Genomic DNA, 113,786 nt, shown 5'->3' on the forward strand with positions numbered 1-113,786 from the left:
CTAACCCCCACCACCAAGAGACAATTCCAAGAACTGGATTTCAGAGCAGTTGGATACTGCAGGTTGTGGATCCCTAGGTTTTCAGAGATAGCCAAGCCTTTGAACTTCTGCATGGCAGGAACCGAAGAGTTAATATGGACAGATAAGGAACAAGAGGCTTTTGAAACCCTCAAAAAGGCCCTTACTAACACTCCTGCCCTGGCTCTGCCCAAGATTACAAAGCCTTTCCAGCTCTTTGTTCATGAGAGCAAAGGAATCACGAAAGGGTTCTAGACCCAGACAGTAGGGCCATGGCACAGGCCTGTCACTTACCTCTCCAAGAGACTAGATCTTGTTGCATCTGGATGGCCAAACTGTCTCAGAGCTATAGCAGCCACTGCCATAATAATAAGAGAGGCAGATTAATTGACTATGGGGCAAGAACTGTTCTTAACAGTCCCCCCCCCTGCAGTAGAGACTTTGCTTAAGGGGCCTCCAGAAAGAGGGATATCTAATGCTAGAATCACACAGTATCAGGCTCTGCTCATCAATCAGCCTCGCATCAAGTTTGTCCAGACGCAGACCATCAACTCAGCAAGCACAATGCCTGACGAGGATCCTAGCATCTGCTTTCATGACTGCTCTGAGGTACTAGACTCTGTTCAAACTGCAAGGCCGGACCTCACTGATAAACCCCTAGCTGGTGTAGAAGAACAGCTATTCACAGATGGTAGCAGTTTTGTCTTGGATGGGGTTCAACATGTGGGAGCAGCTATAGTGACTCTTGGTAAGGTCATCTGGGCCCAAGGCTTGCCCTAAGGGACCTCAGCTCAGTGGGAAGCACTTATTGCTCTCACCTAGGTGTTAAGGTGGGCCAAAGGAAAGAAGGTCAACATTTATAGGACAGTAGGTATGCTTTTGCTTCTGCTCATGTTCATGCAGCAATCTACAAAGAGAGAGGATTTCTGACGTCTGCTAGTAAGGACATTAAAAACAAAGAAGAAATGTTAGCCTTACTAGAAGCCATTTGGTTACCAGAGACTGCAGCCTTTATTCATTTCCCAGAACACCAGAAAGGAAACTCACTAGAGGCAAGAGGAAATCTGGCCACTGATCAAGCAGCAAAAGAAGTAGCCCTAAAACCAGTAGGGCCTTTAGAAATTTTAGTGACTTTACTGGAACCCTTGTTGCCAGAGGCTCCTTTTTATAACCAATTAAAAGAAGATTTTGCTGACAAAAAAGGAATGTCTAAAATTAAGGGAAGATAGTTAGAACTGCCAGATAAGAGACTTTTTTTTACCTGAAGCTCTAGGCAGAGAGATTATCAGCCAGTGACATCAAGCTACTCATCTAGACCAAACTAAGCTAATAAAATTATTTAAGAAAAATTACTCTTTGCCAGGCTTAGAATCTATTATAGAAAGCATAGTGTCAAAGTGTTTAGTCTGTACTCAAGTAAACGCTAAGCATAGTAAAGAAGTTAGAAAAAAAGAAATGGGGAAAGAGGAGCTTTCCCAGGAGAACATTAGGAAATAGATTTTACTGAAGTAAAGCCACCAGTACAGGGATATAAGTACCTATTAGTTTTTATTGACACCTTTTCAGGATAGGTAGAAGCTTTTCCTACTAGAAATGAGACTGCAATAACAGTTGTTAAGAAATTGCTGTATGAAATTATTCCCAGATTTGGCTTACCTATTAATGTTGGATCTGATAACAGGCCTGCATTTATATCTAAAATCTCACAGCTAGTAGGAAAGGCACTCAATATTAATTGGAAATTACATTGTGCTTACAAGCCTCAGAGTTTGGAACAGGTCGAAAGAATACACTGAACTCGGAAAGAAGTCCTGACTAAATTCATTTTAGAAACAGATGAAAACTGGACCAACTTACTCCCTCTAGTTCTGCTGAAAACTAAATGCACCCCCTACAGAGCAGGATTCACCCCATATAAAATTGTATTAGGCAGGGCAACACCTCTTCTCCCTAAGCTCCCTTGTTGACCCTCTCGTGGATGGTGCAGACAGATCCCACCAACCCCTGTAAGTTGACCCTGAGAAGGACAACATGCCCTGCTCCAGCCACAAACCCTGAAGTTGACTGGTTTACGTAAGACAGAAGCCTGAGGAACCTTGCTGTGGGACTCCTTATAATTGAACTTTAGAAAAGGAGGGAGGCTAGGGCTGCAGAAAAGCCAGAACAAGTCATCTTAAGGTTTAATATATATGCTGCTATGAGTCATAGAGAAAAGGGTGTAGGTCCCTTTGCTGGGAGAGAAGCTACAAGGTGAATGAAAAATATATGTATGCTCATACCTACCCCTGTAGAGTAACCTGTAAATATTAGTCATGTGACTGATAGGCTACATAGGGGATGGACACCTCCAAAAGGAAGTATATTTTGAAAGAGAATTGCTTGGTGCTAGTTTGGTGGTCACTAAATATTAAGGTTTTTAGGCCCTGGCCAGTTGGCTCAGTGGTAGAGCATCAGCCTGGTGTGCAGGAGTCCCAGGATTGATTCATGGCCAGGGCACACAGGAGAAGTGCCCATCTGCTTCTCCACCCTTCCCCCTCTCCTTCCTCTCTGTCTCTCTCTTCCCCTCCCGCAGCCAAGGCTCCATTGGAGCAAAGTTGGCCCAGGCGCTGAGGATGGCTCTGTAGCCTCTGCTTCAGGTGCTAGAATGGCTCTGGTTGCAGCAGAGTGACGCCCCAGATGGGCAGAGCATTGCCCCCTGGTGGGCATGCCGGGTGGATCCCGGTCAGGCATATGCGGGAGTCTGACTGTCTCCCCATTTCCAACTTCAGAAAAACACAAAAAAAAAAGATTAAGGTTTTTAAAAATTAAGAGTTCTAATTAATTAGAAAGGAATTATATAGTTTTAATAATGAAAGGTATAAGGTATAGAGATACTTCTGAAAAAAAGGAGAAAGTAAGTTATTATGAAAGCTAGTTATTTCTGAATAGATAAGAAAGTTCATGAAAGTTAAGGATTTATGTAAATTGCAGAAGGTTTGTACAGGTTGTAGGAGATTTGTTCAAAGAAAAAAAAAACAGGTTTAGAGAACAGAATAAGCCTCTATTTTATATTCTAGTATATGTTATGCCTCAAGTTTATTTGAATAGAAGAAATAGTTTTACAAAATAGAAAAGGTGGCCCTGGCCGGTTGGCTCAGCGGTAGAGCATCAGCCTGGTGTGCGGGGGACCCGGGTTTGATTCCCGGCCAGGGCACATAAAAGAAGCGCCCATTTGCTTCTCCACCCCCCCTCCTTCCTCTCTGTCTCTCTCTTCCCTTCCCGCAGCGGAGGCTCCATTGGAGCAAAGATGGCCCGGGCGCTGGGGATGGCTCCTTGGCCTCTGCCCCAGGCGCTGGAGTGGCTCTGGTCGAGGCAGAGCAACGCCCAAGAGGGGCAGAGCATCGCCCCCTGGTGGGCAGAGCATCGCCCCTGGTGGGCGTGCTGGGTGGATCCTGGTCGGGCGCATGCGGGAGTCTGTCTGACTGTCTCTCCCTGTTTCCAGCTTCAGAAAAATACAAAAAAAAATAGAAAAGGTTTAGATCTATTGTTCCTCTAACAGGGTAGCTTATGTGCAGCATTAGGAGAAACTTGCTTCTATGCTAATAATTCTAAAATAATTAAGGAAAGTCTAGCTGTGGTCAGGAAAAACATTTAAAAAAGAAGAAAATAATTTGAACAGTTGGAAAACTGGTTCCAGAGAATGTTTAATTAGTCACCCTAGCTAACAACGCTATTGTTTGTGGCGATTGGTCCTCTTACTCTAATATTGTCTTGTCTAATATTAGGACCATGTTTGATCAATTTTATAATAAGGTTTGTTCAAGAAAGGGTAAACTCTATTAAATTAATGACAATCAGAGGGCAATATACAATTATCTAAGACAATATCAGTGAAACTGAATCAAGGACTTGATTAAAACTTAAGTAAAACCAGTAGGGAATGAAATGTAGAAATACCATATCCCAGACCATAGGACAAGTTTTGCAAGATTTACAGATAAGTAAATGAAAAGAGTTCTGTAAAGGCCATAAATGTTCCCTGATGTCAGATTCCAGAAAGCCCTCAGGATGCTGCCTTAACAACCTCTGTAAAAAGCCAAGATAACCGAGCACATTCTTTTGTTTTTTGTAAAATGCTTCACTGAGCACTCTCTCCCTAGATTGTTCCAACAACAACTGAAAGCCTGTTTTGTTTCTGTAAAACTACTTTGGCTAGGTGCTCACCCCTGCCCCTCACTTCTTTTTGCCTTTAAAAGCAAACCCCTGAGGCCCTGGCTGGTTGGCTCAGTGGTAGAGCGTCGGCCTGGCGTGCAGAAGTCCCAGGTTCGATTCCCGGCCAGGGCACACAGGAGAAGCGCCCATCTGCTTCTCCACCCCTCACCCTCTCCTTTCTCTCTGTCTCTCTCTTCCCCTCCCGCAGCAGAGGCTCCATTGGAGCAAAGATGGCCCGGGCGCTGGGGATGGCTCCTTGGCCTCTGCCCCAGGCAATAGAGTGGCTCTGGTTACAACAGAGCGACGCCCTAGAGGGGCAGAGCATCGCCCCCTGGTGGGCAGAGCATCGCCCCCTGGTGGGTGTGCCGGGTGGATTCCAGAAGGGTGCATGCGAGAGTCTGTCTGACTGTCTCTCCCCGTTTCCAGCTTCAGAGAAATACAAAAAAAAAAAAAGCAAACCCCTGAGTTCTCTCAGGGCTGCATGATTTGGTAACTCTAGTTCCCATTCATGCGGTTGCCAGCATTTACATTAAAGACTCCTTAATCTGACTACTTGATTGTGCAGCAAAACGTTTGTCTCCTCCCTGTCCAGATATAACACCATCTGCTCAAGTCTAATGTGAACCTGCATGGCCACAGCCACCAGCCTTACATTAGCTTAAGAGTTCTCACAGCTGTGTGGTATCAGAGTATCCGGATTTCTTACATAGTGGCTGGTTTCTCCCTAGATGAAGTGAAATTGCCAGGCTTTTTAAAAGCTAGACTCAGAACTGATGTGGCAACATTTCTGCAACAAACTTTTAGTCAAGGAAAAAAACAAGATCAGCCCAGGCAGAAGGAGAGAGAAATATATTCCACCACTTGGTGGGAAGAACAGCACACATGTACAGGGAAGAAAGGAATGGATGATGCCATAGCTATCTCTGAAGATTATTTACCACCTGATTATTTAGCACTTATCACCACCTGGCATTATTCATACATTTACATCAAGGCTGTACGTTCCATGAGATCAAGAAGTTGTCTTTTTTTTTTTTTTTTTTTGTATTTTTCTGAAGCTGGAAACGGGGAGAGACAGTCAGACTCCTGCATGCGCCCGACCAGGATCCACCCGGCACGCCCACCAGGGGCGAAGCTCTGCCCACCAGGGGGCGATGCTCTGCCCCTCCGGGGCCTCGCTCTGCCGTGACCAGAGCCACTCTAGCACCTGGGGCAGAGGCCAAGGAGCCATCCCCAGTGCCCGGGCCATCTTTGCTCCAATGGAGCCTTGGCTGCAGGAGGGGAAGAGAGAGACAGAGAGGAAGGAGGGGTGAGGGTGGAGAAGCAAATGGGCGCTTCTCCTATGTGCCCTGGCCGGGAATCGAACCTGGGTCCCCCACACGCCAGGCCGGCGCTCTACCGCTGAGCCAACCGGCCAGGGCTCAAGAAGTTGTCTTTATAGTTAACTATTATATCCCCAGTGCCCAGAACAGTACCTGGAACATAGTAGATACTCAATACTTATTTCATTAAATTCTGTTCAACAGCTAAAGTTCGGTGACTACTTACTTTAAAAAAAACCTCAATTACTATCCCTATAATTGCCAAACTCTGCTGATATCTGCTCCAACATTTTACTATCTCACTTTAATTACAAATTTACAACACAAAATGAAGTATAGAGAGATGTAATCCTCAGAGTCTGTGAACCTGGAAAGAAGCACACTGCCAATCATGCCAAAGCTTTAGCACATTACATGGTTGTTATATAAGCCTGCTATTTAGCAAAGTCACATCCAAAGTCAACAGGAATTTTTCCTAATTTAGCTGATAAACTAGTTACAGTCCCTGACATATACTTGAAACCAAAAAAAAAAAAAAAAAAAAAAAGGATATATATGTAATTTGTGTGACAATAGGTAAACAGTAACTGAGTCAGCCAATTAGTTGAGTGCCCAGAGGCATGGGATTTTGTATTCACATGCCAAGTGTACTGTTGGTTCCACCCATAGCTCCCACACAAGGGGAAGCCCTTGGGCATACACAGTTCAGCAATATCATGTCCCTCTAGCCACATATGTTTAGACTAAAGATCAGTTACTCATATGACCCAAAAGCAACAAATCCAGGGACAAGCCAGAAATCTAGGAATTAGCCTGCCAAGAAAAGATTAACTGGTGGCCCTGGCCAGTTAGCTCAGTAGATAGGGTGTCCGCCTGGCGTGCAGATGTCCCAGGTTCTATAACCAGTCAGGGCACACAGGAGAAGTGACCATCTGCTTCTCTTCCCCTTTCTTTCCTCTTCTTTCTCTCTTCCTGTCTTTCAGCCAGTGGCTTGATTGGCTTAAGCATTGGCCCCGGGCACTGAGGATAGCTCTGTTGATTCAAGCATTGGCCCCAAACAGGGGTTGCTGGGTGGATCCCAGTCAGTGCACATGCAGGACTGTGTCTCTCTATCTACCCTCCTTTCACTTAAAAAAAAAGATTAGCTTGGTCATATTCCACCAGGAAATATAATAATTATAAAAACAGTGGGTCATGTGTAAGAACAGAAACTAGGAATGAAAGAAGATATGAGGTACTCAAAAAATATAGAGTGAAGAAGTAAACTGGGAGTTGAAAATAAGCAGACATATAGAGAATAGCTTAAGCATAATAAGAGTGAAGCACTAGAATGAAGGATCACAAACTCCTGCTGTCCCTCCTGCCATCTTAGATTCATGCCCTCTAACCCCCAACGGAAGCCCAAGGCAAATGCTTTAATGCTGTGCATGGAAGTAATTTTTTCTGTTTATAAACAATGTATGAAGGAGTTTTTTGTTATTAACCCAGTAATTTTTCCTAATGATTGTCTACCCCTGCTAAGAACCAGAAAAAAAGAAAAAAAAGAAAAAACTTGTCATCTTCGTACACTTTCCAGGAGTAAAGAATGGAAGTGCAAGTCAGATTGGATCCCCTAAACTTCAAGCAAACAAAGAGAAATATGGGATGAAATTTAAAGTTTAAAATATATTGATTATAGGCAATTGTATTTACTTAACTCAGTTCTTCTTCCCTTTTACTGACTCTTATAAGACAATACTCCCATAGAGCTACAAAGGAAGAAAATACACTCCTTTCCTAGATTTTATGAGGGGAGTTTTCCTGGCCACCCCATGAGAGAACTCTGGCTACCATTATAACTGCTTTGCCAACTGCCTGGAGGCCAAGCAGAGTCACTTTTGTGTGATTCACAGAACTGGCTGTGGGCTAGGATATGCTGACTTGGCTCCTCTTACCTCAGAACTTCCTCCTTCTGCAAGCACAGTAGAGAGTTTGGAACAGGTGTGATTATTAATCAGTGATGAACGCTGGGCTGATCCACCCAAGTCATCTAGGTCTTGCCACTCAGAATAATAACGTATTCTTCCTTTTGGCAGTGTTCAAAATAAATTTACTAAGGTTCAAAAGTTCAACATCATTTTCAGAGCTCAGCTTAGAAAACTGAGCAGGACAAATTCTGTATTTTATATCTGGCAGGCGTCCCCAAACTACGGCCCGCGGGCCACATGTGGCCCCCTGAGGCCATTTATCCGGCCCCCCGCCGCACTTCCGGAAGGGGCACCTCTTTCATTGGTGGTCAGTGAGAGGAGCACTGTATGTGGCGGCCCTCCAACGGTCTGAGGGACAGTGAACTGGCCCCCTGTGTAAAAAGTTTGGGGACCTCTGTTAGAGAATGTTGCAATCATATGAAATAGAAACAGCTAATGGATCGATATACACCAGAAATTTAGGATTCTCTAAATTTGGCAAGGCAGAGGTGAAGGTAAAACAGGACTATCAATAAGTACATGGACACACAGCCTATAAAACCACTATGGGAGAAAGGCATCTGTAGGGTAACTCAAGATGAAGCTGTTGTCACAGGCCTCCCATTGCCCCCTCCCACCTCTGAGACCTAGAGCAGGAGAGTGGAAAGTTGGGGGAAAGGAAGCTTCTGAAGCGATATAGGCATGGGCTGCCTAACTCCAGTGCTCTCTCCCTACTTCTACTCATACTCACCCTCAAGAATGTATGCCATCTACGTATGGTACCATCATCTATTCTTTGCCCTTGGACATTAGTTTGCTAGGGCTGTCATAACAGAATACTATAGACTGGGTGGATTAAAAAACAGAAATTTCCCAGTAGGGCACATGCGGAAGTCTGTCTGATTGCCTCCCCATTTCCAACTTCAGAAAAATACAAAAAAAAAAGGGGGGGATATTAAAGCCATAAAACAGAGGCAGTCAGAAATGGCAAAACAGTATCTGAAATGATGGCTACACTAGATGCCTAACCAGGTGGTAGCACAATGGATAGAGCATCAGCGGGGGACACAGAGGACCCAGGGCCTGACCTGTGGTGGCGCAGTGGATAAAGCGTCAACCTAGAAATGCTGAGGTCGCCAGTTCAAAACCCTGGGCTTGCCTGGTCAAGGCACATATGGGAGTTGATGTTTCCTGCTCCTCCTCCCTTCTCTCTCTCCTCTCTCTCTCTCTCCTTTCTAAAATGAATAAATAAAAAAAAAAACCAAGGTCGCCAACCTGAGCACATGCTCATTTGACTTGAGCACAGGTCGCTGGCTAGAGCGTGGAGTCAGACATGACTCCATGGTAGCTGGCTTGAGCCCAAAGTTTGCTGGCTTGAAGCCCAAGGTTGCTGGCTTGAGCCTAAGGTCACTGGCTTGAGCAAGGGGCACTGGCTCGGCTGGAGCCTCCTGGTCAAGGCAAATATGAAAAAGCAATCAATGAACAACTAAGGTGCCACCACTATGAATTGAGGCATCTCATCTCTCTCCTTTCTTGTCTGTCTGTCCCTGTCTGTACCCCTGCATGCACACGCACGCGTGCACACACACACACACACACACACACACACACACACTACACTAGAAAGAATCATCAGTAGGTTGGATGAAGCAGAGGGTTGAATCAGCTTTTTAGAGGACAAGATAAGTGTAAGCACAGAAGCAGAGCAGCAAAAAGAAAAGAGGCTCAGGAAGTCTGAGGAAACTCTAAGAAACCTCTGTGACAACATCAAGTGAAACAACATTTACATCACAGGGGTTCCTGAAGAGAAGAGAAAAAACAAAAGATAGAGAACTTGTTTGAAGAAATTATAGCTGAAAACTTCCCTAACCTGATGAAGGAAAAAAATCACAAAAGTTCAAGAAGCACAGAGAGTCCCATTAAAGATGAAACCAAAGAGACTCACATCAAGATACATAATAATTAAAATGCCAGGCCCTGGCCAGTTGGCTCAGTGCATAGAGCATTGGCCTGGCATATGAACGTTCCAAGTTTGATCCCTGGTCAGGGCACACAGGAAAAGTTACCATCCATTTCTCTTCTCATCCCTCTCTTCCTTCCTCTCTCTTCCTCTCTCACAGCTCATGGCTTGATTGCTTCAAGTGTCAGCTGAGGTGCTGAGGATAGTTTAGTTGTTCTGAGCATTGGCCTCAGGTGCTGAGGATACCTTGGTTGATTTGAGCATGAGCCCCACTTAGGGGTTGCCGGGTGAAACCTGGTCAAAACACATATGGGAGTCTATCTCACGATCTCCCCTCTTCTCACTTAAAAAAAGAAAATACTAAAATGTCTAACATAAGAGACAAGAAAGAATCATAGAAGCTGCCAGAGAAAAGCAATGAATTACCTACAAAGAAGCCCCCATAAGGCTGTCATCTTACTTCTCAACAGAAACACTTCAGGTCAGAGGGGATTGATAAGAAATATTCAAAGTTATGCAAAACAAGAAACTACAACTACAACTAAGACTACTCTATCCAAAACTATCTTTAAAATTGAAGGAGAAATAGTGAGCTTCCCAGACCAAAAAATAAAAGTTTCAAGGAGTTCATTACCACCTAATCAATATTGCAAGAAATATTAAAGGGCCTGGAAGAGGAAAGGAAAAAAGAAACCATGAGAAAGATGATTGTAAGTATAATGAACAAAACAGCTATAAATAAGTACATATCAATAATAACCTTAAATGTAAATGAATTAAATGCTCCAATCAAAAGACATAGGGTAGAGATTCCAAGATGGCAATGGAGTAGGCAGATGTTCCAACTGCCACCTCCCAGGACCAAATTGGATTATAACTTAAATTAAGAACAGTAATCTTGAAAAAACAAATTTGGACTAAATGAAAAGGAGTCTATAACCAAGGATCACACAAGAAGCCACACCAAGACTGATAGGAAAGGCAGAGATGGGGAGGTGACTGCCCCACTTTCAGGAGCAAGCGGAGACTGAGGGTTTGGAGGGATATCACAGCAGGGAGTTTTGCCCTGGGAAGGGAGGGTCCTAAACTCCATTCCTGGGACCCAGCCTAGAGCCCCACACAGCATTTGTCAGTGAGAAGAAGCTAGATTTCTGTCTGTGAGAAAGAGATGGGAACTCTCAAAAACACAGGTTCTGTCTTAAAGAGCCAGCATAGAAACTCTCATTCACAACCACTTACCTGGGGTTCCAGTGGAGGGAGGGCTGAGAGGACTAGAGTTGTGTGAGGAGAGTGAGAATTTGGAGACCCAGGAAGAGACACCTTGGGGGACGGCCACCAGAACCCCTGTTCTAAGTCATTCTCTAATACATACCACAGTTGCCATCTTTCTTGGGCAGAGAAGTCCACTCCCTATGGCATCAGCCTGGGGGAAAGCAAGTGCTCCACACTTGGGAGTCTACACTGCCCCACTCTACAGAGACTGGGATGTTCTGAGAAGTAAGCTAGGAAGCAGGGGGCCATCAATAACTCAGTATTCTGGCATTGAGGCCTGACCTTTCCCCTGCATGGTCCTGAGTGTATGACTGGTGCTTCTACTCCATGAGAGACTTAGTAGAAACTGTCTGGACTGTGGGAAGACCACACCTCTGGGTCTCAGAGGCCACATCCACCAGACTCCTGGGGCCATACCCTACTGAGGGCTGTGAAAAAAGTCTGGACAAACTGACACCTGGGGCCAAGCCACACCCACCACCCTTCCTAATCCCTGAATTGCCTCAGGCTCTAGACTCCACCAGAGGTTCTTTTAGTGGCCAAGCTCAACAAGCATCTAGCAGACAGAGGCTGAATGAGGTAGGACTCAGGGAACTTTGACCTTTTGTGTACCATCCTCCAGGCCCAGTGTGGGTAAAAGCCAGCCTAGGTGTGCAGCTTGGTATTTCCATGTGCAACTGGGCCTAGCAGAGGCAACCACAAATTCTGGGTTGCTTGTAGCTCCAAGAAGGTTACTAAGGGCCAGTCATAGGCAGTGTCCCCCACTGAACTACAGCAGGTTCTTCCAGGTAGGCCCAGGGCTGGAACATCCAGAGGCCAGCTCAGAGAGTATCAGTTCATAACCTAAAAATCCTCGCTACTGGTATGTTCTAAGGAAGGGTTTCTCACACCTGGCCCAGCTGAGGCAAGTTCCACTTTCTGTGACCAGCACTGGCACAGCGGCTCATGTGGATTGGACAGGATGGATCTTCATAGTCAGCCAGCCCAGATGCTTGATATCCTGCCCTGCTGGGCTAGATTACATAGGGGGAAGGAAGAGAGGCTAGGGGCATAGACACTTAAAGTGTGGGTCCCTGTGAGCCTATTGTTGGATCTGGTAAAGGGCCTTAGCCACTTTCTGTGGGGGTACAGTCAGCCCCAGGAGAAAACTCTCTTGTCTTCCTCCCTGAGACCAGAGTCTCATCACTGAAAGAACTTCTGCAGAGTTGGCCACACTCGGTCTGAACCTGCTGCTCACCTTGTTGGGGAGAAATAAAATTTGAGTATCCAGCAGTGGCTGAGAAATTAGGCTCTTGTGTAGAGGCCTCATTTTCTGTACTGAGCTCCTGACCAAGAGACCCCTGAAGTAGGTGGTCACACTAACATTGTATTCCCAACCTCAGCTGCCCTAACCCACCAAGCGTGCAACCTGTAGAGGGGTAGGTGAGGTGAGGTAAGTTTGAGTCCACATTGCAGTCTTTCCACAGAAGACTCTGTAGGAAGACCAGGCAGCTGCAAGAGGAGGTGGAGCTGAAAAGTGGAAGCAAATCTTACAGAGCTTGGGGCTTTTAAGGAGATGCTGTCATCTCTATGCAGAAGAAAGCTGATCCTTGTACATAGGTTGGCCCCTCCCATGCTACCCAGACACAGAAAATGCAGACACAAGCAATGAACAGAGCAGTAGCTCCAGACAGGTACCCACAGTAGGTTACAAACAATGGGTAACACCACCCTGAGAAAACATAGAACCAACACAACCAGTAGTGGGTGGCAGACAGCATCAACCCTAGATTCAGCTAACTACACAAGCAGCACATCCAAAGGAGGAATCCAGCAGGCACCAGACATTGTGAAGAATAAATACACTGAACAAGACAGACATTGCACAGTGTCTAATACACATGATCAAGGTTGGCCCTTAGAGCCAGCAAGCTTAAAGGGATAACCACAACCATGAAAGGACCAACTGCATTCAATACTCACATACAACAGGAGGGAAAATACTACCTTAAAGAAGCATTCCTAAAGCAAGGAAATCAGTTGGCCTGGAGGTCAGTACCACCAACCTCATTTTCCTCATAAAGACACCACAACAAATTTCAAAGTCAGACAGAGGTACCTAATACACAGAAAAAATAGGCAGACAGAGAAATATGACCCAAACGAATCAACAAGAGACATCCCCAGAAAAAGAACTAGATAATATGGAAGTAACCAAACTATCAGACACAGAATTTAAAATAATTATTTTTAGGATGCTCAAGGATCTTAGAGCAACAATGGATAGTCACAGTGAGAACTTAAACAAAGAGATAGCAAGCATCAAAAAAGACATTAAAATCATAAAAAATAACCAGTCAGAAATTACAAATATAATATCAGAAATGAAGACTGCACTAGAAGGAATCAACAGCAGGCTAAATGAGGCAGAGGATCGAATCAGCGATTTAGAGGACAAGATAAAAAAAATGTACATAAGCAGAGCAGTACAAAGACTTAGGAAACTCCAAGAGACCTCTGTGACAACATGAAGAAAAACAACATCCACATCATAGGGGTTCCTGAAGGAGAAGAGAATGAACAAGAGATAGAGAACCTGTTTGAAGAAATTGTAGCTGAAACTTTCCCTAAATTGATGAAGGAAAAAGTCACGCAAGTTCAAGAAACACAAATAGTCCCACTAAAGAGAAACACAAGGAGGCCTACACCAAGACATATCATAATTAAAATGCCAAAGTTAAAAGGCAAAGAAAGAATGCAAAAAAGCTGCAAGAGTAAAGCAATTAATTACCGACAGAGGATCCCCCATAAGGATGACATCTGACTTCTCAAAAGAAACACTTGAGGCCAGAAGGGATTGGCAAGAAATATTCAAAGTGAGGCAAAAAAAAGAACCTACAACCAAGACTACTTTATCCAGCAAGGCTATCCTTTAAAATTGAAGGAGAAATAAAAAGCTTCCCAGAGAAAAAAGACTCAAGGAATTCATTACAACCAAACCAGTACTGCATGATATATGAAGGGGCCTGCTATAAAAAGAGGAAAGGAAAAAAGAAATCAAGAGAAAGAAGATTGTAGATTTAAAGGATAAAATGGCAATAAATAAGTACATATCAATAATAACTTTAAATGTAAAAGGATTAAATGCTCCAATCAAAAGACATAGGATAGCTGCACAGATAAAATAACAGGACCCGCACATTTGCTGTCTACAAGAGACCCACATCAGAACAAAACATACACCTAGACCAGTGGTTCTCAAAGTGTGTGCCAGGGCGCACTGGCGTGCCCTAGATTTCCAGGTGTGCCCTATGGTATTCCAGAGAAATATGTGCCTGTTGGGGACTAAAAAACCAACAGGGTTTTTGGAGTTTAGATTTTGGGGGGACAGAAGTGTCGGGAATTGGCTGTAAGATGACAGACTGCCCAAACCCCCATCTCACTTGACTGATTAGTTTGCAAAAGGCTGTTAAGCTGTGGTGCTATATTGTTTACACTACCCCCCATGTTCCCTGGAAGACTGGAGGCAAGTTTCTTCTATCCTTTGTTTGGTGTAAAGTTAAGATGATATGTATTGTGGGGGTTTTCTGCACTCAACACAATTATGTGTAAAAAAAGAAGAATTCTTCAATGTATTGATGAGGAAATGAGAGTTTGCCTTTCAAATATATGCCCAAACATTGAAGAAATCGCTAGGACACATCAGGCTCATGATTCTCTAAACACAAGAATGAAAAAAAACTTAACACATTTGTGCTGGGATCTGCCAAATTTACTAAATCTTACTAAGAATGTATCTGTATATATAAAAAGATAACTTTTTTGTTGTTTTTTAAATTTTTTAACCCCTCTTTTTTATGAATTCTAAAAAGCATAACTTAAAAAATGTAACATAAAAAATGTTTTTTAATGTCAGAATAAATTTAATTTTGTCATATTTATTTCATTTAATTACCATAAAAGCATGCTTGGACTTTATATATTTTTTCTTTAACATTTGACTTAATTATTATAACATATTTCTCAGAAATTTGTATATAGTGCGCCTACAATTATTTGTAGGATTTTAAATGTGCCTCAACTTCAAAAGTTTGAGAACCACTGACCTGGACTGAGAATGAAGGAATGGAAAATAGTATTTTATGTAAATGGAAATGAAAAAAAGCTAGGGTAGCAATACTTATATCTAACAAAATAGCCTTTAAAACAAAGGTTATTCTAAGGGATAAATAAAATCACTACACTGACCAGGCGGTGGCACAGTGGACAGAGCGTCGGACTGGGATGCCCAGGACCCAGGTTCAAGACCCTGAGGTCGCCAGCTTGAGTGTGGGCTCATCTGGTTTGAGCAAAAGCTCACCAACTTGGACCCAAGGTCGCTGGCTTGAGCAAGGGGTTACTCGGTCTGCTGAAGGCCCACGGTCAAGGCACATATGAGAAAGCAATCAGTGAACAACTAAGGTGTTGCAATGTGCAACGAAAAACTAATGATTGATGCTTCTCATCTCTCCATTTCTGTCTGTCTGTCCCTGTCTATATCTCTCTCTGACTCTCTCTCTCTCTGTCTCTGTAAAAACAAAAAAAGAAAGAAAGTCACTACATAACAATAAAGGGAGCAATCCAACAGGAGGATATAACCTTCATAAATATTTATGTGCCTAATATAGGAATACCTAAATATATAAAGCAGATTTTGATGAACATAAGAGTAGATATCAACAGCAATTCTATAATAGTAGGGGATTTTAATACCCCACTAACATCAATGGATAGATCCTCCAAATAGAAAATTAACAAAGAAACAGTGACCTTAAATGACACACTAGAGTAATGGGATTTAATTGATATATTCAGAATCGTTCACCCCAAAGCAGCAGAATATACATTCTTTCCAAGTGCTAATGATATATTCTCTAGGATAGACCACATGTTAGAACACAAAACAAGCCTGACCTATGGTGGCACGGTGGATAAAGCGTCAACCTGGAATGCTGAGGTTGTTGGTTCAAAACCCTGGGCTTGCCTGGTCAAGGCACATGTGGGAGTTGATACTTCCTGTTCTTTTCCCTTTCTTTCTCTCTCTCTCTCTCCCCCCTCTTTAAAATGAGTAAATAAAAAAAACAACTTTAGAACACAAAACAAGTCTGAATGAATGGAAGAAGATTGAAATCATATCAAGCATCTTCTCTGATCACAATGGCATGAAACTAGAAATCAACTACAATAAAAAATCTGAAAAATATTCTAACACTTGGAGGCTAAATAGTATGTTATTAAATAACAAATGGGTTAACAACGAGATCAAGGAAGAAATAAAAAATTTCCTTGAAGCAAATGAAAATGAACATACAACAACCAAAATCTATGGGACACAGCAAAAGTAGTCCTCAGAGGGAAGTTCATAGCATTACAGGCATACTGTAAGAAGCAAGTAAAAGCTTAAATAAACAACCTAACCCTGCACCTAAGAGAACAAGAAAAATAACAACGAATAAAGGGAAGAGGAAGTAAAAGAAAGGAAATAATAAAGATCAGAGTGGAAACAAATGACATAGAGTTTAAAAAAAATACTAAAGATCAATGAAACCAAGAAATGATTCTTTTAAAAGGTAAATAAGATTAACAATATTTTAACCAGACTCATCAAGATAAGAAGAGAGAGGACCCAAATAAATGAAATTAGAAGTGGCAGAGGAGAAGTAACAACTCACATCACAGAAATACAAAGGATTGTAAGAAAATACTATGAAGAATTATATGCCAAAATATTGGATCACCTGCGTGAAATGGATAAATTCTTAGAAGTATACAATCTTCTAAAACTGAGTCTGGAAGAATCAGAAAACCTGAGCAGACTGATTATAACAAATGGAATTTAAACAGTTATCAAAAAACTGCCAGCAAACAGAGTCCTAAACTGGATGGCTTCACAGGCGAATTTTACCAAACATTCAAAGAAGAATGAACACCTATCCTCAAACTATTCCAAAAATTTTAAGAGGAAGAATGACTTCTAAGTTCATTTTTACGAGGCATGCAACATCCTCAATCCAAAATCAAATAAAGACAATACAGAGAAAGAAAACTAAATATAGATGCTAAAATTCTCAACAAAATATTAGTAAACTGGATCCAGCAATGCATTAAAAAGATCATACAACATAATCAAGTGGGATTTATTCCAGGGAGGCAAGGCTGGTATAATATTCACAAATCAATAAACATGGTTCACCACATAAACAAAGTGAAGAATAAAAATCACATGATCATATCAATAGATGCAGAAAAAGCATTTGATACAATCCAGCACCCATTTATAATCAAAACTCTTAGTAAAATGGGGAGAGAGGAAAAATACCTAAAAAAAATAAAGGCTATATAGGACAAAATGACAGCCAATATCATACTCAATGGGCAAAGTTAAAAGCAATTGATTTAAGAGCAAGAATAAGACAGGCATGCCCTCTTTCACCACTCTTATTCAACCTAATCCTGGAAGTCCTAGCCACAGCAATCAGACAAGAAGAAGAAATAAAAGGCACCCAAATTGGAAATGAAGAAGTAAAATTGTCATTATTTACTGATGACACGGTACTGTACATAGAAAACTCTAAAGTCTAGGCCAAAAAACTACTAGACCCATAGCCTGACCTGTGGTGGCACAGTGAATAAAGCGTTGACTTGGAACACTGAGGTTGCTGGTGTGAAACCCCTATCTTGGCTGATCAAAGCACATATAGAAGATGATGCTTCCTGTTTTTCACCCCCCCCTTCTCTCTGTCTTTCTCTCTCTCTCTTTTTCTTCTCTAAAAACTGAAAGAAAAAATAAAGAACTAGACCTGATAAATGAATTAGTGTTCTCCCAGTGTATGGGAGAACATATTCACCAATACTTCTGATAAGGGCTAAATAACAAACGTTTATAAAGATATCATAAAACTCAACACCAGGAAGAAAAACAATTCAATTAAAGAACGGGCAAAGGACTTGAATAGACACTTCTCCAAAGAAGATATACAGATGGCAGTAGGCATATGAAAAAATGCTCAATGTCACTAATCAGAGAAATACAAATTAAAACCACAATGAGGTATCACCCACCTCACATCTGCCAGACTGGCTTTCATTAACAAATCAACAAACAAGTGCTGGCGAGGATGTGGAGAAAAGGGAACCCTCCTGCACTACTGGTGGGAATGCAGACTGGTGCAGCCACTGTGGAAAACAGTATGGCATTTCTCAAACAATTAAAAATGAAACTGTTTGTGACCCAGCTATCCCACTTCTAGGAATATATCCTAAGAATCCCAAAACACTAATTCAAAAGAAGATATGCACCTCCATGTTCATTGCAACGTAGCTTACTATAGCCAAGTTCTGAAAACAGCCCAAGTGTTCATCAGTGGGTGAGAGAATAAAAAAGCTGTGGTACATGTACACAATGGAATACTACTAGACTGTAAAAAAAAAAAAAGAAGGAAAAGTACCTTTTGTGACAGCATGAATGAACCCGGGGATTAATATGCTAAGTGAAATAAGCCAGAGAAAGATAAATACCATATGATCTCACTTATAAGTGGAACCTAATGAGCAGAATAAACTGAGGAACAAAATAAAAACAGAGGCAGGGTCACAGGGAGTAGATGGATAGCTCCCTGTGAAAGGGGAACAGTGGATGGGATCAAATAAAGTGAAGGGATTTGCCAAAATCATGTATATATAACACATAGATAGCAATAGTCGGAGGGAAAGAGGGGTAAAGGTACTGGGAAAGGGGGCAAAGTGGGGCAAATGGGAGTGAAAAGAAACTGCATGGAGGGCATGATGCAGTGTGTAGAGGGTGTTACATTGTATGGGACATTTGAAACCATGTCAACACAATGAATTAAAACTAAAAATTAGCCTGACCAGGCGATGGCGCAGTAGATAGAGCGTCGGACTGGGATGTGGAAGACCCAGGTTCGAGACCCCGAGGTTGCCAGTTTGAGCGCAGGCTCATCTGGCTTCAGCAAAAAGCTCACCAGCTTGAACCCAAGGTGGCTGGCATGAGCAAGGGGTTATTCGGTCTGCTGAAGGCCCATGGTCAAGGCACATATGAGAGAGCAATCAATGAACAACTAAGGTGTCGCAATGCGCAACGAAAAACTGATGATTGATGCTTCTCATCTCTCCGTTCCTGTCTGTCTATACCTCACTCTGACTCTTGTCTCTGTAAAAAAAATAAAATAAAACTAAAAATTAGAAAAATTAAAGAAATGGCAACTACCATACAGATGATGTATTATAGAATTGTACACTTGAAATTTATATAGTTTTATTAAACAGTGTCACCGCAATAAATTCAATAGAAAATACTTGAAAATTATACTTTGGTGATGCCCTTTTCAAGCAAAGGTCATCAACTAGGAGCCAATAGGATAAGTAACTACAAAATAGAATGTTATTTTTGTTAAAATAATAAACTGGACCCTAACTATTTGCTCAGTGGATAGAGTGTCAGCCTGGCATATGGACGTCCCAGGTTCGATTCCTGGTCAGGGCACACAGGAGAAGCTACCATCTGCTTCTCCCCCCCTCCCTCTCCCTCCCTCTCTCACTCTTCTCCTCCTGCAGCCAGTGGCTCAAATGGTTCAAATGTGGCCCCAGACACTGAGGATAGCTCCATCGGAGCACATCAGCCTCAGGCCCTGAAAATAGCTTGCTACTCGAGCATTGGCCCTAATGGGGTTGCCAGATGGATCCTGGCTGGGGTGCAAGCAGAAGTCTGCCTCAACTATCAACTATCTCCCCTCCTCTCACCTAAAAAATAATAAGAAGAAAATAATAAATAAGTAAATAAAAAACTGGGCAAGAAATATAGTAAGTGAGTTCATTTCTGCAAGCAAGGAATAGCAAAATGACAGGTTTGATAAGAACTTACACTGTCTCTACAGGAAGTATAAGCATCAGTTTTATAAAGAGCTTGAGAAAAGAAATGTTTTGTAATCATACTAATTTAAAATGAAAATACTGAGCCCACATATAAGTTTCAAGATTCTAACTTATTTTTTTCATTGGAAAATTTTTAAGAGTTGGACCAAATCTGTACTTCTGGTCATCTGACGAGATCGGGCGCATTCAGGGTGGTATGGCCGTAGACGCCTACCTCTGGTCATCTGAACGCGTTGTTTCATAGTTCTCTCTGCAGATAGTTAACAGGTCAGTAAATTTGCATTAGAAATTTTGTTCTTTGCATTTCTGACTCTAGCAGCTGATTTTTAAATTAATTTTCATCCGCCTGTGCCTATGGATTTCTCTGTACTCATGGAGGTTTATCATAAATTGTGGCAGATGGACACCATGGTCAGAAAAATATGGTCTTAGTCATTTTTCTATATAATATATTGTCATGTATATATTCTGAAGCCAACTAGTATATTTAAAAATGTGTAAATTTAATTCCTAGCTCCCTAAGAAATATTATCCCTAGTATCTTTGAACAAGCTATAATATAGCTAATGAAACGTAAACTTTAGAGCCCCTCATTTGCAAAGTCCCTATACACACCCCAGGAAGGACCCTGACAATTTTTTAAAATTAATTTTACTAGGGCGACATCAATAAATCAGGGTACATATGTTCAAAGAAAACATGTCCAGGTTATTTTGTCAATCAATTATGTTGCATATCCATCACCCAAAGTCAGATTGTCCTCTGTCACCTTCTATCTAGTTTTCTTTGTGCCCCTCCCCGTCCCTCTTCCCCTCTCCCTCCCCCACCCCTAACCACCACACTCTTGTCAATGTCTCTTAGTCTCGTTTTTATGTCCCACCTACGTATGGAATAATGCAGTTCTTGGTTTTTTCTGATTTACTTATTTCACTCCGTATAATGTTATCAAGATCCCACCATTTTAGCCTGATCAGGCGGTGGTGCAGTGGATAGAGCGTCGGACTGGGATGCAGAAGACCCGGGTTCAAGACCCCGAGGTCGCCAGCTTGAGTGCGGGCTCATCTGGTTTGATGGAAAGCCCACCAGCTTGAACCCAAGGTCGCTGGCTCCAGCAAGGGGTTACTCAGTCTGCTGAAGGCCCGCGGTCAAGGCACATATGAGAAAGCAATCAATGAACAACTAAGGTGTTGCAACACGCAATGAAAAACTAATGATTGATGCTTCTCATCTCTCTCTGTTCCTGTCTGTCTGTCCCTGTCTATCCCTCTCTCTGACTCTCTCTCTGTCTCTGTAATAAATAAATAAATAAGTAAATAAATAAATAAATAAGTAAATAAAATTTTAAAAAAAGGATCATCATTTCTTATGGCTGAGTAGTATTCCATAGTGTATATGTGCCACATCTTCTTTATCCAGTCTTCCTTTGAAGGGCTTTTTGATTGTTTCCATGTCCTGGCCACTGTGAACAATGCTGCAATGAACATGGGGCTGCATGTGTCTTTATGTATCAATGTTTCTGAGTTTTGGGTGTATATACCCAGTACAGGGATTGCTGGGTCATAAGGTAGTTCTATTTGCAGTTTTTTGAGGAACCACCATACTTTCTTCCATAATGGTTGTACTACTTTACATTCCCACCAACAGTGAATGAAGGTTCCTTTTTCTCCACAGCCTTTCCAACATTTGCTATGACCTGTCTTATTAATAATAGCTAATCTAACAGGTGTGAAGTGATATCTCATTGCAGTTTTGATTTGTATTTCTCTAATAACTAATGAAAATGAGCATCTTTTCATATATCTGTTGGCCATTTGTATTTCTTCCTGGGAGAAGTGTCTGTTCATGTCCTCTTCCCATTTTTTTATTGGATTGTTTGTTTGTTTGTTGTTGAGTTTTATGAGTTCTTTGTATATTTTGGATATTCCTAACAATTTTGTATTCACAATTTGGATTATTTTTCTTAAGGAGGAGCCAAGGCAAAATGTATAATCTGCAAACACTACAAATCCCAGATTTCTCCCTTAGAGTGAATTTTTGTTTATTAGATGTCATTCTTAACACCATAAGAATTAGTGAATGCAGGAAAGAAGTGCTAAAGAGATGCTTTCCTTTCTGATTCACTTTCTTGTGCACTGTACAGCTGGGTGTTTGTGGTGGGAGGTAAGGAGGTGGGAATCGTATAAAACCTAGCAGAGTAGCTCTTGGGGAAGATTTGGTCTAGAATGAGCCCTGATTTTTGTTTACTTTTGTCAGGAACTCAAGACCACGGGAAGGAAGAATAGAGAAAAAATCCTATTCTTTTTTTTTTTTTTTTTACAGAGACAGAGAGAGAGAGAGTCAGAGAGAAGATAGATAGGAACAGACAGACAGGAAGGCAGGAAGGGAGAAAAATGAGAAGCATCAATCATTAGTTTTTTGTTGCAACACCTTAGTTGTTCATTGACTGCTTTTTCATATGTGCCTTGACCGTGGGGCTTCAGCAGACCGAGTAACCCCTTGCTTGAGCCAGCGACCTTGGGTCCAAGCTTGTGAGCTTTTTTGCTCAAAGCAGATGAGCCCACACTCAAGCTGGTGACCTCAGGGTCTCGAATCTGGGTCTTCCGCATCCCAGTCCGACGCTCTATCCACTGTGCCACCGCCTGGTCAGGTAGAAATCCTATTCTTAAAGGTCCCAGGGACTGGCAGGCCTGCTTAAGTGTTTGCCATCTCTATGATATTAACCATTTTCTTGGGGAAGAATTAGGAAATATAATTAAATATCTTTTTACTGTCCTGACTGGGTGGCTTGATTGGTTAGACTTATCCGGAAGAACAGAGGTTGCTGGTTAGATCCCTGGTTGGGGCACATATAGGAGAAGATCTATGTTTCTGTCTCTGTCTCTCTCTCTCTTCCTTCCTCTCTGCTAAAATCAATCAATAAATTGAATAAATATCATTTTACTAAAAACTTTGCCTTGTGGCATAAGTTATTTTGCCCAAACCTTTCTTTTTCACTATTTTGGAATTTTATATCATGCAAATGTTGACGGGTAACAATTATGTGGGTTGAAATCTTGATATTAGACTGAGAGGTTATTTTGGGTCTGCATGCATAGAGAGAGCTGGGAAATACAGTCTCTCATTTAGCTTGGGTGAAATGGGAAGTAGCTCTCTTTTACTAATAAACTCTCAAGGATGAAAACAAATTTTATGAACGAACACACTCTTAATTATCTTTGTGGTTTTAGTTTGATCAGTTTGTCCCTTTCCTGAAAAGTATTGAATGAATGAAAATGGAAATTCTACTGCAAAAAGTTTTTGTTTAGTCCAGAAACTATTTTTAAAAAATAATTTCCAGGCCCTGGCCAGTTGTCTTAGTAGATAGAACGTTGGCCCGCGTATGGATGTCCTGGTTTGATTCCCGGTCAGGGCGCACAGGAGAAGCAACCATCTGCTTCTCTTCCCCTCCCTATCCGCCTTCTCTCTCTCTTCCCTTCTTGAAGCCAGTGGCTTGATTAGTTCTAGCATAGCTTGGTATGCTGAGGATAGCTCAGCATCAGCCTTAGATGAAGGTGGAGTAGGGGGGATTGTTGGGTGGATCCCAGTGGGGCACATGCATGGGTCTGTCTCGCTATCTCTTCTCACCTAAAAAAAAAAAATTGCCTGACCTGTGGTGGGGCAGTGGATAGAGTGTCAACCTGTAACTCAGGTCCCTGTTTGAAACCTCAGGCTTGCCTGGTCAAGGCACATAGGGAAGTTGAGGATGCCTTCCCTCCCCTCTCCCCCTTTCTAAAATAAATAAATAAACACTTTAAAATGGTTTTAAGAAAAGTTTTCACTGGAGATGCTCTTCTGTAAAAATTTCATGGAATCATTATCTTTTAATTAATGCTTCTAAAACCATTCACTTCTGAGAAGATTTTCTTGACTCTTCTATTCTCCCCACTCCCACCTGAGTTGAGGTCTGTTTTCCCGGGTATTCCTCTTCTGTAGTAACTTCCAAATATTCTTACTCAGTATACATTGAGAATTTTACCAACAACAGTGAATAGGATATCCTATGCTAAAAGCTGTCGGAAAAAATACAGTGTTATAACCTGATTACACACAATTTTTGATAATTTTCAAAATAATTGGGAATAGTCAATAAAATGGTAAAAGAAAATTGATAAGAACTACTTAAACTAAAGTATGAGAAAATCTATTAAAAGAAAAAAGTTATCGCCCTGGCCGGTTGGCTCAGCGGTAGACCGTCGGCCTAGCGTGCAGAGGACCCGGGTTCGATTCCCGGCCAGGGCACACAGGAGAAGCACCCATTTGCTTCTCCACCCCTCCGCCGCGCCTTCCTCTCTGTCTCTCTCTTCCCCTCCCGCAGCCAAGGCTCCATTGGAGCAAAGATGGCCCGGGCGCTGAGGATGGCTCTGTGGCCTCTGCCTCAGGCGCTAGAGTGGCTCTGGTCGCAACATGGTGATGCCCCGGATGGGCAGAGCGTTGCCCCATGGTGGGCGTGCCGGGTGGATCCCGGTCGGGCGCATGCGGGAGTCTGTCTGACTGTCTCTCCCTGTTTCCAGCTTCAGAAAAAAAAAAAAGAAAAAAGAAAAAAGTTATCTGCCTGTACAATTTTTTAAATGTTCCAATCCTCTTCTTCAGTACATTTGCAGTACTATTGACAGAACTGACTCCCACTATGGTAGTCAGCCTCTGAGATGACACCCCAAAGTTCTGTACCTTCCAGTATTCAGCCTTTTGTTTAGTCTCCTCCCTTAATGAATCAGGGCCAGCCTGTGTGACCAATAGAATCCAGTGGAAGTTATGCTGTATGACTTTTGATGCTACATCATTAAAAGCCCTTGCAGCTTCTGTCTTGGTCTCCTGGAACAAACATTCTTTTTCTTTCTTTTTTTTCCTTTTTAGGTAAGAGGAGGAGAAATAGTGAGGCAGACTTCCACATGTGCCCTGATCAGGATCCACCTGGCAACCCCATCAAGGTCTGATGATTGAGTACCATCATATTTTTAGCACCTGAGGCTGATGCTCCAATGGAGCTATCTTCAGTACCTGGGGCCACGCTGAAACCAATCATGCCACTGGCTGAAAGAAGGGAAGAGAGAGAGAATGGGGAGGAGGAAGAAGCAGATGGTCGCTTCCCTTGTGTGCCCTGACTGAAAATAGAGGCCAGGACATCCATATGCTGGGCCAATGCTCTATGCACTGAGCCACAGGCCAGGGCCTGGAACATTCATTCTTGAAGCTCTCAGCATAATATAAGAAGTCCTATTACATTAATACCACCTTACTGGAGAGATCAAATAAAGAGGCCCTGACATTTCATATAGAATGATTTCTGGCAAGTTCCCCAACTATTTGAATCATACCAGCTGAGCTCTGGACATATCATGGAACAGAGTTGTCCCCACTAAGCCCTACTGAAATCATAGATTCATGAACAAAATAAATAATCATCATTTTAAACCATTAGTTTCAAATGATTTGCCACGGATGGTGGCATAGTGGATAGAGTGTCGTCTCCAAGTGCCAAGGTTGCTGGTTCAATCCCAGAGTCTTCAATCTTGAGGGTGCCAGCTTCATCTCTATGTCACCCTTTTGAGGGGTTGAGCCTGGGGAATGGAGCATGTATGAGAAGCACTCAATGGGTACACAACTAAGTGGAACAATGAATTGATGCTTCTTTCTCTCCCTCCCTCCCCCTGCCTTCCTCTCTCTCAAAAAAAAAAAAAGTTTCAAGTGGTTTGTTGCACAGCAATAGATAATGGAAACACTCCTTCCTTCTTTTTTCCTTCACTTGTAAAGTGTTTTCTTAGGTGAGTAGAGAGTGAGCAAGCATGTGTCAGGTCAATTGAAGAATAGGAACTTTTCCAACCACTGTTGCTGGGAAATTGACTTATTTATGCTGTGGAGAAATACCTTGTTGGAGACTGAAAGCTGACAGGGTCCTTGTAGTTTAGATTTTTGGGGGACAGAAGTGTGGGGGACTGGCAGTAAGCTGACAGTCTGCCCAACCTCCCACATCACTTGCTTGATTAAGTTGCTAAAGGCTAAGGTTTTCCCCATACCTCCATGTTAGCTGAGATGCTGGATTATTTGCACTCGTCCTATCCCCCATGTCCCTCGAGAGACTGAAGGCAGTTTTTTTTTTTTATTCTTTGTTTCATGAAGTTAAGAAGTTATGGATGGTGGGGGTTTTCTGCACTGGAAAGAATTCTTGGGTTGCCTTGGAAATGTGATTTTGTTTTAAAGATCTCTTTGATTTGCTAATGACTTTACTCTGCCCTATAAATAAAGCGGTTTGGGGGTGGAGATTCTTTCTTGCAAGCTAAAGGCTTTGCAGAGGCCTCCTGATCCCATCCTTTTTTCTCTTTGAGTTTATTTCTCCATTTCACACCGCTCTTACTCAGGACCTGGAAAATTACTAGCCGTGTTGGTCCGCGGCAATACCTCTTCGGGACTGCCTTCTGAGAGGTAACTATGTCACTTTTGTCCTCAAGACACATAGAGTACCCAGTCCATATCCAGGGCCCATGGCCAGGTACAAACCTATAAGAGAACTGTTTAACATACATGAATATATCTATTAAGCTGAACATGGCCCTGGCCGGTTGGCTCAGCGGTAGAGCGTCGGCCTAGCTTGCAGAGGACCCGGGTTCGATTCCCGGCCAGGGCACACAGGAGAAGCGCCCAATTGTTTCTCCACCCCTCCGCCGCGCTTTCCTCTCTGTCTCTCTCTTCCCCTCCCGCAGCCAAGGCTCCATTGGGGCAAAGATGGCCCGGGCGCTGGGGATGGTTCTGTGGCCTCTGCCTCAGGCGCTAGAGTGGCTCTGGTCGCAACATGGCGACGCCCAGGATGGGCAGAGTTCGCCCCATGGTGGGCATGCCGGGTGGATCCCGGTCAGGCGCATGCGGGAGTCTGTCTGTCTCTCCCTGTTTCCAGCTTCAGAAAAATGAAAAAAAAAAAAAGCTGAACATGAAGGCAACTTTATATATTTAGAAAAGAAGTCACAAAAATATAAGTAGCAAGAGTGATATAGGGAAAAGAACCAATCAATTTCTGTCTGGACTCTGCAGAGTTAGAGCTGCAGCACATGTTCCCTTTTCAGGACTTTCTCTCCACTCACATTTGTAATACAGAACTCATCCCCACAGCTGCAGGGATGTACACTTAATGGATAGGTGACCATTTTATTATTGATTAGCCAGGAATTTATCTGTTTATTTCCCTTGATAATGTGGACTAAGGTATAAAGAGATTGTAGCATGCACTTGGATAGAAGGGTCATAAGGAATCAGGGCAGCATCACTATTAGCCATGTGTATGCCAATGAGTGAATAATGAGAGCTAGTTTGCAGGAAAAAAAAGTGGCGATGAGAATCATAAGGGAGAAGGGAGGAGAAAAGAAGGAAACAGTAAGGAAGAGAAAAAGGAGCATGAGAGAACTCTAGCACTAGCTCTGTTCCTTGGCCTTCTAGCTACAAGATTTTAATGATTTAATTTAATTTTCCTTTATTTTACTTTTCAGGCAGTGGTGATGGTGGGATGGCATTTAACAGAGAGAAGACTTTATGTTCAGTTTTGGGTTGTGTTGTTTGTTCACTCTTAAGAGTCCCCGAAGAGATCACTGTTGGAACCTCACTTTCCTCCCTGTACTACGTGGGGGTCACAGTTTTAAAATATCTAAGGACCTTCACTAAAACATCCTCACATAGACCTTTCATCTCACTCTGAAGGAGATAAAGTATACAGTAGTAAAGACCCTATTGCCTAAAATCTGGAAGTTAAATTTGCAGTAATTTCTAATACTTGAACCCATGCACTTTTCTTACTGATTGTGTAATAAAGGACAAGAAGTGAAAAAGGGAACATTCTTAACGCTCAAGTTAAGTCAGAGACTCACTTAGGATATACACTAGACGTGAATAAATGTGGTAAAGTAAAATGATCACCAAATTTGAACCTGAACTGATCCACATTTGCATCCTACCAAGATGTCAAAATACTTTTCACAGAGATTTAAATCAACAACTGACCTTTTCTATTTACATAAGCAATACTTGTGGATGGTAGTAAATTTGGCCCAAGTATAACTAATGTTAATATTTAGTGTATATATTTTCATATCTTCAGACAAACTCTATATACCATTTGCTCAGAAGAGATCTGTTTATATGGCAGTGCTTATTTCTTCAAGTAGGCTATAAACTCCATGAGGAGAACCCCTTTACCATAATTCTAACCGCCCATGCACACTTAAATCCCTTTGGGGGGGAAGGAATGTGGGAAAGGTTATAAATGCTTCGTTCATTAGTGTGAAAGCATTCATTTATACATCCATTTGATAGACTTCTTTTGGAGTTTGGCAAGGCCTAGGGAATTCAAAGGTACATGCCTTTTCAAGAAAGTCACAGATCTGATAAACAAATAATTATTTTACTAATTACTTGTGCAATTTTAGAGTGATAGTGTGTAAATATTAAGAAAGCACAGAAGAGAGGGCAAAGAGAGTCGTGAGGTTTGTTGGGAGAGTTTCCTGAGGGAAATGACACTGGGCAGACAAGGTAAGGGCACAGGATAGGTGATGAGGGGAGACGAGGTCTGAGGAATACGAATTTCAGAGCCCCTTCCCATGTCAGCAATTCCTGTTCTCTCACTGCTTGCAGAATAAAACTGAAGTTCAACTTCTGACAAGGGCTACCTCCCGTTCGTCAAAGTTGTTAACTGAGAACCAAGGGCAAATCGGCTTCGCTACAGAGCGGGGACTCCGAGGAGATAGAGAGCCGAAGTCCTAGGAGGGCCAGGCAGAGCTAGAGGCGGGGCCGGCAGTGCCTGCGCCTGAGCCGCCGGGCCGGCCCGCCCCTGGGGGCTGGCGCAGGAGTCGGCCGTTGATTGGTTTTGTGTGTGAATCGGCCTCTTATGATAGGCACGCAGGGCTGCTCGTGGGGCTTTGATTGGCTAATCGGTCGCTGAGCGGACATAGCCCGTGGCGGGTCGTCGGGGCAACTGAGTGGGGAAAAAAGAAAAGGAGTGTTAGGCCTCCTAGGTGAACTGAGGCTGAGAGGTGCTGGGAGGCTCTGGGAGGCGGTATCCGGAGAGCCGCGGTATCCAGGCGCCCGGGGTTCACGTCACACTACAGGAGACACCTGAGCCAGCGGGCCGGCAAAGAGTAGCGGTCGGGAGACCCACGGGCCGGGAACATGGGCTGCTGTTTCTCCAAAAGACAGAATGGTAAAGACTCACAGCGCCGGGGCGGGGAGAGATCGAAGCAGTACAGCTGGGACCAGCGCGGGAAGGTAATCCGAGTCCTGTAGCTGTTGGTCTCAACGCTCCCGAGCCGCTCCATGAGGGTCCCTTGTGGCCTGGGAGGGGTGAGGGGACCGACCCAACAGCTGACCGTCTCGTCTCTTTCTCCCTCGTTTCTCGCTCCCTCTCCCACCCTTCTTTCCTCTCTTTCTCACTCCCTCTCTCTCTCCCCACTCCGTTCATCCCCCCCCACTTTCCCTCCCCCCCTCCCTTCTTCCCCCAACCCTTCTCTCCCTCTCTCCCTTCTTCTAGTATTTGAAGTCGGGGTGAATGACTTTTGATGGGGTCATGAAATAAAGCGCTGGAGTAGAGAGGGCGGTACAGAGGACTGTAAAGCGCTAAAAGGGTCTTAGGCATCGTCCCTCCAGTTAGATGCCTAAATTAACCCCCTGGGGGCTTTCCCTCCGCTCCACACCCTGACCTTCGGGCCCTGGATGGACTCAAGAGAGGGAAGGGGAGCGGGCAATGCGGCAAATCTGCAATCTGCTCTCTTGGTCGGCAGCGCCGAACGGGATTTTGTCCAGTCCTCCAGTTACACATGGGACCGATTCTCGTCTCTTTTGCAGCTGATGTTCTTTCTGGGGCCGTTTTCTCTTTTGTCTGCCCTAGCCAGTAAATCTTTGGTACCTAATGGTATATTCCACTGCTGAATTTTCTCACGAAAGTGGACTCTTAAACGTACGGCTTTGCCTCCCCCGCCCTCTTCCGACCACCCAAAAGGAATAATAGAAATGAAATCACTCTTGGAATGTGTGTTAAGACTGTGCGGTGAAAATAACCAATGTAAACGAGGCAGTATTTACTATTGCTGTAAATGAATGAAACCGCTCTAGTTTTTACTTCTGTATATAGCCACAAACTAAAAAGCTTTGAAAATGTCCACTACTCTTGCACAAAACACAGTCATAAATTTCATAATGCTTCCTATTTCTACATAGTTCTCCATTTGTATTTAGTAAGGTACTTTGATAGATTCATCAATTAGTTTTTCTTCCAAACAAAATGAGAAGCTTGTTGTTGTTTTTTTTTTTAAATGGGTGTTATGAAATTGACTCCTTGGTTAATGTAGCATATCTTTGTCCATTAATTTTCTTGTTAATGTTTAATATAGACCTGCCTGTGTGATTTTCAATCTCCAGGAGGATTTATTCATGTGAACTCGGTTCTCCAAGTTTCAGATTTAAGAAACTCGATGCTTTTGGCAGACTCTTCAGCCCCATCTTTCTACCTGTTTCTCAGATCATTTCTGGGTTGCGTGGTATATTTATTCTCTCTTATTCCTCTCTGTAGCAGCATTTTATAACGTAGGCATGACAAGTACTGTGCTTTCTTTCATACGAGAAGATTGTACCTACAGTTTAAAATTATTTGGTGGGCACTTTTTAAAAGACTCATTTCCTCAGCCTTAGTGTTTCTAACAATACTGTTTAAGCTTCAGCTGTCTGCCATAGAGAAGGTTGGGTATTTCTTTTTATTTTAGTTTATTGTTTTGAAATCATAGGCAAAAACTACTAAAGTGATTTTTTTTTTTATTTACAGTCATCTTGGTTGCCCTCTGAGTCTTTACTTCATAATACATTGTTTTACAATTAACCCTCATTAACATGATGTTTCGGGTAGTTGGAATCTCACATGTCAGTCAGTCTTGCTCCTTTTAGGTAAATGAGTGTGTTCTGTGATTTTTTTTCTTTTCCTCTTTGGCTAAGTAGGTTAACTCATTGAAAAAGTAGAAAAGGGGACACCAATATCAGTGTTTCTCCTTAAATAAGCATATAGTAAACTTTCTTTTCTTTTTTTTTTTTTTTACAGAGACAGAGAGTCAGAGAAAGGAATAGACAGGGACGGAGAGATGAGAAGCATCAATCATTAGTTTTTCATTGCGCATTGCAACACCTTAATTGTTCATTGATTGCTTTCTCATACGTGCCTTGACCGTGGGCCTTCAGGAGACTGAGTAACCCCTTGCTGGAGCCAGCGACCTTGGGCTCAAGCTGGTGAGATTTTGCTCAAACTAGATGAGCCCGTGCTCAAGCTGGCGACCTTGGGGTCTCGAACCTGGGTCTTCCGCATCCCAGTCCGACGCTCTATCCACAGCGCCACCACCCCGGTCAGGCTATAGTAAACTTTCTTTTGAGCTTATAGGGAACATTCTTTGGGACCATTATTAGGCACTTAAGTTGCAGAGATATGAGAGGTGTTGCTGGATGTGTAAAATAAGCTCATGTTTCTGGGTATGTGTATTAAAGTTAAAATCTTGATCAACTCAAGTAATCAAAATTTTTCTAAATGATTATTAGATTCTGAAAACAGCCCAGTTTTAAAATCTTTTGGACTATTAGGGAAAGAATTGCCAGCTTACATTTCAAAACAATGGAGGCACTACATTTCTCATCATTGCTTTTTCTTTTTGGATTTTTTTTTTCTTTTGGAATTAGTAGGAATTCACTCTAGGGAGCCACATTTTTGATAGCCTACTAAATTTTATATGATTTAAAGTTTTTTTTCAAGTTTCTTACATCATAAGGCCGATTTGGCTTACTATACAAATGTTCTGTATTAGTCTAATGATGCTTTAATGAGATTAACATGTCTTCCTTGCTCAGGAGATTTTAACTATACCTTAAAAGCAATTGAATGCAAATACAGCCCACAGAACGTGAGATACATTGCATTTATATTAACAGAATAGTTTGTATTAAAAGTCTTCTATAATGTGATCGTGGAGTATATAGCATATACATTTTTAAAGTCACATCAGACAATTACTATTCAGCTTGTAAGACATTTTAAGTGTAAAAACAAGATGTATTGCCTGAAAAGTTTCCTCACAATTTGGAAAAATCATATTTAAATTTTTCTTTAGGTTGTGCAATCAGAGTATCTTTATTGAGAGGCACCCTCTGGGTTTTGAGTTGTGTAATTGGGTCAGTCTTAGGGGACTGGAGCTATGAGGAATTGTCTCCATTAGAAAGAATGTTTGAGGACTAAGTATTGTCATGGCAGCTGATACTATAATCAAGAGTATATGAAGTTCATTTCTATTGCTGTTGACTTTGAAAAAGAAAAACTTATTGTATAACCACTACATTGACATGATGGGAAATATTTTTGGATTGTAAGGTCTATGTTTAAATCCTTTGTGTATGTACTCCAAACCCCAAGACAGAATCAAAATGATAAGAATTATCCCTGCTGCCTGGTTGTTTTGTGTTGAAATATTTAACTACAGAGGGAAGATGAGTGGACTGGTATAGAAAAGTAGTTTTATTTTCCAATTAGTCATACCAGTACTCCCCCTAGATGATAGAAATGATGGCATAAGTATGAAAATTGTGATTTTGGGGTATGGATAACACATTTTGTATCCATTATCTGCCACATATTTGATAGGAAAAATACTAAACAAAAGCCTTAGACCAGAGATTCAAGTAACTGCATTTTATTCAGTGTCTGTTGTCGAACTTTGGATAAAGCAGCCAATTTGTGCATTTCAGATTCTTTGGTTATAACATGGGACAGTGCTAACGGGTTCTATTATTTAACAGGTAAAGGCCTGTACTGAGGAAGGGGGTTAGACAGTACTAGTCACCTCTGAGGCTAGAACATGGACCAGGGGTTGGGAAGGACAGAATTGGTTTGAACATAAAGCAGATCACAAATCCCAGAGTTGTTCATCAATGGAAGTGTGGCTTTGTGAGGAACTGATCTCAGTATTCGTGATAACATTCAGACTAGAAAGAAGTGTCTGTATTTATTAGGGGGCTAAATGCTGTTTTAGCCTGTTAAGTTCATAAGGTATTCTGGTTATCCATTGTTGTGTACCAAACCACCTCAAAACTTAATGGTTTATAATAATGGCAAATACTTGTTTGTTTCACAACTCTGCAGTTTGTGTAGAGCTTAGTAAGGTTGGCTCTCTGCTCTATTGGACTCGGCTGGGACAGCTTGACTAGGAGCTGGAAGATGTGCTTTCAATATGGCTTAATCACAGAGTCAGCTGGCAAGTTAATGCTGGCTTTCAGCTGGGAGCTCAGCTGGGGCTGAGGGCCAGGGGCCTCTTCAGGTACCCCGGGCTTCTACACAGCATGATGGCTGAGCAGTGTCCTAATAGAAACTGGGCAAAGCTGCATGGCTTTTTCTAACTAGCCCCTTAAATGATGTAGTGTTATTTCTAACACATTTTCTTGGTTGAGGGAGTCACAAATGTCCACCTATGTCCAAGAGGAGGGGACTTCTTAATGGGAGGAGTGCAAAGAATTTGTCAGTGTATTTTAAATATTTTACATAAAGTTGCTGTTTTTTTAAATGAAATAAATGGTTCTTTAATTTAAAAAAATAGCTTTTTTAGCCCTGGCCAGTTGGCTCAGTGGTAGAGCGTTGGCTTGGTGTGCAGGAGTCCCAGGTTCGATTCCGGGCCAGGACACATACAGGAGAGGCGCCCATCTGCTCCTCCACCCCTCCCCCTCTCCTTCCTCTCTGTCTCCCTCTTCCCCTCCTGCAGCCAAGGCTCCATTGGAGCAAAGTTGGCCCGGGCGCTGAGGATGGCTCTGTGGCCTCTGCCTCAGGTGCTAGAATGGCTCTGGTTGCAACAGAGCAATGCCCCAGATGGGCAGAGCATTGCCCACTGGTGGGTATGCTGGGTGGATCCTGGTTGGGCGCATGCGGGAGTCTGTCTGACTGCCTCCCTGTTTCCAACTTCAGAAAAATACAAAAAATTAAAATTAAAAAAAAATAATAACTTTTTTGAGATATGTATAATTCATATACCATACAATTCACTCATTTAAAATGTACAGTTTTAATAAGTTGCCCTGGCCGGTTGGCTCAGCTGTAGAGCATCGGCCTGGCATGCAGGGGACCCGGGTTCAATTTCCGGCCAGGGCACACAGGAGAAGCGCCCATTTGCTTCTCCACTCCCCACTCCTTCCTCTCTGTCTCTCTCTTCCCCTCCCGCAGCCAAGGCTCCATTGGAGCAAAGATGGCCCGGGCGCTGGGGATGACTCCTTGGCCTCTGCCCCAGGCGCCAGAGTGGCTCTGGTCGCGGCAGAGCGTTGCCCCTGGTGGGCAGAGCGTCGCCCCTGGTGGGCGTGCCGGGTGGATCCCGGTCGGGCGCATGCGGGAGTCTGTCTGACTGTCTCTCCCCGTTTCCAGCTTCAGAAAAATACAAAAAAACACAATAAGTTCACAGTGTTATATTAGCATAATTATAACCTAATTTTAGAACATTTTTATCTCCCACAAAAGAAATCTATTCCCCCCTCTCCAGCCCCTGGAAACCACACTTTTACTTACTATAGCTTTGTCTATTTTGAACATTTATCAATGGATTAATACAGTATGTGGTCTTTAGTTACTGGCTTCTTTCACTTAGCATGTTTTTGAGATTCATCTTATTGTAACACGTATCAGTACTTAATTCCTTTTGATTGCTGAATAACATTCCATAGAATATTATAATATCAATATATATTTAGCAAGTAGGGGGAAAGAGAGAGAGAGAGAATCAGGAAGGGAGCGAGATGAGAAGCATCAACTTGTAGTTGCAGCACTTGAGTTGTTCATTGATTGCTTCTCATATGTGCCTTGGCGCAGTGCGGAGGGGTTCCAGTCGAACCAGTGACTTTTGGGCTCAAGCTGGCAACTGTGCGCTCAAGCCAACCCAGGATTTCAAACCTGGAACTCAGTGTCCCAGGTCAACTCTCTATCCACTGTGCCACCACCGATCAGGCTAAACTAGATATTTATCTATTGATCACTTTAGGCATTCAGGTTGTTTCCCCTTTTAGCCATTACAATTAATGCTGCTATGAGTATTTGTGTACAATTTTTTTTTGTAGACGTATGTTTTAATTTCTTTTGAGTATATACCTAAGAGTGGAATTCCTGGCTCCTATAGGAATTCTTTGTTTAATTTTTTGAGGATCTGCCGAACTGTTTTTCAAAGTGTCTGCACTATTTTACACTTCCAGCAACATTGTATGAGAGTCGCAGTTTCTTCACTCACAAAATTTTGATAAAGGGAAAAAGCACAGGGAGTGGAAAATGTGTGGGACTAGGTTTTAATTTGTATTCTGCACTCCACTACACCTCACTGATAAAGTAATTTAACTTTTCCAGCTCTCAGTTTTCTAAGATTCCTTCCAGTTCTCTAATTGTGTGAATATCTCATGAGGGAGAGGTGAGCGTTGCTAGAAGCATTCAGGCAAATCTGGGTGAACAAAGGGAATGTGATAAGATATAAAATTAGATGAAGATTAGATTAGATGATAGCCGAAAATCTTTTCCAATTCTGAAATTTCATAATTCTATTTTGTGTTTATATATTTAGCAACATGGTGAGCTAATATAAATATAAATATAATCTTCACCTTCTCTTGTCATCATTGTATAAAGGTCAAGGTATTGTTATTTATTATTTCTTTAATTATATGGCACTGCCATTTTCATTTGTGACTTTCAGCTACATAGCTATGTATGTGACCCTGAAACTGACTTAATACTTAAATTTTAAGTAATGTGTGTATTTAAATTGCAGTATAATTTATATACAATAAAATTTATCCTTTTAAGTATACAGTTCTTTGAATTTTGAGAAATGAATACAGTCAGTAAATACCACCACAAACAATATATAGAACAGTTTCATCATCCCTCCAAATTTTCTCATTCTCCTTTGCAGTCAAACCTCTGATCAGTTTTTTGTTTTGTTATTTTTAAAGAGACAGAGTCAGAGAGAGTGATAGACAGGGACAAACAGGCAGAAACAGAGAGAGATGAGAAGCATCAATCCAGTTTTTTGTTGAGACACCTTAGTTGTTTATTGATTGCTTTCTCATATGTGCCTTGACCGTGGGCCTTCAGCAGACTGAGTAACCCCTTGCTCTAGCCAGCGACCTTGGGTCCAAGCTGGTGAGTTTTGCTCAAGCCAGATGAGCCCGTGCTCAAGCTGGCGACCTCGGGGTCTTGAACCTGGGTCCTCTGCATCCCAGTCTGACGCTCTATCCACTGCGCCACCGCCTGGTCAGGCTCTGATCAGTTTTTTATCCCTATAGCTTTGTCTTTTTGATAGTGACTTATAAATGGAATCATATAGTATGTAAACTTTTAAATCTGGCTTCTTTCGTTTAGCACAGGGATAGTCAACCTTTTTATGCCTACCACCCACTTTTGTATTTCTGTTAGTAGTAAAACTTTCTAACCGCCCACCAGTTCCACAGTAATGGTGATTTATTTATAAAGTAAAGAAGTAATTTTACTTTATAAAATTTATAAAGCAGAGTTACAGCAAGTTAAAGCATATAATAGTAATTACTTACCAAGTACTTTATGTCGGATTTTCACTGGCAGAATAAATCTTTATAAAACAACTTACTATAGTTAAATCTATCTTTTTATTTATACTTTGGTTGCTCTGCTACTGCCCACCATGAAAGCTGGAACGCCCAATAGTGGGCAGTAGGGACCAAGTTGACTACCACTGGTAAGCATAATACGTTTAAGATTGATGCATGTTGTTGCATGTATCAGGAGTTCCTTTCTATTGCTGAGTAGTATTCTATTACATGGATGGTATCACATTTTTTTATCCATTCACCAGTTGAAGGGCATTTGAGTTGTTTCCAAGTTTGGTGATTATAAATAAAGCTACCATAAACCTTTGCATATAGATTTTTGAGGGAGCATAAGTTTTCATTTCACTTGGATGACTACCTAGAAGCGATTTGCTAAGTCATATGGAAATTGTATATAAAACTTTCATAAGAAACTGCCAAACTATTTTTCAAAGTGGCTGTGCCATTCCCACCAGCAATGTATGAAAGACCCAGTGGCCCTTTACCCTCATTAGCACTTGGTATGGTCAGGTTTTAAAAAACTTTTAGCCCTCCTAATAGGAGCATGGTAGTTATTTCATTGTGGTTTAGTTTGTATTTACCAGTGACTAGTGATGTTGAGCATTTTTCCATGTACTTATTTGCCATCCATATATTTTCTTTCATGAAGTGTTTATTAAACTTTTTTTTACTATTTTTACTGGGTTACTTATTTTCTTATTGTTGATGTTTGAGAATTATATATCTCAGATACAAATTCCTTCTCATATATGTGTTTTGCAAAAAAAGAAAATGTTTTCCCAATTCATGACTTGCCTTCCCTAAACAGTATATTTTTTAAAATTTTATTTAGAATATTAAATTTAACAGGGTGACATTGATCAATATGAGTACATAGGTTTCAGATACACATTGCTATAGCATATGAACTGTTAATTATGTTGTATACCCATCACCCAAAGTCAGATCATTTTCTGTCACCTTATATTTGTCCCTCTTTACTCTTTCCCTGCACCCCTCCCCCACATACCTTCTCCCCCCTGGTAACCACTTGACTTTTATCTATGTCCATGGCACTCAGTTTTATATACCACCTATGTGAGAAATTGTACATTTCTTAGCTTCTAATTATTTCATTCAGTATAATGTCCTCAAGGTCCATCCATGTTGTCATAAATGTCACTGTCATCATTCCTTGTGATTGAGTAGTCTTCCATTGTATATATGTACCACATCTTTTTCATCCAATCCTTTATTGAAAGACACTTTGGTTGTTTCCATGTCTTAGCCACTGTGAATAATGCTGCAATGAACATGGGAGTACATGTATCTTTACAAACTAATGTTTTTGAGTTTTGGGGGTAGATGCCTAGTAGAGGGATTGGGTCATCTGGTAGTTCTAGTCTTAATTTTTTGAGGAACCACCATACTTTCTTCCATAATGGTTGTACTAATTTACATTCCTATCAGCAATGAATGAGGGTTCCTTTTTCTCCACAGTGTCTCCAACACTTGTTATTGCCTGTCTTGTTGATAATAGCCAATCTAACAGGTGTGAGGTAGTATCTCATTGCAGTTTTGATTTGTATTTCTTGATTAGCTAGTGAAAATGAATATCTTTTCATACATCTGCTGTCCATTTGTATGTCCTCTTGGGAGAAGTGTCTATTCAGGTCCTCTCCCCATCTTTTAATTAGATTGTTTCCTTGTTTGTTGCTGAGCTTTGTAGGTTGTTTATATATCTTGAATATTAACCCCTTATCAGAGCTGTTATCTGGAAATATCATCTCCCATTGAGTTGGCTGCCTATTTTGTTGTCAGTTTGTTTTGCTATGCAGAAGCTTTTTAGTTTGATATAGTCCCATTCATTTATTTTTACCTTTATGTCCGTTGCCTTTGGGGTCAAATTCATAAATTGTTTTCTATGACCAAGGTTTATGAGCCAAGTACCTATGTTTTCTTCTATGTAATTTATTGTTTCAAATCCTATATTTAGGTCTTTGATCCATTTTGAATTAATTTTTGTGCAGGGGACAAATTAGTCAAGTTTCATCCTTTTGCATTTGGCTTTCCAATGTTCCCAGCACCATTTACTGAAGAAGCTTTCTTTTCTCCATTTTATGTTTTGGCTCCTTTGTCAAAGATGATTTGTCCATATATATGTGGTTTTTATTTCTGAGCTCTTGATTCTGTTCTGTTGGTCTGTATGTCTGTTTTTCTGCCAATACCATGCTGTTTTGATGATCGTGGCTCTATAGTATAATTTGAAGTCAAGTAGTGTGATACCTCTGGCTTCATTCTTTTTCCTCAGGATTGCTTTGGATGTTCGGGTTTTTTTATGGTTCTGTACAAACCTGGTGATTTTTTGCTCTATTTCTTTTAAAAATGACATTGGGATTTTGATGGGGATTACATTAAATTTAATTATGGCTTTGGGTAATATGGCCATTTAAACTATGTTGATTCTTCCAATCCATGAACATGGAATATTTTTTCCTTTTCATTGTGTCTTTTTCAGTTTCTTTCAATAATGCTCTGTAGTTTTCAATATATAGGTCCTTCACATACTTTGTTAAGTTTATTCCTAGGTATTTTAATTTTTTGTTGCAATTGTAAAAGGAATTGTGTTTTTGAGTTCATGTTTCGAAACTTCATTGTTGGCGTATAGAAAACAGTAGACTTTTGTAAATTGATTTTGTATCCTGTGACTTTACTGTATTGGTTTATTGTTTCTAATAGTTTCTTTTGTGGAGTCTTTGGGGTTTTCTAGGTACAGGATCATGTCATCTGCAAAAAGTGATACAATTACTTTTTCTTTCCGATATGGATGCTTTTATTTCTTTTTCTTGCCTCATTGCTCTGGCTAAAACTTCCAGAACTATGTTGAATAGGAGAGGGGAGAATGGGTAACCTTTCCTCGTTCCTCATTTTAGAGGAAAAGCCTTCATTTTTTCACCATTTAATATGATATTAGCTGATGGTTTATCATATATGTCCTTTATTATGTTGAGGTACTTTCCTTCTCTTCCTATTTAATTGAGTGTTTTAAACATAAAGTAATGTTTTATCTTATTGAATGCCTTTTCTACATCTATTGATAGAATCATATAATATTTTTTTATTCAGTGAGAGGAGGGGAGGCAGACACAAACTCCCACATGGTCCCCGACTGGGATCCACTTGATAAACCCACTACAGGGCGATTATCTGCCCATCTGGGGCATTGTTCCACTGCTCAGCAACCATTAGCTCCTGAGGTGGAGGCCATGGATCCATCCTCAGCGCTCAGGACAAACTCGCTCCAATAAAACCATGGTTGCAGGAGAGAGAGAAAAGTGAGACAGGGTGTGGTGGAGAAGCAGATGAGCACTTCTCCTGTGTGCCCTGATGGAGAATCGAACCCAGAACTTTCACACACCAGGCTGATGCTGTACCACTGAGACAACCAGCCAGGTCCAATCATATGATTTTTGTTCTTTGTTTTGTTGATGTGGTGTGTTACGTTGATCGATTTCCATATGTTGAACTATCCTTGTGCCCCTGGAATGAATCCCACTTCATCATGATGTATTATTTTTTTTAATGTGTTGTTCTATTTGGTTTTCTAGTACTTTGTTTACTTTTGCCTCTGTATTCATTAGAGATATTGGACTGTAGTTTTCTTTTTTGTGTGTTGTCCTTGCTAGGTTTTGTTATCAGGGTTATGTTGGCCTCATAAAATATGTTAGGGAGTATTGTTTCTTCTGTCTTTTGAAAGACTTTGAGAAGGATAGGTACCAAATCACTTTGAATGTTTGGTAGAATTCACTAGTGTCACCATCTGGTCCTGGACTTTTATTTTTGTAGAGGTTTTTAATATTTGTTTCTATTTCTTCCCTACTTAGGAGTCTGTATAGGTTTTCCCCTTCTTTGTGATTCATTCTTGGAAGATTGTATAGTTCTAGGAATTTATCCATTTCTTCCAGGTTGTTGAATTTGGTGGCATATAATCTTTCATAGTATTCGACGATAATCCTTTGTATATCTATGATGTCTGTGGTAATTTCTCCTCTTTCATTTCAGATTTTGTTTATATGAGTTCTTTCTCTTTTTCCTTAGTGAGTCTAGCCAGGGGGTTGTCAATTTTATTGATCTTTTCAAAGAAACAGCTCTTGTATTAATTTTTTCTATAGGTTTTTTGTTCTCTTGAGTTTAGTTCTGTTCTAATTTTTACTATTTCCTTTCTTCTGATGACTTTGGATTGCCTTTGTTCTTCTTTTCCTAGTTCCCGAATGTGTGATGTTAGATTGTTTACTTGGATCTCTCTTGTTTCTTGATATAAGCCTATAATGATATAAACTTCCCTCTTATTACCGCTTTCGCTACATACCAGAAATTTTGATATGTCGTGTTGTCATTTTCATTTGTTTGTATATATCTTCTCGGTTCTACTTTTATTTCTTCTTTGACCCATTCACTTTTTTAGAAGTATGTTTTTTAATTTCCACTTTTTTGTGGGTTTCTTTACTTCTTTTTTGCAGTTGAATTTTAATTTCAAAGCCGTATGTTCAGATAATATGCTTGGTATAATTTCAATTTTCCTGAGTTTGTTGATGTTAGTTTTGTGGCCCAACGTATAGTTTGTCCTTGAGAATATTCCATGCACACTGGAGAAGAATGTATAATCTGATGTTTTGGAATGAAATGTCCTGTAAATGTCTGTTATGTCCATTCAGTCCAGTGTGTCCTTTGAGGCTGACATTTCTTTATTGATTTTTTGTTTGGATGATCTATATGAAGCCATCAATGGTGTATTGAGATCTCCACGTATAATTGTGTTTTTGCCTACTTCTATTTTTAGATCAGTTAGTAGATGTTTTATATATTTTGGTGGTCCCTAGTTTGGTGCATTCGTGTGTGTGTATGTGTGCTATGTATGTATATGTATTTATTTTAAGATTTTACTGATTTTAGAAAGGAAAGAGAGAGAGAGAGAGAGAGAATGAATGAGGGAGGAGCAGGAAGCATCAACTCCCATATGTGCCTTGACACCAGACAGCCCAGGGTTTTCAATTGGTGACCTCAGAGTTCCAGGTTGATGCTTTATCCACTGCACCACCACAGGTCAGGTCCAACAGTGCATATATATTAAGAAGTGTTATGTCTTCTGGATACAATGTCCCCTTTATCATTATGAAATGTCCATCTTTGTCTCTGGTTACCTTTGTTGTCTGAAGTCATGGTTGTGAGACATGATTATGTCTACACCACTTTTTCTTTGGATACTATTTGCTTGGAAAATCATTTTACAGCTTTTGATTTTGAGTCTACTTTTGTCCTTGCAGCCTAGATGTGTCTCTTGAAGGTAGCATATGTTTGGGTTTTGCTTTTTGATCCAGTTTGCTACTCTGTGTCTCTTTTTTTTTTTTTTGTATTTTTCTGAAGCTGGAAACAGGGAGAGACAGTCAGACAGACTCCCGCATGCGCCCGACCGGGATCCACCTGGCACGCCCACCAGGGGCGACGCTCTGCCCACCAGGGGGCGATGCTCTGCCCCTCCGGGGCGTTGCTCTGCCGCGACCAGAGCCACTCTAGCGCCTGGGGCAGAGGCCAAGGAGCCATCCCCAGCACCTGGGCCATCTTTGCTCCAATGGAGCCTTGGCTGCGGGAGGGGAAGAGAGAGACAGAGAGGAAGGAGGGGGGGTGGAGAAGCAAATGGGCGCTTCTCCTATGTGCCCTGGCCGGGAATTGAACCTGGGTCCCCCGCACGCCAGGCCGACGCTCTACCGCTGAGCCAACCAGCCAGGGCCTACTCTGTGTCTCTTTATTGGTAAGTTCAGTCCATTTACATTTAGGGTAATTATTGACACTTGAGGATCTCCTCTAGGCATTTTATGGGGTTTTTTTTTGTGTGTGTGGTAGCTCTGTGTCTGCTTTGGTTCCTCTCTTTTGTTTTTCTGTTGTTTTTCTTTGGTGGCATTCTATACTACTTTCCCTTGTTTCATGTTTCTTTAAGCTGTGTGTTTCAGTACTGGCTTTTTCGTGGGTGGTTACCCTTAGGTTATTAAGAGACAAATTGTCATATGTAGAAGAGTCCTTTATCTTATGAGTACTTTTGCACTCCATCCTCCTTTGCTAGTGCAGATCTTTAGCCTCTCCTCTTTTATGTTATTGTTGTCACAGATTATCCTTGTTTTTATTGTGACCTTATTGGAGCTTTTACTTGTAGTTTTGATTTGTGTTGTTCTTTGCATCTGGTCAAAGAACATTCCCCCCTTTGAGTATTTTCAGCAGTGGGGGTTTTCTGGTGATACATTTCCTCAGCTTCTGTATGTCTGCAAAAGTTTTTATTTCTCCTTCATATTTTAAGGATAACTTTGATGGATATAGTATTGTTGGCTGGTAATTCCTCTCTTTCAGTACTTTGAATGTTTGGTTCCACTCTCTTCTGGGTTGTAGAGTTTCTGCTGAGAAGTCTGATAATAACCTATGGGCATGCCGGGTGGATCCCGGTCGGGCGCATGCATGTGGGAGTCTGTCTGACTGCCTCCCTGTTTCCAACTTCAGAAAAAAAAAGATAAACAAAAAAGAAAGCACACAGAAAAGGAAGATCAAAAATGAAAAAAATTGAAAACAAAACACCCACAAAAATAAGAATAAAAAATATAAAAATTAAAGAGAATGAATTTCAAAAAGGAAAAAGGAAAAAAGAATAAAAAATAAGGAAAAATAAATTTCAGTTTTGAGAGGTTATCATTTTCTTCCAGTAGGTGTCACTGTGTTACAAGTTTTAGCTCTGTGAAATTCCTGGGCTGTTCTCCACTGAGATGTTGCTGTCACGATGATGTAGGCAGGGCTGCAACCATGTTGGTGGATGAGGCCTGTCATCCAGACTTTACGGCTTTCTGCCTTTCACAATAGTGATCTTGGGCCTCTCGGTGCTCTTCTAGACCAGCGGACCAGATGTGGTGCACCTCTGTTCTTCAGGGCCGAGAGTGGCTCTGGAGATTTAGCTGTGGGGTCTTTTCACTGCCACTCTTCCTACCTATGAGATGAGGGAGGCAGAATTTGGGAGGCTGGGTGACCACACTTTGGTTTTCTCTGTCTTTGCACCAAGTGTGGGCTGTGAGAAGTCTGAGGGAACACTTGCTGTGACCCTTCCTTCTGCTGCTACTTTGGTCCAGTCTCTCCCCTTCTGCTCCTCAATCTCTCTGATCCTCCTGGCATTTGGAGGACCAGGCATGATCAGATTTCCTCTCTGTATCCTGGCAGATAGAACCCAGACAGCCCAAGCTTCCCACCTCCCCGTATTCTGGCAGAGAAAAAAAAAACAACAAACCAGTCACTTTGCATTTGTCTCCCCTCCCAACCACAAGTGTATTTTATCTTCCGCCCTCCTTTTCAACCCTTCCCACCTTTAGTCCATTCCATATGTGGATCTTTCAGGCATGCCTGTGAGCCTAGCTGTGGTTCCTTTGTAGCATTATAGTTTTTCAATTTGTTGAAATTTCAAGGGGATAGAGCAGGAGTATCTCTTAAACCACCATTACTCTGAAACCATCATTTTAATGGTATCTTTTGAAGAAGGTAAGTTTTCTATTTTGATAAAGGCCACTTTTCAATTTTTTTCTTTTGGATAATGTTTTTGGTTTTACATTTAGGAAATATTTGCCTAACTAAGATTACCAAATTGTTTTTCCTCTGTTTTCTTCTAGAAGTGTTATAGATTTTTTGTTTTATATGTAGGCTGTATGATCCATCTTGAGGTCATTGTTATAGATGGTACAGGGTATGCGTGATTCTTTTTCTTTTTTACATATAGATGTCCAACTGTTTCAGCACCATTTGTTGCAAAGACTATTCTTCCTCTATTGAACTGGATTTGCACCTTTGTCAATATATATGTAAGTCTATTTTTGAACACTTTGTTCTGTTCCATTGATTTATGCACCTGGTAAACATTGGTTTCTGTTTGAATTGGTTGTTTACTTAGGAGTCAGACTAGCTAAATCTGAGACTGAGCTCTCAAACACTTACTCTGTAACTTTGGGCAAGTTAGTTAGCCTCTGGGGGCCTCAATTTTCTCATCTATAAGAAAGGGATAATTATAGTGTGCAACACTCATAGGGGTTTTTATGAGGCTTGAGTGAATAATTATAAAGCACTTAGGATGGTGACTGGTACCTATATAGTGCTTTCTATATTCCTGAGTCTTACTTTAAACTTATATCCAGACTGGATTTCCATTGAAATGAACAAATCCCATTATTTTATCTCAGATTATCATTATGAAAGTTTTACTATGGAGATAAATTTTAAAAGCAGAGATTTTTAAGGATTTTATTTATTGATTTTTAGAGAAAGGAGAGAGAGAGAGAAAGAGGGTTGGGGAAGGACAAGGAGCAGGAAGCATCAACTCATAGTTGCTTTTCACATGTACCTTGACTGGGCAAGCCTGGAGCCTGGAACCGGTGACCTCAGCATTATCTATTTTATCCACTGCACCACCACAGGTCAGGCTATGGAGGTAAATTTTTTTTTTCTGAAGCTAGAAACGGGGAGAGACAGTCAGACAGACTCCCGCATGCGCCTGACCGGGATCCACCTGGCACGCCCACCAGGGGGCGACGCTCTGCCCACCAGGGGGCGATGCTCTGCCCCTCCGGGGCATCGCTCTGTCGCGACCAGAGCCACTCTAGTGCCTGGGGCAGAGGCCAAGGAGCCATCCCCAGCGCCCGGGCCATCTTTGCTCCAATGGAGCCTTGGCTGTGGGAGGGGAAGAGAGAGACAGAGAGGAAGGAGAGGGGGAGGGGTAGAGAAGCAAATGGGCGCTTCCCCTGTGTGCCCTGGCCGGGAATTGAACCCGGGACCTCTGCACGCCAGGCCGACGCTCTACCACTGAGCCAACCGGCCAGGGCCTATGGAGGTAAATTTTAATAAAATTTATGCATCACTACTCAGTAAAGGAATAAAATATTCACTTTTGTTTTCTGTTAGGAAAATAACGTTTAGTTTAGTAACTGTATCAGTTGAATTACAACTCCTAAAACATTTATTTCATTTTGAAAGCATATCTACCACATTTTACAGATTTAGTAAGAAATATAGCTCAAAATAATCTCACCTTGTAAGTGGCTCTTGTTAAAAAGGTAGTTTAAAATCTAACCTTTCCATGTTTGTGATTTTGGGCACTTTATTTGAGAATTAGTAACTTTTGCAAAATTATATGGAACTAAGCTTTAGGTTGTTTATTATTATTGTTTTAAAGAACTTTTAAGGAATTGCTCAGAAAGTACAGCAACATAAATCCTAAGTTTCTTCTTTGTAGACCATATTGACAGTACAGATAATTTTATACTATATATTTCTTTAGCTGTAGGATCTTGAGTTATAGAATTAATTTCTCTCCATGAACTAAGAGAACTGAAGTGTCCAGAGAAAATACTTAGAATGATAACTTAACGTTGAACTCCTCAGTATTGGCAGCTGTTACGGACTGAATGTTTGTGTCCCCACCCCCCACTAATGTCATCTGTTAAAGCTCTGACTCCCAGTGTGCCTGTATTTGGAGATGAGAAAGTAATTACGGTTAAATGATGTCCTAAGAGTGAGATCCTAATCTGATAGAATTAGTGTCCTTATAAGAAGAGACATTAGAGAACTTTCCCTGGAAAGGCCATGTGAGGATATAGCAAGAAGATAATCATGTTCAAGCCAGGAAGAGAGTCGTCACCAGAAATCAGCCCTGGTGGTACCTTGTTCTTGGACTCCCCAGCCTCTAGAAATATGAGAACTAAACTTCTGTTGTCTAAGCTACCCAGTCTGTGTTATTTGCTATGGCAATCATTCTTAGTCTGCTTGGACTGGGTGGCTTAAACAACAGAAATTTATTTCTCACAGTTCTAGGGGCTGGGAAGTCCAAGATCAAGATGCCAGAAGATTGAATGTCTGGTGTCAAAGATTAAATACATCCAGACATTAAAGTGGTGAAAACATTATATTCAGTAATTTCTGACAATGGGGAAAAGAGCTGAGTTCTATTCTGATTTGGACGATTTAAAGGGAAAATGATTGAGGTGGGGAGAAAGCAGGGGCTTAGTGGAATCAGAGAAGTGAAAATTACAAAGTTGGTCCGTGTAAATGTGATTAGGCCAGCAGTATTTATTAGCTGGCATTATTGAAGATAGGATTTTATCCTCCCACAGAGACTGGCCGGCAGAGGCCCTGTCCTCCTAGAATCTAGATAATTATATTTCAAAGGAATGGCTCTCAGGTCCCTGAGAAAGATATTTCTGAGTTGTAAGAGATACATATTCACAATTGTAAGGCCTTTTTAGTAAATGCTCTGAGAAAGGGAGGTCAGGAGCCTGTCTTCAGGTTTTGGCCACAACAAAAAGTAAAATTTCCTGGTAGGGTTGAGCTTTCTCAAGCAGGCATTTTAATTGGGGTGGTATGGCTGGGGTAATCCTAGGGACATGGTTTTGTACTGATGGGAGCTATTCTAGAGTTTGGTCAAGTGTCTTCGTACAGGGCTTTGTATGGAGTTGCCATGTGCCTAGAGTTCTGCAGCTCTCACTGGTGAAGGCCTATTTCCTATAGTCACCTTGCTGTGTGCTCATATGGCCTTTTCTGGGTGCTTGAGCAGAGAGAGAGAAGTGCTTGCACACACACACACACGCACACATGAGAGAATGAGAATCTTCTCCTTTTCTTCTCATGAGGCCCCCACCCTCATGACCTCATATAAACCTATTTACTTCCAAAAGACCCCATCTTCAAATATAATCACATTTTAGGTTTAGGGCTTCGATATATGTATAAATTTTGAAAGGAAGTGAACGTTCAGTCCATAGTACAGCCCAACAGACTAAGATATCAGCTCAGTAAGTTTAAAGCTAAGAATAGATTTTATTTCTGCATTTGCAACAAGTCTTAACTATAACTACTGATATAGTACTAACTATAATATAATTAATATAGTTGAAATTTCTGTTAAATGCTATAAATCTTATAATATTCAAATATTTCCCATGCCAAAAAAAGAAGTTAGCTAAGTTCCTTTAAGTAACAGGTTTTTTTACTGTTTTATTTTTATCCAAACATTGGTTTGATACCTACTTAATTTTTATAAATATGTTTGAAAAATGTTTAAGCTTGTTATCTGTGTCTTAGACAAGGATAATTTGTCCAAAATCTTGAACCTCAAATCAGTTTGCCAAGGAAATCCACATAAAACTTTGCATAAAAGTTTTAAAGAGTTTCTGGTATGGTGAGATAAACCATAAACTGAAGCTTAAAGACTCCTCTTGCTCATTGAGTTTGAGGCCTTTGTATAAACAGGCAAACTCCTGGAATCCTTTTCCCTACACCTCCTGGTAGCACCCTTGATCATCTTACCACACTGTGGGAGGTGGATTGGTGCCAAGAAAACAAGCTGAATTAGACCAGAGAATGTTTTTACTCTATGTGAGGCCTAAATCAGGGCTCACTCAAACTACTCACTTTCCTTATGGGAGAGAAGAAACTGTAAACAGGAGAGACCCAGGACTTGCATTAAAAGAAGTGCCTGTGCTTGGCTTTGGGTAGAATTTATCTTCCTAGTCAGAAGTCGGCCAACTTGAGCAGTGACCTAACTGAAGAATACCATGTTCTTGAGTAATATTAGAGTCTCTGTTCCTTGGGGATGTAATGGAAAATGGGTGTGGAGAAGTGTGTGATTTAACTAAACGCAGTTACCTTCCACTTTTGTTTATTCGAAAGACACCTAGAGACTACTTGCCTCAGGTTACACTCTAAAGTAATAAAGATTAAGTAATTAAAATGGATTCAACAAGGATATATGGAGTGTCTCTGTGGTACCACACACTATTCTAGGTGTGTGGTGAGGAAACAGGGGTGAAAAAAAACCAACAGATAATCCTTTTCCTCATAGAGCTTATGTTCTAATGAAGGGTAGGGGAAGACAAACAAATATAATTCATATATGTGTGTTAAAAAGAATCTGAGTGTTTTGGAGAAAAATAAAGATGGGTAAATCAGGTTTGGGTTTTTTTTTGTATTTTTCTGAAGTTGGAAACAGACTCCCGCATGTGTCTGACCGGGATTCACCCGGCATGCCCACCAGGGGGCGCTGCTCTGTTGCAACCAGAGCCATTCTAGCACCTGAGGCAGAGGCCATAGAGCCACCCCCAGCCCTCCGGCCAACTTTGCTCCAATGGAGCCTTGGCTGTGGGAGGGGAAGAGAGAGACAGAGAGGAAGGAGAGAGGGAGAGGTGGAGAAGCAGATGGGCGCTCCTCCTGTGTGCCCTGGCTGAGAATCGAACCTGGGACTCCTGCACACCAAGCCGATGCTCTACCACTGAGCCAACCAGCCAGGGCCGGTAAATCATTTTGAAATAGATTGTTTACAGAATGCCAGCTCAAAGCTTACATACTATATAGTAGGGGGCATAGATTTGTATTTAATACACATAATGTAGGTGCTCAGAAAAGGAGAGCAGGCTTCTGGATGAGGGAACTCAAAAGCGCCACAGAAGAAGTTTGACAAGTGGGCGACAGATCTAGAACAGAGGCTTCTGGACAAAGGAGAACTGAAGGGCAGAGATAACTCAAAGCAAGTGCTTCAGATTACTGAAGAATAAAGTTCCAATAGGAGGGTGATAGGAGCTAAGACTAAAATGTAAGTTGATATCACATAGTGGTGACTTACAACAGATTTTCTAATACTGAATTATTTTCACACAACCTAGGATAAATCCAACTTGGCTGAGGTGTTTTCTCTTTTTATAAGCTTGATTTAATTTGCCTTTTTTTTTTTTTTACATCAATAGACAGGAGTAAAACGAACCTATACTTTTCTTCTATTGTTATGTCTTTTATATTCTTACCAGGGTCTTATTGGGCAGGGTAGTGTGAGTTAGGACTGTTCCTTCTGTTTCTTTAAGGGTTTGCATAAAACTAGGATGAATAAAATTGGAATTTGTTTATAAAACCATCAGGGCCTGCTGTTTTCTTTGTGGGTACACTTTACCTACTGTTTCTATTTCTTTAGTAGTAGTAGCTTTTTTTTTTTTTCCTATTTTTTCTGAAGCTGGAAACGGGGAGAGACAGTCAGACAGACTCCCGCATGCATCCGACCGGGATCCACCCGGCACGCCCACCAGGGGGCGATGCTCTGCCCACCAGGGGCTACGCTCTGCCCACCAGGGGGCGATGCTCTGCCCCTCTGGGGCGTTGCTCTGCCGCGACCAGAGCCACTCTAGCGCCTGGGGCAGAGGCCAAGGAGCCATCCCCAGTGCCCGGGCCATCTTTGCTCCAATGGAGCCTTGGCTGTGGGAGGGGAAGAGAGAGACAGAGAGGAAGGGGGGGAGTAGAGAAGGAAATGGGCGCTTCTCCTGTGTGCCCTGGCCGGAAATCGGACCGGGTCCCCCCGCACGCCAGGCCAACGCTCTACCGCTGAGCCAACCGGCCAGGGCCAGTAGTAGCTTTTTATTTAAGCTTTTAACTTCTTGAATTAGTTATGGTAAGTTATTTTTAAGAGCTTTGTTCATTTCATGGACAAAACCTTTTTTAAATAGTTGTTAGTATATAATTGTTGAATTATTCTTTTTTTAACTTTATTTGTATTACCCTTTTCCTTTGTACTGTTTTGTTTTTTGTATTTTTCTGAAGTGAGTGAGAAGCAGGGGTGGCAGACAGACAAGACTCCCACATGTGCCTGACTGGGATTCACCCAGCATGCCCACCAGCGGGCAATGCTCTGCCCATCTGGGGCATTGCTCTGCTGCAACCGAAGCCATTCTAGTGTCTCAAGCAGAGGCCATGGAGCCATCCTCAATGCCCAGGCCAACTTTTCTCCCATGGAGCCTTGGCTGCAGGAGGGGAAGAGAGAGACAGAGAGGAAGGAGAGGGGGAGGGATGAAGAAGCAGGAGAGGCCCTGGCCGGTTGGCTCAGTGGTAGAGTGTCGGCCTGGTGTGCAGAAGTCCTGGGTTTGATTCCCGGCCAGGGCACACAGGAGAAGCGCCCATCTGCTTCTCCACCCCTCCCCCTCTCCTTCCTCTCTGTCTCTCTCTTCCCCTCCCTCAGCGAGGCTCCATTGGAGCAAAGATGGCTCTGGCGCTGGGGATGGCTCCTTGGCCTCTGCCCCAGGCGCTAGAGTGGCTCTGGTCGAGACATAGCAGAGCATCGCCCCCTGGTGGGCAGAGCGTCGCCCCCTGGTGGGCCTGCTGGGTGGATCCCGGTCGGGCGCATGCGGGAGTCTGTCTGTCTATCCCCGTTTCCAGCTTCAGAAAAATACAAAAAAAAAAAAAGAAAAAAAAAAGAAGAAGCAGGAGAGCGCTTCTCCTATGTGCCCTGGCTGAGAATTGAACTCGGGACTTCACACGCTGGGCTGATGCTCTACCACTGAGCCAACACTCACTGTTTGGTCTGCTTTGTCATTACATGGAATTTAATAATAACACTCACTCTGGCCATATGTTGAAGCCACGCCATGTCCTAAACACTGTACTAAGTACTTGACATGAAATATCTCTTCTAATTCTTCCTGCATTTTCTTGATCATTCTTGCCAGAAGTTTGCCTGTTTTTTTTTTGTTTTGTTTTGTATTTTTCCGAAGTTGGAAACAGGGAGGCAGTCAGACAGACTCCCGCATGTGCCCGACTGGGATCCACCCGGCATGCCCACCAGGGGCGATGCTCTGCCCATCTGGAGCATCGCTCTGCTGCAATCAGAGCCATTCTAGCACCTGAGGCAGAGGCCACAGAGCCATCCTCAGCACCCGGGCCAACTTTGCTCCAATGGAGCCCTGGCTGCGGGAGGGGAAGAGAGAGAGAGAGGAAGGAGAGGGGGAAGGGTGGAGAAGCAGATGGGCACTTCTCCTGTGTGCCCTAGCCGGAATCAAACCCGGGACTCCTGCACACCAGGCTGACGCTCTACCACTGAGCCAACTGGCCAGGGCCAATTTGCCTATTTTTTAAGGTTCCCCTCCCCCCAAAAAAACTATTTTTGGCTTTGTTGATCTTTTCTGTTATATACACTATTTCTAAATCATTCTCTGTGGTTATTTTTATCTTTTTTATTCCTTCTACTTTCTTTAAGTTTATTCTGTTGTTTATTGTCTAATTTCTTAAGATGGGCCTTTAACTCATTAATTTTGAAAGTTTTTATTGTAGCTATATAGTTATAGACCTCTCTCAAAGCACCATTTTTGCTACATCCTGTATGTGGTGTCTTAACATTTAATTCTAAATAATTTTAGATTTTGATTATGATTTCTTCTTTAACCAATGAATTATTTAGCAGTTTGTTTTTAAATTTTCAGATAGGCAAATATTTTTTAAAGTATCTTTTGTTACTGACTTTTTTTTTAATTTTTATTTATTTATTTTTTACAGAGACAGAGAGTTACTCAGAGAGAGGGATAGACAGGGACAGACAGACAGGAACGGAGAGATGAGAAGCATCAATCATTAGTTTTTCATTGAGCGTTGCAACACCTTAGTTGTTCATTGATTGCTTTCTCATATGTGCCTTGACCGCGGGCCTTCAGCAGACCGAGTAACCCCTTGCTGGAGCCAGTGACCTTGGGTTCAAGCTGGTGGGCTTTTCCTCAAACCAGATGAGCCCGCACTCAAGCTGGCGACCTCGAGGTCTTGAACCCGGGTCTCTGCATCCCAGTCCGACGCTCTATCCACTGCGCCACCGCCTGGTCAGGCTTGTTACTGACTTTTAACTTAATTGCATATCGGTCCCATATCATGGCCTGTAAGTTACCTCTTATTTGTTGAGACTTCCTTTATGATCTAGTACAGGGGTCTCAAACTCGCGGCCCGCAGACTAATCCACGAAGTTCAAAATATTTTGGATAAAATTAAGTAAGCCTAGGGGCCTACTTGTATTTTTCATTTCTCTAGCATCCTAGCTAGATATTAGCTTAGTTAACAGCAGTTGTGATGCGAACTACAGTTTCTGGTCGTTTTGTGACACTGAGTAAACTGCATGTACGATTGTGCTTGTTGTACTGATTTTTTTTGTTTTCAACTGCAGTGAGAAAAGTGTTGCGTAACAGTTGCCTTTTGTAGACCTAGTGCGGCCCACTGAACGGCTGTGATCTTGCTCTGCAGCCCACATGCTGAGTTGAGTTTGAGACCCCTGATCTAGTACATGATTTTTTCTTATCTTTAATGTATACTTAAGAAAAATGTGAGTATACTCTACTGTTGGTTGCAGAACTGAAGTTTATTCATTGTTTGGTTCGGATCTTCTATACTCTTGCCAATTTCATTTTTTCAGTCTACTTGACTAATGAATAACTGAGAAAAGCAGCATTAGAAGACATACTGTAAGGTTTATTTTGCCAGTTCTGAGGGTTTGGGGATGTCCTGAATGACTATGAAAGTTAGTCCCCACTTGTTTATTCTCAGCTCTTCACCGGCCCAGGGTTTCTACCCTGTCCTGAATTTAACTCTGAAGAAAGTCTGGATAGAGGTCTGAGTCCCAGAGAGGGAAAGGGGATGCACTACTGACTCAAGATTTGGGAGAGAGAGAAGCAAGAGCAAAAATCACAGCAGTTCCTTTTCTATTTTATCCTACCACACTTCACCACAGAACTTTCTCATGGCTTCTCCTTTTATTAGTCCCTTTGGGGTTGATCTTTGGCATTAGGGAGGCAGCAACTATACTAGTTCAATGTCTTGATAGAGACCAAATTGGAACACCATACCTTTATGTATATGTGTGTCACCTGTAAAATCCTAGAAATGGAATTGCTTGAATACCTCTACCCACATTAAACCTGTGTTATCTCCTATATTACTTTTTTTTTTTTTTTGGAGTGTGGCACGACCAACATCCAGTCATGTAAACCAGTGCAGTACTTTTTCAAACCTGTAGGTAGGATAATAGAAGACAATAGGAAGCTTAATACAAAATAAGGATAAGTAGTATTTTTTATTTGAAATTTTATTTAGAAAATTAACTTTAACAAGATAACATTGATCAATAAGAATCCATAGGTTTCAAGTAAACATTTCTATAGCATTGGAACTGTTGATTATGCTATATACTTATCACACAAAGTCAAATCATTTTCCATCACCTTATATTTGTCCCTCTTTATGCCCTTCTCACATCCCCTTCCCCCATTCCCTCCCCCAGGTAACCACTTCACTTTTATCTATGTCCATGTGCCTCAGTTTTATATCCCACCTATGTGTGAAATCACAAGAGTTTTTAGCTTTTTCTGATTTACTTATTTCACTCAGTATAATGTTCTCAAGGTCCATTTATGTTGTCGTAAATGTCACTATGTCATCATTTCTTATGGCTGAGTAGTATTCCATTGTATATATGTACCACATCCTCTTTATCTAGTCATCTATTGAGGGACAATTTGGTTGTTTCCATGTCTTGGCCACTGTGAACAATGCTGCGATGAACATGGGGGTACACGTGTCTTTTTTTTTAATATATTTTTTATTTATTCATTTTAGAGAGGAGATGGAGAGACAGAGACAGAGAGAGGTGGGAGAGACAGAGAGAGAGAGAAGGGGGGAGGAGCTGGAAGCATCAACTCCCATATGTGCCTTGACCAGGCAAGCCCAGGGTTTCGAACCGGCGACCTCAGCATTTCCAGGTCGACGCTTTATCCACTGCACCACCACTGGTCAGGCCTACACATGTCTTTATGTACCAATATTTTCTAGGTTTTGGGGTAGTTGCCTAGTAGAGGGTTTGCTGGGTCATATGGCAGTTCTCTTCTTAATTTTTGAGAAACCACCATACTTGCTTCCATAATAGTTGTACTAATTTACATTCCCACCAACAGTGAATGAAAGTTCCTTTTTCTCTGCAATCTTTCCAACACTTGTTATGACCTGTCTTGTTAATAATAGCTAATCTAACAGGTGTGAAGTGGTATCTCATTGTAGTTTTGATTTGCATTTCTCAGATAGCTAGTGAAGATGAGCATCTTTTCATATATCTGTTGGCCATTTGTATGCCTTCTTGGTAGAAGTGTCTGTTCAGGTCCTTTCCCCATTTTTTAATTGGATTGTTTGCTTGTTTGTTGCTGAGCTTTGTGAGTTCTTTAGTATTTTGTAAAACTTTTAGTTCATTGGTGCGTGTGCATGTACAAATACCCATAAGTATATGGATTGGGCTGTGCTGAAGAATGTACTAATGTGGTTTGTAGTCAAAAAAGATGAAAAACACTGGACTAGAGAACTAGGAATCATTTCTGACCCATCATTCTGCCTTACCTCCTACAGCCATTGTACAAGTCTGTTGATTCCACTTCCTCAGTATTTCTCAAATCCATCTCATCTTGCTCTTCCTTACTATGCTCTAGTTCCACTCCTTTCTGGATTACTACAACAGCTTCTGAGATCCGTGTCCACTTTTCATTATTCTTACCAAAATAATCTACCTGAAATACAAATCTTGCTTATTTAAATTCTTCTGTGGTACCCTAATTCCCATGGATAACTTCTAAGCTTTATAATATTTTCCCTGCCTACCTCTCTATCTTCATCTTTTCCCATTCCAGTATCACTGGAAACTCTAAACTACTTTGTTTTCCTCACACTCCCTAGAGTTTTATTTTGTTCTTTACTTTCACCTGGTGTGAAGAGAGGATCCTTGACTCCCACCGCTTTTCCCTGGTGAACTTCAGCTTATTTATTCTCCCTTTGTACAGGAAGTCTTATACCCCTATCTCCCTTACCCCAGGTATCCCTCTTCTGTGTTTTCAGAATATTCTTGGAATTTTTCATTATACTGTCAGATAGGTTTTAAATAATCTGTTTAGGTTACTGTTTACTTTTCATGGGAAGAGCTGGTCATATTCATTTTAGTGCCTAAAACAATGTCTGGCTCATATTAGGTGTTCAAATGGTTGAATGACTGAAGATCTAGAAAATTAAAGTGCCTTTTTCTTTTTTCTTTTTTTTCTTTTGTATTTTTTTTTTCTGAAGCTGGAAACGGGGAGAGACAAACAGACTCACGCATGCGCCCGACTGGGATCCACCCGGCACGCCCACCAGGGGCGACGCTCTGCCCACCAGGGGGCGATGCTCTGCCCTTCCGGGGCGTCACTCTGCCGCGACCAGAGCCACTCTAGCGCCTGGGGCAGAGGCCAAGGAGCCATCCCCAGTGCCTGGGCCATCTTTGCTCCAATGGAGCCTTGGCTGCGGGAGGGGAAGAGAGAGACAGAGAGGAAGGACGGGAGGGTGGAGAAGCAAATGGGCGCTTCTCCTATGTGCCCTGGCCGGGAATTGAACCCGGGTCCCCCACACACCAGGCCGACGCTCTACCACTGAGCCAACTGGCCAGGGCCAAAGTGCCTTTTTCAAGATCATGTTGCTCACAGGTGACAAAATAGAGACTGGAAAATAAGTGCCTCTTTTGTTGCCTCAAGCTACAGAACAGTTCTCCTTCTAATATATTATGTAAAAGTGAATAAGTACCACCTTTATTGTGCAGTATTGAGTAAGACACTTTAAGCTAATTTGCTAATGATTAAGATGATTAAATTATTGAACTTTTACATACTGTATTTATGGGAGCTTGTTTCTGGTGCATGTACAATTTTGCATACAATTTATATGCCCACAAAGAGGTAAAACAATGCAAGTAGATTCAAAGTAATTTGAAAAAATCAAAATGGCTTTTTAGTGACTATATTTTGATTAAAAATTTAAAAAGTAGTCTGACAGATTTCAGGCATACTGTTTAAAAAAATTATGTGAGCTTTAGTTTAGACCAGGGGTCCCCAAACTTTTTACACAGGGGGCCAGTTCACTGTCCCTCAGACCACTGGAGGGCCAGACTATAAAAAACAACAACTATGAACAAATCCCTATGCACACTGCACATAACTTATTTTAAAGTAAAAAAACAACACGGGAACAAACACAATATTTAAAATAAAGAACAAGTAAATTTAAATCAACAAACTTACCAGTATTTCAATGGGAACTATGCTCCTCTCACTGACCACCAATGAAAGAGGTGCCCCTTCTGGAAGTGCGGCGGGGGCCGGATAAATGGTCACAGTGGGCTGCATGAGGCCCGCAGGCCGTAGTTTGGAGACCCCTGGTTTAGACTATATAAAGATGGAAATGGTAAAATTTGAAAAATTACATTGTAGGAATAGCTCAATAAATGTTTGACTCAAACTTGTCCATACAGATTCTGACATTCCATGTCTTGTACCTTAGGTACTTTCATTTTCTGGAGCATCCTGCAGAAATCAGCCAGGGTTTATAAACTAGGATCCATTCATTCATTTTTGGAAGGTTAGAGAAATATATTTTAATCTAAGTGTACATCCAATATCAGAGGTTTTGAAAGTGAAGCATCAGGAAAAAAATAGGGTAAGCTGAATTATTCCTTAATATCATCCATCATCCTGTGTATATGTGTGAGAATTACCCAAAATTTCAAAGAAAAGTGTTTTTAAAATTGGTATGTTGAAACAGGATTCACCAAGTGGTGGCGCAGTAGATAGAGCTTCGGACTGGGATGTAGAGGACCAAGGTTCAAGACCCCAAGGTTGCCAGATTGAGCGCCAGCTCATCTGGTTTGAGCAAGGCTCACCAGCTTGAGCCCAAGGTCTCTGGCTTGAGCAAGGGGTCACTCGGTCTGCTGAAGCCCCCCCCCCCCGTCAAGGCACATATGAGAAATCAATCAATGAACAACTAAGGAACCGCAATGAAGAATTGATGTTTCTCATCTCTCTTCCCTCCTGTCTGTCTGTCCCTATCTGTCCCTCTCTCTCTGACTCTCTCTGTCTCTCCCACAAGGAAAAAAAAAAAAGAAATAGGATTCAAAGACTGTTCATACATTGTTTGGTTGATACAGCCTTGAGTCTAACTTTATCTATAACAATTTCCTCTCCCTTTTTCTCCTCATGCCTTTTATTTATTGGAAAAAAAAAAGTGTCCTATTCATTTTTCTAGCTAGGCTGCAAAGCTATTGAGAGTACGAACGTATTATTTTAGCACTAAGAATTGTATCTGTCACCTAATAGACAATATTTGTTGAATAATGTTAATAATACTCAATGTTTGTGTTTTGTCCCTGCAGATTGATCTGAAAAACTACATGTTCAGTGGACTGAAGAATGAAACAGTGGGTCGCTTACCTGGGAAGGTTGCAGGACAACAATTTATCATTCAAGACTGTGAGAACTGTAACGTCTATATTTTTGATCACTCTGCTACAATTACGGTTGATGACTGTATTAACTGCATCATTTTTCTGGGACCTGTGAAAGGCAGTGTGTTCTTTCGGAATTGCACAGATTGCCGTTCCGCGCTAGCCTGTCAACAGTTTCGTGTGCGAGATTGTAGAAAGATGGAATTCTTTTTGTTCTGTGCTACTCAACCCATTATTGAGTCTTCCACAAATATCAAGTTTGCCTGTTTTCAGTGGTACTACCCTGAATTAGCTTTGCAGTTCAAAGAAGCAGGGCTAAATGTCTTCAATAATAACTGGAGTAACATCCATGACTTTACACCTGTGCCAGGAGAACTCAACTGGGGCATTCTTCCAGAAAATGCTGTTATTTGCCACCGTGTTCCTCCACCTACTACCAAAGAATTCAAAACTGTCCATATTTCCACAGAAGCCACTAAAAGTATTGTTCCTGTAACCCACGGTCACAGACGGAAGTGCAGCGATGAGTCATGCTTAGTGGTATTATTTGCTAGTGATTATACTACTGCAAATGCCAGGAGACTAGTTGATGAGGTAAGGAGAGAGGGAAGAGAAAGAGACATACACCTGGATACAAACACATCTCTTTCTAGAGAACTTCCATTCTTTTCAAATCGGCTATAAGAAATACAGAAAATCCTTAAGTTATAGTCCTTTGTCCCCTATAGATTTATCTGAAAGCTTGTTTAGGACTCAAAATACTTTCCCAGGCCCTGGCTGGTTGGTTCAGTGGTAGAGTGTCGGCCTGGCGTGCAGGAGTCCCGGGTTCGATTCCCAGCCAGGGCACACAGGAGAAGCGCCCATCTGCTTCTCCACCCCTCCCCCTCTCCTTCCTCTTTGTCTCTCTTCCCCTCCCACAGCCAAGGCTCCATTGGAGCAAAGTTGGCCCGGGAGCTGGGGGTGGCTCTATGGCCACTGCCTCAGGTGCTAGAATGGCTCTGGATGCAACAGAGCAATGCCCCAGAGGGGCAGAGCATCGCCCCCTGGTGGGCATGCCAGGTGCATCCCGGGCATGCAGGAGTCTGTCTGACTGCCTCCCCGTTTCCAACTTCAGAAAAATACAAAAAAAAAAAACTTTCTCAAAGAAATTTTTTAAAAATATAGTTCCATTCAGTAAGCATTTATTACATGCAAATTACTTTGTTACCATATTTCATTGATTATAGGATCTACATTTGTTTTTGTATATTTTTGTTTTCTGAAATGCATCTTACAATTGATGGCAACCTAGAGGTGTTGAAATATACTATATTTTGGGTTGGAGATAGATTGACAAAATAATCTGCCCTTAAAGAACTTCCATTCTTTATAATAAATGATTTCCATGGACGCTCACAACAGTGTAGTACTGCAGAGTAATTATTTAGTGGGGAAATTTATTTGGAGTTGGCCCTGGCCGGTTGGCTCAGTGGTAGAGCGTCAGCCTGGCATGCAGAAGTCCCGGGTTCAATTCCCAGCCAGGGCACACAGGAGAAGCGCCCATCTGCTTCTCCACCCCTCCCCTTCTCCTTCCTCTCTGTCTCTCTCTTCCCCTCCTGCAGCCAAGGCTCCATTGGAGCAAAGATGGCCCGGGCGCTGGGGATGGCTCCTTGGCCTCTGCCCCAGGCGCTAGAGTGGCTCTGGTCGCAACAGAGCAATGCCCCGGAGGGGCAGAGCATTGCCCCCTGGTGGGCAGAGCGTCACCCTGGTGGGCGTGCCGGGTGAATCCCGGTCGGGCGCATGCGGGAGTCTGTCTGACTGTCTCTCCCCGTTTCCAGCTTCAGAAAATTACCAAAAAAAAAATTTATTTGGAGTTTTAATTGGTTAGAAGTGGGAAAGGCATTTAGGAATACAACTTTTGGACCCTGCTGTGACCATGAGGGCAACTCGCACATCACTTTCCTTATTGTCTTTTACCTTATTGCCATGAAGGGGGGTTGGTACAGAAGAAGAGGTGGCAGCTGGGACAGCAGAGGTCATGGACTCATGAGCAGGAGCTTTTGATGAGTTTGAAAATAGAGAAAGGTTCTTTGGATACAGCTTTTACTAAAAAATAACTGAGTTTGTAGAGATGAGGGATTCCAGAAGCAGCAGTTCCTGTGTTGGTTGGAGCTCTAGTGGGAAGGTGGTAGTAGGGTATCTGATTATCCATTAACCAGACGTCCTTCAGGAGGAGTCTGGAAGTCAGACTTCCAGAAATGCAAAAGTAAATGGGTACTCAGCAAGTGTCTTTTTTTTTCTACAGAGACAGAGTCAGGGAGAGGGATAGACAGGAACAGACAGACAGGAACAAAGAGAGATGAGAAGCAGCAATCATCAGTTTTTCGTTGCAACACCTTAGTTGTTCATTGATTGCTTTCTCGTATGTGCCTTGACCGTGGGCTTTCAGCAGAGCGAGTAACCCCTTGCTTGAACCAGCAATCTTGGGTCCAAGCTGGTGAGCTTTTGCTCATACCAGATGAGCCCACAATCAAGCTGGCGACCTCGGGGTCTCGAACCTGGGTCCTCTGCATCCAGTCTGATGCTCTATCCATTGCGCCACTGCCTGGTCAGGCAGCAAGTGCATTTTCAATGGATTTTTAGAGTTGTAACTTCTCAAGAGGAATGATTTTAGGGGAAAAAAGTCCTTCTAGAAATGACTACCTCCTTTTTTTTTTTCAGAGACCAAGTCAGAGAGAGGGATAAATAGGGACAGACAGAAACGGAGAGAGATGAAGCATCAATCATTAGTTTTTCATTGTAACACTTTAGTTGTTCATTGATTGCTTTCTCATATGTGCCTTGGTGGGGCTGCAGCAGACCGAGTAACCTCTTGCTCAAGCCAGCTACCGTGGGTCCAAGCTGGTGAGCTTTGCTCAAACCGATGAGCCCACGCTCAAGCTGGCGACCTCGGGGTCTCGAACCTGGGTCCTCTGCATCCAGTCTGATGCTCTATCCATTGCGCCACTGCCTGCCTGGTCAGGCAAATGACTACCTCTTTGTATATATATAGTCTACAATGTAGAAAGCCCATGTCTGAAATCTACAAAGTGTATCTGAAGTCTAGTTTTCAAAATAACAGAAGCCAAGGTATAATTTTAAGACTTTGATATTTTCTTTTTTGATTATATCAATCTGATGAAAACACACTTGAATCTGGTAATATAATAACATGTTAATCCAACATCTGAGAAGAAAATATTTTCGTTATATTGTATGGTAATTTTTTAAAATCTACATATTATTTTCTTTTTATTTTATTATTCAGTGAGAGGAGGGGAGACAGAGAGACAGATTCCCACATGTGCCTGACTGGGATCCAGCCAGCAAGCCCACTAGGGGGGGGTAATGCTCTGCCCATCTGGGATGCCACTCTGTTGCTCAGCAACCGAGCTCTTCTTAGTGCCTGAGGCAGAGGCCATCGAGCCATCTCCAGTGCCTGGAGCCAACTCACTCCAATTGAGCTATGGCTGCAGGAGTAGAAGAGAGAGAGAGAGAGAGAGAGAGAGAAACAGGAGGGGCGAAGGGTGGAGAATCAGATGGGCACTTTTCCTGTGTGCCCTGACCGAGAATCAAACCCAGGACATCCACACACTGGGCCGACACTCTACTAATGAGCCAACCAGCCAGGGCCTACATATGATTTTCAAAAGATATAATTATTCAGGTTAAACTCCTTTTTGTTAAGTAATAAGGAGTGGACATAAAGAATATATAGTATGTTTAAGGAAAAACATTTTCTTGCTTCATGAATCATCAGATGTTCTGGACGTTTTAACCTTTGGTATCTGATGTGTAAAATGCCAGCGTTGTGCCCTTGAAAGCAATTTGACCAGGAAGAGTGAGGTTCTTTAGATGTCCATCTGGAATACAAAATAACACTGGGGAACAATTTTTTTTTTTCACTTTCTGTTGCATGAGGTTTTAGAACTGTTTCTATATATTTCTGCATCGCTGATTCCAAATCTGAAATCCGATTTTTGGTGCATCTCTAGTTTTTATGCAATTTTAATTTCTTTTTGTTACAGTTAATGGCATTCATTGGTTTTTAAATTGGAGTTAAAAGGCAACGACTCTTGGATTGAACATAACCACAAGGCAATTAATGTTTTATAAACATCACTTTTACATAATTGTAGTTGTTTTTAAATGTAAAAAGTTATTATCTGATAAAAACACCCTCTTATTTTATTTTAAGATTGAATCATAGCTTCTTCGAGTAGGCGTAAATGTAAGAATAGTCCTGACACCTTCTGTTATATATGTGGCTGTTACACACTTCAACGTCGAAGGCGCAATATTTCATCATTTGTGACACGTGCATATATTGCCTATTTTCAAGTTCCCCTTGGCGATCAAGACAAGAATTAGGCTCCTCATATTGTGTGTCATAATTGTGAGGAAATGCTTCGTGACTGGACAAAAGGAAAACGTGAAGGAATGCCTTTTGGTATTCCCATGGTTTGGCGTGAACCTAAGGACCACAATAGTGACTGTTATTTCTGTCTGATCCATACAAAGGGCATTGGCAAGAAAAAACGGCATATGATCGCATGTCCTAATATTCCTTGAGCAATGTGACCTATCCCACACTCTGAGACACTCTTGGTTCCAGTTTTCAATGGTTTTATTTCTTCTAAGGACAAAGAAAGTGAACATGGTGATCAAGTGTATTTTGATAAGATGCATGAGAAAATGGTTGTGCAATCTGAAGGGTCTTCTTCTGATGCCAAGCAGTCATTAACCCCTCAGCAGTTTAGCCAACCCAAATTGAATGACTTAGTAAGAATGACACAAAAATTGTCCTCAACTTTCTGAAGTATGAGGAGCATAACTGGATCATTTGTGTGGATCTTAAAATGGTAAATTTCCTGCTAGGACAACAGAGAGGTTTCATGAAGTATCCTTGCTTTCTGTGTTAGTGGGACAGCCGAGCTCAGGAAAAACACTGGACACAGAAGGAGTGGCTGAAACATGAAGCTCTGGAAGTAGGGATGCAAAATATTGTGAATGGACCTGTAGTTAATTGAGACAGGATCATTTTTCCCCCACTTCATATCAAACTTGGCTTAATGAAGCAGTTTGTTCAGGCTTTGAATAGAGAAAGTGAACGCTTTCAACATATTATTTCTGCTTTTCCTGCCTTGTCTTTCGAGAAGATAAAAGCAGGTGTATTCGGTGGACCTCAAATTCAAACCCCCATATGTGATGAAGAATTTACCAGGAAGATGAATAAGGAGAAGAAAGCAGCATGGCAGTCTTTTGTGGCAGTTACAAAGAACTTCCTTGGCAACAAAAAAGCAGAAAACAATGAACTTCTGGTTCAAAGGATGCTGTTGGCTTTCCGTGACATTGGATAGAACATGACCGTTAAGATTCACTTCCTGAACAGTCACCTTGATAACTTTCCCGAAAATCTTGGAGCCGTTAGTGATGAACAGTCTACTGCTGGAGCATCAAACGAGATTGTCCTCAACAAGTACTCAAACGCAAAAGCTACAAACGCAAATTTTTGCCTGAATAGAATTTAAATAAATTTTGCGCAAATTTTATGATTAAAATAAGTGTTTTAATATGTTCTATTTTGAAATTGTAGACAAATTCTGATGCAATCATATCTTTTAGTGTATTAGTGTATTTACTGCATTATATAAATTATTATATTTTCACAAAGATGATGCCCAAGAAGACATTCTACTTCATTATGTTAAACTAAATGTTGAAAATTTTACAATAAGATGAAAACCTAAAATCTTGAATTGCAAAAAAACTGTAGCTTACAGAGAAAAATTAATGTCAGATTTGAGATCAGCACACTCAAATTAGGTAAGAACAATTGTTTTTTTAGATGCAACAAAAATTTTGTTCCCCAGTGTAATTTAAGATAAACATAAATCTAATAGTAATGATAAGAGCTAACATTTAGTATTGACTCTATACCAGGCACTGTCGTAAGGGATTTAACTCACTTAATTCAGAATAACCTATGAAATAAGTGTCATTGTTCCTCTTTTGGACAGATAAGGGAAGTGAGCCACAGAGAGGGTAAGTAACTTGCAAAAAGTCACTCAGCTGGTAAATGCAGAGCCATGACTTAAATCCAGACAGTGTGGCTTTATAGGCCACATCTCAACCCTTAACAAACCTGATGCTACTCTTCTCCCTCAGTGGTAAAGAAAAGTTGCTAAATGCCTTGTAGAGTAGGAATGTGACCAAAAGTATATGGAGACAGGACAAATATTATCATCCAGTCTATAAGGAAAAACCCTGTGACGTTTTGGCTAGCTGTTCTACCGAATTCTGAAAACACAAAATTAAGGAATGAAAAGAGAACAAAAAGAAGAAAATGCCAAGTACATGCGAAGGAGGGTATCAGAACATGCTGGAAACCAATGACTTGCATGTTAAAAGAAATTACATGTATTTTTTTTTAATGAAGCTTGAGTTCCTAGGAAAATATGTGTAGAAGCTAGTTAATTCTGAGATGGAAAAAAATAAAATTTAAGTCTTTCTTTTATAATAACACAAATATCTTGGAACAATCTTAGACTGGAACTGTGATTGCTATCTATGTTTTTATTAAACCCTAGGAGTATCACAGAATTCTGTTTCATTTATTTCTATAAATTAAATATATCATAATGATTTTTTGAGATAGGAAGTGTAAAACTTGAGAGGGTAGAAAGTCCACAAACGCTGAGTGAAGCAAAAAGCACATTCCATATGGAGTCAAAAGAAGTTACTGAGCCTTAGTTTTTTCACCTAAACATCAGATTTCTTGCTGACTCTTACTTGGATCACACATGTGCACAGGATAAATTAGAATGAAGGTAGTTTGAATTGTTTAGAAGTATTGCATAATTGAAGTTGGGTAATTACCATTGTTCTCAAGTCCAAAAGTGGAATTTTCATGAAAAACAAATATCTAGCTTGCCTGACCAGGTGGTGGCACAGTGGGTGGATAGAGCATCAGACTGGGATGCAGAGCACTCAGGTTTGAAACCCTGAGGTTGCTGGCTTTAGTGTGGGCTCATCCTGCTTGAGTACAGGCTCACCAGCTTGAGCATAGGGTCGTTGGCTTGAACAAGGGGTCACTGGCTCTGCTGTAGCCATCCTGTCAAGGCACATATGAGAAAGCAATCCATGAACAACTAATGTTCTGCAACGAAGAATTGATGCTTCTCATCTCTCTCCCTCCCTGTCTGTTTGTCCCTATCTGTCCCTCTCTCTGTCTCTCTCTGTCTCTGTCTCTCTCTCTCTCTCACTCACACACACACACACACACACACACACACACACACACACAAATAGCTTGAATAGGTAGTGGATGGAGAGTTGATCTGGGACGCTGAGGACCCAGGTTCTAAGTCCCAAGGTCTCAGGCCTGATTGTGGGATTATAGACATGACCCCATGGTCACTTGCTTGAGCCAAAAGGTCGCTGGCTTGATCAAGGGGTCACTGGCTCAGCTGGAGCCCCCCAGTGAAGGCACGTATGAGAAAGCAGTCATTGAACAACTAAAAGTAAGGCAACTATGAGTTGATGCTTCTCACCACTCTCCTCTCTCTCTCTCTCTCTCTCTCTCTCTCTCTCTCTCTCGCGCGCGCGCATGCTCTCAAAAAATCATAATGTACTGTGTCTTTGAATAGTCTTTTTAGAAATAGTTTTTAAGTTATTTAGTGTGTAGTCAGATTAATTAGATTCTAATCACAACTCTTTTACTTAATGCTTGTTCGACCTTGGCAGGTTTATTAACCACTCTGTGCCTTAGTTTTCTTATCTGTAAAATGAGGATAATAATAGTACCTACCTCACGAAAAGGTTAAATGTATCATACACCTAAAATGCATAAAACTATCTGGTACAAAATGAGTATTCCATAAATGTAATCTATCATTATTATGTTATTCACTATAAATTTGTATTATGCTTTTAAAAATTAACATGTTACATAAGCTTTTCACATTTTATTATTTGTTATGTTTAATGAACTATGGTATTTTATCATGTCAACGTACCATAATTTACATAAACATTCTTTTGTCATTGAATGTTTTGCAGTATCACCAAACTAAATTTTCCATCTGTTAGTTTTAGTCCAAAAATTTTAATTATGTTTGTAAGCATAATAAATTAAAATCAATAAAATTTTTTAAAAATTTAATTATGTTTAAAATGTCAGGGGATCATTCCCATTTGTTTGACTCTTAATCTTAGCACTAGCCATTGTACTACATGTACTAACTATTACCCAGGGCCACCTATCTGAAAGAATCTTATATATGTGAAATCTTGTTACAGCAAATACCCTGAATTCGAGTTATAACTAAAACAAAAATCAGCATGCTGTGTCACATTTAATACAGAAAAATGCTAAGAATATTGTTTTAATCTCAGAAGTTCATTGTAAAATCTAAGTGAAATTTTATTTTCAACAGCTGGTTAAAGAAGGCTTTCTCCTGATTCAGACAAGGGAAATGCCCATGAAACCCGAGGACGCTAAAAGGGTTTTTCGAGGAAGAGCACCCGAATTCACTCGTTACTTGAACAAAGGTACCTTATGGATGATTGGTATACTTTTGTGGTTACCCTCTTGACGTGTTGATTTGATTCATTCTAGCCATTAGCTTTTCTCTTTGCCTTCTCTTATTTGTTTTATGTTTTTTTCCTACTATTTAGAAATGTCAAATTTTCATCTAACTCAAAAAACCATATATAACTAACTAGAAATCAGACATTAAGTTTTTTCCTATTCTATTTTCTTAGGAACTGAAAGACTTACTATGTTTTATTATTTTTAATTATTTTATTATTGTTGTATTATTGTACTGTAGTGAATGACCAATTCATTCTCCTTGTGCAGAATTACAAAGCACTTCATAAGGATTCTTTGTGCCTTCAGTAGGTGTTGACTGTACTAGAAAAGTAAGAAATATAAATAAAATGGCGTACTATTTTATGTATTTGATATGATTAACTTCCCACACATAATTAGGATTATTTTCCCCAGCAGGCAAGTCCTATGAACAAATTTTAGGTACTGGAAATAGGTCTGTGAACAGAGGAACTAGAGTTAGCGTGCCCTTTGGAAGGGTTGCTCTCTGACATATGTATTGAAGGTGTGCTGATTCTAGAGGACAGAGTACTATTTTTCTTTGAGAGTTGGGGACATTGTTTGCTCAAAGTTCATGGCTCATCAGGCTTTTCTTTACTGACTGAGCAAATATGTATAGTAATATGTGACGCTGACTGAGTAGATGTTAGAAAGAAGACATGTCTGCATTTACATGTTCTTTATAAGTTGTAATAAATTGCAAGAACTTGTATAGAAATGTGGGAGGATTGTTAGGATAATTTTAATAACTAATGCTGGGTGTGACTCAGCCTGTAAGTGTTAATACAGTATTTCATATACCTTTGTGGTTACTATAGTAGTATTAAGAACTCAATCCAAGCCAGAGCATGAATCTAGCCCAGATTATATATAAGAAATTAAGACATGGCTCCTTTGATGCAACTTTTTTGACATGGGAACATTCTGATGGAATCTTGAAAATGAACTTTTAAACTCTCAGCAGCTTTCAGAAATTTAATCAAATAATGTAATGTAATAATGTATGTAATGGGCTTCCTAAAGTGTGAGGACTAGGGATGAAGTGAGCATATGAGTAGGGCTAAATTAATGATTTATATACTTACATAATGTTAGTGAAGTTGTTTCATCAAATTGCCCTAACCCAGCCTGACCTGTGGTGGCGCAGTGGGATAAAGCATCGACCTGGAACACTGAGGTAGCCGGTTTGAAACCCTGGGCTTGCCTGGTCAAGGCACATATGGGAGTTGATGCTTCCTGCTCCTTCCCCCTTCTCCCCTCCCCCCTCTCTCTTTCTCCTCCCTCTCTCCCCTCTCTAAAAATTGAATAAAGTCTTAAAAAAAGGTGCCCTAATCCAAAGATAACGTCTGTGTTTAAGTAACACAACATTCCACATGGACAAAGTACAATGTTCTTTTCCCACAAAAAGTAGAACTAAAACCAGTGTGCAGATGTTATAGGGATTTCAGCAAATAAACATCACATAAACAGCTTTTAAAACCGGAAATGTCCATAGGAAGTACTCAAACACTAAATGAAGTCATGGCAAAAGGTCACAGGAGCCAGCTTGAAGGTGTTTCCACTGGCCAAATTTGGGACAATTCAAGCATCAAAAAGAATATTAAAGGGAATTGATTCAACAACAGAAATTCATGCATCCATAGTGATAATAAAAAAGAAGGAAAGAGGAAATAAGGGAAAGCTCTTTTGCTCTTTATGGAATACTGTGAGCTAATAAATGTAGCAGAAATGATAGACTTTGGAAATCACCATTTTCCGACCCCCAGTGTAATGATTAGTTCAGATAAAGACTATCAGTGGATGCTAAAACTATTGGGGTAAAAGTTGATAAGAAAAGGGATATTTATACATTCTAATTCAAAGGGGAAGTATACCTTTACAGCAGAGATTTGGTGATCACCACATTAACCCAGTGATCAAACGTAGCATCACCGATGGTAGGGCAGCCTAACGTTGTATTTCTTCTGATGTGATGCATTAAGAAGTATACAACATTACCCATGAAGTATTCTTGCCAAAAATATTTAACCTGAATTTTATCAAGCCAAGACTTAACTTCTAGTTTATAGGAAAGAAAGAAAATCTAAGGAAATGTTAAATGAATGATACCATGAGGAAACAATGAGAAAAAATCCAATATAGAAGACATTCTGTAAGATAGCTGGCTAGGACTCTTCAGACAATATTCTGGAAAACAAATAAAAGCTCTGGGGGGCTTCTGTATTAAAAGAAACATAACGATTTAAATGCAAGAAATGAACTTTGATTGGATCTTGGAATGGGGTAGGGTGAGCTGTAAAAGACATTTTTGAGGCAACTGGAAAATTTTTAAAATGATATTATGGAATTATTGTCAGTATCCTTAAGTATGATAATGATATTGTGACTACGTAGGAGATGCATGCTGAAGTGACATGATTTCTGCTGTTTTTATTTTTTTTTTATTTTTTTATTTTTTTTTTTATAATTTTATTTTTTTAATGGGGTGACATCAATAAATCAGGATACATATATTCAAAGATAACAAGTCCAGGTTATCTTGTCGTTCAATTATGTTGCATACCCACCACCCAAAGTCAGATTGTCCTCTGTCACCTTCTATCTTGTTTTCTTTGTGCCCCTCCCACCCCCTATCCCTCTCCCATTCCCCCCTCCCCCCCGTAACCACCACACTCTTATCAATGTCTCTTAGTTTCACTATTATGTCCCACCTACGTATGGAATAATACAGTTCCTGTTTTTTTCTGATTTACTTATTTCGCTTCGTATCATGTTATCAAGATCCCACCATTTTGCTGTAAATGTTCCGATGTCATCATTTCTTATGGCTGAGTAGTATTCCATAGTGTATATGTGCCACATCTTCTTTATCCAGTCATCTATTGATGGGCTTTTTGGTTGTTTCCATGTCCTGGCCACTGTGAACAATGCTGCAATAAACATGGGGCTGCATGTGTCTTTACGTATCAATGTTTCTGAGTTTTGGGGATATATACCCAGTAGAGGGATTGCTGGGTCATAAGGTAGTTCTATTTTCAGTTTTTTGAGGAACCACCATACTTTCTTCCATAATGGTTGTACTACTTTACATTCCCACCAACAGTGTATGAGGGTTCCTTTTTCTCCACAGCCTCTCCAACATTTGCTATTACCTGACTTGCTAATAACAGCTAATCGAACAGGTGTGAGGTGGTATCTCATTGCCGTTTTGATTTGCATTTCTCTAATAGCTAAAGAAGATGAGCATCTTTTCATATATCTGTTGGCCATTTGTATTTCTTCCTGGGAGAAGTGTCTATTCATATCCTCTTCCCATTTTTTTATTGGATTGTTTGTTTGTTGTTGAGTTTTATGAGTTCTTTGTATATTTTGGATATTAGGCCCTTATCTGAGCTGTTGTTTGAAAATATCATTTCCCATTTAGTTGGCTTTCTGTTTATTTTGTTATCAGTTTCCCTTGCTGAGCAAAAACTTCTTAGTCTGATGTAGTCCCATTCATTAATTTTTGCCTTCACTTCTCTTGCCATTGGAGTCAGATTCATAAAATGCTCTTTAAAACCCAGGTCCATGAGTTGAGTACCTATGTCTTCTTCTATGTACTTAATTGTTTCAGGTCTTATGTTTAGATCTTTGATCCATTTTGAGTTAATTTTTGTACAGGGGGAGAGACTGTAGTCCAGTTTCATTCTTTTGCATGTGGCTTTCCAGTTTTCCCAGCACCATTTATTGAAGAGGCTTTCTTTTCTCCATTGTGTGTTGTTGGCCCCTTTATCAAAAATTATTTGACTATATATATGTGGTTTTATTTCTGGACTTTCTATTCTGTTCCATTGGTCTGAGTGTCTATTTTTCTGCCAATACCATGCTGTTTTGATTGTCGTGGCCCTATAATAGAGTTTGAAGTCAGGTATTGTTATGCCCCCAGCTTCATTCTTTTTCTTTAGGATTGCTTTGGCTATTCGGGGTTTTTTATAGTTCCATATAAATCTGATGATTTTTTGCTCTATTTCTTTAAAAAATGTCATTGGAATTTTGATGGGAATTGCATTAAATTTGTATATTGCTTTGGGTAATATAGCCATCTTGATTATATTTATTCTTCCTAGCCAAGAACAAGGTATATTCTTCCATCTCATTATATCTTTTTCGATTTCCCTTAACAATGGTTTATAGTTTTCATTATATAAGTCCTTTACATTCTTTGTTATGTTTATTCCTAAGTATTTTATTTTTTTTGTTGCAATCGTGAAGGGGATTATTCTTTTGAGTTCCTTCTCAGTTGTTTCATTGTTGGCATATAGAAAGGCTATTGACTTCTGTATGTTAATTTTGTATCCTGCGACCTTACTGTATTGGCTTATTGTTTCTAGTAGTCTTTTTGTGGATTCTTTGGGGTTTTCGATGTATAGGATCATATCATCTGAAAAAAGTGATACCTTTACTTCTTCTTTTCCGATATGGATGCCTTTTATTTCTTTGTCTTGTCTGATTGCTCTGGCTAGAACCTCTAGTACCACATTAAATAAGAGTGGAGAGAGTGGACAACCCTGTCTTGTTCCTGATTTAAGGGGGAAAGCCTTCAGTTTAGTGCCATTTAATATGATGTTAGCTGATGGTTTATCATATATGGCCTTTATCATGTTGAGATATTTTCCTTCTATACCCATTTTGTTGAGAGTCTTAAACATAAAATTGTGTTGTATTTTATCGAAAGCCTTTTCTGCGTCTATTGATAAGATCATGTGGTTTTTGTTCTTTGTTTTGTTGATATGGTGTATTACATTAACCGTTTTACGTATGTTGAACCATCCTTGAGATTCTGGGATGAATCCCACTTGATCATGATGTATTATTTTTTTAATATGTTGTTGTATTCGATTTGCTAGTATTTTGTTTAGTATTTTAGCATCTGTATTCATTAGAGATATTGGTCTGTAGTTTTCTTTTTTTGTGCCATCCTTGCCTGGTTTTGGTATGAGGGTTATGTTGGCCTCATAAAATGTGTTTGGAAGTATTGCTTCTTCTTCAATTTTTTGGAAGACTTTGAGTAGAATAGGAACCAAGTCTTCTTTGAATGTTTGATAAAATTCGCTGGTATAGCCGTCAGGGCCTGGACTTTTATTTTTGGGGAGGTTTTTAATGGTTTTTTCTATTTCTTCTCTACTGATAGGTCTGTTTAGGCTTTCTGCTTCTTCTTGACTCAGTCTAGGAAGGTTGTATTGTTCTAGGAATTTATCCATTTCTTCTAGGTTGTTGAATTTAGTGGCATAAAGTTTTTCATAGTATTCTACAATAATTCTTTGTATATCTACGGTGTCCGTGGTGATTTCTCCTCTTTCATTTTGGATTTTGTTTATATGAGTTCTTTCTCTTTTTTCCTTGGTAAGTCTTGCCAAGGGTTTGTCAATTTTGTTGATCTTTTCAAAGAACCAGCTCCTTGTTCTATTAATTTTTTCTATAGTTTTTCTGTTCTCTAATTCATTTATTTCTGCTCTGATTTTTATTATCTCCTTTCTTCGGCTGGTTTTGGGTTGTCTTTGTTCTTCTTTTTCTAGTTCCTTAAGGTGGGAAGTTAAGTGGTTCACTTGGGCTCTCTCTTGTTTGTTCATATATGCCTGAAGCGATATGAACTTCCCTCTTATCACTGCTTTTGCTGCATCCCATAGATTCTGATATGTCGTATTGTCATTTTCATTAGTCTGTATATATCTTTTGATCTCTGCACTTATTTCTTCTTTGACCCATTCATTTTTTAAAAGTATGTTGTTTAGTTTCCACATTTTTGTGGGATTTTTTTCCTCTTTTTTGCAGTTGAATTCTAGTTTCAAGGCTTTATGATCAGAAAATATGCTTGGTACAACTTCAATTTTTCTGAATTTGCTGCTATTGTTTTTGTGGCCCAACATATGGTCAATTCTTGAGAATGATCCATGTACACTGGAGAAAAATGTATACTCAGTCACTTTGGGATGAAATGTCCTGTAGATGTCTATCATATCCAGGTGCTCTAGTGTTTTGTTTAAGGCCACTATGTCTTTGTTGATTCTCTGTTTGGATGACCGATCTAGAGCCGTCAGCGGTGTATTGAGGTCTCCAAGTATGATTGTATTTTTGTCAGTTTTTGTTTTAAGATCAATAAGTAGCTGTCTTATATATTTTGGTGCTCCTTGGTTTGGTGCATATATATTAAGAATTGTTATGTCTTCTTGATTCAGTGTCCCCTTAGCCATTATGAAATGGCCATTTTTGTCTCTGAGTACTTTTCCTGTCTTGTAGTCAGCATTATCCGATATCAGTATTGCTACACCTGCTTTTTTTTGGATGTTATTTGCTTGGAGTATTGTTTTCCAGCCTTTCACTTTGAATTTGTTTTTATCCTTGTTACTTAGATGAGTTTCCTGTAGGCAGCATACAGTTGGATTTTCTTTTTTAATCCATTCTGCTACTCTGTGCCTTTTTATTGGTGAGTTTAATCCATTTACATTTAGTGTAATTATTGATACTTGTGAGTTCCCTATTGCCATTTTATATCTTGCTTTCTGTTAGTTTTGTGTCTTGTTTGATCCTTCTCTTTCGTTTTTCTATCTTTTGTTTTTATTTGGTTGTATTCCATACATCTTTCCTCTGTTGCTATCTTTTTTATCTCATGTGCTTCTGTGGTGGTTTTTTCAATGGTGGTTACCTTTGAGTAATGAAAAGGGTCCCTACCCAGTTCATTGTAGCGAACTATTTTGTGAGTACTTTTGCACTCCATCGTCCTTTGCTACTGTTAATCTCCGTCTTCTCCCCCTTTTTCTTTTTGTTGTTGTCACAGTTTAAATTTGGTTTTATTGTGTTCTTCTTGGAGCTTTTACTTGTGGCTCTGTTTTTTTTTGTTCTTTGTATCTGATTGGAGAACCCCCTTTAGTAATTCCTGGAGTGGGGGTTTTCTGATGATAAATTCCCTCATCTTTTCTGTATCTGTGAATGTTTTTATTTCTCCTTCGTATTTGAAGGATAGCTTTGATGGGTATAGTATTCGTGGCTGAAAGTTCCTCTCTTTCAGGACTTTAAATATTGGGGTCCACTCTCTTCTAGCTTGTAGAGTTTCTGCTGAGAAATCTGATGATAATCTAATGGGCCTTCCTTTATATGTTGTATTCTTCTTTTCCCTGGCTGCCTTGAGAATTTTTTCTTTGCTGTTGGTTTGTGTCAATTTCATTATGATATGCCTTGGAGTAGGTTTGTTGGGGTTAAGAAAACTTGGAGTTCTGTTTGCATCTTGAACTTGAGGCTTTAGTTCTTTCCACAGGCTTGGGAAGTTCTCATCAATTATTTGTTTAAGTATGTTCTCCATTCCATTTTCTCTCTCTTCTCCCTCTGATATACCTATTATTCTTATGTTATTCTTTTTGATGGAGTCAGATAATTCTTGTAGGGCTATCTCATTTTTTTTAATTTTTGAGTCTCTTTCTTCTTCTCTCTGTTGTGCCTCAAGTTGCTTGTCTTCTATTTCACTAATCCTCTCTTCTATCTGACCTGTTCTATTAGCTAAGCTTGTTACTTCGTTTTTCAGCTCGTGAATTGAGTTTTTCATCTCTGATTGATTTGTTTTTATAGTTTCAATTTCCTTGGACATATATTCTTTGTGTTCATGGAGTTGTTTTCTGAGCTCCCTATATTGCCTTTCTGTGTTTTCTTGTATATCTCGGAGGATTTTTAGGATTTCTATCTTGAATTCTCTGTCATTTAGCTCCAAGGTTTCCAATATATTAAATTTTTTCTCCATAGATTTTTCCTCATCTAGCTATGTTACCTCTCTTTCTTTTGTATCCATGATATTCGATTTTCTCTTCCTTAATGGCATCTGAGGGTGGTTTTGTTGATAGTATTAATGAGATTTAATAAAGAATAAAAAGTTAAAAAAAATAAAAAAATAACAAATCGAAAAGAGTTGTTTCTTAAAAAAAAAATTAATAATGAAATAAAGAAAAATAAAATAAAATAAAAATTTTTTAAAAAAGGAAATTATTCCCCCCCTCTTTTTTTCCTCTCCTCTCCTCTCCCCTCTTTCTTGAGAAAATCTTGTGGTGGACTGTGAGTTATAACAAACAATGCCTGTGATGGAGGGCCTGAATTGGGGAAAAGTAATAAAGGGGCAAAAAAGAGAGAAAGAAAAAAAAAAAAAAAGGAAAAAAAAAAAAGCGTATGGACCCACAAAAAGCAAATAAGGAAAAAATTTGGGTCAAGAATAAAATGATTTGCTTTTAGGTGTTGGTTTTCTAAGAGTTATGATGAGAGGAATAAGAGGAAAATGGAAAAATGGGGGGACAAATTAAAAACTTACTATTGTATTTAGTGGAACAAGAACTAGATAATATGGAGAGCCAGGGATGGGAGCACTGCTAGTGAGTTAAAAAGGTGAAGTAAAAACCCCCCAAAATGCCACAAACATAGGTTTGAGTCCCAGATAAGATAATTTGTTTGTTATTGAGGTTTGAATGAGAGGAGATGTAAAGGAGAAAGGAAGAAACTAATATAGAAGGAGAAAAGAAAGAGAGAGAGAGAAAAAAAGAGGGAACCACTAAAAGAAGAAAAAAGAAAGGAGAGAGAGAGAGAGAGAGTTAAGGGTTTTGGAGTGCAACCCTCATAGAGAGAAAGGAAGAGAAGAGAAAAGATAATGGGAGATGTAACACTTATGGGTAGTGTAGTTCCAGGAGAGGAGAGAGTAAGACCGGTAGAGAGTTAATCGGCCAAATTGGAGGAGGAAAAAAAAGTCTCAAGAATGAAGATAAGAGAAACAAACGAACAAATATAATAAAATGGGATAGGTTATAAAGTCTGCAGATTATTCTTGATTTTGAGAGGTTATCTTCTTGCTTTTTCTTTTCTCTCCCTCTTCCTGGTCGGTGACTCTGTACCCCGGGTTCTGCCCCTTTGGCACGCTCAGGTAGAGGTTTGCAGTTGATAAGTCTCTATGGCAATGTCATGTATTGTGCTTTATTCTCGTTGGTAGTCGAGGCTCATTAGCATTTATAGGCTCCGACAGTGAGAGAGTCCGTGTTCCTGGAGCCTTTCTCCTAGTCTTTCCTTCCTCAATTAGTAGCCTGATAGTCCAGGTATGGGGTTGCTGCTGCCTCTGCCTGGATAGTAAGAGGCTCAAATTGCTGGCAACTCCCCACTCTATTTCCACTCAGCACAGGGCTCTGGGTAAGGCTCAGTCAGTCAGAGCTGCTAGCATAATCAGGCGGGCTTTCCGCCCACTCGAAGACCTCTGGCTCTGCCACTCTATCCGGTAACACAAGCGGGTGCCCACTGTCTGCAACCAGGATATCCGGCCAGCAGTCTCACGCTCTGAGTGAAACCCCCAACCGCAGGGAAAAGTTGCAGCGTTGGAATTGGCTCTCGCTCCGTCCCCGTGTGTGGCTTTTGCAAGGCGCTGGGGCGTCCCGAGATTCCGCTTTGGCCCACACAAAGGCCCCTGACTCTGCCCCTCTGTGCAATAACACGGGCGCGCACTGCCGAGGCACTCGGAGGAATCGCTCACTCCTTATCTGCGCGCGCAAACCAGGATATGAGGCCGGCCGCGGTTCCCTCTGAGTAAAATAGCCTCCAGCAGGGAAAATCTCCACCGTTGGGATTAGTTCTCACTCCCTCCCGTGCGTGGCTTTCCCAGGGCGCTGGGGCTGCCCAGAGACTCTGCCCTCAGCCCACAGAAAGGCCTCTGACCCTGCCTCTCCGTGGGGCAACACGGGCACCCATTTCCGCGGCTTAGGAAGAAATCTCTCTTCCACTAACTGCGCACCGACCAGGAGACCGGGTAAAATGGCCGCTCCGCTTGTCTTTCTTTGTTTGGGTTTGGCGCGAGTGTTAGCTTGTATTGCCCGGGTTGCCACAGGATCAGATTTTCCTCGGCTTGGATCTCTGAGTCACAGCCTGGTTCGGCCGTTTTTGCTGCGGCGGCCTGGATCTATTCACCCCCTTTGCCCGCCTCAGTTTCTATATTCACAGTTACCAGAGAAAGCCGCCCCGTTTAGGTTAGTGAGGAAGGCGGAGCATTTCTTACTCCCTATTTCCTTCGGGGTTTGGTTATATATTTAGCCAATTTTTCACTCAATCATACCTTTGGGTGTATTGCGAAGAATCTGGAAGCTCCAAGTATAGGTTTTTCTGTTTCTGGTTGAAGATCTTGTTGAGTTTTGGGGGAGATTTATCGGTATCGCTTCCTACTCCGCCATTACTCTCGATTTCTGCTGTTTTTAAATGTCTCAGAAAAGTAGGCCCTGGCCGGTTGGCTCAGCGGTAGAGCGTCGGCCTGGTGTGCGGGGGACCCGGGTTCGATTCCTGGCCAGGGCACATAGGAGAAGCGCCCATCTGCTTCTCCACCCCCCCCCTCCTTCCTCTCTGTTTCTCTCTTCCCCTCCCACAGCCAAGGCTCCATTGGAGCAAAGATGGCCTGGGTGCTGGGGATGGCTCCTTGGTCTCTGCCCCAGGCGCTAGAGTGGCTCTGGTCCCGGCAGAGCCACGTCCCAGAGGGGCAGAGCATCGCCCCCTGGTGGGCAGAGCATCGCCCCTGGTGGGCATGCGGGGTGGATCCCGGTCAGGCGCATGTGGGAGTCTGTCTGACTGTCTCTCCCCGTTTCCAGCTTAATTAAAAAGAAAAAAAAATGTCTCAGAAAAATAAACACGAATGTGTGTGTGCACATGTATAGTATGTGATAAAGCAAATCAATATATAATCTTGTTGTGTGTGTGTTTAAAGAAACCTTTCTAGTATATATTACTGATTCATTAACATCGAACTTAGAGCCAACAGCACTATAGCTCATGCCTGAATGAAGTTTACCTAAAAAATATTTTCTCTGTAAGATATATCACATCCTTCCTAAGCTTAGGAACATTATACAGCACTTCAGCACTATGTTTTCAGGCCATTTTAAACAGCAAAATCACCAACAAAAAGTACAAAATTTGAAAAATGTGGCACAAAATAGACTGAAAAAGACACTTGCTTACAGAATGAATGCTGAAATAAGGCAGAGAATCCCTTTGTTCACTTTCACCTGGGAACATGCAATTCAGGCAACTCAAATTGTTTGCCATTCTGTGTGTGTCCACAAATGACCATGACAAAAACTGCAAGTACTGTATTGATTTGGGAGTCACAAGTAAATTTTACCAAGAAGGCACATTCACAAATAAAGAATCCACAAATAATGTGGACCGACTCTATATGTAGTACATCTTAAAATTTTTCCTTTAAGCACTGCTTTAAGCCTCCTGCAAATTTTGGTATGATGTATTTTCATTTAATTCATGGTTTGGCAAAACATGGACTACTGTAGATTTTGTGAGTGAAGTTTTATTTGAAGCACAGCCACACTCACTATTGTATCTATTGTTTTGCTGATTTCCTATCTGGCCCTTGACAGAAAAAGTATGTTGGTCCCCTATGCAGTTCATAATTTTTTTTAGTTTCTCTTGAGACTTTTCACTTGATCCAAGGATTATTTAGAAGTATATTGTTTAATTTCCAAACATTTGGAGATTGTCCAGATGTGTTTCTGTAATTGATTTGTCGATTAATACTATTATGGTCCGAAAACACACACTGTACTATTTAAGGTTTGTTTTGTGGCACAGAACATAGTATATCTTGGTGAATAGTCTATATGCATGTGAGAAGAATATGTAATCTGCTTTTGTTTGGTATGCTGTCCTATAAATATCCACTAGCTCTATTTGGTTGATAGTGCTATTTAGATCATCTATAGTCTTACTGATTTTCTGCCTACTTGTTCTATGAAGTAAAGACAGGCATGTCCAGGTCTCCAACTGTAATTATGGATTTGTCTATTTCTCTTTTTAGATCCTATCAGGTTTTGTTTTGTGAATTTTGAAACTTGTTAAACGCATACACATTTAGGATTTATGTCTTCTTGGAGAGCCCTTATAATTATGTAATATCCTTTTTTTTTCTCTGATATTCTTTCTTGTTCTGAAATCTTTGTCTGATATATAGCTACTCCAGCTTTTGTTTGGTTGTTAGTGTTTCATGATATACCGGTATATCTTCATTCCTTTTCTTTTAACTTATTGAGTCTATATACTTAAAGTGAATTTTCTGTAACTAGCATATAGTTGGTTCTTCCTTTTCAATCCTGACAATCTCTGTCTTTTTTTTTTTTTTTTTGTATTTTTCTGAAGTTGGAAATGGGGAGGCAGTCAGACAGACTCCCACATGCGCCCGACCGGGATCCACCCAGCATGCCCACCAGGGGGTGATGTTCTGTTCTGCTCATCTGGGGTGTTGCTCTGTTGTGACCAGAACCATTCTAGCGCCTGAGGCAGAGGCCACAGAGCCATCCTCAGCGCCCGGGCCATCTTTGCTCCAGTGGAGCCTCGGCTGCGGGAGGGAAGAGAGAGAGAGAGAGGAAGGAGAGGGAGAGGGGTGGAGAAGCGGATGGGCGCTTCTCCTGTGTGCCCTGGCTGGGAATCAAACCCGGGACTCCCGCACGCCAGGCCGATGCTCTACCACTGAGCCAACCGGCCAGGGCCAATCTCTGTCTTTTAACTGTTGTGTTTAGACCATTCACATTGAAAGGGATTGATCTAGTTGGATCAGCATTTACCATCTTGCTAGCTACTTTCTGTTCCATTTGTATTTGTATTTTTGTTAGCTCTTTTTGTTTAATAGTCCATTTTTTATTATACTTTACCTCCTGTATTGACTTATTGTTTATACCTCTCTTATTTCATGGTTGCCTTAGGTTTTAAAGTACAGTATATATATTTAAATCATTTGAGTCCACCTTATAGTAGTAATATACCACTCTACCTATAGTATATAAGGTCCTAATAACATTATATACTCAAATCTTCCCTCCCATCTCTTTGTCATTATTACTATATATTTTACTATTGTATATGCTATAAATATCTAATACATTGTTAGTGTTATTACTTTAAACTGTCAGTTATTTTTAGGATGATTAAAAATAATATAGATAATAGTTTATTGGAAGCTTTAGAGCAGAAGAGTGTCATGATCCCTTTAAAATGTCACATCATTCTGGTTGCTCTAAGGGGGAAGCAGAGAGACCAACTGGGAAGCTGTTGCTGTAATCTAATTGGAACCTGATAGTGGCTTATTCCAAGGTCATGTCAGATTACACAGAAGAGTATTAGGACATTCAAGAATCTTTTTTGTTTACTTCAGAGTCTCACAATCTTTTATGACAGTTCAAATATTTAGACTTAAAGCTACTGCAAAGTATTTGATAAGACATTCACATTAAAACACTAAACACATGACTTGTTGTGATCCTTGTTGACCTCATAGTTCAGTTTGAAATAATCACAGTAATTATAGTCATCATTATTAGATAGAAGGACAAGTAAGACTGCTTAAAAAGTGCATTGTCAGCATTATAGTTTTCTTTTAATATAGGATTATCCATACATGTTAATAAAAATTGATATACTTGTCTACTTTTTTTGCTGATTTTTTTTATTGGCAAATTAGGTCACTTATCAGAAGTTCACAATATTCTATTCAAAAACTATCAATCAATTACCTGGCCAATCTACAAAAATTGGATTTTTGAATTCTAGATTATGTTGTCTTTGTAGAATATAGGAACTTTCAGTAATAAATGTCTGACTTTAAAAATTTTATCTACCTTATATCCTTGTACTGATCCTAAAAAAAAGTATACCCTCAAACTTTCCACTTTCTGAAAAACTAAAAACACTACATTTATTATCAACTTTTTCTTTTTAGTTCAGTATTTATTTGGCTAAAAATGCTTTTTAAACTCTTTGCAAATTTCCAAATGTACTATCTCTATTCAAAAGTACAAACAGATGTTTTCTTAAGTAACCACATATTATTGCATCTATCATGATTAACAATTCTGTCATCTCATCTAATACCCATTCATATTCAAATTTCTCTAATTGTCTAAAAAATATTCTTGGTATGTATTTTTATAGTTAATTTGATCCTGATCTAAAATTCTCCCACTTACTGTATGTCATTGTTTTGTATCTTAGATCACTCTTAATCAGAAACAGGTGTTTCCCATCCCCTTTCTGTTTAATGCCTCTGTCTTGCAAAAGAAACCTGGTCAGTTGTCCTGTAGTATGCATGGGTTTAATTTGTTCCTCTACAGTTACTATGGACCAGAAGTTAGATGAAAGCCTTGTTTATACTCACATTTAGGGTTTTGTGTTTTGTTTTGTTCATTTGGCAAGACTATTTCAAAGGTGATAATATTTCCTATATCATTACATGAGAGGGCATATAATGTTTGATTATTGCACTTTTAGTGATACTAAGACTGATTGTTAAGTTCAGATGAGGACAATCTTATTAAAGGTTTCTGTCAGTCTTCTCTGTGTGATGCTAAAGACATTGATGATTGTTGCCTGATCCAATTATTTAATTAGGAGTTGCAAAGTGATCATATTCTAATCATGTCACTACCTCTGTATTTAATAATGGATGTTGACAGAACTCTTTGGTTAATTGAAATATGATTCATATCAGAAAAGCAGAATAAAGGGAAAATAATTAAGCCTCACTTTTCAGAGTAATGATATGGTTCCCTAGCAACCTACAGTGGTGTCCAGTGAAGTTTCTTTGTTTCTCTCTTTGCTAAATAATCACTGTGAGCTCATGACTTTTTATATATTCAGTATGTTTTAATAAATTGCAGTTATTTATACTTTTGATCTCATTATATCTCATCTTTGGCCACTGGGAGCTCCAAGTTGGCTCCTGTGTCCTTTCGATGCCCCATTGGCCTTTGATAGCCTCATTGCTTTTTGACTCAACAAGATATTTCAGGTTATCTTACTCATTCCTTGTCTCTAGACATAGAGTCATCCATTTTTTTAAGAAAAGGTTTCCTAGTTAGCTTCTTTTCTTTACTCAGCACCTGTCTTGATCTACACCACTGTGATGCTGAAAAACTCACACTGTAATTTGTTCTCTGTATCTAATTGTATAATTGACTGCTGCTATATCCTGCATGTTCTGTATTTGTTGCCTGTATTAAATCACAAACCCGCAGTTATTTTGGTCCACTGTAGTGGGATCTTTTCTCTTATTCTTGTACCTTGCCTGTGGCTCATGACTACAATCACTTTAGTATTTCATTACTTAGCACTTCATCATTCTCTGTTTTTCTATATTTGTTTAATGGGTTTATGTCTTCTTTAAAAAATTTTTTTTATTTATTCATTTTTAGAGAGGAGAGAGGGAGAGAAAGAGACAGAGAGGGAGAAAGAGGAGAGAGAGACAGAGAGAGAGAAGGGGGGAGGAGCTGGAAGCATCAACTCCCATATGTGCCTTGACCAGGCAAGCCCAAGGTTTCGAACCGGCGACCTCAGTATTTCCAGGTCGACTCTTTATCCACTGTGCCACCACAGGTCAGGCTATGTCTTTTTTTTTTTTCAAAAAAATTATACTTTCATGGAGATCAGGACTTCTCCATTACTGTAGGAGATAAAAATTAAAACTATTAAGAATATAGTGATAGCTGAATAGATATTAATTGAATTGAAGGGCATAAACACTTTGTCATTGGATCTAGAATGTAGTTTTCAGATACACTAAAAAAAAAAAAAATACTTCATTGCCCTGGCCGCATAACTCGGTTGGTTAGAGCATTGTCCTGAAGTTCAGAGGTTGCTGGTTTGATTCCCGGTCAGGGCACATACAGGAACAAATCAGTGTTCCTGTCTCTCTTTCTCTCTCCCTTCTTTTTCTCTCGCTAAAGTCAATAAATAAAAGTTTAAATAAAAAAGGAAAATACTTCACATGGTCATTACTTTCAGTGCCAAGTCTCAGTTCTTACTTGGCTTAGCTTCGTTATTGGGGGTCCAGATTTGGCTGTTAAGTAAGAGAGTTGGAAGCAAGGCTGACTTCCTGGCAAAACTGACTTATGTTGACTTGAATTGCTTCTGATCCTTTTTGTCATTTTGTCAACTATTTTTGTAATGCTAAATGGGTGACCTTTTTATAGTTTCTATAGATGAATGAAAACCAGAAAAGCCAGACTATTTACAACACTTAAAAATGTGATAGTCCTATAGTAGCATTGAAGCTGCTTGTCATGTGAAGAGACTATATTAATTCGTTTTATGATTAGAGTAGGAAGAAGTATCTGAGGTGATGCGTCCCTTCTATCTACTTCCTTCTTCCTTTTCTCTTAACTCCAAAGAAGAGGCTGGAGATTCTTCAGGGAAGAATAAAAAGATTAATTTTAGAATAGATTTGTATTCTTGATAAGACAATACTTCTTCGGTTTGCTTACAGGGCCTGTTATTGCCTTGGAGTTTAATGGAGGCGGTATTGTAGAAGCATGTAGAATTCTTGTCAACGAGATATTCAAGAAGATCAAGGTAAAAGATTTCATTGACTATTTATATTTCTTTTTTTAACCCCTTCCTGAGCTCAGTTCAGCATGACTCAGCCCTGCTGCTCTCCTAGCCATCGGCCCAGACACCCCTTGAAGAGCCCAGATACTCACCTGGCCCCACATTCTGCTTGTCAGGGGACACCCTTCCTGAACTACTTGGAGTATCTCTACTGCAAATCAGGCCCTGACCTCTCCCTTGACATTTTTACCCATTGGCAGACTCAATTAGGGCACTTACATAGGGCCAAGTTCCTGCGCTTTTTCTCTACAATAACAGGGTTCTCCTTGAAGGCTGAGTCCCAGTTTGAGCCAGCTCTTTCTCCTGAACCCCAGCCTGAACCTGGCACGCTTTTTTCTTCTTTTTTTCCAAGTGAAAGAAAGGAAGACAGACAGATTCCCATATGTACCCTGATCGTGATCCACCCAGCAACCCCCATCTGGGGCTGATGCTTGCCCATCTGGGGCCAAGCTCAGAATTGAGCTAATGGCATACTTTAAAAATGAACTTTGGTTGAAGGTGGACATCCCATCCACATGTCGCCAGAATCCAGGGTTTCCCTTTGTGACTACAAAAAGCACATCTCAGGCAAGCCAGGGACAACATCAGAGAGATTGTTTCAGACCAGAGAGAATTTTACTGTCTCTGGATGCCTTCAAATCAGTCTCCAGGAAATTCAGCCTCAGATACACCCCAAAGCTCACATGTGCCATCTCACTTTTTCCGATATCAGCTCCCAGAAAAACAGTGGGCTCCTGAAATAGCTCCAAGGTATTCTAAAGGTCCCAGACTATTTTTCAAGGGCTCTCTAAGACTCCCCACCTCTGAAAAGAAAGGCCCTAGTAGGTTTCTGGAAATATCCCTTTCCCCTACTCCTAGGATTGAACCCCAAGGCTCTAAAACTGCCCTTTTAATCTTGCATATCACCTCAAGGGCCTAAAGACCTCCTCTGGGAAGTTTACAGAAAAATGAGGACATCCATTGTGAACATTAAGGCTACAGAAAATCCCCTAACTATGAGCAAACCCCAGGGCTCCCTTCCAAGCCAATCCTCCAGGAGGATCCCCAATCAGTGTTTCAGAAATATCATCTCACTCTCTTCCAAACTTCCCAATGATCTGGGCACCCCTCCTCTCCCAAAGTAAGCCCCAGTAATCCAGAGGCCTCTGCACCTCTGAAGAATCCCCAGGGCTCCAGAAAAGCCTGTGCTCTCAGGGACAACCTCAGAATGCAGCCTACTCCTGAGACATCCCAGCGCCCCGGCACTACATTTGCTAGGACTCCCATGGTCCCAGTTAATCTTCCACCTACCAGAAACCCTCAGAATCTCTTAACTACTCAGAATCAGCCCCAGATCCTGTATTCCCCCCAAACCCCTCACCTTCTAATTCCCCAGTTCACAACAGCCTAGAGCCACAGGCCAGCTGCAGGCACATGTGACTCCCCATCTCCTGGGCGGGGGTCTGGGACCGACAATTTATATTTCAGTCAAACCTTTTCACTTCCTTTTCCTTACAACCACATAGTACTTTTTAGCTCTAGTGTTGCATGGAATTTTTTTTAAAAAACATCATAATTTTTAGGACTCGTGGTAAATAATTGGGAGCTAAGCTTTGGTTTTTCCTTGCCAAACTAAAATATTCATTGCTTAAAATTTTACAAAATAAGAATGTACTTATTTAAAAACTCCAAAATATATGTTTCTCAAGTAAAATGTCTCACCAAATGCATCTTCAAGGCCTGCCTTTTTAAAAAACTTAGCGAGCCTGACCTGTGGTGGCACAGTGGATAAAGCGTCGACCTGGATATGCTGAGGTCGCCGGTTCGAAACCCTGGGCTTGCCTGGTCAAGGCACATATGGGAGTTGATGCTTCCTGCTCCTCCCCCTTCTCTCTCTCTCTCTCTCTCCTCTCTCTCTCTCCTTTCTAAAATGAATAAAAAAATAAATAAATAAAAAACTTAGTGAATTACATATCGAGAAATGTTATACAGATGGTTTGACTTAATGGTTTTTCAACTTTTGGTGATAAACATTCTGTAGGAACCACACTTCTAGAAGTATGTTGTACCTTACTCTCTCATAGCTGAGGAGCTGCAGGAAGCCACGGCTCCCAGTCAGCCCTGGGATCATGAGGGTGAACAAACGCTACTCTACAGTGTAGTCATTGTGTTGGGTGTTGGTCCAACTGTAGGCTAATATAGATGTTCTGAGCACGTTTAAGGTAGGCTAGGCTAAGCTTTGGTGTTAGTAAGGTTAGGTGTATTAAATGCACTTTCAGTTTATGACATTTTAAACTTATGGGTTTTATTGGAACATAAGCCCACCGTAAGTTGAGGAGCATTTATATTTCTAAGATTATATACTTTAGACAGACACTCCCATTGCCCAGTGTTCATTGTTATTTGTTTCAGTAATGCTGCCTCTGAAATTGAATGTGAGCTTTATCTAGAAATCATTACATGTAGGTATTTTCTAGATATGTTGATGAGCTTGCTGTATTTAAGAATTTCAGACTTAATATTACTTAAAAACCAAACATAAAAGAGGATTAAATGAGTATGTCTATGCATATAGCTGATTATTTTTTTTATAAATATATGAGAGGAAATTTTTGGGTTTATAGTCTGATTTGGCTTATGGTTCCTTGAATTCTGATAATTTAAAGTATTTTGTCTTTTGTCTCATTTTATCATCACATACTACTTAGGTTGAAGGCAGATATGATCAAGATGACTAGAATAGAAAAGGAAACAGAAAATAGTTTATATGATTTGGAGTTTTTAGCTCTGAATTAAAGATTATCTAACCCAACTTTCTCATTTTACAGTTGTGGAAACTGAGGCCAGAGAGGTTTATTAAATTTTCAGCTTCATAGAGCTACTTTATGATAAAGCTAGAATAGAACTCAGGTCTCCCCTCTTTCCTAGCTGACATTTGTAAAAGCTATTTTTGAAGAGTTCTATTGAGTATGCTTGGTTGTTGTTCAGATAATAGTTCATTTTAAATCAGTAATATACCATTAGCAGCATTAAAAAACATAACCTCGGCCCTGGCCAGGTCGCTCAGTGAATAAAGTGTGAACTTGGAGTGCCAGAGGTCATGGGTCAACACCAGGTCTGGACACATACAAGAAGCAATTAATGAGAACATAACTAAATGAAACAACTAAGTGAAACAAGTTTATGCTTCTCTCTTGCTCTCCCTCTATCCCCCTCTCTCCCTCTCTCCCCTTCTCTCCTTCTCTTCCTCTCCTTTTCTCCCTCTCTCTCCCTCTCTCCTCCCCCCTCTCTCTCCCTCTCCCCATTCTCCCTTTCTCTCCCCCTCACCTTCCTCTCTCCCCCTTCTCCCCCCTCTCCTTCCCCCTTCTCTGCCTCTCTGCTTCTTTCCCTCTCCCTCTCTCTTCCTCTTCACCCCATCTCCCTCTCCCCCATCTGTTCCTCTCCCTCCCTCCCTTCCTTCTTCTCCCTCCCCCTCTCCCCTTCCCCCAATCCTTCCTCTATTCTTCTCCATCTCCCCTTCTCTCTCCGTCACCCTTTCCCTCTCCCCTTCTCTCTCCCTCTCCCCTTCTTTCTCCCTCTCCCTCCCCCTCTCTCCCTCTCCCCTTCTCCTTCCTCTCCTTCTCCCTTTCTCTCGCCCCCTCTCCCCCTCTGCCTCTCCTCCACCTCTCCCTCTCTCTCCTCCCTGTCTCTCTCCCTCTCTTTCCCTCCTCCCTCTCATCCTACCTCTCTCCCTTCCCACCTCTCTCCCTTCCCCTCTCCCTCCACTGTTCCTCTCCCCCTCCCTCCTCTCCCCCTCCCCTATTTTCTCCCTCTCCCCTTCTCTCTCCCTTTCCCCCTCTCTCCCTCTCCCTCTGCCTCTCCTTCTCTCCCTCCTTCACTTTCTGTTCTTCTTCCCTCCCTCTTTCTCCCACCCTCTCCCTCTTCCTCCCTCTCTCTCCCTCTCCCTCTCTGTCTCTCCCTCCTTCTCTCCTCCTCTCCCCTTCACTTCCTCTCTCCCTCTCTTTTCCTCTCTCTTCTTCTTCCTCCCTCTCCTTTCCACCTCTCCCTTCTTGCCCCCTACAACTCTCCCTACTCTCCCTTCTCTCCCCTCTCTCTTTCCCTCCCCCTCTCTTCTTCTCCCTCTCCCTCTTCCCTTCTCATTTTCCCTCTCGCCTTCTCCCTCTCTCCCTCTCTCACCCTCTTTCCTCTTTCTCCCCCTTTTTATCCTTCCCCTCTCCCTCCCTTCTCTGTCCCTCCCCCTCCCTCCCCTTCCCCTCTCCTTCTGTTTCTCTCCCTCTCCCATTTTCTCTCCCTCTCCCATTTTCTCTCCCTCTCTCATTTTCTCTCCTTCTTCCATTTTCTCTCACTCTCCTGTTTTCTCTCCCTCTTCCCTTCCCTCTTCTGTTCCCTCTCCTCTCCCCTTCGCCCTCTCCCTCTCCCTCTCTCTCCTTTCCCTTTCCCTCCCCTCCTCTCTCCCCCTCCCTTCTTCTCCTACTTCCCCTCTCCTACTCCCCCTTCTTCCCCTCTCCCTCTCTCCCTTCTTAACCTCTCCCTCTCTCCCTTCTTCCCCTCTCCTTCCCTGTCCCCCTTTTTCCTCCTGTCCCTCCTCTCCTTTTCCCTCTCTCTCTCCCTCTTTCCCTCTCCACCTCTTCCCCTTTCTCCCTGTTCTACTCTCCTTTCCTCCCCCTTTCTCTTCCTCCCTTTCTCTCCCTCTCCCCCTCTCTATCCCTCTCCTCCTTTCCCTCTCCCCTTGTCTGTCTTCCCCCTCTCTCCCTCTCCCCTTCTCATTCCCTCTTTCCCCTCTCACCCTCTCCTTTCTCTCCCTCCCCTCTCCTTCCCCTCTCCTTCCTCTGTCCCTCTCCCACTCTCCCTCTCCCCATTTCTCTCCCTCTCCCGTTCTCTCTCACTCCCCTTCTCTCCCCCTCTCCTGCTCCCTCTGCTTCTCTTTCTGTCCCTCTCTCTCTCTCTCTTTTTTTTTTCTGAAGCCGGAAACGGGGAGAGACAGTCAGACAGACTCCTGCATGCGCCCGACCGGGATCCACCCGGCACGCCCACCAGGGGCGACGCTCTGCCCACCAGGGGGCGATTCTCTGCCCCTCTGGGGCGTCGCTCTGCTGCGACCAGAGCCACTCTAGCGCCCGGGGCAGAGGCCAAGGAGCCATCCCCAGCACCCGGGCCATCTTTGCTCCAATGGAGCCTTGGCTGCGGGAGGGGAAGAGAGAGACAGAGAGGAAGGAGGGGCAGTGGAGAAGCAAATGGGCACTTCTCCTATGTGCCCTGGCCGGAATCGAACCCGGGTCCCCCGCACGCCAGGCCGACGCTCTACCGCTGAGCCAACCGGCCAGGGCCCCTCTCTCTTTTTTATCCCCAACCTGCTCCCTCCCCCTCCCTCCCTCTCCTCCTCCTTCCCCTCTCCCTTCTGTCCCCCTTCCTTCACTTTCCCTGCCTACCTCTCTCCCTCCCTCCCTCTCTCTATTCTGCCTCTTAACCCTTCCTCCCACCCTCTCCTTCCCTCTTCCTCCCTCCTTCTCTCTTCCTTTCCCTCCTTCACTGTCCCTCCCTCACCCTCCCTCTCCATCCCACCCTCTCCCTCCTTGTTTCTCCCTCCCTCTCTCCCTCTGCACCTCTCCCCCTCCCTGTTCTCTCCCTCCCTCCCTCCCTTTCTGTCCTTCCCATTCTCTCCCTTTTCCCCTCTTCATCTCTCTCTCCCCTTCTCTTCCTCTCTTCCTCTCTTCCTCTTTACCTCCCTGTTCCTCTCCCTCGCTCTCCCTCATTCTGCCTCTCCCCTTTCTCTCCCCCTCCAACTCTCTCTTCTCTCCCCTCCAACTCTCCCTTCTCTTCCCATCTTCCCCTTCTCTCCCCCTTTCCCTCTCCCCCTCTCTCCCATTCCCCCTCTCTCCCACTCCCCCTCTCTCCTCCCCCTCCCCCCTTTCCCTCTCTCCCCCTCTCTCCCTCTTTCCCCCTCTCTCCCTCTTTCCCCCTCTCTCTGTTTTCCTCTCTCCCTCCCCTTTCTGTCCCTTCTTGTCTCTCCCACTTCCCTTCTCCTCACTGTTCCTCTCCCTCTTCCCCTCTCCCTCCCTCTCCCCCTTCTTCCTTTCCCTCTCCCTTTCTCCCTCTCCCTTTCTTCCTCTCCCTCTCCTTTCTTCTCCTTCCTCTCCCCCTCTCTCTCCCTCTCCCTCTCCCTCTGCCTCTCCTTCTACTCCTCGCCCCCTCTCCCTACCTCTCTCTTTCCCTTTCCCTCTCTCCCTCCCTCACTCTCTCTGTTCTCCCTCCCATTTGTCTCCCCCTTCCTCTCCCTCCCTCCCTACCTCTCCCTTCCTTTCCCTCCCTGTCTCCCTCCCTCCTTCTCCCTCCTATCCCTCCCTCTGTCTCCCTCTTCATCTCTCCGCATATCCTTGTTCTCCTCTCTCTCCTTCCCTCCCTTCTTTTCCCTCCCTTTCTCTTCTTCCCTCCCTCTTCATCCCTCTTTCTCCCCTCTCTTCCTTCTCCCCCTCCTTTTCTTCTCCCCCTTTTACCCCCCCTCTCTTCTCCTTATCTCCCTCCTCCCCCTCAGTTCCTCTCTCTATGTCTCTCAAATCAACACAGGAATTTTTTAAAAAATGATAATCTCAAGTTTTACTTAGCCTATTGAGATTGTTTCTAGAAAACAGAAGAAACTGAGAGTTCTTTAAATAAACCTCTTTATTCGGTAGCTTTCATAATATTGAGTGTTGCATATTTAAAAACATTAAAATTCCAAGTGGAATACAATACAAATGAAGTATTATGAAAGTGAGAGCTTAATTACATCCTAAGTGCTTTTAAAGGACCTCAATTTACATTTTAGCTATTGAAACTATATTGCATGAATTCTACAGAAAATCTACACATATATAAATAATGTGCTTGAACTTCATTTAAATAGCAAGCTTATGACTTAGTTCTGTGGAGAACATGGGCTTTGGAATATGGGGACTACTAGTATTTATTTTTTGTTTCTTTTATATTTAAAATAGACCTATATATCAGAAAACCAGGACGCAGCATCTAAAGATATAGAGAACTTCTACAATTTTGCTGATATACAGATGAGAATGTGAAGTGCATCGTGGAAGCAGGGACTTGGTATTGAACCCTTTTTCAATTTCTGTATTAGAAATAGCTTTTACTAAGGCTGAAATTGTTAAAGCTGATTCTTCAGTAAATTGTTGAATAATGTATCATTTACTTGAGGTTCAAAAATAGTTCATTTTAAATTAAGCAGTTTTAATTAGCTTAAAAACTATTTAACCCACTTCAATAAGCTTGCACTTTTGATTCTCTGCATATGATACTGTCATTAGAAAATAGAACTGGCTAACAGTTCATGATTTTAATCCTAATTAAACATTCTTTCAAATCTCTGATAATTTTAACTTTCCTCAGTGCTCCATGCTATTTGTTTGAGAATACATTCCATTGCTTATTTTTTTTTATTTAGCTGGATTTGTTACTAGTTTATCAGTTAGAATGAACCTATGTGCATTTTGTCATGTAACCATATTCAGTCAAAGAATTGCTTTCTAGTTGTATAATATGGCAAATGAGATTTCGTACATGGACTTGACATAATAATACTTCATAAACTGAATTTTTAAATTAATAGGTGTTTGATAATTGGTTTTTAAGTAACTAACTGATGATGGTATAGCTGTTTGAAGACTGGTTGTAATATAATTATTTGAATAACTTTTACCCTGTTTAATTTTTGAATACAACTGCTAAATGACTCTTCTGCTTTCTGATAAGAGAAAGTATATGCAACACTAAAACTGTAGAAGCCAAGCCTGACCAGGCGGTGGCGCAGTGGATAGAGCGTTGGACTGGGAAGCGGAGGACCCAGGTTCGAGACCCCGAGATCGCCAGCTTGAGCACAGGCTCATCTGGTTTGAGCAAAAGCTCACCAGCTTGGTCCCAAGGTCTCTGGCTCGAGCAAGGAGTTACTCGGTCTGCTGAAGGCCCCCGGTCAAGGCACATATGAGAAAGCAATCAATGAACAACTAAGGTGTCACAACGAAAAACTGATGATTGATGCTTCTCATCTCTCTCTGTTCCTGTCTGTCTATCCCTCTCTCTGACTCTCTATCTCTGTAAAAAAACAAAACAAAACAAAAACCACAAAAACAAAACTGTAGAAGCCAAATCACCTGTAGTTTTCAAAAAGTTGATTACTGTTTTATCAGCTCCTGAGGGATGTTAAGAGAATCAGAACAAAACCTTGTTATATTTAGGTAAGACATACTTAGGCATAATAATGTTATGCAGATTAAAAAGGTACATAAATTTGACTTTCATTAGATATGCCACTCATTTCAAGTAATGTTCAAGCATGATAAAATTATTTTGGTTGCTTTCAAGTATTGTTTTCCAAATTAGTCTACCATAATAATTTACAAGGAGGCAAGGGACACATACTTGTTTAAAAGTCCAATTCTTGGACCCAGTCCCTAGATGCACTGATTCAGTCACCAGGGAAAATTGTGTTTTAAGAGGCTTGTTGGACTCTGAAGTTATCAGTTTGGAAGATGTTGAGAGGCTGTTCTTGTGTGAAGTGACTGAACCTGCCATCTACATTGCATGTAGCAACTAATAGGTCTATTTTCTAAAAAGAACCTTAATTTTACTTCTATTTTGATAAAACTACTAGCCACTTGTAAAAAAAATTCTCTGATGATTGCTACTAAAAATATAATTTTGTATTTAAACTGTTTTTTGGTTATTTTCATATTAATTTATAAATAATACATCAAATTGTGTGCTGATGTCCAGAAATAATATATTAAAGGACTTTTCACTTTAAATTAGTAATATTTGCCACTTACCCTGTGCCTAGCCTTGTGCTAACCATTAGCATTGCATCATTTCAGTCTTTTTATAGAGCAGTCTATATATACTAATCAACCTCTCCTTTAAATCATATAGTTTCATAAGATTCAAATAAAAATTGGTGACATGGGCCCTGGCCGGTTGGCTCAGTGGTAGAGCGTCGGCCTGGCGTGCAGGAGTCCTGGGTTCGATTCCCAGCCAGGGCACACAGGAGAAGCGCCCATCTGCTTCTCCACCCCTCCCCCTCTCCTTCCTCTCTGTCTCTCTCTTCCCCTCCCGCAGCTGAGGCTTCATTGGAGCAAAGTTGGCCCGGGCGCTGAGGATGGCTCTGTGGTCTCTGCCTCAGGCGCTAGAATGGCTCTGGTCACAACAGAGCAACACTCTAGCTGGACAGAGCATCACCCCCTGGTGGGCATGCCAGGTGGATCCCGGTTGGGCGCATGCGGGAGTCTGTCTGACTGCCTCCCCATTTCCAACTTTAGAAAAATACAAAAAAAAATTGGTGACAGGTTTAATATAATTTTGATCATAATTTACAAATGAGCATTGCAAGTAATGGTCAAAGGTTATTTTTCCCATAGTTGCCCTGGCCAAGATAGCTTGCTTAGTTGGAGCAGGGGTCGGGAACCTATGGCTCATGAGCCAGATGTGGCTCTTTTGATGGCTGCATCTGGCTCGCAGACAAATCTTTAATAAAAAAATAATAACATTAAAAATATAAAACATTCTCATGTATTACAATCCATTCATTTTCTACCACTCATGTTCATGGTTGCAGGTGGTTGGAGCCAATCACAGCTGTCCTCCAGGACAACACCACATTTTTATTGAATAATGCAGAACGTACACGGGACATTGTATGGCTCTCACGGAATTACATTTTAAAATATGTGGCGTTCATGGCTCTCTCAGCCAAAAAGGTTCCTGACCCTTGAGTTAGAGCATCATCCTGTTATACAAAGGTTGCAGGTTCAATTCCCGGTCAGGGCACACACATACAGAGACAAATCGATGTTTCTGCCTCTCTCTCCCCCTTGTCTCTCTCTAAAGTCAACAAATAAAAAAGTTTTAAAATTTCCCCCATAGTTAAGCTAAACTAAACATGTTCCTTTTAGTCATGATTACATTATTAAACTACATTATTCACACTTAATTATAGTACTTTTTGTTTTCTCAAAAAAATAATACAGTGGTATGTGAAGCTGTAAATTGAGTTCTTTATTTTATCCGTGGTATTTTGGCAAAAAACTCAGGAATATAACATATAAGGGAGATGTTAATTTAAAATTTCCACTAAATTTAGCATCTGTTAACCAAAGCTTAAAATTTTATATTCTTCGGTTAAATAAGAGCTTTTGCCCAAGTCTAATTTGTCTTTAAAGATAGCATTAGTCAAAAAAAAAAAAAAAAAGATAGCATTAATCTTCCAAATGTTTGAAGATATTTTTTAAAAATTAGTGCTGTTGTTGTTTCTATAATTCTAAAACTTTGATAGTAGTTATAAAAACTACATTTCATTTCTGAATAGCTTTTGAATTCATGAAGAATTAGTAATTTTAAAGTTTTACATGTATAAGCATTATATTAGTTTATTTCTCTTGTGTTGAAAGTACTGCTTAAGTTTTAGTACTGTTTTTGCTTCTGTATATTTATGTATAGCTTTTGTATGTAATTTATCTAGTGTTTATAAAATTGGATTTATAATAAATGTTATTAAAAGGAAAATGGCTTAACACTAAGAGCATTTCTATAACATACATTTACTCATACATGTGCCAAAATTGATCATTACACAAATTTTTAATGATAAAAGTAAAATAAAATGTTCTCATCTCTATCTTATGTTAATGAAAATGAGCTATATGCCGTGTGTGTGTGTGTGTGTGTGTGTGTGTGTGTGTGTGTAAAAGCACTCCGGGGAAATGCAAAGGAAATAGAAAACCTGTTTTAAACTAAAGAATTTCCAATATAAGGCTACCTTTGTTAAAAGATTCATTTTATTATGATTGAATATTTACTAAGATTAGAGATCTTTCTCCTCTTCCATATTTAAGAATATAATGAATTGTGATATACTTTCTTTCTTTCTTTCTTAACATTTTGTGTGCTTACCACCCCAAGTCAATCAAGTCTCCTTTCATCACCATCACCATCTCCTTTTATCTCCCCTTTGCCTTCTCCCCATTATGTACTTTCAAGGATAGACAAATGGACCTTATTTTTTTATTTTTACTTTTTTTGTATTTTTTTTATTAAGTTGGTAATGGGGAGGTAGTCAGACAGACTCCTGCATGCGCCCGACCAGGATCCACCCGGCTTGCCCACCAGGGGGCAATGCTCTGCCCTTCCGGGGCGTTGCTCTGTCACAGCCAGAGCCATTCTAGCACCTGAGGCAGAGGCCACAGAGCCATCCTCAGCGCCCAGACCAACTTTACTCCATTGGAGCCTCAGCTGTGGGAGGGGAAGAGAGAGACAGAGAGAAAGGAGGGGGGGGTGTGGAGAAGCAGATGGACGCTTCTCCTGTGTGCCCTGGCTGGGAATCGAACCCAGGACTTCTGCATGCCAGGCCGACGCTCTACCACTGAGCCAACTGGCCAGGGCCTGGACCTTATTTTTAAATTACTAACACATTTACAAACCTTTTGTACTCAACTTCTCTCTCTCCTATCCCACAAATCAGAAGTGCTAAAACTGCAGATTGGTTAGTTTTTTATTTTAATCTTTATTAGTCGTTTTTACCACCTGTATTTTTTTCTCTTTAATCTAATTTTCAATCCTTCATTTGAGGTTGTCTTATTTCTGCTATAGTTTTATTTCTTTAATTGAATTTATTGGGGTGACACTGGTTAACAAAATTATATAGGTTTCAGGTGTACAATTCTACAAAACATCTTTTGTACACTGTATAGTGTATTCATATTCCCAAGTCAACTCTCAATCCATCATCATTTATCCCCCATTTACATTCCTCTACCTTTCTCCCAGAAATCACCACACTGTTGTCCAACCATACATTTTTTCTTTTTTTGTCCTTTTTCATTCAATCTCTCCACCCCCATCTCAAGCACCCTACCCCACAGCTCTCAGCCTGCTCTCTATCAGTGTATCTCTGTTTTGCTTTTTAGTTCATTTTGTTCATTAGATTCCACATGTAAGTGAAATTACATGTTATTTATGTTATTTGTCTTTCTCTGACTGGCTTATTTCACTTAGCATGATGTTCTCCAGGTCCATCTGTGCTGCCACAAAAGGTAAGATTTCATTTTTTATGGATGAGTAGTATTCCATTGTATAAATGTATCATAGTTTTCTTATCCCATCTACTGATGGGCACTGTTGGGTTGTTTCCAGATGTTATTATAAATAACACTGCATTGAACATAGGGGTGCATATATCCTTTCAAATTAGTGTTTTGGGTTTCTTCGGATAAATTCTCAGAAGTGGAATCACTGGGTCATAAGGCAGTTCCATTTTTTATCTTTGAGGTAACTCCATACTGCTTTCCACAGTGACTGCACCAGTCTGCATTCCCAGCAACAGTGCATAAGGGTTTCCTTTTCTCTAAACCCTTGACAACACTTGTTGTTTGTTGATTTATTGATGAAGCTATTCTGATATGTGTGAAGTGATGTCTCATTGTGAATTTAATTTGCATTTCTCAAATAATTAGTGATGTAGAGCATCTTTTTTTTCTCTCTCTTCCAAGTGAGAGGAGGGGAAATAGACTCCCACATGTGCCCCGACCAGTATCTACCCGGAAACCCCCCATCTGGGCCCAATGCTCTGCTCATCTGGGGCCATGCTCACATCCAAGCTATTTTTAGCACCTGAGGCAGAGGCTCCACAGAGCCATCCTCAGCACCCGAGGCCAATGCACTTGAACCAATTGAGCCATGGCTGCAGGAGAGTAAGAGAGAGAGAGAGAGAGATAAGGGGGAAGGGTGGCGAAGCAAATGGTCACTTCTCCTGTGCGCCCTGACCAGCAATCGAACCCAGGACATCCACATTCTGAGCCGACACTCTACCACTGAGACAATCATCCAAGGCACACTGAGCATCTTTTCATATATCTAATGGCCATCTGTATGTCCTCTTTAAAAAAAAGTATTCAGATCCTTTGCTCATGTTTTAATTGGATTGTTTGTAAGGTGTTATTTTTATAAATTCTTCATAAATTTTGGATATTAATGGCTTATCAGACGTATCACTCACAAGAATGTTCTCCCATACAGTGGGTTGTCATTTCATTTTGTTGATGGTTTCCTTTTCTGTGCAAAAACTTTTCAGTTTGATATGGTCCCATTTGTTTATTGTTTCCCTTGCCTGACATGATATATCAGAAAAAAAATAAAGCTATGAGAAATGTTCAAGATTCTACTGCCCATGTTTTCTCTGAGGATTTTCATAGTTTCATGTCTAATATTTAAATCTTTAAACCATTTTGAGTTTATTTTTGTGTATGGTATAAGAAAGGGGTCATTTCTGTCTTTTTTCAGATATTTGTCTAGTTTCCCCAACACCATTTATTGAATAGACTGTCTTTACCCCATTGTATGTTCTTGCCTTCTTTGTCAAATATTAATTCACCATATAGGTGTGGGTTCTCAGCTCTCTATTCTGTTCCATTGATCTATGTCTGTTTTTATGCCAGTGCCATGTTTTGATTACTGTGGCCTGTAGTCTAGTTCGATATCAGGTTGCATGAGTCCTCCAACTTTGTTCTATTTTCCCAAGATTACTGTTGCAATTTGGGGCCCCTTGTGGTTCCATATAAAATTTTGGAATATTTGTTCTAGTCCTGTGAAATATGCCACGTGGTATCTTGTTATGAATTGCATTGAATCTAGAGATTACTTTGGATAGTATGGACATTTTAATGATGTTAATTCTTCCTTTCCATTAACATGATATATGCTTCCACTTATTTGTATCTTCAGTTTCTTTCTTCAGTGTCTTACAATTTTTCAAGTACAAGTTTTTACATCATTGGTATTTATTCCTAGGTATTTTTTTCTTTTTGAAGCAATTGTGAATGGTATTGTTATCTTTTTATTCTTATTATTTTTGTATTTTTCTGAAGTGAGAAGTGGGAAGTAAGAGACAGACTCCTGCATGTACCCGACTGGGATCCACCCAGCATGCCCACCAGGGAGGCAATGCTCTGCCCATCTGGGGCAACGCTCTGCTGCAACCGGAGCCATTCCAGCGCCTGAGGCAGAGGCCATGGAACCATCCTCAGCGCCCGGGCCAACTTTGCTCCAGTAGAGCCTTGGCTGTGGGAGGGGAAGAGAGAGACAGAGAGAAAGGTGTGGGGGAGGGGTGGAGAAGCAGATGGGTGCTTCTCCTGTGTGCCCTAGCTGGGAATCGAACCTGGGACTTCCAAACACCAGGCAAACGCTCTACCGCTGAGCTAGCTGGCCAGGACTTTTGGTATTGTTATCTTAATTTCTCTCTCTGATAGTTCATTCTTGGTGTATAAAAATGGGACTGATTTCTGGATTTTTATTTTTTATCCTGCTACTTTACTGAGTTCATTTATCAGATCTGGAATTTTTTGGTGGAATTTTTAGAGTTCTCTTGTACAGTGTCATGTCATCTGCAAATATAGTTTTATTCTTCCTTTCCAGTTTGGATGCCTTTTATTTCTTCTTGTCTGATTGCTGTGACTAGGACTTCCAGTACTGTTAAATAAGAAAGGTGGTATCAGGCATCCCTGTCTTGTTCCCGATCTTAGGGGAAATGCTTGTGGGTTTTGCCCATTGAGCATGATGTTGGCTGTGGGTTTGTCATATATGGCCTTTATTATGTTGAGGTATATTCCCCATATTCTTTTTTTTTAAAGATGTTATTTATTCATTTCAGAGAGGAGAGAGAGAAGGGGGGAGGAGCAGGAAGCATCAACTCCCATATGTGCCTTGACCAGGCAAGCCCAGGGTTTCGAACCAGCGACCCCAGTGCTCCACATCCATGCTCTATCCACTGTGCTACCATGGGTCAGGCTATTCCCCATATTCTTACTTTGCTGAAAGTTTTTTATCATAAGTGAGTTCTGGATTTTATCAGATGCTTTTTCTGCATCTGTTGATATGATCCTGTGGTTTTTTTCCTTCGTTTTATGTGATTTATCATGTTTGTTGTTGTGGATGTTGTACCAACCTTGCATCTCTGGAATAAATCCCACTTGATCATGGTGTATGATCTATTTTTTTTAAGATTTTATTTATTGAATTTAGAAAGAGGAGAGAGAGAAGGGGGCGAGGAGTGGGAAGCATCAACTCATACATAATTGCTTCTTGTATGTGCCTTGAGCAGGCAAGCAAGCCTGGGGTTTCAAACTGGTGACCTCAGCATTCAAGGTTGATGCTCTATTCACAGTGCCACCACAGATCCAGTGATGTATCATCCTTTTATTATTTAATTTAGAAATGAAATTTAATGGGGTAACATTGATCAATTAAGAGTACACAGGTTTCAAGTGAACATTTCTATAGCATTTGTACTGTTGTGTTGTGTTCCCATCACCTAAAGTCAAATCATTTTCTGTCACTCTATATTTGTCCCTCTTTACTCCCCATCCCCTAGTACAGGGGTCCCCAAACTACGGCCTGCGGGCCGCATGCGGCCCCCTGAGGCCATTTATCCGGCCTCTGCCGCACTTCTGGAAGGGGCACCTCTTTCATTGGTGGTCAGTGAGAGGAGCATAGTTCCCATTGAAATACTGGTCAGTTTGTTGATTTAAATTTACTTGTTCTTTATTCTAAATATTGTATTTGTTCCTGTTTTGTTTTTTTACTTTAAAATAAGGTATGTGCAGTGTTCATAGGGATTTGGTCATAGTTTTTTTTTTTTATAGTCCGGCCCTTCAATGGTCTGAGGGACATTGAACTGGCCCCCTGTGTAAAAAGTTTGGGGACCCCTGTTGTAGACAGTATATATATGAGTCTTGATTTCTTATCCAGTCAGCTACCCTATGTTTTTTTATTGGAGTCTTTAAACCAGGGGTCCCCAAACTTTTTAGACAGGGGGCCAGTTCACTGTCCCTCAGACCATTGGAGGGCCAGACTATAAAAAAAACTATGAACAAATCCCTATGCACACTGCACATATCTTATTTTAAAGTAAAAAACAAAAAGAGAACAAATACAATATTTAAAATAAATAACAAGTAAATTTAAATCAACAAACTGACCAGTATTTCAATGGGAACTATGCTCCTCTCACTGACCACCAATGAAAGAGGTGCCCCTTCCAGAAGTGCAGCGGGGGCCGGATAAATGGCCTCAGGGGGCCGCATGTGGCCCGCAGGGCCGTAGCTTTAAACCATTTACATTTAAAGTGATTATTGATAGTTACATATTTATTGCCAGTTTATCCTTTTAACTATGTCCTTCTGGGTCCTTTTTCTTCTTATTAATCTTAACCTTCTTATCCTACCTCCTTCTCCCTCCTTTAGCTTTTTCTTGACTGGGAAGTTCTTTATTTCTCCTTCTATTTTAAATGATAGCTTTGCTGGATCAAGTAATCTTGGTTGTAGGTCCTAGCTTTTCATCACTTTGAATATTTCATGAAAATCCCTTCTGGCCTGAAATGTTTCTGTTGAGAAATCAGCTGACAGTCTAATGGGTGCTCCCTTATAAATCACTAAATGCTTTTCTCTTGCTACTTTTAAGATTCTCTCTGTCTTTAACCTTTTCCATTTTAATTATGATGTGTGTTGGAGTGGGCCTCTTTTGGTCCATCTTGTTTGGGACTCTCTGTGCTTCCTGGACTTGTTTGTCTTTTCCCTTCACCAGGTTAGGGAAATTTTCAGTCATTATTTCTTCAAATAAGTTCTTGATCCCATGCTCTCTCTCCTCTCCTTCTGGTTGTTGTCCCAAAGATCCCTTAAACTATCCTCATTCTTTTTTTCCTTTTTGCTGCTCTGGTTGGGTGTTTGTTTTTTCTACCTTGTCTTCCAAATTGCTGATTCAATCCTCTGCTTCATCCAACCTACTGTTTATACTGTGTTCTTGATATCAGATATTATGTTCTTCATTTCTGACTGGCTTTTTTTTTAAGGTTTCTATGTCCTTAAATTATGCTTGCTATCTCTTTGTTGAAGTTCAGTGTGTTCCTTGAGCATCCTTATAACCATTTTTTTGAACTGTTAAATTGCTTATCTCCATTTCACTTAGTTCTTTTTCTGGAGATTTCTCCTGTTCTGTCATTTGGGACTTGTTTCTTTGTTTCCCCATTTGCTTGCCTCTTTGTATTTGTTTTTGCATATTATAGATCTGCTGACTCCCAGTCTTTATGGGGTGGCCTTATGTGGTAGGTGTTCTGTGGGGTCTAGTGGTACAGTCTCCTTGATTACCTGTGCTGGGTGTTCCAGGAATATCCCTTGTGTGGGTTATGTGAGCCCTCCTGTAAAACCAGCAGCCACGGCCACCATCACAGCAGCCTGGCCCATGCAGGTTTGCATTAGATTCGGACAGACACTAATGAAACAATGGAGCCAATAACTGGTGGGCCATTAGCTTTAATCCTAGCTTGCACCCTGCAGGCAAGTAAAAACACACACTGAGCTCCAAAACCCACTCATTCAGTGCTTACAAAGCTACTGACTTATCTGAGTTTCCTAGAATCAAAGATTTCTAGCTCACTAGCCTTATTCACCTCTGTTCCCCATCTACTTCTCCTGCACAAACTCTGCACTAAATGGCTTCTCCTTTAGCACTCCACCATCTTGGCTGCCTCTCCTCTCCTCCACGTGGCTTTTCTCTGCTCCCCTCTAATGCTAATGCTAATCTCAGGAACCAGAGAGGGCAAGCTCCCGGTCTGCCCCATTTTATAGTGTAGAAACCAAAACCTTTAATCCAATATACAAACAAGGAAGTCTCTGATACAAAGTCACTTAACTGAGGCATAATGGGATTCCTCATGAGAGTGCACCACCCCACATCATGCAACAGTCAAGAGTGTGGGGAAAAGCTCAGTCTTAAAACTAAACATTAGGCTATAACGACCCGGCCAGCTTACAGCCTGTCCCCCACACCCAATACAAACTATAAGTGAGCAAACATATATCATATTTACAAACTTATTTGACCAACACTTCCTAAAGTAATTGAGTCTTGAGTACTGTTGGCCTATTTATGCGTGGGATCAGCCCTCAGGCTCGCTGACTATGAGGCTCTCCCCTGACCAAGGTGTGCAAGCTGCTATGCAGGTGCTGACACAGGAAGCAGAATTCGCCTCAGCTGGGTTTGGTGCCTGACAAAATCTTCCATTGGATATGCTGATTGTGAAGCTAATTGGGTCCTTCCCTTGTTCTCTGTAGCTGTCCACTGATTATGTTTGGATTCCTGGGAGGGAACCTGGTGCAGGCCAAAATAAGATGCTGCCAGTGACTGGCTCTCAGCAACATGTTTGACGCTATAAGCATTCCACGGTTTGTGTCTGCCTCGGCTTGGCCTGGGTACGTGCAGGAAGGAATAAGCTGCATACCAAGTCTGCATATTACCAGCACTGGGCCCTGGGGCAGGTCAGCAAAATCCCAAGGCACTCTTTTAAGATCTGCCTCTGCCTGTCTCTACCTGACAGCTGCCTGTGGATCAGTCACTGAAAGAGCCTCTAGCTATATTCCTCAGCAGGGCCTAAATTCCACAGTGTGGGGCAAGAGGGAGTCCAGAAGTTTAGGCTACTGCTTTCCCCTAGCTGATGCCTCAGGGAAAGGAGTGCTCTATCCAAGAAAGATGGCGTCTGCAGTATGGGAGAATGACTTAGCACAGGAATCCTGGTACTTGTCCCTTCAGCTGTCTGCTTAGAGCAGGGGTCGGGAACCTTTTTCATGGCTGAGAGAGCCATGAACGCTACATATTTTAAAATGTAATTCCATGAGAGCCATACAACGACCCGTGTACATTATGCATTATCCAATAAAAAGGTGGTGTCCCGGAGGACAGCTGTGATTGGCTCCAGCCACCTGCAGCCATGAACATGAGTGGTAGGAAATGAATGGATTGTAATACAGGAGAATGTTTTATATTTTTAACATTTTTTTAAATTAAAGATTTGACTGTGAGCCAGATGCAGCCATCAAAAGAGCCACATCTGGCTCATGAGCCATAGGTTCCCGACCCCTGCTTTAGAGCAACAAACTGCACACTCTCATGCAACTTTGTTCAGTTCTGCCATTCCTCTGCTGGAGCCCATGGTGAGTGGCTTTGAAAGAAATTTTGTGCATTGGCCCCAGAGGCGGATTTAACGGCGGGCACACAGGGCGCGCACCCTGGGCCCCAACTTCCAAAGGGCTCCACAAAACCCCAACTTGACACTTTTTTCTAATGTAAGGGGCCCAATATTTTCTTCTGCACCTGGGCCCCTAACCAATTAATTTGCTCATGATTGGCCCTTTAAGAGGGTTCCTTCATCTCTGCAGACTCCTGCCTTTCCCTGGTGGACAGAGACCCCATTGCTTTTCACAGCCAAATGTTATGGGAGTTCCTCTTCCCAGCTCTACTGCTCTGGGCTGGGGATCGTGGTATGGGGTTAAGATCCCACACTCCCTAGGGGGAACCTTTGCAACTCAGATATCCCTCAGGAACCTCAGCTGCCGCTAATGGGAACCGGGTCACACCATTTTTGCTTCTCCGCCCTTCCTACCAATCTCAGTGTTGCTTCTTCTGTAAATCATTGGTTATCAGGGTTCTCTTCAGCTAGTCTTTAATGGGTTGTTCAGGATGATTCTTCTATAACTGTAATTCCAGTTTGATACTGGAAGGAGTTGGGTGTACCTTTATACCTACTCTGCCACTGTTTGGGATCTGCAGATTGGTTGGTTTTAAAATAATATTATCATTATGTCTATGTCTAAAGCTACTACATGTACATTTAGACATTTTGGGGGGAAATGCACAAGATTGGATAATTCTTGCTGTGCTGAGATTAAAAGTTACCTTTCTCATTAAAAGGGGGTACATTTAACTGTTCTCTATAGGAAGAGAAGATACTGTAATTAGGGTGTTATTCCTTCAAAGTCTGTTCTATAAAATACTTTATACTTTAAAAGCATAACACTGAGCCTGACCAAGTGGTGGCACAGTGGATAGAGCATCGGACTGGGACACAGAGGACCCAGGTTCAAAAAACCCAAGGTCATCAGCTTGAGTGCAGGCTCATCTGGTTTGAGCAAGGCTCTCCAGCTTGAGCCCAAGGTTGCTGGCTTGAGCAAGGGATCACTTGGTCTGCTGTAGCCTCCTGGTCAAAGTACATATGAGAAAGCAATCAATGAACAACTAAGATGCCACAATGAAGAAATGATGCTTCTCATCTCTCTCCCTTCCTGTCTCACTATCTGTGTCTCTCTCTGTCTCTGTCACACATAAAAAAATAAAAATGAAAGTATAACACCGAAAGAGCCAAACTTCATTTGAATTTTAGTAATGGAAACCTTTTTTGTGAAAATGGAGTCATTCACTGTTGACTTGGTTTTCTTTTTTGGTAAATACAGGCACACCTGGAGGATATTGCCGGTTAGGTTCCACATCACTGTAACAAAGTATCACAATAAAATGAGCCATAATCTCTGCTGGTGGAGGCTCTTGCTTCCATTTTGTAAAAAACACAACACCTGTGAAGTGCTATAAAATAAAATGTATAGTGTTGGAGGAGGTAGCAGTTAGGTAGGAAGACAAGAAGCCTTTGTACTTCATCTCTCCTCTGATGTCTTGGCTTTTAGTGAAAAACTCCAGCAACATGTTCAGAAATAAGTTTCCTTTTCTAGTGCTTTGGTGTTTTCCTAGTGAGGGTGGATTCTCACCTATAAATAGATGGTGAGGGAACGGGAACACAACAGATAGCAAAGAGCCCTGGCATTCTTACCTCTGCTCTCATCCTCTATCTGAGCCTGCCTTGCCCATTTCAGTTTAATCTGGTCCATTTGTAATGGAACTAATGAAAAGTCACTTGCAAGTGATGTGACTAGTAATTAACTGATGTTTGTAGATTGCCTTGAAGGTGAAAGTACTTTATGAATGTTAAATATTATTGTGCTGAGTTAAAGTGAGTACGGTATTCTTTTTAGAAAATATTTTATTTATTGGTTTTAGAAAGAGGAAGGGGGAATGGGAAGCATCAACTTGTAGTAGTAGCTTTTTTTTTCTCTTCATTTCCAAGTAATAGGAGGGGAGATAGAGAGACAGATTCCCACATGCTCCCCAACCAGGATCTACCTGGCAGCCCCCACCTGGAGCCAATTATCTGCCTATCCAGGGCCATGGTTACTATTTTTAGTGCCAGAGGCAGAGGATCAATGGAGCCATCCTCAGCACCTAGAGTCAGTGCACTCGAATCAATCAAGCCCTGACTGTAGGAGAGGAAGAGAGAGATAGAGAGAGAGAGAAGGAAGAGGGAGAAGGGTGGAGAAGCAGATGGTTGCTTCTCCTGTGTGCCCTGACCAGGAATCGAACCCAGGACATTACCATGCTGGGCTGACGCTCTACTGCTGAGCCAACCAGCCAGGGCCAGCAGTTGCTTGTATGTGCCTTAACCGGGCAGGCCCAGGGTTTCAGACTGGCAACCTCAGCATTCCAGGTTGACTCTTTATGCACCACCACAGGTCAGGTAGCATGGTGTTCTTTTGAAGTAATTCAGCCATGAAGCTATACACCATCTACAAATAGGCAACTGAATAGTAGAAAACAAGTATAAACTCTTAAAGCTTAAGTGCTCATTTTTTATTGATTGATGTACTTTTTTTTTTTTTTTTAGTGAGAGGAAGGGAGATAAACAGACAGACTCCTGCATGCACCCTGACCAAGATCCACCCAGCAACCCCCATCTGGGGACGTGCTCGCAACCAAGCTACTTTTAGTGTCTGAGGTAGAGGCTCTACAGTGCCATCCTCAGCACCTAGGCCCAATGCACTTGAACCAATTGAGCCATGGCTATGGGAGGAGAAGAAAGAGGAGGGGAAGGGGAGCAGAAGCAGATGGTCACTTCTCCTGTGAGCGCTGACTGGGAATCAAACCCAGGATTTCGGCCCTGGCCGGTTGGCTCAGCAGTAGAGCGTCGGCCTGGCGTGCAGGAGTCCCGGGTTCGATTCCCGGCCAGGGCACACAGGAGAAGCGCCCATCTGCTTCTCCACCCCTCCCCCTCTCCTTCCTCTCTGTCTCTCTCTTCCCCTCCCACAGCGAGGCTCCATTGGAGCAAAGATGGCCTGGGCGCTGGGGATGGCTCTGTGGCCTCTGCCTCAGGCACTAGAATGGCTCTGGATGCAACAGAGCGATGCCCCAGAGGGACAGAACATCACTCCCTGGTGGGCATGCCGGGTGGATCCCGGTCGGGTGCATGCGGGAGTCTGTCTGACTGCCTCCCCATTTCCAGCTTCGGAAAAATGAAAAAAAAAAAAAAAAAAAAAAGAAAGAAAGAAACCCAGGATTTCCACACACTGGGTCAACACTCTACCACTGAACCAACCAGCCAGGGGTGATTGATGTACTTTCATTTGTCAAAGGTAGGTCAGTTTGTTAGGCTCATTGATAAAACCTTTTATACTATTGGTAAAACAGCTGTATTAGGCTTGCTCATTTGCACTTTCAATGATAGTGCATGACCACATGACAGAGCCACATGTGTGTAAACCTACGTAAAACTACAGGTACTCTCCCTTGGGTAATTCTCCCAGATCACTGACCTGCCACCGTGAGGTGCGGATTGCTTTCCACCACTGTAAGGGACCATTTTGCTGTTCGTTCACCTGCTGCCTTGAGAAGAGGTTTTCCCCTGCCTGTTTGTTTCGCACTGTTGCCAGAATCTAATAAATGGGAATAGCCCAATGCTTTCTGGCTTCACAGTTCCTCTACTGTCTGCATATATCCAATGTGAACCTTCCTGGCCTTGGCCACTGGCATTACATCTGACACTGTGAGCTGGATTTGGATCAAATCAGTATGGAGCTGCTAACATCCTTGAAGGGTGGAATATACAGGGGTGGCCATTCTTGAGCATGTGGTTCCCTGTGGCCATCCTGTTGGGGGCTGTAAGCTGTGTGTTTTTTTACAGCCCTGTGAACAGAAAACAAAAGCACTGCAAGAGCTGCAAGTTTGACAACTCCAGTGTGAGCTGCAGGCTCAGAAACTATGGCTTGAGTGGAATGATTGCTGGAGAAGGAATCGTGATTTTGAGAGTTTCAGTCTGCCCTAGAAGCTGAACACTGGCAGTGGCAGTTGTTAAGAGAAAGAACTATGGGTTCAAGAGCTCCAGTTTCAGCTTCAGGCTAAGAGTCAGCAGCTGCAAGAGCAGAAATGGTTACTAAAGGAGCTACATTTGTGCTGGCGGAGTGGCTGAGTCAGCGGTAGCAGGCATTTCCAAATCCTCTGAGGAGGAGGAGGTTTGGGCTGAAACTGCTGTCAGCACACTCAGAGCCCAGCCAGTGGTTACCCAGAAGGTAAAAACCCAGCAGCCAAAAGTACCTCAGGGTAGACACTACCCCTCTGCAAGTAGTGGAGCACTTTGTGGTCGAGCCCTATACCTAGACCGAGTTGATGAAGTTAGGGGTGAAATTCGGGCAGAAACCCAATGAGCCCCTGACAGCCTGGTTGCTGAGGTTTGTAGGACATAGGGGTGGATGGCATCATGCTCTCTGGAGCAGAGATGGAGAATTTAGCTGCCATTACCACACATTGCTCCTTGAGGCAGCATCTTTAGAACTGTCATGATAACCCAGGAAACCATACCCTATTAGAGTGGGTGATGGCTGCCATTCGGACAGTCTGGCAGAATGCTGGAGACCTGACATGGCAGTGTGTCAGTGGCAGTCATACTGAGTTGCAGCAGGTCCTCCGGGAACTAGTTATGAGGAATACTGCTTTCAACCTGAGATCCTGTGGGCCAGATGTATTTACAACAGGGATGAGGGACCTTATTCTCCGTAATGCCCCGTCAGCCCTTTTTTTTGGTCATTGGTGGCTACCTTGAACCCCTATGTGGGTCAACCCATCAACACTATTAAACAGATAGTGGCAGATCTGGGGGAGGTGGAAGCAGCACGGCATCATAAAGATGTGTGGGCTGCTATCCTTGCTGCCCCCCACTCTAACGAGAAATGGGCCTGTAAAGGTTATCCAAACACAGATGTGGGTAGATTTGATTGTGGATGGGGCAGATAAAGAGAAATTGTGTAGCAGGTCTAATAGAGTCCTTTTAGAGCTTTGGTGAGAGCTAAAACTGGAACAGAGGTTCCAGCCACTGAAAAAGCAGGAGAAGTGGGCAGCCCTAGCAGCTGCCAAGAAAATGGCTGGTACTCATGTTGTACAGCTGCAAATTTTCTTGTTGGAGACCGCTGAAGGAGAGGAGGATCCCCAAGACCCATTGTTCCAGTTTGAATAGGGGGAGAGCCAAGGGATCTGTCTAATGGGGATGGGCGAGGGCCAGAGGCCCCATGTAAAATTGGCAACCCACTGGTCCCCTTCTACTGTGCACTAGGTGTTGGCCTTAGAAGATGATAGGTGCTTTTGCATCAGTTAAGAGAACTGTCAAGGCAGCACAGGCCTTGAATGTGTTTGACTCCATCAGGCCCTATGAGCTTGCTGAGGGATTTGGATGGGGCTTGTGTTAATGGACAGAGCTGTGTGGCTAGTTGCCTGTAATGAACCTTTACCTTTGATGATTTGTACAGACAGCTGCATTATTGTGGACTGATCATTAAACAGTATAATGGACTCTTGAAGCAGGGACTGTGACAAGAGGGAGGCACTAGCTCCCTTACTGGATGGAAACACTGCTTGTGAAGTGTAATGAGACCCTGATGAGGGGGGCCAGCACATGTGGAGGCCCTCCTGCACTACACAGCTGCTCCCATCCAGTTGTAGAGACACACCAGTGACACTTCCTTCAATGGACATGGCCCTGAACTATACAGGCTCCCCAACTACAATGAGTGGCCTTGTTGACACCATGGGGTAGGGGCCTAGAGGTGGCCTCTAGTTAACTCCCTGGGCAAATGGCACCTGGCCACCTAAGATGCAAGTGTGTATGTAATCCCTTGAGTGCTCAGGGAGATGTCACTGTGAAGGGTACATTTGTATTTACTGTTATTTTTGGTATAGCTTGTGCTTTTGCTGTAGCCTTTTTTTCTGTAATGTACCTCATTCCTCACACAGGGACCATTGCAGAAGATACCTGTTGATTAGATTCCGAGGCAAGCAACCCTAAACAGGTGAAATGTAGGGGGAAAAGCTGTGTTGGGCTTGCTTGTTTGCACTTTCCATGAATAGTGTGTGAGCACATGGCAGAGTCACATGTGTATAGCCTATGTAAGGCCGTGAGTCCTTTCCCTTGGTGTATATTGCTTGCCTGCCACTGCAAGGGGCCGGTTTCCTGATCACTTGCCCACCTCTATGAGAAGCAGTTTTCCTGCAATTTTCCCTTGCCTGTTTGCTCACCCACTGTTGTGTGAATCTAATACATGGGAATGGCCCAATGCTTTCCAACTCTGCAGTTCCTCTACCATCTGCCCAAATACAATGTGAACCAGCCTGGCCTCAGCCACCAGCATTACACCAGGCCTGTTTTGACAGTGTATAAAGCATCAACCTGGAAAGCTGAGGTCAACAGTTTGAAACCCTGGGCTTGCCCAGTCCAGGCACATATGACAAGCAATAAATGAATAACTAAAGTGAAGCAACTATGATACTTCTTGCCCCCCCCATAAGATCAATAAATAAAAATATTTTTCAAAGTGGTAGGTGGGTAGAGAGACAGACTTTTGCATGTGTCTTGACTGGGATCCACCCAGCAACCCCTATCTGGGGCCCATGCTCAAATCAAACCAGTTATCCTCAGTGCCTGAAGGCAATGCTTGGACCATCCAACCTATCCTCAGCACCTGAGGCTGATGCTCAGACCAACTGAGCTATCCTCAGTGCTCGGGGCCCACGCTTGAACCAACTGAGCCACTGGCTGAGAGAGGGGAAGAGAAGCAGATGGTCCCTTCTCATGTGTGCCCTGACCAGAGATAGAACTCAAGACTTCCATACACTGGGCCAATGTTCTATCCACTGAACGAACCGGCCATTCAATTTTTATTGAATTTATTGAGGTAACATGGTTAATAAAATTATATAGGTTTCAGGTGTACAATTCTATAATACATCATTGTATTGTGTATTCATCACCCCAAGTCAAGTTTCCTTCTATCACCATTTATCTCCCCTTTACCTGCTTCATCCCCCTGCCACCTTTCCTTCTGGTAATCAACATACTGCTGTTTGTGTCTATGAATTGTTTTTCCTTGCTTATCTTTACTATTTATCACTTGATATCTTCCCACTTCTAGTGTTTATGGGTGAGCGTGGCCATCATCAGTATGTGTGGGATTGTCCAGGCAAGTGTTCATTTCAGTGTTGCTCCAAATTTGAGAGTAATATGACAGTGACTTTTACTTCTTTCCTAGAATAAGGACATGATTATCTGGGAGTAGGAGGGGGCCAACAGAAGGGAGAGATGACAGAGATCTCAAAGAAGCCTTTAGTGGCGTTAGATATGTGCAGTCTTGACTGTGATGAAAGTTTCATGGGTATATATACCGTATTTTTTGCTCCATAAAACGCACTTTTCTCCCCCCAAAAGTGAAGGGGGAAATGCCCGTGCATCTTATGGAGTAAAAAATATAGTATTTTATTAACTATTTTAACACCATTTGGTTCAGAATATATTTTTTCTTATTTTCTTCCTTAAAACCCTAGGTGTGTCTTATGGTTAGGTGCGTCTTACGGAGTGAAAAGTATGGTGTGTGTCAAACTTATCAAATATACACTTTAATTATGTGAAGTTTATTTTACGTCCATTTTTTCTCAAAAAAGAACTGTTGTAAAAGTGGGTTCTGGCCCTGGCCGGTTGGCTCAGCGGTAGAGCGTCGGCCTGGCGTGCAGGGGACCCGGGTTTGATTCCCGGCCAGGGCACATAGGAGAAGCGCCCATTTGCTTCTCCACCCCCACCCTCCTTCCTCTCTTCCCCTCCCGCAGCCGAGGCTCCATTGGAGCAAAGATGGCCCGGGCGCTGAGGATGGCTCCTTGGCCTCTGCCCCAGGCGCTAGAGTGGCTCTGGTCTCGGCAGAGCGACGCCCCCTGGTGGGCAGAGCTTCGCCCCTGGTGGGCGTGCCGGGTGGATCTCTGTCGGGCGCATGCGGGAGTCTGTCTGACTGTCTCTCCCCATTTCCAGATTAGGAAAAATACAAAAAAAAAAAATCTTTAAAAGTCCAATTCTTGGACCCAGTCCCTAGATGCACTGATTCAGTCACCAGGGAAAATTGTGTTTTAAGAGGCTTGTTGGACTCTGAAGTTATCAGTTTGGAAGATGTTGAGAGGCTGTTCTTGTGTGAAGTGACTGAACCTGCCATCTACATTGCATGTAGCAACTAATAGGTCTATTTTCTAAAAAGAACCTTAATTTTACTTCTATTTTGATAAAACTACTAGCCACTTGTAAAAAAAATTCTCTGATGATCCCGGTCGGGTGCATGCGGGAGTCTGTCTGTCTCTCCCTGTTTCCAGCTTCGGAAAAATACAAAAAAAAAAAAAAAAATGGGTTCTGGTGATGGTTACACAAGTCTATAAATTCACTAAGTCATTGAATTACACACTTTGAGTGGATGAATTTTATGATATATATTATGCCTCAAAAAGTCATTTAAAAAGAAGATCAGAAGGAAACATACCATGTATTAAAATGTGTTGGCCCAGGTAGCAAACTTACAATGCATTTTTCTGAGATTATATTGTTACAGCATTCCATATTTTCAGCATTTTCTAATTGAATACAAAATATATTTTAATTTTTCTATTCATTTGATGGGGGGGAGCAGCAACTTGTTCCACTTAGTTGTGCACACATTGGTTGCTTCTCATACGTGCCCTGAACGGGGATCAAGCCTGTGACCACAGCACGCTGGGACAGTGCTCTTATCTACTTAGCAACCCAGCCAGGGCCTAATTGAATGCAAATTTAATATATCTCCTGGAATTAGTATGTTTATTTCTTTCAACTTCTAATACTCCAGACATCAATTGTATCATCTTTGTGTAACTTGAAGGAAAAAAAAGACTGAATTGTAAATCTAAAATTTGAAAGTAAAATTCTAAATGCACACCTAGCCCTTGACTGAATAGCTTAGTTGGTTAGAGCATCTTCCTGAAACCCAGAGGTTGTGGGTTTGATCCCTGGTCAGAGCACATACAGGAGCAGATTGGTGTTGCTGTCTCTTTCCTTCTGTCCTTTCCTCTCTCTTTAAAATCAATAAAAATAAGAAAATAAAATTTAAAAAATAAATAAATAAATGCACACTCTACCCTTTATTTTAATTGTTTTTCTTTCAATTTCCTCAGTATAAATATATTGTTGTCTTCATGTTAGACTTAATTGTAATTTCTTCTTTTTTTAGCAAGAGAAACAGAGAGGGGGACAGATAGGAACAGACAGGAAGGGAGAAAAGATGAGAAGCATCAGTTCTTCATTGTGACACCTTAATTGTTCATTGATTGCTTTCTCATATGTTCCATGACCAGTGGAGCTCCAGCTGAGCCAGTGACCCCTTGCTCAAGCCAGCGACCATGGGGTCATATCTATGATCTCTCATTCAAACCAGTGACCCACACTCAAGGTGGTAAGCCTGTGCTTAAGATGGTGACCTCGGGGTTTCAAATCTGGGTCCTCTGCATCCCAGGCCGATGCTGTATCCACTGTACCACTGCCTGGTCAGGCTGTAATTTCTTCTTTAGAAGGTAATTCTTTGCCTTCTAAATAGTAATTAATAATGGTAGCACTAAACCAGGACTCAGGTGGCATATGATCACTCCCTTGACATTACTGTTTTAAAGGTAACATAAAAAACACAAAAGAAAGATACATAGAGAAACAAAAGAAAAGAAAAAAACACGTGCATAAACGTCATTCTTAGGTTTTAAGAGTCAGACATTTCTGACTTGAACCTAGGCTCAGCTTCTAGAAATTACAAAAATGCTAACCTTCTTTACACATCTTTATTCAAGTATATAGTATTACGAATCATTTAATGTTGACATTTACTTGTAAAACAAACTAAATGACCAAACTCTATGGCAATAGATAGGCAGCATTTGAGGCCTATTTTTTTTTTGTCTCTTCCTCTTTTAAATCTATTTATTTATTTATTTTTGGTATTTTTCTGAAGTTGGAAATGGGGAGGCAGTCAGACAGACTCCCACATGTGCCCGACCAGGATCAGAGGGGGACAGATAGGAACAGACAGGAAGCCCAGCACGTCCACCAGGGGGCGATGCTCTGTCCATCTGGGGCGTCACTCTGTTGCAACCAGAGCCATTCTAGCGCCTGAGGCAGAGGCCACAGAGCCATCCTCAGCGCCCGGGCAAACTTTGCTCCAATGGAGCCTTGGCTGCGGGAGGGGAAGAGAGAGACAGAGAGGAAGGAGAGGGGGAGGAGTAGAGAAGCAGATGGGTGCTTCTCCTGTGTACCCTGGCCGAGAATCAAACCCGGACTCTACCACTGAACCAACCAGCCAGGGCAAGGGGATTATTTTTTTTTAGTTCATTTTCTGATGTTTCATTGTTAGCATATAGGAAGGCAATAGACTTTTGTATATTAATTTTGTATCCTGCGACCTTACTGTATTGGTTTATTGTTTCTAATAGTCTTTTTGTGGAGTCTTTGGGGTTTTCAATGTATAGGATCATATCATCTGCAAAAAGTGAAACCTTTATTTCTTCTTTCCCAATATGAATGCCTTTTATTTCTTTATCTTGTCTGATTGCTCTGGCTAGAACTTCCAGCACTACATTGAATAAGAGTGGAGAGAGTGGACAACCTTGTCTTGTTCCTGATTTTAGGGGAAAAGTCCTCAGTTTTATGCCATTTAATATGATGTTAGCTTACGGTTTATCATAAATGGTCTTTATTATCTTGAGATATATTCCTTCTATACCCATTTTGTTGAGTGTTTTAAACATAAAATGGTGTTGTATTTTATCAAATGCCTTTTCTGCATGTATTGATAGGATTGTATGGTTTTTGTTCTTTGTTTTGTTGATATGGGGTATTACATCAACCGTTTTACATATGTTGAACCATCCTTGTGATTCTGGGATGAATCCCACTTGATCATGATAAATTATTTTTTTTTTATGTGCCTTGACTGCGGGCCTTCAGCAGACAGAGTAACCCCTTGCTCGAGCCAGGGACGTTGGGCTCAAGCTGGTGAGCTTTTGCTCAAACCAGATGAGCCCTCGCTCAAGCTGGTGACCTCGGGGTCTCGAACCTGGGTCTTCTGCATCCTAGTCCGACGCTCTATCCACTGCGCCACTGCCTGGTCAGGCGAATTATTTTTTTAATATGTTTTTGTATTTGATTTGCTGAGGTCTATATTTTATTCTTCATCTACCCTATTAATTTTTTTTAAGTTCAGCACCATTTATTAAGTGAACTCAGCTGTTGTTCTAGCTGCTACCTGTTAGCAAAATGCTCTTCCAATCCCTCAATGATCTTCCAGGTAGCATGCCAACAGAACAAGAGACTCCAATGATGGTGCCATCATGAGAGGGAGAGGGTCATGGCATATTCAACTGTGGCTTCCAAAGGTTTTAAAAAAAGGAGTCTTTGGGGCCTGGCCTGCCTAGCATTTTGATGCAGTGGTTGTGGGTTTTATATTCCATAATGGTGTTGGGAGGTAGGTTAAGTACTTGCTGAAGGGTATCACAGATTTGAGCAGTGATTTCTTGGTCACTGGCAGTCTTATTCCATATTGAAATAATGTCCTACTGAAACCAGATAGAGACCACAGCCCCACAGATGTCTTCCCAACCGTGAACTGTTACCCCAACATAGCCAAGATGAGATTCTCCGAGCAACGGGATGTGAAGCCCTTCCGCAGTCGAATAATCCACTTGCCACCATTTTTATTTGCATCATCCTTCCACGTGGGTTTAATTCCTTCTTTGAAGAGATGGAAGTTGTCATGGCCGGTCAGGTCCCCAGGACTTATCATATGGCTGTAAAAACTCCAGAATTGCTCCACAGAGGCAAAGGTGCCAATCTGTTTGATATTCTGTTCATCGCTCTGTGAGCTGGTGGGTTGGTCAGGGGTTCTCCTGGAGCACCAGAAAGTGTAGTTGTACTGCAGGGGATGCTCTGCTGATCCAGGGACAACAACCTTCTTGCTGCTGCTCTTAGATTTGTCTTGTTCCGTTTTTCCCTTCTCCCCATCTTTCTGTGTGCTATTTTCTTCATTCTGATCATGCTCTCCACTGTCATAATCTTTAAGTGCATTGAACTGGTTCATCTTCTCGCTGTTGCCTCTGCCAACCCTGCTAAATTTTAAATGAGTACATTTTATGGGAAAACGTTCCACTGTTTCCCCACCCCTCAGAAGAGGTACCTCCCAACTCATTTGAAGTGGCAGAAACTATTGAAGTGTTGTTGGGTTTGGGTTTCTAAGTGCTTCTAGATAGAGCAGCTACTTATTATATGTGAGGCTCTGTGTTAAGCACTTTATATATAAAATTTCATTTAAGGAGC

General features: G+C 41.5%; 1 protein-coding gene and 1 pseudogene across 2 annotated transcripts; one reads left to right on the forward strand and one right to left on the reverse strand.

Annotated features, from left to right (window-relative positions):
- The first annotated feature begins 28,594 nt into the window (after window positions 1–28,594).
- RP2 (RP2 activator of ARL3 GTPase) lies at window positions 28,595–92,907 on the forward strand. Of its 2 annotated transcripts, none has more exons than XM_066249876.1 (5): window positions 28,595–28,836; window positions 57,310–57,975; window positions 65,838–65,952; window positions 82,317–82,402; window positions 89,392–92,907. In XM_066249876.1, exons 1-5 carry the CDS (start codon window positions 28,834–28,836, stop codon window positions 89,473–89,475), a joined length of 954 nt encoding a protein of 317 aa, XP_066105973.1. In that variant the 5' UTR covers window positions 28,595–28,833; the 3' UTR covers window positions 89,476–92,907. The 2 variants fall into 2 exon arrangements, with proteins under 2 accessions (XP_066105973.1, XP_066105972.1); XM_066249875.1 differs by having other exon boundaries at window positions 28,595–28,901; window positions 89,392–92,906.
- Window positions 92,908–112,819: 19,912 nt separating this feature from the next.
- Window positions 112,820–113,550, reverse strand: LOC136317739 (eukaryotic translation initiation factor 4E type 2 pseudogene; annotated as a pseudogene).
- Between the last annotated feature and the right edge of the window lie 236 nt (window positions 113,551–113,786).

Source organism: Saccopteryx bilineata, chromosome X, assembly GCF_036850765.1.
Source record: "Saccopteryx bilineata isolate mSacBil1 chromosome X, mSacBil1_pri_phased_curated, whole genome shotgun sequence".
In the NCBI taxonomy this organism is placed as follows: Eukaryota; Metazoa; Chordata; class Mammalia; order Chiroptera; family Emballonuridae; genus Saccopteryx; species Saccopteryx bilineata.

Coding starts and splice junctions, on each gene's coding strand:
- RP2 (XM_066249875.1), top strand. CDS start 28,806: ATGGGCTGCTGTTTCTCCAAAAGACAGAATGGTAAAGACTCACAGCGC. Junction 28,902..57,309: donor GCTGGGACCAGCGCGGGAAG/GTAATCCGAGTC, acceptor TTGTCCCTGCAG/ATTGATCTGAAAAACTACAT. Junction 57,976..65,837: donor CCAGGAGACTAGTTGATGAG/GTAAGGAGAGAG, acceptor TATTTTCAACAG/CTGGTTAAAGAAGGCTTTCT.